General features: G+C 34.2%; 5 protein-coding genes, 2 long non-coding RNA genes and 2 pseudogenes across 15 annotated transcripts; 5 read left to right on the top strand and 4 right to left on the bottom strand.

The window, feature by feature from the left end:
• The first annotated feature begins 35057 nt into the window (after window positions 1-35057).
• LOC126722699 (protein SUPPRESSOR OF K(+) TRANSPORT GROWTH DEFECT 1-like) lies at window positions 35058-90761 on the top strand. Its single transcript, XM_050425855.1, has 10 exons — window positions 35058-35235; window positions 35560-36328; window positions 37458-37563; window positions 41662-41798; window positions 88384-88445; window positions 89240-89308; window positions 89406-89480; window positions 89553-89666; window positions 89755-89910; window positions 90363-90761. Exons 2-10 carry the CDS (start codon window positions 35953-35955, stop codon window positions 90486-90488), a joined length of 1221 nt encoding a protein of 406 aa, XP_050281812.1. The 5' UTR covers window positions 35058-35235; window positions 35560-35952; the 3' UTR covers window positions 90489-90761.
• On the top strand, window positions 46749-47759 carry LOC126722706 (uncharacterized). The gene is made up of 2 exons (XR_007654041.1): window positions 46749-47271; window positions 47360-47759. It is a non-coding gene; the product is annotated as an uncharacterized LOC126722706 (long non-coding RNA).
• LOC126722700 (organelle RRM domain-containing protein 1, chloroplastic-like) lies at window positions 56574-64089 on the bottom strand. The gene is made up of 9 exons (XM_050425856.1): window positions 63544-64089; window positions 63348-63445; window positions 62960-63200; window positions 62722-62819; window positions 62572-62637; window positions 58896-58985; window positions 58484-58552; window positions 58295-58401; window positions 56574-57106 (listed from the first exon to the last, which is right to left on the bottom strand). Exons 1-9 carry the CDS (start codon window positions 63882-63884, stop codon window positions 57029-57031), a joined length of 1188 nt encoding a protein of 395 aa, XP_050281813.1. The 5' UTR covers window positions 63885-64089; the 3' UTR covers window positions 56574-57028.
• On the bottom strand, window positions 56574-109818 carry LOC126722701 (organelle RRM domain-containing protein 1, chloroplastic-like; annotated as a pseudogene).
• On the bottom strand, window positions 64441-141162 carry LOC126722698 (uncharacterized). Of its 9 annotated transcripts, XM_050425854.1 has the most exons (15): window positions 140690-141139; window positions 137823-137934; window positions 136838-136950; window positions 136640-136762; window positions 136368-136540; window positions 136130-136205; window positions 135149-135235; window positions 134458-134538; window positions 134341-134373; window positions 134011-134064; window positions 133861-133902; window positions 133134-133212; window positions 133011-133049; window positions 64731-64762; window positions 64441-64658 (listed from the first exon to the last, which is right to left on the bottom strand). In XM_050425854.1, the coding sequence occupies exons 1-15, from the start codon at window positions 140915-140917 to the stop codon at window positions 64560-64562; spliced, it is 1371 nt and encodes a 456-aa protein (XP_050281811.1). In that variant the 5' UTR covers window positions 140918-141139; the 3' UTR covers window positions 64441-64559. The 9 variants fall into 9 exon arrangements, 2 of the variants coding, with proteins under 2 accessions (XP_050281811.1, XP_050281810.1); XM_050425853.1 differs by lacking the exon at window positions 64731-64762 and having other exon boundaries at window positions 132979-133049; window positions 140690-141138; XR_007654038.1 differs by lacking the exons at window positions 133011-133049; window positions 133134-133212; window positions 133861-133902; ... (4 more) ...; window positions 136130-136205; window positions 136368-136540 and adding exons at window positions 65596-65637; window positions 65746-65799; window positions 66076-66108; ... (2 more) ...; window positions 67944-68019; window positions 68184-68356 and having other exon boundaries at window positions 64549-64658; window positions 64731-64964; window positions 140690-141162.
• On the top strand, window positions 71422-73298 carry LOC126722704 (uncharacterized). Its single transcript, XR_007654039.1, has 3 exons — window positions 71422-71608; window positions 71948-71988; window positions 72944-73298. It is a non-coding gene; the product is annotated as an uncharacterized LOC126722704 (long non-coding RNA).
• On the top strand, window positions 84015-88394 carry LOC126722702 (protein SUPPRESSOR OF K(+) TRANSPORT GROWTH DEFECT 1-like; annotated as a pseudogene).
• On the top strand, window positions 118672-119356 carry LOC126722703 (GPN-loop GTPase QQT2-like). The gene has a single exon (XM_050425858.1). It carries the CDS (start codon window positions 118706-118708, stop codon window positions 119030-119032), a length of 327 nt encoding a protein of 108 aa, XP_050281815.1. The 5' UTR covers window positions 118672-118705; the 3' UTR covers window positions 119033-119356.
• On the bottom strand, window positions 121183-123781 carry LOC126722697 (uncharacterized). Its single transcript, XM_050425851.1, has 2 exons — window positions 122143-123781; window positions 121183-122103 (listed from the first exon to the last, which is right to left on the bottom strand). Exons 1-2 carry the CDS (start codon window positions 123778-123780, stop codon window positions 121198-121200), a joined length of 2544 nt encoding a protein of 847 aa, XP_050281808.1. The 5' UTR covers window position 123781; the 3' UTR covers window positions 121183-121197.
• Window positions 141163-144179: the final 3017 nt, after the last annotated feature.

Genomic DNA, 144179 nt, shown 5'->3' with positions numbered 1-144179 from the left:
AAAACTAAAATAAATAAAATATAAATTCAATGGGATACAGAAGGAAGTCAGCTAGTGTAGTGGTTAATGTGCTGTACATTGATCTTAAAATTGGTAAAAGTAACTAGTGAAACAACACAATCCACTAAATAATAGTATATGTGAAGGTGTATTATATTGTGATGTAATGAAAAATGATCCATCACAACCGTTCACCAATGCTAGTAATCAAGGTTGGCCCCTAAAAATGGCTGAAATAGTTGTGTGTAACGAAGAGTAACACGAAATAGGGTCAAATTAATGTTTATGCTATTTGGAACCGGCTTGGGTCATGGGACCCAATCCTTACTAGTGCGATTTAGAGGGTCTGTCATTCGAAACAGTGTGAAGGTCGAAATGTGGATCATGGTTTCAATATTGTTTTTGAGGTCATCATGTTTATGTACCATATACCAAATTTGGCAAATCTCACTATTACCATATTTGACTTAGTCACCCTCCTATATCAAATTTGGTCTTTGTCAACCACCATTATTATTGGAGTACTCTAGAAAAGCAATAATAATTAATAATAGGGTATCCTCCAAAAATCACTTTATTTTATAGTTAGATTGTATATTTTTATAAACTTAATTATAGGTTTACATTATATTAGCAATATAAATTTTACATCGTAGATGTGCACATTTATTTAATCCATAACATGAATCTTGAACTGAAAGTATAATGTAAGTTAATAATTTTCCTTTCCATAATTCTTACTATGTAGAAAGATAAAGAGTTTTTGTACAGCAAAAAGAGATGTAATAACTTTTTGTACAATAATAGCCTACTAGGAACCTACTTGGAAGTTGAAACTTGAAGGTAATTAACCCAAATCCAATACAATTGGTCATGCGATTTTCAAATCCCTCTATTTAGCGTTGTCCCCTCTTTCTTATTTTTGTGATTAGCCCTACTCGATAGAATATACATCTCCCAAAATTCATGTGTTACTTTGTGGACAATGTTCGGCTGCAGTGTACCCAAATGGGCAAATTTATCATGGGTAGCTAACCACAGCTCAGTTTTCTTATCAACATTTTACAACTTTTAGAAATCTGTCCTACTGTTGAAGATATGTCACAGCGATAATAACATGGATGAGTAATAAAAGGAACTAAACCAGCTTATTTAGTCATCCAGAAGGGCTGTATTATGTGGATTAGTATTTGGAGCTAGAAGTTGATAATAGTGGTAAGGCAATTCAAAGTTTATAAGTTGGCTAGGAAGATTCTATTAGGAAAATGCTATAGTAGAAACCTGATGAAGGAAATATTGCTGAAGGCTTTGTAATCTGACGCTCGGCATCGAGGTAAGTCAGTCAGGTTGATCAAAATGTCGTTGTCATTTGGTTTCAAACATGAGACAAACAAGACGAGAATGTATCAGTGTATGAGCGTAGACCATGACCATGGTCTATTCAGAAATCTCACATGATCATCAAACACTGGAAGCCAGAATAAAGTGTCCATGAACTGGATAAATTTTTCCACTACAAATTAACATGTGGGTCCAAATTAATTTCATATGGTTTACCACTTTAAACACAGTCAATGTATAAGTGTAAAAGGTGTTGAAAATTGCAACAAGGCTGCCAATGCTTTAGCTTTAAGTGCAGAGTCATTTTCAGTGTCGGATTCATCACTAGCCAGTGGTCAAACTACTTTTCTCCTTTTCCTCTCTTTCTTCAGCACAATGATTAAGCTACCAGTCCCACAGTCATTCCCTCCACGTCCTCATCTCATCTTCCTTGCTCTCAGATACAGAAAACTCAAGGCACGGCAGAGTACTCTCAGCCACAAATCACATTCACACATTATTCGAAACCCATATCACAGTACACTTCCATCAACAATCGCGGCCACAAACTCGAAAGTCAAATTAACCAAACCACTACCTCGCCTTCAACTTGAACACCACACCAGCAGGTAGCAACCCACACAAGCATATACCGTGGACGAACCATTCCAACACTCACAAGCAGTTCACTTCACTCGCACTCTTACAGCAATTCCCAGACAAAGCGAAAGGAAGACGGGAGAGAAAAGGGAGCCTGAAAGAGAATTTGGGTTTCGGCTGAAGGCTGGAAGCCTAAGCCCAACTCCGAAAGTGAGATCCATTGTTCAAAGCCGACCCAAGTTTCAAGAAGTGTCCAAGAGCCCTGATCCGATAGAAATCCCATAACCAACACTGATCTGATCGTGGTCCAAATTCCAAACCCAATTCCCAACTTAAGGTATGTATGTTCCTAAAATAGATAAGAATGGTCAACGGCTAATGCATTATTTTTGGAATAATGACATAGAAATAAACTATTTTACAAAAAAAAATTTATAAATTACTAATATAGTGAGTGATTATTGGTAAATAATAAAGTGATATTAATGATAGGTTCAGATAAAAACTAATAAGAGGTTGGTCACATCAACATTTTTTAAAAATGTTGTAAAATAATTTGTGTCTGTAGTAGTACTCTTATTTTTTATTCCTATAAGAGCATCCATATTGGCGATACTAAATAGCTATATTGCTATTTTTCGCACAATCAAATGCCAAAATGTGCCCTACAATGGTGGAGTCAAAGCAATATCTTTTTGGTTGTGCGCTGTAGCAACTGAAAGGTAAAATATATATATATATATATATATATATTATTTTACTCATTTTTATTCTTTCTTTTATTTTTATTTCTCTTCTTCTGCATTCACAATATTATTTTACTTATTTTTTTTTATATAGGGTTCACACTGCTATATATTGTTTGTGAGTTCACATTACTATTGTTGTTTTATTCTTATATTTTTTTTTTCTTTTCTTATACTCTATATTGTTTTTTTATTTGTGCATCCACACTGCTATTGTAGTAGATATATTATTTTATTGAAATATTTATATTATTTTATTGTGTTGAAAGCTAAAATAGATCCACTGATGCTAGATGTTTTGTAAAGTGAGTAGGTAAAATAGATAAACTAACTTTTTATGGTGCCTAATAGCTAAAAAAATAACTCCACCATCGTGAATGCTCTAACTATTACATTATGCATAACTCATCCAACCAAAGTATACTCAGTATGCTTCCCTCTTTAATTGAAGCCCCCTTTATTTTTAAAAAAATGAGAGCTATTATTATTATTATTATTATTATTATTATTATTATTATTATTATTAAGTTGGGATAATTAATAATGCGGACACCAAACTTTATTCTTTTATTTTTAGAAAAATGAAGATTATGGATTTTGTGGTTAAGTGTTAGAGATCCTCATTGCATTTGTTATCTATGAAAATGAAAAATAAGGGTTTTCTTAGGCTTATATCTTATTATCGGTAAAGATTAAAGTGATATTTGTTTATAAATTATTTCAAATTGATAATATTTACATATGTTTCGTAAATAAGGGATTTAGTGCACTTTAACTGTGTAATCTCTAATTTCTTTAACCAAAAAAAAAATCTTGTTCTAAATTTTTTTAAGAAAATTAGTTATCATTAATATGATTAAAAGAGAGTTCACAAGTTACAACTTACAAATTGACTAGATGAAAAAAAAAAATTAATATTTTTTTTACCAATGATATAAATATTTTTGTTATAAATAAATAAATAAATATATATATATATATATATATAGAGAGAGAGAGAGAGAGAGAGAGAGAGAGAGAGAATTATTATTTTTTATTTAACTCGGCCCCTAGAATAAATTTCTAACTTTGGATGGCAGGTCGGCTTTTTATCTCTAGACTCTCTACATCTAGATCTATAATATAAAATGAATGGCTTTTAATTCTTTTTTATCAAGTTCCTTAAATTGTGCAAAATTTCGGAAAAAAAAAAAAAAAAAAAAAAAAAAAACAACAACAACAACAACAACTATAGCATATAAAAAAAAATTAAAATTTTATTTGGACATTCAAAAATTCAACCACTAATGTTTTCAAAAAAAAAACAAAAAAAAAAAAAAATCAACCAGTAATGAAGATATCATGTCAAGTAGGTATGTCTTTGCCATTATATGGTCCATTCGGTGAAGTAAAGTCCTATATAGAAAAGGTTGTATCAAAAGTAGAGTCGACTTTCTTCAGGTAATTTTTTTATAAATTCAAAGTGTCTTGTCTTAATGATAAAGGACAATTATTATGAAGCAAATGTTATAAATTCAAATTCTATCATTTTTTTATAAATAAAAAAAAAATTAATTAATTCTTCAAGTAATTTTTTACCGATACATAGCAAACAACTATGAAAGTTACAGTTTATATCCCTAAATGCCTTAACTACCTATTTTAAACATTTGGTTCACATATTAACCAGGTAGTTAATCAATCAAGGTTCAAATTAGGGGCGGTGCTACAACCTATTCAGGGGTTCAAATGAACCCCTGACTTCCAAAAAAAAAAAAGTTATGTATATAATTTTTTTTGTTAGTTTAATACTTTAATTTATTTTTAAAAATATTTTTTTGCACACTCTTACTTGAATCTTTCACACCCTTATTACAAGTATTTTTTACTCTAAGAGTAAAGAGTAAGTGTCTGTGAATTGTGAATTGTGAATTATAAGTGTAATTCTTTTTATAAATTTATATTATATGTGTATGAGTGTGTCTACTATTGATTGTATACATTACCTTTTGTTATAATGTTATTTGTGTAAATTATGATGTGTGTGGATGTTTGCATATACAATATAAATATAACTTTATATAATTTAATACTTAGGAAATAAGGAGGGTTTTTTTTTACATGTGTGTGTATTGTTATCATATTAAAATAACTATTTGTTATAAAGTTAGTAAAATTCAAGAAAAAAAAAATAAAGTAAGTTACTATTCAAGCATTTAATTGGTTAAGTAGACAGGTGTGGGGGTCAGTCAATCAATAATTATTAAAACCGTGTTAACTAGGCCTGTGGCCCATCCGAGGACGTTAAACCATCCGAGAAGGCCCACATAAGGTTATAAGGGGAACCAAATGAAAAGAGAAGTAGATATCACATGAGATGGGTCCAGTATTCGTCCGAGGACAAAATCCTTCTCGGCAATATGTGTCCGAGGACGACCTGAATGCCGTATTGTCACAAACACACTTCGAAACTACATTACCACTAAAGATGGGACATGGGGCCAAGGATAAGAAAGAAAAGATAAACAAATATCTTTAACAACTGCTGCCTCCGCATTAATTGTCTCTCAACCAACTCTTTGGCCGCATTAATGTGGAGGTGATGCCTGAACAGTGATAAAGCAGCCTTACAGCTGCTGGTTGGAGGTTCCAGGAGGTATTGGATGGGACAAGAAGGGATCCCCCGAATCCAACTTACACGTGTGTGGTGAAGATGACACCAAGAGGACAGTATATAACAGGGAAGAATGCATTAAGAAAAAAAGATCGGAACTTCTAAACAATTGATGCTTAGAAGAAAATCTTACAAAATAAAGAACTTAGCTTGTTTCAAGAATAAATTGATCGTAATATCTGTATTAATCCATCTAGAAACGTTAAGTTTAATCGTTTTTCTTCTGAAGTTGATCTAGTTCTTTTATATCCCCGCTCTACAAATTTATTGTTTGGGCCTTTAGCATTCGAACCCAATACAAGTTTGGGATCGACACAAATTGAGTCCTTACAACAGGTAATATATAATTTTATATATGAATAAATGTGATTGTGTGCGTCAATAATTCATATGGAGCCAATGAGTTGCGATTAGTCATTTAGTGTAAAATGTTTTTATAAAAGCAAAGTCAAATAGATAATAACAATTGTATAAAGATAAAAATGCTAGACAAATTTAACAAAGTAAAATGGTCATAAGCTCAAAGCTACGCACATTGGCAATAGATATTCATAATGAACTATCATGTAACATTCAAAATTTGAAAACTTGTAGAATAAAATTGTAAAACTTCACGTAGTATTATTTTTTATTATTGATAACTCGATATATTCAAGTTCTCTTTTTATTAAAAAATTTTAATGACTCTTAAAAAAAATTCCTAGAGCCGCCACTGGTTTAAATCACAATGATTTGTGTATAAACACATAAAGACAACATGATGTGTAGATTGTTTAAAAGTGGTATTTTCCTAGAATATTGTTTACACTATTACGTTAGTTGCCTATAGTTTATTTTCTAGAACAAAAGTCATGGTTATAAAGCTTAATTCATGTATAAGGCTTTACTTTTTCCGTTTGGGACGTATATTAAATCCAAAGTCTAGAAAGTATTGGCTACTGTCTTTGAGATTTGATAACTTCAAGGAAACATCTTTTTGGGCAGAGATGCTTTGCATTAGTGTTATTATTTGGTTCATCAAAGTACAAGTCTCTTGAAACAATTTGTATAATTCAATAAGCTTTATATTTTGTGAATGATATTAAGTAATTTTCATGGTTGATTATAAGTCCTATTTAAGAGTGTTTTCAAACTATTTGGAGGGTGTTTCAGTTAGACTTTTAAAGTTATTCAAATACGGTAAGTAATTATGTATAATATGCACAAGTGTTCAATAGGTTCTTGGAAGTCAAAAGTTTTCAAAAGTTATGTTTTTAGGCTTACGTTTTCTAAAATTTATTTTACACCATTAAAAGAGAAACTTCAAATTTTAAATAATGTTTTGAACATTTGAATCTCATTTAAAAGATGATTTCTAAACTAAAACATTTTCAAAAAGGAATTGAGTTTTAATGCAATTTTTCTAAAAAGGTTTTTGTTCTTTTAATATGTTTAAAACCAAGTGATTTCAAAATCATGTTCCTATTTTCCAAAATGGTATTTAAAACGTTTTTAGTGAATTGAATTTTCAAACTTACTGAAGAATTGTAAAAATACATATATAAACTCCTCAGTTCCTATTCATTCCCTAGGAAAGTCAAGCATTTATGTTTTATTCGATATTGTGATCTTCAATATACCTCTGTATTGGGAATGATTGTTACTATATATAAGTAAATTATTCTACTTTTGTATAAACTTTGCTTTTGTGATATGTGACTCATTAAATATATATATGAACCCGCTCACAAGGTTATATGTGAGAATAAGAGTTGAACTCTCACCAGTAGGGATTAGATGTTGGTATTTACTCACAGAATTATATGTGAGAATATATGATGTGTGTATATGTAACACTATTCTCTAATCAATATTCTATATGTGTTTTCGAATGATTTTAAGATTTGATTACATATATATTAAGTGGATCATTATATGTTTTGGAAAACTATATTTAATATCATTGAGTAAATTTGTGAAATCAAAATACTCGTGTTTTTCTTGACTCTATTTTGTTGTGTATTGTGTATAATTGCTTACTAGATGTGTGGCTCACCTCATCAATTACAATTTTCAGATTAAAGTTTAGTTAGGAAACAAAACCTTTGGATCACTTCATAAGGTGTAAAGTAGAGCGTGAGAGTTTTTAGGCGACTTTAGTAAAGCTTGAAGCCTTATAGGATTTTTAGTTATTTTTATTATTTCGCTTAAGATTTTATAGTATTTAGAGATTATTTCTAAATTGTGGATTTTAGATATTATAAGAGATTTATTAAGAGCATTTTTTATTTGGAGTTTTATTTAATTTTGAAATTAATTACTTTTATTGAGACATGCAAGATTAGCAAGTTAGTCATGTATTTAAATTCGTGTTCCATAGATTTGGGTCATGACACTAGGAGGCTAGGGTTTTGGAGTATTATATTATGTCTGCACTTTTTGGAAGGTTGGATGAAGTTTAAGGAGCATTGTACAGCTGAAAATTTGTTTAGGGCTTTTTTTCTTTTTTCTTTTTTTTCTTTTTTTTTTCCTGGTAGTTTGGGCTCATTAGTATTAGCACAAGGTGAATTGGGCTCTTGGGTGCTGAACTACCAACTAGCCAACTAATTTTAATCTTATCAAAAAACAAAAAAAAAATTAGACTCCCAAAAATTAACATTCAAGGAAAAGACTAAAAAAACGGGGAAAAAAAAGAAGGAATGAAAAAACTAAAGAGAGAAAAAAAGAAATGTTGTGTTGATTAAGGATACTTTAAAAAGACATGCGTTGGGCTTGGGTTATTGTATGGGTAAAAATTAAAACAAGATTTTTTGATTTGTGCTTAAACTAAACAATTAAGTAAATATATAAATATTATTTGGGGTTTTTAAAATATTATTGATAACTCCTAAACAATACGTCGGTATTAACCAGTACTAAAATATTTTGTTTCTCTGACCAAATCAAAATGCCCTTTGGTACAGTATTGACTCCCACGGTATAGAGTGAAGCAAAAAAAATGAAACAGAAGATTTGGACTTGAAATAGAATAGTTTTCTAGAAAATTTTAGTAGAAAATAATTTTTGTCTCATGCCGAGTTAAATAAAGAATGTTAAAAAATAATCTTCCTTTAACTAGTTTTTTATACTACCAAATAAAATAAATATATATAAAAAAATAAAAAATAAATAAAAATAAAAAAAAGCAAAAAGCTATCTTCACATAATTTTATTATTATTATTTTTTTTATCAAAACAAACAAAGGAAGAAAACACCTAAGTCCTACCATTTATTTTCTTTCCTCCCACACTCTAAAAAGTTTTCCTTCCTATTTTTTCTCTAAAATTTTTCATCCATCATATTTCACTTCTACACAAACACACCATTAGAGTGTTGGGAATTAAAATGCTATTTCTTTTGCTCACTATTATTATATATATAAAATAAACAAACAAATAAATAAACTTTTGCTCACCATTTGATGTAATAGAAATGAGCGATCTTTAAATAATAATAATAATAATAATAACTAGTCGCTAACCCGTGCGATGCACGGGATAGTTAAATAATTATTTAATTAATCAACCTCACATTAAAAGAAAATGCTAGTTAAATAAATATTTAGTTAATCAACCTCACATTAAAAGAATAGGCTAAAAGAATCAAGGAAAGGCTTATTTTCCCACCAAGAAAAAGCTAAAAAGGAAAGGAAAAAAAAAAAGACATTGAAAAAGAAAGAAAGAAAAAACTATATTTTGTAGATCAAATACTGTTAAAAAATTTTAATAAACACTATTGTCACATCTATATTTGTTGTAGGCATTTAAATACTTGTTTGATAAAATATGTCAAAGTATTTGTGTGGAATTGGGGGAATAAGAAATAAATTGAAAGCAATGGGATAATGTTACTATATTATTTTCTTCAATTTAATATAATTGAAGAAAGAAAAACTTGGATTTGAAGTGCAACCGCTGGTCATGGAGGACTCATACTCAGGCTTGCAGGAATTAGTGCGACCAAATCATGCTCTGATCAGGTTTTTAGAGACCTATTTAAAGGCTTCTTAGAAAGGCCGAAAGATACAAATTTGAGTAAAGTAACAATCCCTGATTGGCACCATATTACCTGCAAAAAATAGTGAAACGATTCAAATGAAACCCAAATAACTCAACATATCAAAGTATTTAGCCTTTAGAGAGAGAGAGAGAGAGAGTAAGTAACAATTAGATAGCAAGGACTCAAGGTCACACACAAACCCAATAGGCAAACACAAATTGAATATACCAATATGAATATGTATGTGGAGCTTACATAGATCAATCCCACATACATATAAAAGATGTGTTTAATACATCTATTCCATAAGAAAATTTTTGACAGAACCTAATATTATAAGGTGATATCCAAAGCATAGCATTAGAATGCTATTACATAACTTTGCCATTTACGCTACATATATTCAAATAAAAATAATTTTATGTAGTGTGTAGTGAAGTCATAGGTTGCAGCATCATTTTCAGCCTTTTAAAATGATTACTTAAATAAAAGCACAACATTTAAAAAGAAAACCAAAATTCTAGAGAACTTATTAGTAAAAATCATTACTCTTAACCAAAATTCGAAACGCTTATAGTTCTCTATTAACAAAATTGTAACTCACTATTCTAGTTGGGAGTTGCAATATAGATTCTCACCAATAGTACCTGCTGTAATTCAAAGATAACAAAAAAAAAAAAAAAAAATCAACTTATAGCAACTAATAACCTGAAATACTAAACTTAATAGCATAATAACATATAAAGAGAGCAATAAAAAAATTCCAGACTTTTTCAACCAATCCAAACATTTTCTAATTTTTACCAATCCAAAATAGAGGACTTTCACAAAACATATGTAAATTTTTTACCAAACCTTTAATCTACAATGATTCTAATTTCATTGAGACATTTTGTCAAACACTTAGGGTTGGCTTATTTTCACAAAGGATACCAATTCTTATATCATTCTTTCAACATTGAGAAATTACATAGGAAAAAATTTAAAACTTAAAACTCAAGAGTGAGAGAGAGAGAGAGAGAGAGAGAGAGAGAGAGAGAGAGAGAGAGAGAGAGAGAGGGGAGGGTATACACACATACACACAAAATTTAAAACTCAACTTTGAGAAAAAAATATTGATGAATTGATAATGGTGATGATGAGAGAAAAAGTTAACTTCATAGGAAAAAATAATAATGAAGAAATTACACATGAATTCTTTGAATCTACTACCACCTCAAAAAGTTTTAACGCAAAAAAGAAATAAACATATTGATAAAAAAGAACACATTATTCACCTCAAAATTCAAGTTGTTATACTTACACACCCAATCGTATGAGTCCACCCATTGAAACAGGATCCAAATACCATAGACAAATGTAAAAAGAACAAATATAGCTCATAATATTAATGGAATAACAAATTTGTGAAAAATATAAATTATGCAGTAAACAAAACAAAAAAGCACCAAATTACCAATCAAAGCAAGATGCTTATCCTAAAAAAAAAAAAGTGAGATGCTTATCCACAAATATGTTGGATTGAATAATCTGTAGAAAAGATAAGCAATGAAAATCAAATAGAAAATATCTACCAAAACCTATAAAGTAATCCGCAATTGGCAAATTAACAAAGCAAAACTCACTTTTTTTTTTGGGATAGGTAATCAAAGATTTATTGCATAAAAAAAGACATCATGTGCACAATGGTGAGCACTTTGAACATTAACAAAGCAAAACTCATAGTTCACCAACGTATCTAAAAAACCCTTCACAAGATTGTGCTTCCATTTACTTTTGTTTCACTATTATTTTTTTCCTCAGCACCCAAAAAGATGCTCAATTAAAATTTTGAGAATATAATCCAACATGTCAAACCTAGAAAAGTTCATGAATTGGTGGATAAACAATCTTTTCTCAGTAATAACTTGCAACTCCATTAAGCCTTTACAACTGAACTTTAAACAAAGGAATAACGCAATGTGTGGCTTTTTGAAAGGCCACACATTTATTAATAGTTGTTACTTATCAATACAAAGGCAGGGAAAGAAACAATTTTATGGTATAAAAATACAAGTCCTTAAGCAAAGCCTAAAGCCTCTTGGCTGATAATTTCTAACAAAATGGAACAACCTCAACTTGCATAAAAAAATTCAACAAATAAAATAATAGAGCAATCATTAGTCAACTCAACAAATCAACTAAGCCTTAATTGTAATTGCAAGCTAACTTCATAGATGTAAAGATTACAAACAAAAAAATAAAACAATTTATGCTAGTACAATTTATGCAATACTAATGTATAAAAAATTATGAAAAGGCAACAAACAACAAAATTAAAACTTCCAATGTTCAAAACCTTACATGACATAGAAGCATTAACTTGATTTCTTTTCACTTTGTTGCAAAATATGAAACCGCAAATACCAAACCACATAACTATTTATACCGAAAAAATCACAAACTTGGTCATCCATAAAAATTAAAAATAAATTTGGGTATCTCAAATTCATCAACAACATGAAATTTAAACTCTACTAAACAACATGAAATTTAAACTCTAATCAACCACCAATCTATCCAAACCTAATGTATCTGAAATTTCAACTGGTACATACAATCCAAAAGAAACCAATACCCAAAAAACCCATTCTTTGCTTCATCTCTATGTAGGGTTGTAGGTGTCTTCGATTGTGCAATTCTTTTTGTTTTTCTTCATCATTCAACCTTAATCAAAACCAATAACCCAAATACCTAAATCAAAAACAATCAACCCAAAATATTTTTTTTTTTTTTTTTAAAAAAAAAAAAACTTAAATACTCTTGGTGGTAGACTAAAACAAAATTCCAGCTTATGCAATTTGTATATTTTTTAGTTGATTTGAGTCCTAATTCAACCATTAGTCAACAGGCTTTATTGTAATTGAAGCAGAAACTGAATTCAAATCACGATAATTCAACAGCAATAACTCTGATTTTTATATCAATCATAAACGTATATTTAATAAATTTAGTGCTTGAAGCAGAAACTGAATTCAAATCACGATAATTCAACATCAATAACTCTGATTTTTATATCAATCATAAATGTATATTTGATAAATTTAGTGCCTTACCAGTACTGCACTAACCTGCTACAATCCTGGCAAGAATCTGCATATATTGAAGGTATTAGCTTGTTGCTCGTAGCTATCATGGAACTCTGCTATGAATAACTTTTACTGCTGTGTTTGGAATACCATATTACTTTCCAAAGTCCTTAACCCGTACGTAGCACCAAAACTGAAGAGAAGCTCTCTTCTTCATGTAATTTTTATTTTAAAAAATTGGTTTGAGGAATAAAGAGAGAAAGGAGAAACGGAGAGACCCAAGACAAAGCACACAGAGAGAGAACTCAAAGGTTAGGGTTTTGAGTTTTAAGAATGCGTATAGGTTAGAGAGTCAATCGCATAAGACTGGAAAAAAAATCAAAATTAATTTTAAAAAATCAAAATTTAAAAAATAGAAATAAATAAATGCTGACGTGGAAAACTGTGGGAGTTTCAAAGGTTTCGGTTATATATATATATAGATAAAGATAACGAAGTGAAGTTATCGAAATTGAAGTCTTGAACCTACCTTCATTACATGATGAAAAATTAAGTGATAGAAAGATACTTAGAATTTGTTTGGATATGGATGAAAGTCTGTGTGTTTGTGTTTATGTCTTTCCTTTTGTTTTTTTGAAAAGTGCACTATTTGCTTTTTCAGTGAGTTTCGTATACTGTTCACGAAACCTACAAACCTCTTTTTTCATTAAAATTTTCATTAAAAATGGATTTTACGGCACTATTCACACATTTAAAAATTATTTTTGTTACAATATTTTCAATTTTTAATTTTTAATTTTCAGTAAAATAAGCGGTAACTTAACTAACCTTAATTTTGTCCGATTCATGAAAGATACTGGTGGGAGTAGGTAAGGACAATAATATAGATGCCTCTTTTTTGGGTACCAATCACCCAACACATTAATTAATAAAATTATTATTTCTCCTCTCTTTTTTTTCTTTTCCTTTTTTTTTTTTTTATGCAGACATGACCCAGCCATTAAATAAGAGGAGAGTCATTGTGTGTATTTTTGAAATGTGTTATTAAGATATTATTTGTGGTAAAATATTTTATAAAATTTTACCATTGAAAGAAAATATTTGTAAGTTTAACCAAATTTTACAATAAAATAAATACAGTAAAATGCATAAAATAAAATACATACATAACATGTGTCGAGTTACAGGCCAATAAATACTACATACAAAATAAAACGAAAAAAGAGTACGCATATGGTCCCCCAAACAAACAAAGAGGCAATAATAAATGTGGGGCAGTATCATAAAGTATCTATCTCTGTTTGTGATTGGCTTCTCCTTTTATTAGTCGGTTCTGACAATCGAGATTGTCCATAATTGCTGGATTTCTTTATTTATCTTGGAGCAAGATAGGAGTCTTTTGGGTTAATATTGGGAAATTTGAACTTAATTTGTGTTATAGGTACTGTTTAAACTTAATTGGGGAATTGAGAAAAGAGAGAATTTCGGCAACAGTGTTGCCGAAATTCAACAAAAGTAGGAGAGAGAAAGAGAAAAATTTGGAGAGAGAAAGAAGAGGAATTTCGGCAATGCTGTTACCGAAATTCCTCTGCCCAAATTCCTGCCCGATCCTGTGTAAAAAAGCAATTACGGCAATGCCATTGCCGAAATATGGAAAAAAAAAAAAAAAAAAAAATTTGGTAATTGTGGTAATGGCATTGTCGAAAATGGGGAAAAAAATTGAATGGAATTACGGCAATGTCATTGCTGAAAGTGAGAGGAAAAAAAAAAGTTGTTGCTGAAATCTGGGAAGAAATTTTAAAAAAATTGTTACGTTCACAATATTTTTATAATACTTTCACGAAAAATCACAAGTGATTAGTTATTATTAGTTCAAATTTGATTTTAACATTGAGATTACTTTTTTAATCTAATAATAATAACCTGCCACTTAAAATTTGTTGTAAAAATAATGTAAAAATTGTGTGTACCTATCATTTCTTTAAAAAAAAAATAATAATAATAGAATTGTGGCAATGGGATTGCTGAAATAGGTGTAGAAAATTTTCACCTATTTCAGCAATGCCATTGCCGAAAATGTGAAAAAAAAAAAAAAAAAAAAAAGAAAAAAAAAGAAAAAAAAAAAAAAAAGAGGGAGAAGAATTGTGGCAATGGGAATTTCGGCAATCCCATTGCCACAATTCTCTTTTTTTTTTTCTTTTTTTTTTTTTTTTTTTTTTTTTAGAATTGTGGCAATGGGAATTTCGGCAATCCCATTGCCACAATTTTTTTTTTTTTTTTTTTAGAATTGTGGCAATGGGAATTTCTGCAATCCCATTGCCACAATTCTTTCTTTCTTTCTTTTTTTTAAGAATTGTGGCAATGGGATTGCCGACATAGGTGAAAATTTTCTACACCTATTTCGGCAATCCCATTGCCACAATTCTATTATTTTTTTTATTTTTTTTAAGAAATGATAGGTACACACAATTTTTACAATATTTTTACAACAAATTTTAAGTGGCAGATTGTTATTATTAGATTAAAAAAGTAATCTCAGTGTTAAAATCAAATTTGAACTAATAATAACTAATCACCTGTGATTTGTTGTGAAAGTATTATAAAAATATTGTGAACGTAACACTTTTTTAAAAATTTCTTCCCAGATTTCGGCAACAACATTTTTTTTTCCCTCTCATTTTCGGCAATGACATTGCCATAATTCCATTCAATTTTTTTCCCCATTTTCGGCAATGCCATTGCCATAATTACCAAAAAAAAATTTCTTTTTTTTCCCTATTTCGGCAATGGCATTGCCGCAATCGCTTTTTTACACAGGACAGGCAGGAATTTGGACAGAGGAATTTCGGTAACAGCGTTGCCGAAATTCCTCTTCTTTCTCTCTCCAACTTTTTCTCTTTCTCTCTCCTACTTTTGTTGAATTTCAGCAACACTGTTGCCGAAATTCTTTCTCTTTCCTCAATTCCCCAATTAAGTTCAAACAGTACCTATAACGCAAATTAAGTTCAGATTTTGCAATATTAACCCAAAAGACTCGCAAGATAGAGTAGTTTTATAGAAAATTTTGTTAGAAAATAGCTGTCTCTTCTTTTAACTATTTTTTATACTACTAACTATTAAGTGTGTGTGTTTGACACTAAATTAAAAAGTCAGCTTATTTTATTATTTAATTTATTTTTATTATTATTTATGAACTTCACTATACTTTTTTGTATAGTTTATAGGTTTTATTGTATTATTTCAGTTAATTTTTACATTTATCTAACATATTTTTAACAAAAAAAATTTAGTTTTAATAAAATAAATGGATCCAAAATGAGTATCTAACGCAAAAAATATTTAAAAAAAATACAAAAAAACGAGTACACGCAAAAAAAAGAAAGAAAAAAAAAAAAAAATCAGTACACGTATCATAAAGTATCTCAAAGCCAGTTCTGGCAACCTAGACTGTCCATAATTGCTTGTAGGTCCGTAGGTACCTGCAAAAATCATTAACTTTTGTAAGTAGGAGAGGATATAAAGTTGAGGTGACTTTTGTCTACTGGTATTCGCAATGTAGTAAATGCCTCTTTTATTAAGGCCTGTTTCTGTCTTGGTCAATGTAGTGAGTGTATTTATTATCTATAAGCGAGATCAACAGAAGTTCAAGCAAGCCGTTTTTACATTAGAGCAGTTGTAATAGCGGAGGTATAAAGTTATAATGCTAAATTTTAGCTCCATAAATATTAAAATGATGCTCTAGTAATGGAACTTGATGAGGTGCAAACCCGTCAGTCTCAGTAGGTAGATGGAACTCCTCGTGAGTACCTGGTCCTCTTCAAGAAAGGTGGTCACCGGTGTGGTGCCTGCCACAACGTCTCCGATGCCAAAGTTAGAACAATCAAGCTGTTTACAGAACTAAAAAGCAAGAAGTGTATTTTCAGAATCTTAATCTCGTACCTTATGCTGCAAATGTTAGAGCTTTATATCTGTGAGCCTGACTGCTAGCCGTTGGAGTGTAAATGTTCTTCTTTCATAACGCCTCAAGCCCAATTATGGGGCTTTTATTAGCTTCCAACGGTCTGCTTTGCTGATTTCGTAACTGCCCAGGTTACTTGCTGGCACCATTGAATGACCTTCCTTTCCTCGTCGTTGATGGTTTGTTTGTCGTCATGGGATACCCTCGTCATAACGCTACCTCGTCACTATAACATGTTCTCGCCAATCCCATCAAAACTAAATCTATTTTTTTTAGCTCCACTGCTACGGTGCACATCTCTATAGATGTGTACTGTTCATGAGAGCTAAAAAAAAAAATTATTATTTTATTTTGCCGGTGAATTAAAATATTAACAAAGCCTCTCCCTCTCTCTCTTTCTCTTATACCGTGCCTCTCCCTCTCTCTCATTCACTCTCATCTCATCTCTCTCAAACCGTGTCTCTCCCGGTTGATTAAAATATTGCCGGTTTCGTGGGTTTCATCGTTTACTATCGTCGGCTCGACCATCATTAACGTTTCTGCTGCCTTTCTTGTCATGGGTTTCATTGTTTACCGCCGCCGGCCATCATCAACATCATCGCTGTCTTTCTCGACATGGGTTTCATCGTTCGAAGCCGCCGCTGCCTTCCTCGTCGTGGGTTTCGTGGGTTTTTCCCTTGATCCAAACTTTGGGTTTTTTTTTTTTATCCCTGGTGTGGACTGCTGGTGGTGGCGGTGGTTGTTGTGGCTGTGGCTGAGGAAAAAGATTAGAGATTTTGGTTTTTTTTATTTTTTTCCCTGCTGTGGACTGGTGGTGGTGGTGGTGGTTGTGGCTGTGGCTAATGGTAGAGGTGGTTGTAGTTGGTATTGTGGATTTTTTTTGGTATTGAGATATATTATTTTATTGTAGTGGTTATAATATTTTATTGTGATGTTTATATTATTTTATTATATTGAAAATTAAAATAGATCCACTACTGCAGCATGTGTGTAGGTAAAATAAATAAAGTAACTTTTATTGGTGTTAAATAACTAAAATTATAGATCTATTGCCGTGGGAACTACTTGTTCTAAGGCATAAGTGGCGTGGAAGTATCTAACCATTTCTTTCAAGTTACTCTGCATAGTGAAATTTACGGGCAGCTGCGTTTATTTGGAAGAAAGCCAGTCTCGCTGCTTGTAAGTAATTGCATCTTCTTATTGTCGAAATTTCACTTGTATCAATGGCTGCAGTGTGGTTAAGTTTATATTTTATTATGATCAATTTTATAAAGTAAAATGCGACTATTCAATAAAGTTTTGTGCACCCAGAATCAAATGACAGTCATTGTTAGGTTTTCAATGTTCTGAAGAAGAATGTGATGCATATATTATCTCATTAAAAGATTTGTTTGTTCATCAGGTGAGTAACAATACAAGTATTCATTTGCTGATAATAATAATAATAAAAGTATTCACAAAAATAAAAAAATAACACAATTCAGTATAAAGAGTGAGAAGAAAATAATTAAAAACCACTACTTTTATGGTTCATATTTTATGAATCTTAAATTTATGAAGATGGCGAATCTTCATTTTTAAGTTTTTAAAGATGAAGCCTTCAATTTTCTCACACACACACCAGTGGCGGAGGCAAAATTTTAGTCTAGAGGGGGCAATATTAAAAGATGATATTAAAAGTGAAATTAATCTAAAAAATATTAACCAACAATAATAACAAAATAAATAAACAGTTGTAAGCAAATATGAATATATTTCATATTATTAAAATAAATAAACAAAAATACCCAATTCATAGCTACTAAAAATTTATAAACTGATGAAGTAAGAATGTGATTAGTGTTACTTAAAAAATATAATGAATAAATGTTAGAAATTATTTTTTGTGATTGGTGACATGCCAATTTGTAATATATAAGTAGTAAAATTTGTAATATCTCTAGCATCATTTAAGAATAAAATACTGTGAAAAGTATAATAAATATTAAAAATGGTGTAAATAATGATATAAAATAAAAAATAAAAAATAGTGAAATAGGTGCAAGTTGCATTAGGACAAGACAAAAGCAATGGTTTGGTAACTTTCAACCAAGTAGAAGTCCTTTTTTTTCAATTTTTTTTTTCTCCATGTCACACACACACACAAAAAAAAAAAAAAAAAAAAAAAAAAAAAACTATGAAGCTTTCAAATGCAAAACCGTTATAATAAATTGGGCTTATATTCTGTTAGTTGAAATAATAAAAGGGCCCAAATATTGGCCTTTCATGGCCGAGAGTATCAGCGTAAGAAATAAACCACAAGAATATATTTCTAAAACAATATTTCTCAATCTAAAGAAGAAATTTATCTCAATTGGCAAAACTAGATCGATCTTAGATACCTAGGAATTCGTGTCTATCCTTCTTAGATTTGTGCCTTTCAAGCCTTCATTTGTTGAAACCAACTCCACAGGCCTTGTCCTCGGCATCCCATAAGAAAAACCCAGAAATCTGACCTCCTAGATTCGCTTCACGCACTCTCACATGCTTTCCACCGGTTATGGCACTGACTCCATGTGCCTCTCAGATCGTCACGCGCAACATCATGAGGATCTGGGAGTCGCATGGGGTCGGTGCCATAAAATTAATTTATCAATTTTAACAAAATAATAAAAAAGAACAGAAAAATGTTGGAATTTAGATGTGGGTTCATCTTCATGAAGAACAACAAGACCCAAACCCAAAGCCACTCTCACTCCTTTCTCTCTTTGTTGGTGTGTGTATTTGTGTTTGTATTTGTATTTGTATTTGTTTCTTTTTCTTCTTTCTTTCGATATAAACACATAACGAAAATAAATAAATCTCATCTCTCTCTCTCTCTCTCTCTCTCTCTCTCTCTCTCTCTGTGTGTGTGCTTTTTTGTTTTTTGTTTGAGTAATATTACAGACACAAACTAATTCATAATATTTTTACAAACTGTTGATGTGATTTTAATAATTTTCAAATAACTATTGATAAACATAAATGTAATATTAGTGGTGGACCCATATTAGAACTAATAAAAATTTGCCACATCAATAATTTGTAAAAATATTGTAAAATAATTTGTGGCTGTAATATTACTCTTTTTGTTTTTGGTGTAAAACCAGTAGATCTAGTTTCATTTATTTTTTATCTTTCCTATTCGGCTACTAAGAAAATGAGGGAAAATTATGAACATTTTGAATGAAGTGAATATTGTATTATGTGTGTGTCTATGTCTTGATTTGGATTTGAGTTTTGATTTTGGATTTTTTGGGTTTGTGTTCTTGTGTTAGTGATCTTGTGTTCTTGTGTCTACGTTTGAATCTGGGTTTGTGTTATTATTTGTTCTTAATCAAGATGAACCCAGATTTAAATTCTAACATTTTTTGTTTTTGTTTTTATTTATGTTTTTTATTTTGTTAAAATTGATAGATTAATTTTTTAAGTTAGATGCTAATGTGGATGACGACGTGAAAATTTTTATTATTATTTTAATGGCCACATAGTTACTTTGTGTGTTAACAGTGCACTTCTTCTACCACATAGTTTTCAATTTTAAGAACTATATGCGGGGAAATAAAAAAGTACGGACTAGAATGAAAATATGACCAAAATATAGGGACAAAAAATGTATTTACACTATAATTTTAAATAGGTTAGAAGTAATTTTATACAGTCAATAAATACATTTCATTAAGCTAGAAGTAATTTTAAATTAAAGAGTACTTAGCACAAAATTAGAATATGTAAAATCTAATTGTGAATAGGTCTCTTTGACTTAAATTGAAATGTAGGATTAAATTCGAAGCTAGTAAAAGTATAAGATTTAATTTGAAGCCACTTCTAAATTGTGTGGTTTTAAAATATAATTTGTCCCAAAAAGGGAAAAGAGAGTCATGGGATTGTTTGCCTCGGTAGTTCAGTGAAAATTTCTAGACCAGAATCAATCTAATCCTCTTGCAGCAGGAACTCAGCTCAGCCGTGCTGACGTATTACTACGAGCTTTTGTATATATATGCGTAGATGCATTTTTTGAGTTGATACGTGATAGCGTTTTAAAAATAATAATAATAAAGAACCATAAAAAAAAAATGCTGACTTTATATTTCTTCTTCCTTTTTTTGAATTTAATACAATCAGGAAATACAACTTAAAATATCTAAGATCACTGATAGCTTTTTTTCAAAACAAAAAACCTAACTGATAGCCAACTAAAAAGCAACGGAAAGAACTCCGGGAAGAAACACCATTGCGTAGAGAAACACCACTTTCCAAAAACTCGTACATTTTAGCCAAGTGACTTTTTTCTTCTTGCTTTACCCATAAGGACATCTATCTAACTCTCAATACTTTGGATGTTTCATTTTCAAAGGAGTACCAAATGATTAACGTTAGTCATTGACTCTATAGTTTGCCCATCTTCTGATCCCCCATGGGAAATCTCTTCCATTATCTCAGACATCCGCAACCTTTTTCCTTACTTTTCAGTTGCAAAATTTTCCTTTTGTTATCATTCTTGTAATGAGCTTGCTCATCATTTAGCCCGTTGGGCGTGTTTTTCTCTAAATTGGGGACCCCAATCCATCTCTTCCATCCCTCCATGGGTCTTTTGTAAGGAAGTTGATGGACCAGTTCCCCAATTGTTGTCTTTGCCTTTTTAGTAATACATCATCTTACTTATCAAAAAAAAAAAAAAAGTAGCTTAGGGAAGTCGCTCAGCAACCAAAAAAAGAAAAAAAAAGTAGTTTATGAAAGTGATGTGGTAGAAGCCTGAAGAAAGCACACATAATACTCTCTTTAATGGATAGAAACTAAACTGTTAATTTCTGGTACTAAACCTCAAATCTACGAGAGGTTCCTTGAGTTCACAAGATGATAAACTGGAATTCACCAGAGAAGGAAATTGACAAAACATCTGTATTTATTTATAATAATCTGATTTGCCTTTGAAGGCTACAAAATATATAAATACTGAGAAAGTAAAACCCTAGGACGATTAGGAAATGTCTAAAACTCTAATTCACACTAATTACAAGATCAAGTGGCAAAATACTGAATTTTACCAAATATGGTAAAATTGAGTTAAATGCAAAATCATAAACTACTGATTTTAAGAGTCGTCCCAAAATAAGTGAGACTCTATTCTAACTTTTGAGAAAAAAGTTTTTAAGGAAACAGAAATTATTAAAAATAGCAAAATCACAGTTTTCAGGGGCTAAACAGAGGAATTCAACAAAATCATGGAGTACCTCGTGGCAAAGCAACGACTATTGCTTAGAAGACATTTTTCCTTCAACCTGTCAAATTTCATGTGATTCCGACTCGATCGTCCGAATGATTTCTACTAGTGTTTTTTTGCCTTGCGCAATTTCAAGCGCACTTGAGAGTCAAAGAAGCGAATGGCAGTTTGTTCTACATCAGGAAGTTGACAAAAACCGATGATGTAAATTGCAAATTACACCCCTAAAGTTTGGGGGTGTTTAGATTTTGTACTATAAAATTTCAGAATCTGGATTTTACCCTCTAAAGTTTAACGGTGTTTGGATTTTACACCTCAAAATTCTAAAACTTTAAGGTGTTAAATTTAAACACCCTCAAACCTTAGGGGTGTAAAATCTAAACTCCCCTAAAATTTAAATAGTAAAATCCAAATTCTGAAACATTAGGATATAAAATCCAAACAACCCCAAATTTCAGGGAGTAAAATCCAAATTCTGATACTCTAGGTGTAAAATCCAAACACCTCAAACTTTAAGGGTATAATTTGCAATTTACCCTTTTATTAATATTCTTGCTTTTTTATTTATTTTTTTTACCAGTCTATAAATCCTAATCCAAGCCCCACCTCAAACCCACCAAATGGTCTTACCTCTGGCTTAATAATTAGACTTCGGTTATTTCTTTAAACCTGGGCAAGTATCTTCACCCTCTTAAATCCACCTAAAGAAAAAAGAATAACGATTTATTGAGTTATTTAGCAGTGTAAATACATGTTTATGGTCAGTTTGGATGGTTTTTTTTTTCTTTTTTCTTTTTTGGGAGGGGGGGGGGGGGGAGAGGGGGAATAGTGAGAGAGGACTAATTAGATAGAGGGGGTGCTAAACTGACAAATAGTTTGATGTGCAATTCTCTAATATAAATATTTTTAATTTTAGATTTATTACTAATATTGAGTAGCCTTTATATTTATATATATATATATATATATAAAAATTTATTGTAGTTTTTATTCTTCCAATTATTTATTTATTTATTTATTTATTTTCTCTTTATCCCAGTAGGTTATATTCTATCCTTAAAGTTTATGTATTTAGTTAGGCTTATGAGATATTTAATTTTCATTATTTTTTATTTTAATGTTTTATATATAACATGTGTTCACGTTATTTTTGGAACCATTTGGACTAAATTTTTGACATAACATCTTGAATTGATCCAATCATAGCTTTGGCTTTCTCAACAAATAAAAACAGATAATTTTGACCAAAAAAGAATCCATCAGAAATTTCATGATTTTCTTAATACATGTAAAATATAAATTCCACCCCATGCGTTTGGTATACAAATGAACAAATTAAAAAAAAAAAAAAAAAAAAAAAAAAAAAAAAAACAAATGAACAAGTTCATAAAGAATTTTATAGAGTTTTCATACATGTGATACAATCTGGGGCTCTTTCATGTGAGTGGGTGTTAAAAGCACAACACTAAACAACGTTAAACAAGAGACAAAGAAACGATGCCGTATCATTAAACAAGAACAAATGAAAATTCATAAAGCGATGTTGTATGGAGAAAAATGGAAATTAACCTTAAAATTCAAACATTATAATTAGTAGTTTAAGTTTTCAAACTATATTTTTTACTAGCATCTCGAGTCTAAGAGACTCGATTTTCATGGGTTGTTCACGTCTGATGTGACACTTTTTCCACATGGCATCTACCTGGAAATCGAGTCGCTAAGACTTGATTTACATCTAAAAAGAAAACAAAAAAAATCACAACAACAACAGCAAAAGAAAACCACAACGATAACAGCAACAGCAATTCTTGAAAATATGTGTTCATCAGAGAAGGGCGATCGGGGTCGTGCGACAACCAGGGTCGCGCGGCGACTTGGGTCGCGTGCGGCCTGGGTCGCGCTCGGCCTGGGTCACGTTGTGACCTGGGTCGCGCTCGGCCTGGGTCACGTTGTGACCTAGGTTGCGCTCGACCTCGGTCACACTGCGACCTGGGTCGCGTGGTGACCTAGGTCTGGCGTGACCTGGGTCGGCGAGCTTGCATCTCCATTTCATCGGTGAGCTTGCATCTGGGTCGCGTTGTGACCTGGGTCGCGCTCGACCTCGGTCACACTGCAACCTGGGTCGCGTGGTGACCTGGGTCGCGTGGCAACCTAGGTTTGGCACGACCTGGGTCGCGTGGCGACCTGGGTCGGCGAGCTTGCATCTCCATTTCTTCTTCTTCCTCTTCCTCTTCTTCTTCTCTCTTTCTTTCTCTTTTTCTTTCTTTCCTCATTTTTGCTGTTTCTGCATTTTGGGTCATTAATAATTATTATTTTTGGGTTAGAAATCGAGTCTTAAAGACTCGATTTCCAGGTAGATGCCACGTGGAAAAAGTGCCACATCAGACGTGAACAACCCATGAAAATCGAGTCCCAAAAACTCGATTTATAGACCCTAAATCGAGCCTCTTAGACTCGAGATGCTAGTAAAAAATATAGTTTGAAAACTTAAACTACTAACTGAATAGTTGGGAAATTCATATTATACATAACATCATATTATTTTAGGGAGGAATCTCTTAAGATGACCTTAAAATACTAGCAAGAGATTTCAAACTCAGGATCTCATGGATATCACAAGACTTTAAAGAATTATTAAACCAACTCATTAGGGTTAGAATATTAATATCTCACATCAACATTTTATAAAAATATTGTAAAATAGTTTGTGGTTGTAGTATTATTCTAAGACCTTTTTAGTAAAATTAAGACTATCCCCTAAAATCACTCTCTCTAATGCCATAGCCATTAAAGTGGATAAGTACGCACTACTTTATAGGTTGCTAGAGATTCTATTAAATAAATTGAATTTTGTGTTGTGTTCTTGATTTACTCTGGGAAAATCTTCTAAAAAAGAAAAAAGATTTACTCAAGATTAATGAAAAAAACAAAAGAGAATAAAAACGAAGTCATATTTTAGTCGATAGTGTTTTCTTTAAGTGACTTTCTTTATTATCGTTTAATTAAAATGCTTTTTTTTTTTTTTCCCGTCTTTTGGCCATTAGTATATTAGGATTCATATACTAGAATATTCTCTTTTTATTTTCCAGAAATATTTTTTCGTCAGGAAAATTTAAAAATATATATCAAAATAATTAAACATTACATTAGTTAGTAGTAAGCAAGTAGTTTAGGGAAGTCAATAAAGCAACAATCATTGATACATAACGAATCTTCCTTTTATCAATGTTGTATATATTTGCTCCTCACAACAAGTGGATGCATTCACAGATTTAAAAGTGATACATCTTGCTGACGTGGATAAATATAACGAATGGAGTCGTGAAGTGAAAGAAGAATTATTGGAGTGTAGACAACTCTGGGACATTGTGGAAGGAACCGGTGAACCTCCCAACCCAGAAAATGATGATGCTGCTTTTAAGGCTTGATCCAAAAAGAATGACGTGGCTCTAAAAGTGATCAGGCGTGAGTGCCATAATGAGTTTCGTTACGTGATTGAGAAGATTAGTTCGGCCAAAATAGCTTGGGATACTTTGGCAGCAATATGCGCACTCCCCAAAAGTAAGTTACATAGGTATCTTTAGTTTTGCAAATTTATCATTTCTAGTTTATGCAACAAAAACAGAAATATTTCTGATAAATGACCCAAAAGAAATTTCTGATACAAGATATTGCAATAAAATTTGAGGTAATAGGTTTATGCAACAAAATTTTTTGTTGCAATAAACTCTAAATATTTTAATAATAACTTTGATGCAATGATATATATATATATATATATATATTGTTGCAATATGCAAGTAACTATTTCGAATATCTTGAAAGTATAGATTATTACTTCACGAAACTTGTTGCAATAGATTGCAAATAATTAAACAAAATAGATCGGATTAAATTACTATAATGATATCTTCATTGTAATAGATAATTAATTCATTTTGTCACTGCGATTGACTATGAAATAATTGATACCAAGTTATTGCAATGATATATTCATTGCAGTTACATGTTTGTCATTGCAATAGATTGTAAAATAATTAATATCAAATTATTGCAATGGTAACTTCAATGCAATAAGCTATTAATTCGAAATTTTCATTGCAATAGATTGCAAAAACAATTGGTATCAATTTATTGCAACGATTCTTTTCTAAAATATTAAAGTTTCTATTGCGGCTGAAAATTATAAGTTATTACAACTTATTATTGTTGATGCAATAATTTAACACTTTTAAGTTACTATTGCAACCATTGTAACTTGTAGATGCTATATTTTGTCTAAAACTACTATATACATATTTTGTTGTATTAACACTTGATGTAATAGACATTTTTTGTTGTAGTGTATGATGATATATAGTATAGGGAGTTAATAATAATTATGATGATTGTATTTATATCTTAAAATATAGTCTTTTATGAGGTTTGTTATAATAAATGCAGGTGGTGCAGAGAGTTGTTCATCCTTCCACATTAGAACGAACAAACAAAAATGGTCAAACACCTAGACAATTGTTTATTGAGAGCCATAAAGAGTTGTTGAGAGAAGGAGAAAAATGGATGAAGGAAATAGCAAATTCTGGTACAGTGGTAGGTGCTCTAATTGTTACCATTATGTTTGTAGCAGCAATTACCATGCCAGGTGGCAACAAACAAGAATCAGGCTTGCCAATGTTCTTAAATGTGAAGGTGTTTATGCTCTTTATAATATCTGATGTGCTGTCTCTACTTTTTGCCTCAATTTCATTGTTGATGTTTCTCGGCTTCACATCATCAAGTTATGAAGCGAAAGATTTCCTTCAATCTTTACCCAAAAAGATGATGATAGGCATTTCCTCCCTTATCATCTCCATAGCAACCATGATGATAACCTTTTGTGCTTCCCTTTTTATTATTCTAAAAGGAAAATCAGTGATCATTCCTGTCATTGGCCTTGCTAGTGTTTTAGTCGCACTATTTGCATGGATGCAATTGCGCCTTCTCATTGACTTGACCATTTTAACTTATAGATCAAGTATCTTAGGCAGGAAAGCAAAGTATAGGGCGTAAGTAATTTCTGGTATAGGGTGATGCCAAAAATGATTATTACTACTTTGCTTTGAAGGATAACTGATGAACTTTCCTCTTGTGATGCATATTGTGTGTATTTTCCTTTTTAGATCTTTTTATCTTAAATCAAATAAATTAGAACTCCATTATGTATTTTCTCTCTTCATATTATCTATATTCATTTTCTAATTTATTTATTTATTTTGACCAAGAGTAGTATATTTCCTAATCCAGTAAGTCTCTTGAATCATGATTTACGAGTCGAATATAGATCTTTACCTTTGAAGCAAAAGAAGACCAATTAAGATACAAAAGTATCAGTAAGGGTATAGTTGGTACACTGAATGAGTATTACGACATGAATTGTAATATTTATTACTAGGAATAAAATGTGTTGTAATGTAATAATTAAACCTATTCATAAGTTTGGTTGTGAGTTATAACATTAGAATAAAACTTAAGATTTATTTTAGGAAACACTATAAGAAAAACAAGCTATTGTGGCGGGCCTATTGCTGTGGGTGCGAAAACTGCTGCTATATGTTGCCTATTGCGGTGTGTTTTTGGCCCACCGCTGTACATGAGATCTATTGCGGCGCTTTTTGCGACCGCCGCTATAGGTACGGTTTTTTGCGGTGTCCTACAGTGACAGGACATAAAACCACCGCAATAGACTAGTTTTAGTGGCGGTAACTGAGATATAGTGGCACTCAAAAAACCCCGCCGCAATAGACATATCATTTTGAGCAGAAGCTATAGCGGCGATTGAGAAAAATGCCGCAATATGCAAGATGTAGCGGCGTTTTGTATGACCACCGCAATAGGGATCCTTTTTGCCGCGCCTTTCTTTAGTTATAGCGACGGGTTGGACCGCCACAATAGACCTTTAAATTTCCTAGCCCCAAAATTTCCCTCTATTTTTTTCGCCTTCCCATTTAAAGATCAAAAGGTAAATTACACCCGATTGGCATAAAAATTGGAATGCATGTTAAGAACATATAAAACATGTAATCGAATGGTTGGATTTTCAAAATATGAATTCAATAATAAGTTATTGGTTGGTGTAACATTTTCTAGAGTTACATCAAGTGTAACTTGAATCCAACCCTATATTTCTTAATTCAATGTGAATTTCGAAAAATCTACCGTTAGATTACATTATCTTCATATATTTTTCATGCTTACAAAATTTCAAGGTGATCAAAGACTAATAGTCATGTAATCAATCAATTGTTTAAATTCAAGTTTTTGTAGTTTAAAATAACGCATAAAAGATGAGTTTAAAGATCATATGGTAAATTACATCTGATTGGCATGAAAATTGGCATGCATGTTAAGAACATATAGAAAATGTGATCCAACAGTTGGATTTTCAAAATATGAACTCAAGAATAAGTTATTGGTTGGTGTAACATTTTTTGGAGTTACAACAAGTGTAACTTGAACCCAACCCTATATTTCTTAATTCGATGTAAATTTTTACAAATATCTACCGTTAGATTACATTCTCTTCATCTATTTTTTATACTTACAAAATTTCAAGGTGATCAAAGATTAATAGCCATGTCATCAATCAATTGTTTTAATTCAAGTTTTCGTATTTTAAAATAAGGCATAAACGATGAGTTTAAAGATGAAATGGTAAATTATATCCGATTGGCATGAGAATTGGCATGCATGTTAAGAACATATAGAAAATGTGATCCAACGGTTGGATTTTCAAAATCTGAATTCAAGAATAAGTTATTGGTTGGCGTAACATTTTCTAGAGTTATATCAAGTTTAACTTGAACCCAACTCTATATTTCTTAATTCGATGTGAATTTTGACAAATCTACCATTAGATTACATTATCTTCATATATTTTTCATGCTTAAAAAATTTCAAGATGATCAAAGATTAATGGCCATGTCATCAATCGATTGTTTAAATTCAAGTTTTTGTAATTTAAAATAACGTATAAAAGATGAGTTTAAAGATCAAATGGTAAATTAATTCCGATTAGTATGAAAATTGGCATGCATGTTAAGAACATATAGAAAATGTGATCCAAAGGTTGGATTTTCAAAATATGAATTCAAGAATAAGTTATTGGTTGGTGTAACATTTTCTAGAGTTACATCAAGCGTAACTTGAACCCAATCCCATATTTCTTAATTCGATGTGAATTTTGACAAATCTACCGTTAGATTACATTATCTTTATATAATTTTCACGCTTATAAAATTTCAAGATGATCAAAGATTAATAGCCATGTCATCAATCAATTGTTTAAATTCAAGTTTTTGTAATTTAAAATAACGCATAAAAGATGAGATTAAAGATCAAATGGTAAATTACATCTGATTGGTATGAAAATTGGCATGCATGTTAAGAACATATAGAAAATGTGATCCAACGGTTGGATTTTCAAAATATGAAATCAAGAATAAGTTATTGGTTGGCATAACATTTTCTAGAGTTACATCAAGTGTAACTTGAATCCAACCCTATATTTCTTAATTTGATGTGAATTTTGACAAATCTACTGTTAGATTATATTATCTTCATCTATTTTTCATACTTACAAAATTTTAAGATGATCAAAGATTAATAGCCATGTCATCAATCAATTGTTTAAATTCAAGTTTTTTTAATTTAAAATAACGCATAAAAGATAAGTTTAAAGATCAAATTGTAAATTACATCCGATTGGCATGAAAATTGGCATGCATGTTAAGAACATATAGAAAATGTGATCCAACGGTTGGATTTTCAAAATATGAAATCAAGAATAAGTTATTGGTTGGCATAACATTTTCTAGAGTTACATCAAGTGTAACTTGAATCCAACCCTATATTTCTTAATTTGATGTGAATTTTGACAAATCTACTGTTAGATTATATTATCTTCATATATTTTTCATGCTTACAAAATTTTAAGATGATCAAAGATTAATAGCCATGTCATCAATCAATTGTTTAAATTCAAGTTTTTGTAATTTAAAATAACGCATAAAAGATGAGTTTAAAGATCAAATGGTAAATTACATCTGATTGGTATGAAAATTGGCATACATGTTAAGAACATATAGAAAATGTGATCCAACGGTTGGATTTTCAAAATATGAAATCAAGAATAAGTTATTGGTTGGCGTAACATTTTCTAGAGTTACATCAAGTGTAACTTGAATCCAACCCTAAATTTCTTAATTCGATGTGAATTTTGACAAATATACCGTTAGATTACATTATCTTCATATATTTTTCATGCTAAAAAAATTTCAAGATGATCAAAGATTAATGGCCATGTCATCAAGCAATTGTTGAAATTCAAGTTTTTGTAATTTAAAATAACATATAAAAGATGAGTTTAATGATTAAATGGTAAATTACATCCGATTGGCATGAAAATTGGCATACATGTTAAGAACATATAGAAAATGTGATCCAACGGTTGGATTTTCAAAATATGAATTCAAGAATAAGTTATTGGTTGGTGTAACATTTTCTAGAGTTACATCGAATGTAACTTGAACCCAACCCTATATTTCTTAATTCAAGAATAAATTGCTTATTTTCCGCTATTTGGTTGCAACTCTAGGAAATACTAAATGCAGTTAATATAAATTTTGTAACATTTTCGAATTTTTTTGATAGTCTCCAATTAAAAGGAAATATTTTTTCAATTTTTGTTATAGCTAAATTTGTATTGGCAATTATATAATTATTTATAATCAAAAAAATTATTAAGAGCCTTTTTCTTTTCTACTAGAGTTTGGTAATACTTTGGAAACATTTTCCGGCATTTTCTTCATATGGAAAATCAACTTAAAAATTATTTTTAAGAAGAGATACATACATAAGGCATAACCAAGGAATTTGTAGATCTCAATATATCTTGGTTACTTAAGAAAGAAAAATAATCAAGAAATGTATAGCAAAATAAAAATATTAAGAGACACCCAAAGAAAAAATGACAGAGATATCTGGGAAAAAAAGTGAGGCGGCTTAGAGAGGGGGGTTAGGCAAAAATGGAGATTGGGGGGTGGGAAGGAGGAGTACACAAGACCATCTTTGAGGGACTTTTTTCCCCCCTCCTTGGATGACTTATCTTGACTCTTTGATTGCTTTTCCATGGTCAACCAAAATGTTTTCAAGGTGACTAATACTGTCAAGCACACCAAACGCATGAAAGTGGAACATTTTGTGCAAAAAGTTTATGCTGAAACAAACAGGGCCCATAAGTGGAGGGTTCCTGAGGCTGACTTGGGATTAAGATTTGTGAATAGTGTTATCATGCTTCATCCATTGCCAAGAGCAAATGCATCCAAATACGTGCTTAGTATCTATAATTTATTAATTATTTTTTGATCCAGTTGCTCAAAGTGATGGAACTGAATGCTACTAAATGGCACACACTAGATATTTAAATCTCTGTTCTATATGTCCCCATGGACTTCAACCGTATTATTGCTTAGTTTGCCTATTGAATTGCATCATAACATAATTTGTAACCATCATTTCCTTTGTGCTACCCAGTGTTCAGTAGTTTCAATAGATTTTTAGTGCCATCTCTAAGGGTCACTTTCTTATTCTAGACTGTGCCTTGTAAAATATGAAGTTCTTTTTCTTTTTGTGTGCATATGAACCGTTGGAAGTTGACTTGTGCCTAGCTATTAATCAATAGGTCTATCAGTATCTCTACTTAGGCACTTTTGGATATTTGAACTAATGTGTGTTTTTCTCATCTCAAGTAATGCTCATAAAGTTCTGTGCTCCTATATGCTTATATCAAGTAATCCTCACTAACATATTCTAGATTGCACCTTTTAAAATATCATATCATTTTAGTTTTTGCACGCGTGTGTGTGTATCAACTGTAAAAGTTGACTTGTGGTTGGCTATTAATCAACATGTCTTTCAATATCTCTTCTTAGGTGCCTTTTTTTTGTTTTTTATTTTTTTATTTGAACTAGTGTATGTGCTCATCTCAAGTAATCCTCATAAAGTTTGATGCTCCTATGTCTTCAGATAGCTCCAATTTATTTGGCATCATGCATAAAGCAAGGAATGGGTTTGCTAGAGATTTTATTGAGCAAGCAACCTGTTCAAAATAATCAAGTACTACTTAAGGTAATTGATTCACCTTTCAATGTAAGGTTTTTTGGATTTTAGTGTCCTATAATTTGATGGAGATATTTGTGAATGATTCAAGTTGCATATATTTTTATGCAGATTATAGAGATATGCCGTCTATATGAACTTGACAATGTTAGTTCAAACATTATGAAGGTATATATTTTTGGTGTAGCATGCTTGTACATATACATGTGTGTGAGTGTGTTTCAGTGTTTGTTATTGAATTGAGAGGTTTATGGAAATGAAGTTGAAAATTTGAGTTCCTAAACTGTAATTACAGGTTTCGATTACAATGAATAGTGCTTCAAAGGAGAAAACACAAGTAAGGATCTCTTAGTTATATCCATAAATTTGATTACTAAGCTGGTTTTATGTTACAAAATTGTAGCTTTGTGAATAACGTTGCAAACTTGGTTATAAAAGTAATACTTATTTGTGCTTTGCAATTCACTAATTTGTAAAAATCTTACATAAATAGGCTCACATTAGGAGTCAATTGGTGGTGGAGTAAATTGATTTTCCACAGAAGTTATTTTACTGTTTTTGGTGGGGACTACGAAATCTGAGGTATGCTTATATAGGATATTTTTCTTTTATGCTAAACTAGTTGGCTACAATAGGGTCATTTAGTGTGCGTATTGCATTGAATTTCTAGTTTTACCGCATTTTTTGCAAGTGTTGAAGGATATTTTTAAACACTTTGGAACTTTGATTATAGTATTAGATTAATTTGAGCGGTTGTTTTATTCAAAGGACCACATCTTTTTTTTCTTAATCTTAAGATGGTGGTTATAGATAATGTTATGTATTTGATAATATATTTATATGTTAATATTACGTTAGTTTCAAGACATTTGTGGTGTTGTTAATTAGTTACATTTGTGGCATTGTGTTAGTAGAGTTAAAACTATTATAGGTTCTTTGTAACAGGTCTGTGAACTATTTATTTATTAGCAAATAGTGGTTTTAAAACCCACTAGGAAAAAAAAAAGAAAAAAAAAAGACCTATAGTGGCGGTGAAAAAGCGCCGCTAAAGGTGCACATTTTATGTTTTAAATGAATCCCTATAGCGGCACTTATCACCCGCCGCTAAAGGCAATTAGTCCATTTTGATTGATTGCCTATAGCGGCGCAGCCTGCCTGCCATTAAAGGTAGACACCAATAGCAGCGTACATGAGCTACCGCTAAAAGTCGATGTCACGAATTCTAAACACGTATGGCGGCGGTTGTATGCCCGCCGCAATAAACCTTCACCCGCTGCGAAAAGGTAGATATATAGCGGCGCTTTTTGCGACCGTCGCAATCGACCTATAGTGGCACTGCAACACTAATGGGACAGCCCGCCGCAATAGCACCCGCCGCTATAGGTCAAATGTACCTTTAGCGGCGCTTTTGGACCCGCCGCAATAGCCCTTTTTCTTGTAGTGAAATATTTTACTCATATAATTATATCTTCTTAAAAATTATTATTTTTTAAATTTAAAAGAGATATATGTTATTTTTTATGATTTTTTATTTTGATAATTATTAGATGAATATAAAAAGTTTGTTTATTTGGAAATATATTAAGTTTTGAAATTATTGCACTTACTAAGGAATAGCTAATACAACCTTTTTAAAGAGGAATAGTTATTCCTCATTTTGAAGAATAGCTATTCATAAGGAATGACTATTCCTTGTAATAAAAACATAACCAAACTAAAGAATAGCTAAAACATAGGAATAATTATTATATTACAGTCAACCAAGCATGCCCTAATTCGTTATCCATCCATGGCTAATAAGAAACTAATAGATAATATAAAGGACAAACTATCCGATACTATATTAATTCATGTCTGAATTCTAAGTTATGGTGACATTCAGCAATTTGTCCTTAATATAATAATCCAAGAAAGTAAAATTTTAAAGGCAAAAATATATGTTCAGTCCCTAATATTTAGTCCAGATTCCCATTTAAAATATACACCAAGTTAGTCCCTCCATTCCCATTTCTTTATATGGATTGCTTGTGATTAATGGTCATGGAGGCCCAATATGACCTTCTTTTTATGCAAAAATATACATGTAGTCTCTAAATTTTGGTTCATATTCTATTCTAATCCAAGAAATTTAAATAGTTTTTTTTTCTTATAATCCTCATAAAATATATATAAGACATAACTTTTTTTTTATGACAAAAAAATATAAGACATACCAAATTAATCTTTTCGTTCCCTTCCCATTCCTACTTGTTTGTGTGACTAATGGAGTGGCAATAACCTCTTTTTTAGTTAGTTTTGAGTTTTGACCATAAACGGTTGGGTGAAATGTGGCCAAACAATTTTCATGTATTATACTTGGATAGCACAAGTTTTTTTAACCTTCACAATGAATTTTTCCTGTTTAACAACACATAAAATGACCATATATCCCAAACATATTTGTCAAATTTGCAAATGTCTATCCTAAAACTTGGTCCAAAATACAATTCTCCAATCAATACCAACAATAATAATATAAAGAAAAAAAAACCTCTTAAAAAGGAAAAACATGAACACGATGATAATCATAAGCCACAATAATCTTCAATTTGCAACAAAACACAAACATAAAACAATTAATAATTGGTTGAGAACACAAACAAATAGAGAAAATTTTGATCTCCTACAAAAATCACTCTTTCCCTCTCTTAGATTGAGAGAGAGATTGCAGGATCAAATTTCGTAAGCAAGCAGAATAATGGAAAAGAAACAAAAGGACTGACTTGAGCACTAAAATATTTTAAGAATAAAAATCACATAAGCAAACCATAAAACTAAAATATTTTGAAAATAAAATAATTTTTTTTACAAATTTTTTTTATTAGAAAAAATTCCACTCTTGAAATATGGTACAAGTTTTATTTTTATTTCCTAATACACACACATATATTAAGTTCTATTTTCATACTTGAAAAATGCCACTTTTCGTCAATGTTTCTAAAGAAATACATATTAAAAGACTACTTCAATTATAAAATAATAAAGATATAAAAGAAATTAAAATACTACTCTAATTAATTTTTTTTTTTTCCGTTTGGTAACCTATTTTGAGCAATCTTTTAAGCATTTCAAACACACTTACACACTTTTTCATACACTTTTTCACCCACACATATATCAAAAACACTCAAACTCTTCAACCAAAGACCTTAAAACTTAAAAGTGTCTAAAATATAAACTTTTCCAATCATTTGTAATTAAAACGTGAAAAGACTTCCTATAAATAATTAATAAATAAAAAAACATGAAAAGACTTGAGAGTCGACGTAATTATGATCTAAGTTGTGCAATTTCTACGATTAAAGGCTCTGTCTCTTCATGTGAAGAAGACCGGACTTGAATTGCACCTATTGGTTGGTTCTCTCTCTGTTTCCAAAATTTCATTTTCATTATCAAAACGCAAAGCACCAGAGAGAAAATAAAGCTTGAATTTCAGGTTTGTAACCGAAATTTTCTATTCAGAGTCTTCTATTCCGACCTGTGAAGCTTACCTGTTATGGCTTCTTGAACAACATCACTATCATCATAGAAACAAATTCTGAGAATTGGGTTTTCATTTCTGTACTTTTTGAACCAGATTTCAGGGTTTGATTGCAAATTTACATTTTTTTATATATAAAAAATCTTGAATTGTAAATGGCTTATCATAAATATATGATGCAATGAAATTTGAGTACTGGGCAGTTTATTTTCTTTTCTTTTTGATTGATTTCAAGTTGAATGGTTTATTTCATTTTACTTTATTTCATTTTACTTTCAGGTTTGGTTATATTTTGAAGCATCAGAAATATTAGTAGAAAATCTGAGGTGTTACTGAGTATTGGGTTTTTGGTTGCAAGTTCTAAGGGTGTGGATAAGTTGCTTATCTGAGAATTCAAGTTTTAGAATTGTGATAGAGTAGTTTGAGTGTGTATAATATCATTACCAAAAAGAAATCATTGGAGAGTCGAACTCAGTATTGGATTTTGGGTTCTAGGGGGAAGGAGTGGTGGTTTGAAACTAGTTTGAGTGTTATTTTTTGTGGCTTTGATTTCTATGCATTTATTGTAAGTAAAAGATGTATAGCAATTTTAAGGAGCACGCAATAGAGTATGTGAAGTAGGCAGTTCAGGAGGATGATGCCGGAAACTATAGCAAAGCATTTCCGCTCTATATGAATGCATTAGAGTACTTTAGGACTCATTTGAAGTATGAGAAGAATCCAAAGATTAAGGAAGCGATTACTCAAAAATGTATGGAATATTTGAAGAGGGCAGACGAGATAAGGGCCATTCTCGATAATGGGGAGAGTGGGCCTTCCCCCAGTGGTGATGCAATAGTTGCTAGCCAACCAAAGACAAAGTCGAAGGGAGGAGTGGGGAAAGATGCGGAGGATCTAGAGCAAGCAAAGCTTAGGGCTGGCCTTGATTCTGTGATAATCAGGGAGAAACCAAACGTGAAGTGGAGTGACGTGGCCGGGCTTGAGAGTGCCAAACAGGCATTGCAAGAGGCTGTAATACTGCCTGTGAAGTTTCCCCAGTTTTTTACTGGTTAGTTCCTCAATCATTATTTTTAAGTTTTGGGGGTTATTTGCTTTAGTTTTCTTGTTGAATCTTGGCATGCTTTTAATGTGAATAACCTTGATTTGGTTTATGGTGACACTTGATAGCTTATGAATATTCAAAAATATGCCACTGGTACCATAAATTCAAGTTAATCAGTTGCTGAGATCATATGCTCCAATTGTATTACTCAGAATTTTTGACTTTCAAGCTCTGCTTTTGCAATGGAAACTGTACAAATAAATCCCACCGGAAACAACTGAATATATGTATGGAGAAGACATGTTGTAGTAAAGTTGTACAATAAACAGCTCATGTCAAACAACAAAGCAAAATTCTTATAGTTAATTGGGCTTATGTTCTGTCAGTTGAATTCAAAAAGGCTCAAATATTGGTCTTTGATGGCCCAGAGTATCAGCCTAATTCTGAACATGAAAGAATCAGTTGAGTTTAGAGAAGGTAGAAAGGATATTTTAAGAGTTATTGTTGCCATTGCTTCACCGATTTTTTAGATTTTGGATGGTGTATCTTCCAATTGATCTTCCAATTGTAAAGATACATATCAAGTAATAATATCAACTATAATAAGTTCTAAGACCCATTTGAAAACCTTTTTCATATCAAGTTTCATTCTAAAGTTTGAGGGGTTTACATTGCTTCAATATGTGAGGCACACTACTTAGCCATGAGCTCAGACTCAAACCATCCCTTGCACCTGGCTGTGAATTAAAAAATGATTATATCTGTCTGCTTGACAGTAGAATTTATGTCAATGGAAGATAAACATTCTATTTGGTATTAATAAAAAGCAAAATACTATTTGGCACATTTGCTATTTGTCATATGTGCCAATGTATGGATGCTGAAGACTTTCTAAACATAATTTGCATCAAGAACTTGATTTTCCATTCCTAATAAACGGTGGGATTTGAACTGTCTACATTAAGAAGAGTCAAAGAGACATTATCATTTAATGCTTAAATCTAAAAGATTCATGAACTGGCCACATACTTCCAGGACATTTTCTGCAGTATTTCCTTCTGGAGCCACTAATATAAATATCTTGTCACATATGGTACATCTTGATAATAAAAGAATCATTTGATATCTTTTTCAGGGAAGAGAAAACCATGGAGGGCTTTTCTATTATATGGTCCACCTGGAACGGGGAAGTCCTATTTAGCAAAGGCAGTGGCAACAAAAGCAAATTCAACTTTCTTTATGTAAAAATTTGACCAATATATAGCAAGTAACTAGACTACAATAACAGATAAAACAATTATAGATGACAAGTTATTGGACTACAATAGCAGACTTTAGAACTAAGTCTATATTTGTTGCCAATGACACGTAATTGTGGGTTGTATATTTGAAATCTATGTGATCATCTATCTTAGTTCTTCTTCTCCTTCTTTGAGTTTTGCCACATAACTTTTATATATATATATATATATATATATAAGAACCATTTGATCTCTTATGCTTATTTTTTATTAATATTTTACAATATCAGTTTCATAGTTTAAATTGTGCAATGCACTGAGATGTAAGCGATGAATGTTTGGAAGTAGAATAACTGAAAAGGATCCTGGTTTTATGGCCCTTGACAGGCAAATATTCATGATGACTTTACAAGAGAGTTGCAAGATCCGCACTAGTTAATTGGAAGCCTATAGATTTCCAAGAAAATGATATCCTTCCATTATGTTAGATTACATTTGGATACACGAATCAATTCCTTTAAATGGTGTAGTCATTAGTTTATTTTACGATAATAAATGAGTTCGCCTTAATTACTATGAAATATTTTAGGAAAACTCCAATGTGCTCATTCAAATGCCATGAAGGACACAATATCTTTTTTGTTTACCAAACTATAGGTCTGGATAAATTTTGATAGTATTGAGAGGATGCTGAATATATAGGTTTCTTACTGATGAAAGATTACCATAATACACTACTAGTCTACTACACTTTTTTTTTTTTTTTATAAGTAACAAAAATTTTATTAAAGTAAGAAAACAACTAACCCAAGTACATTGGGAATGTACTATGAGGGCACAAATCAAGAACCAAAATTACAACGATCAAGTAAAACAGTAAGGGAAGAACAAGAAAGATGACAAAAAACCACACTCCAATCAAGGAGAGTGTGCAAAAAAAAAAAAAACACTTAACCTCTAGTGTAGAATGTTCACATCTCTCAGAGCTTCTAGCATTTCTTTCACGCCAAATACACCATATCAAGCAATGATGCACAAGTCTCCAAAAATGTATGTTACGATCTCGTCCAAACATACCCTGCCAAGACAAACAACTCAATAACCTTGTGAGGCATAACCCAGTGGATTCCAAACAAACAGAACACCAACGACCACAACTCACAAGCTATGGGGCAATGAAGTAGAAGATGATCCACTGACTCCCCACTAGCTTACCTATGTATTTCCTTTCTCTTCTCCCTATTCCAGTTAAGGTGGCTAAGAGGATGGAGAAATTACAAAGAGATTTTCTTTTGACTGGTATTAGGGATGATCGTAAAATTCATTTGGTAAATTGGTCTAAGGTTTGTAGGCCAGTGAAGAATGGAGGGTTAGACATTCGGTGCTTGAGAAGGTTTAATTATGCCTTATTAGCCAAATGGTTGTGGCGTTATGGTTGGGAGAGTGAAGCCCTTTGGAGAAGGGTCATTGGGGCGAAGTATGGGAATGAGTGGGGTGGTTGGTGTACAAAATTTGTGTTGGGGGCTTATGGTGTTTGTTTGTGGAAGTGCATTAGAAGTGGCTAGTTGAATTTTTCCAAGTGCCTTCGATATGATGTGGGTGATGGTACTCGTGTGAAATTTTGGGATGATGTGTGGTGTAGGGATTGTCCTCTTAAGGAGGAGTTTCCAGATTTGTATAATATTAGTAGGACAAGGGAGGCTTCGGTCTCTAAGGTTATGTGCTATGCAAATGGGAGAGTTTCTTGGGACATTCAGTTTCGTCGCTTAGTAAACGATCAAGAGTCAATTTCTTTGGATTTATTTTTGGTCTTGATCTATTCCACAAAGGTCCAGGGTGTTCGTGCTGACAAACTTTGTTGGAAGCCTGCCTGCAGTCGAGGTTTCAAGGTGAGTGGGTATTATCATTCTCTTTCCCCATCTACTGTCATTCCCTTCCCTTAGAAAATGGTGTGGCAATCGAAGGTTCCTCCTCGGGTTGCTTTTTTCTCTTGGACTGTGGCTTTAGGCAAGATTTTAACTATAGATAATCTTCGGAAGAGGCACTTTGTTGTTCTTGAGTGGTGTTTTATGTGCAAAGGGGGTGGGGAATCTGTAGATCATCTCCTCCTTCACTGTCCTATTGCATTTGAGATGTCGAGTATGATCTTCTGCTTGTTTGGTATTTGTTGGGTGATGCCGCAAAGGGTAACGGATTTGTTGGATTGTTGGTCTTGCAATTTTAGGCGACATCGTAATATAGTTATTTGGAGGATTGTGCCGCACTGTTTGATGTGGTGTATCTGGCGGGAACGGAATTTGAGAAGCTTTGAGGATCGCGAACGGTCCATTCTTGACTTTAAGTCTTTTTTCTTTTCTACTCTTCTCGAATGGTGTTTGGTTTTACCTTCTTTTTCTTGTATTTCCCTTTCTAGGTTGCTTGATCATTGTACTTTGATTTCTTGATGTTTTTGCCTCTTTAGTACATTTCCTATGTACGGGGCTGTGTTCTTTCAATAAACTTTTAAGTTACTTATAAAAAAAAAAAAAAAAAAAAAAAACTCTTACACATATAGCACCAATCAACAACTAGCACACAACAATCCAGGATAATCTAAAATGTGGTACACCATTGTTCTAACATGCAAATTTTCACAATCCAAAATTTCCTTTTTTTTCTCCCTTTTCTTTTTGAAAGAGGATATTTTTAAGTAAAACGAAAATCTTATATGCTTTATAGAGTTTCTGGAGAGAACCAGGCTAAAAATTATAAGGGTTTAACTTGAGGACAGCTTTGTTGTATTGTAACTTCTAATGAAACAACATGTGCGTTGAGTATAAGTGTAACCTCATCATTCCATGTTCTGGGGTAGGTCATGTAATGTGTTCCCATACATCTTCTGTGTTCTAGTATGATCAATTTTCTAGGTAACTTAGTCTAAATGTTTAGATTATATGAGAGATTGCTATATTACTTACTTAGAAATATGACCATGCAAGTATTGTAATACTGTTGCTTCGTAGGAGGATATCGACCTTTTCCCCCTAGCAACTGATCAACCATTTTATTGTTGAATTTCTACACTAGTTCCCATTTTTCCATTTGGTCTTCTATGAGGGGGGGAAAAACATTGAAGGAAATGTATTAAGTTTGGAGATTTCGTTTCTCTTGCAAAGAAATTTGACAAGTAATGTTATTTATGAATAAATAAATAAAATGCAAGAAGCCTACAAACTTGGTTAGGTTTCATTTGTGCATGGTCAACATGTCATTCTTATTCTCATCCATTTTCTGTTGATAAGTTTCGTTTGTGCACTAATGCCCATATCTTAGTGATGATCTTTGCTTTCTATGCTTTCATTAGTGTGTCATAGTTAAACAGGGGCTTGGTTAGGCTTATTTGTAAAGCAGGAAATTTGAACTTCTGTTCCAAATGAGCATATTAGAATGGAAGATTTTGAAGAACTTTGTTAGGGGACCATGATGCGATCTCCACTGAAATTTGCAAGATGCACACAAACCACGCAAGAATGTGTAATGTATACCTTGGAGAGTGAATGTAAGCATATGAGGATGCTCTCTTCATATCTTGTTCCTTTTTCTCTTCATATCTTGGTAGAAAGGCAGCAAAGAAGTTTGCAATCAATGCCAATTACCTCATTGTGCTGTCAGCCGTGACTTCTCCTGTTTGTCAAATAGTCTCATAAGAACATTGTTAAAAGGCAACAAGTAGGAATACTGATGTCCACTAAGTGAGATGACAGGAAAAAAAATTATGAAATGTGGATTTAATGGATCAAAAATTCTTGCTTATACCTAACTTAAGATATTTGAGTTTCAGTATGCTTGCAGTTCTTAATAAATTTTTTTATATAGTTTTTTTCGTATACTTCATATATGGTTGGGGTTGACTGCTTCTCATGATTTTTATTGTAATTGTCACATCATTCGGGTGAATTTGAATTTCCAAATGCATGTATGATTTACACTTCCAGTTGTATGCCCATGGATGTAGGTTTTTTTTTTTTTTTTTTTTTTTTTTTTTTTTTTTTTTTTTTGTCTTTATATTAATGGAATGTTGCCAACACATGATGAGTGCTAGATGCTGTCAATACACAGTGTTTCGTCATCAGATCTTGTTTCAAAATGGATGGGTGAACGCGAAAAGCTAGTCTCAAATCTTTTCCAAATGGCTCGTGATAATGCTCCTTCCATTATTTTCATTGACGAAATTGATTCCTTATGTGGCCAGCGAGGTGAAGGCAATGAGAGTGAAGCATCTCGACGTATCAAAACAGAACTTCTTGTACAGATGCAGGTATTTTGTGTTCACTGGAAGTGGATAAGAGCTTTGTTCCAAGCTTGTCTTATACTAATACAACTGACATTCTTATACTTTAGTAGGTGATATGCAATATTAATTGCTTCCCTATCATCAACTTTTTTTTTGTCCTGCATTTTCTTTTTCTCTTTTACTTTCCATAAGTGGTCCAGTTATTGTTTCAGTTGCTAAGCTATCTGTCTGTTACATTAGGGAAAGATTATAGAAGTCATATAATTTATATATGTATATGCATTCTGCTTCCTGCCAATACCAGTATGTATAGGGTTTAGACTTGATTCTTGGAGCTTAAAATTCTTAGGCCTTTCCTTTTGTCCATGAACAAAATTTTTGTTAGAATAATGGTTAAATGATTAAATTCACAATTTTCTAATAGTTTTAGCTATTGTGACAAAAAGTGGTCTTGAGTTCAAGCCTTATCTCCAATCTACCTCCCAAAAAAAGGGGAAAAAAAAAGGTTACAATCATATGTGTTAAATTTGTTACAAGGACAGAATACTGGTTCTTCTACTTTAGAGATTGGTGCATGGGCCTTATTGGAATGTAGTTAATTTTGTTACAAAGGCAGGCTGTACCTATGTTAGTTGACTATCAAGCATTCTCCTAGTTATTGCTGAGTCTCTTAGGCCATGGCCCATATGAAAAGCAGGTTCCATTTCACATTCTCCTCATGCTCACTCAAATTCTGGCCATAGGATCTCTTCCCTGTTCTCACACTAATCCATCTTATGGTAGTGAAATATGCAAATTATTGCAATGGCTAGTGATCAAACTCCTACCACCAGATAATTCTCCAATTTGAACTCTCAATAGCCGAGTCTGGAGTGTATAGTCTGACCTGGATCAAAGACATAGATCCCTTCCTACTCTCTTCTTGCATTCTTGGTGCATCATCTTTAGCCCACATCTCTTTCGTCTCATTCCCTACTACAATTATCTTTAACCTGCATTAGTTCTTAACTACATTAAACAGTGGTTGTTGCCTTTGGTTTTTCTACTGTTAATCTTCAAATGGAAATTTTCTTTACCACATTTCAGGGTGTAGGCAGTGATGATCAGAAAGTTCTAGTTCTTGCTGCCACGAATACTCCATATGCTCTGGATCAGGTAAGAAAACTCTGATCCATTGGACCTAAGTTATAGAGTTTTATGACCTTCATTGCTTTGGGGTTGAGACAAAGGAAAATTAAATACAGGCCATCCGTAGGCGTTTCGATAAGCAAATTTACATCCCTCTCCCAGATTTGAAGGCAAGGCAGCACATGTTTAAGGTACTGTGGTTTTGGTAGAGCCATAGCAATTGATTCTTTTGGAGATTATGATTTGCTTAATATCCTCAATAGGTTTTTAATTTAATCAGGTCCATCTTGGAGACACTCCTCATAACTTAACTGAAAGTGATTTTGAGCATTTAGCTCACAAAACAGAAGGATTTTCAGGTTCAGACATAGCTGTTTGTGTAAGTGTCCAGTTTACATTAGTTTCTGGTGTCCCTTTTGAGATATTATATGGCTGAAAGCTGTTAGCTACCTCCTCTCTTTCGATAGGTTAAAGACGTTCTATTTGAACCTGTTCGTCAAACCCGTGATGCGAAATTCTTCAAAAAGAACTCTAGCGACACGTGGGTCCCTTGCGAACCTACTGAACGAGGAGCTGTTCAGGTTACCTTGCAAGAACTTGATGCACAAGGCCTAGCTTCAAAGGTAAGTATTGGGTAGGAAACTGTTTTACTTATTATTATTACTAGTCGCACACCCACGCATTGCGCGAGATAATTTTTTTTTTTAGGGTGATCTTATGAAATATATTTGGGGTAATAAGTAATAACATTCTCCCATTCTGTTTATATTAATAACAAAATATTTTAAATTTATTTAAGAATCTGTTTATAAATGTTTAACCATGGTTAGTAAACACATTACTCATAACTTTAGAATTAAAATACAAATTTATAAAATACCAAAACATTTGAAATGACAAATCTCTCCATAATTCATTGGGAAAAGAAAAGGGGAAAAAAAAAAAGCGAAAGACATTACTTAATATTTTGAAATACACTTTAATTTAAATTTTAAAATAAGAGAATTTAATTTTAAAATTAAGGTTAATTTTGGAACCTATCTTAAGCATAGGCAGGTTAGTACACAATATTTTAATATTAATTTAACAAAGTTTGGTCAAACAAATGTAAAGGGTGAAAATATTTTTTCATTTCAAGTTTGGGGTAAAGTGTCATTTCTTCAAACCTCAAGAAAGGGGAATGTAATTACCCCTATATTATTACTGTTGTTGTTGTTGTTGTTGCTGTTATTAATAATTGATTTTTCATTTTCTTCTAAGTTAATAAAAACCTTACATATGCATTTTTATTTATTTATAGAATATACATTTTTTAACCTTTACGTATCTTTTTTTTAATGTGAATCTTTACATATACCTTAAGTAACCTCTATATATTCCACTTCTTTAGATGTGCAAAATCATAGACTACTACTTCATAATGATAGTAACTAATTAGTTTTATCACTTTTTTTCATAATTTCATTTATAACGTTTTTTACTATTATCATAATTTCATTTCTAACTTTATTTCTTATGTAATTTCTATTATTACATGAGAACATCTCCTTTTAGTTATGAACTAGAGTTTGATTAGTTTTAAGTTTAAATATATTGCTATGATTGTGTTTAATTATTGATTATTGATTCAATTTTTTAAGTGAATGTAGCAGTTGATTTTATTACACTGTAAAGTTTTTAATGTTCTTCATATTGGTCATATTTATTTTTTATTTTTACTTTTCCTTACAACCTCTTTGTTTTCCAATTAATAGTTACTAATTGACATTTGATTTTTTTTTTTCTTTACCATCTCTCTCTTTCTCTCTCTCCCTCTCTCTCCATAGGCAACCTACTGTTTTCCAAGATTTGATAATTATTTTATTGCATTAAATATGCATTGTAGTTTTTTTTTTTTTTTTTCATTTAATTTTGCTACCCTTAAGTTAGTATATCCATAACTATTAGTTTCTTTATATTATATTTGGTTTGATATCCTCATTATTATTATTATTTTTTAATTTAGTGTTTCCCAATTGGCATTTGTTTTGTATTATATTTTTTCTTTGATGTATTGGGTTTGAGAATGAGTGTGTCCCTAGTATTACTCCACTTTATGAGGACACTTTTATTTATTGAATTTAAGTGAAATTTTTAATTTTTAATTTTTTAAATAAAAAAAAAGGAGAGAAATTAAAATATTAATAATTTAATGATATGGAAGATGTGGGGAGATGAATAATGATATCAAGGTAGAAGGTAGTAGGAAGATGAAAAGATAAAGGTAAGGAAAAAGCTTGGACAAAGTGTAAATGAAAAAAAAAGAAAAAAAGAGTACAATTTTTTAAGGATAATTTTATTGATTTAAATTTAAATAAAATATTCCATGTTTAATTATTATATATTTAGGATACCTAGATATAATAGAGATATAATAGGATACCTAGGCTGAAAAAGAGATATAAAAACCACGAAGAACACGTTGATCTCACCACAAGTCTCTCTCTTGAAAAGTTTCTGAGTTTTGGGTGTTTTGATTCGCGTTATGTTGTGTTTTGGTGTTAAAAGGTGTTTTTGTAACGGCTGGGCTTGAGGTGGGTTACGGAGATTGACGAAAACATACCACAGGTGGGTTAAGTGATACTTTTCAAACCACGGGTAGGCAAAGTGATTTTCGCCCTAACCACAGGTGGGTTATGTGTAATTATCCACAAAAAAAAAAAAAGAAAGGATTCCCAAAGATTAGTAATTTGGCATAAATAGAAAAATGTATAAAAAATTCATCGAAAAATTGAGAGAGAGAGAGAGAGAGAGAGAGAGAGAGAGAGAGAGAACCTTTTTTTTTGTGAGAGAAAACCATGCATAGAATGGAATAGATAGTTACAAATTTATAGTAAGAGAGTGTGAATAAGAAGAGACAAAATAAAGGAAGATGAAGAGAAAGAAGAAGAATAATATTTATGTAGAAGGTAGTGGGGAGATGAAAAGAAGAAGAATAATATTTATGTAGAATGTAGTGGGGAGATGAAAAGGTAAGGGTGGAGAAAGTTTGGAAAAAGTATAAATATTAAAATAAAATAAAAACGAAATGTTAAAAACAATTATAGGTGTAAGGGTAAAATTCCCAAGTCAAACAATGGGCGTTGGGCCCTATATAGAGTCCAACTACGACCAAAGGGAGAAATGGGCTGCCAAAACAAATGCTAGCCCAACCCTAATAAGTCCAAACTTATTTAAAGGAGACGTCCGAGGAGGAGTGTCTCCTCGGACGCGCCAAATACAAGCCCAACGTGCACCCTATCCATAATAAGGAGTCATTCCAAACAAATATTGGTAATAAGGATAAGTCCTGAAAAGCAGGAAGGAGGAAGAAAAGATAAGACGTCCAGGGGGCAGCCACAACTGCCGCATTAAATGCAAGGAAGCTACTTTCTCAGCCGCATTAATGTGGAGAAGACAAGCGAACAGTGTTACATTGGCTAATGCAACTCACAGAAAGATAAGGTGGATGTCTGATGGGACAGGCACTCAAGTGAGGGTCCAGATGGTTAACAAGTGTAAGGTTCTTATCAATCTAAGGAGGCTATATAAGAGAAGGAAATCCCCATGAAAAAGGGATTGGAAAATTGAGAGAGAAATTAAGAAGAAAAGAGAGAAAAGAATTCAGTAGTTTTTAATCATAACAAGAGGTGCACTCATACGTCTCCTCGGACTGAGTATCCTGTGGACATAAAGAAGATTTTCTTACGTTCAACCTGTTGCATGGCATACAATTAACTAACGTTCACTTCGTCCAGCCCTAGTTCTGTAACCCGCTCTCTATAAATTCATTGTCTAGGGTCCTTTGGGCCAGAACCACTTACTTGCTGGGTCTGGGCCCCAAAAACAGACCCTACAATAGGAAAATTGGAAAAAAAATGATAATGAGGTGGACGATGATATGGCTCAACTGGAGTGTAGCAATAATAAATGCTACGTTTCAGCTTTTAGATATATATAGATTATTATTAATGGACACTACATAAAGCTCTAGACCAGAAATCATTGCCAAAATTAGCACTATAATCATATTTAGAGCTAGGTATCAATAACTTAAATAGAACTATTAAAGACTTATTCAATGCTGTGACTTATGTAGTTAGTCAATTTCAGAAAAGTAGGAATGTAGAAAAAAGTGGAAAAGAGAAGGGGGGATGGGGGTGGGGGAGAAATTTAACAAGAGCATGCCTCTATCTTATGTGCCTAATTCAATTTCATTAATGCACATTCAATGATGATTTTCTCTTCCATCAAAATTACACAATTCTTTGGAGGAAGGTCAATTTGTGGTATTTCTTTTCTAGCCTCGTTCATCCACTTCTTTTAATTTATATAATGACTTGAATGTAACTGGCTCTGGGAATGTATGACTTGTAGATCCAGCCACCACCAATCACAAGAGCAGATTTTGATAAAGTACTTGCAAGACAGAAGCCAACTGTAAGTAAAGCCGATCTTGAGGTGCATGAGAGATTCACGGAGGAGTTTGGGGAAGAAGGCTGATTGCTTGAGTTTGAACACAAGGGCTGATTAACTATTAGAAACAGGTAAAACTACTAGTATAGGTAAATGAAATATGTATATATAGTCGTCAATATAGCTTGTAATAGAAAGTTCAGCGTCTTTTTAAGAGAACACCGTGCCATATTGTTTCAATCTCTGTCTGTCTCACCAGAAGAGGAAAAAGAGGTGGAAAGCTCTTAATTGATGTTTAGTGTTACTGGTCATAGTCTCCATATTCAATAATGATTGATAATCTTACCAATTTTTTCCCATCTGGGTATGATCTCCTACCGGTTTGCCACTAGATGCTCATTAGAAACAATATCCTAGCTGCTGCTGGAACCAAATTTGTAATTAACCAATGATGAACATCTAAAATAGACTTAGAAAACAAGTTTCTATATGATTGATATCGTTAATGAAAATTAGCAAATGATGACAGCTAAAAAATTTAGCATTATGAGAGAACTACTGTTATCTTATTGAGTATGCCCCAGGGCGCCACCATTAAAAGTAAGGTAACCTAAGGATAAAACTCTTATGTTTGGAATGGAGGGAGAGAAGGAAAAGGTGTTCTGGAGTCATGGAGTTCACCTCGTGTATAATAAAAGTAGTATCAATAATGAATCCATGTGAAAAAATAAAATAAAATAACATAAAATTTGTCAAATAACACATTGTAACCTTAACATGTGGAAGATATTATCATAGATAGCACCCCTAGCATAGTCTAGAAAGGTAAAGTTTTTTAAAAAAACCCATAAAGCTTAACATAAGGATACTAATTGTGTGCGTCAATAAAAAACACTCATGAAGGTTGGTGCTAAGTAGATAACTTACACAAATAATTTATAAGAACTAAAGGGTAAAAATTCCACAATAGGAGATCTAAATAACTGATTTCAAAGCAACAAGTAACAAAATGGTTGTTTGTTGATATGGAAACTTTTTTTCCGAGATACAATAGGTTGGATTGAAAGCTATAAAACTCAGTCTTATTCTACTTCTCTCTCTCTCTATTTTTCTAAACCCCTTTTCCTATTGCACATCCTCCCTTTTTTAGGCACCTTTCCCGTCCTTATCTCTCCAACTAGTTTGCCTCTAGCTGGATTCAGGGGATGCTTGTCCCATCACCCCTCTGCTATGCCATTGTTTCATCATGTAACAGGAATTTTGAGGGTCAGGCTTGTCTATAAGCATTTAATGTGGAAGAGGTTAGGTAGAGAACATCTCATTAATGCGGAAGTGACTGACTCTATGGTCCTTATCTCTTTGTGGAGTTTCCCAAGGCAATTTTGATGACATGTGCTGATTATTGGAAATCTAAAGAATTAGAACACATTATCTCTCCACCTTCCAATCAATTTTAGCCTCCAAAGCAATGACAAGGTACTAAAATCATCTATCTTCAAATCAACTCTAGAAGTCCCAGAAACACAAGCCTTGAAGAAAAGAGTTTCAAATGGCAGCCAAACTTTAGCTTTGTCCACGAAGACCTGAATTTGTGCTTCCTTTGTTTCGTCATCTTCTTCTTGTGTGTGTGTGTGCGCGCGCATGGTTCGACCACGGTTTGAGCAGTTCCATGCTTTTTTCTCATATAGAGGTTCTTAGGGTTAAAAGAACCGCAATGGTGAGAGATTCATGGTTAACCAGGTCTGATCATACGGTCCGGTTTGGGTATGAGAACCATGGTAGAAAATGGAAGTAACTAGCTAGATGATAGAACCAATCTCCGAAGAATCCACGGGATCAATAGTAACAAGTGACACAATCATATTCCGTAGATACGACTCTCATTATTTAATGATTTCAACTAACTAAAGTACATAATTGTTTTTTTTAAATATTTTTTAATGAAATTTTTTAAGGGGTAATTAACTAATTATACTCCCCTCCCTTGAGGTTAGAAGAAAATAAAACTCCCCCCTTCTGTTCATATTAGTAAATATTTTAAATTTCTATGAAATTTTCTTTACCAAAGTTTAACCATTATTAGTAAAAACATAATGAAATTTGTTGATAATAATGCAAAATTTATCAAGCACCAAAATACTTGGAACGGCAAATCTCTCCACAACCCAATGACAAACTAAAAAAAATAAAAAAGTCATACTAATTTTAAAATACATTTTAATGAGAATTTTAAATCAATGGATTTTAATTCTGAAATAGAGGAAAATTTTGGAAACCTCCCCTTAAGCAAATGATATGTTAGAGCACTCACAGCAGTGGTGCTATATAGGTATAATGCTTTTTTTTAGCTCCAAATATCAAAAAACCTTCACGCAGCAGAGGAGCTAAATCTAAAAAATTTAGCTCCTCAGCTACAATGCACATCTATCTTTAGATGTGCACTGTAGCTCAAAGCTAAAAAAAAATATATATATTTTTTTTATTACACTTCTCTCTCCTCTCTCATTAAAATATTCCATTCCTTTTCTCTCTCTCCCTCTCTCTCCGGCTTCTCTTCTTTCTTCTTTCTTCCTCAATTTTTTTTTTCTCTCTAGCTCGCCGGCCTTCCTCATCTCCCTCATCCCTCATCTCTCTAGCTCGACTGCCCAGCGCCGACCGAAGCCCAGCCCAGTGCCGACCACTCCTCACACTTTGTTTCTGCCCAACGCCGACCACTCTTTGCGTTCTCCACCTCAAAGGCCGAACGTCCGAGCTCCATCCTCTCTCTGCTATATCATGTGTTTTCCGATCTGTTGTGGGCAAGTGGGCTTGTGTTTGTGTTTGTGGCAGTGGGCTTGTGCTCGTTGTGGGTTTTTTTTTTTTTTTACTATGGACTGCCGGTAGTGGTGGTGGTGGTGGTGTTGGTGGTGGTTGTGCTTGTGGTTGATGGTAGAGGTGGTTGAGGTTGGTGGTGTGATATTTTTTTGGTAGTGAAATATATTATTTTATTGTAGTGGTTATAATATTTTATTGTGATATTTATATTATTTTATTATGTTGAAAGTTAAAATAGATCCACTGCTGCAGCATGTGTGTAGGTAAAATAGATAAAGTAACTTTTGATGGAGCTAAATTGCTAAAAATTTAGCTCCACTGCTGTGGATGCTCTTAGTACGCAACATTTTTAATTTAATAGAGTTTGATTAAATGGATGTCAACAGGGGAAAATGTTTTTCCCTTCAAGTTTAAGGTGAAATGTCGTTTGACTCATTTCCCAACACCTTAAAGGAGGGGAGTGTAATTACCTCTAGTTTTTATTATACACATATTGAGTTACAAAATATTTCATTTGCATCTTGTTTTGTTTTTAAAGTATTTTGGTTTCAATTCTACAATATATGATAAGCAAATGGTATAAACAAAAAGAAGAAAAAAAAAATCAAACTTTACTATCACATATTTTTTATTCCCCCACCCCCCCCCCCCCCCCCCAACCTCTTCATTCCTCCCCCTTCACCCCTTCCACACATAAATTCTTGACTCTGTCACTAATGTGGATATCAAAAAAATGTGGACATTGTGCATGAAATTATAGACATTATGTGTATGGAGTATATATTAATAAGTATGATGGAAGAAGAGTTGTACTTTTACCATTTTTTTTAAAAGCAAAACAAAGCCATGAAAATGAGCTACTCTAAATGAATCTTATATTATATGTCACTTTGTTTACTGTCAAAATTATAGATGAAGATGACACATTAATTTCAAGGCAATAAAAATCAAGAGATGTTATTCGCCATATGCCTTTTCTCTTGCCAATGGCCAACCTATGATTGGCACTCCCTGGCTTAGGCTATCAATCACTAAATTCCACCAACAATGGCTAAGAAATGCTCCAGTCGCTTTGTGTGGCAGAATTTCCAACTAGGGTGCCTAGTTATTTACTAGCAAGCCCTGTTTGTTTTTTCTTATCGATTTTCAAATCCTTCTGATAACCAGTATGCTCTGAATTCACCATTTATGTCAAAACCAATAGGTGGCCGAATGACCCAAATAAATGGCATTCCACTCTCTTCCAAAGCAATAGCAAGTTCCATCATTTGGGAAAGCACCAATTGTATTTTCAAAACCGAAACCTCCTGGTGCTAGTTCAGCCATTCTATGCATTGCTCTACCGAAGACCCAGCTTGTTTTCTGATTCTTTGGCCGATAACATGTGTATCAAAGATTTAGAGGAAGATGAAATCATGGCTTGAAGGAGTACAAGACCAATTGCCCAAACTGCCAGGTTTATATATTTTCTTAAAACTTCCAATCCTGGAGGTTCAAGCTCTTCTATTGTATTACAAAATCACCCATAAGAACCAAAAGAAAGTGATAAGTGATAACTGTGATTGAACAAACCTTAGTGGAATTAATTTAGCCAAGGTTAATTGGCTAAAAGGATAACTACAAGATTAACCATAATTGTCTTAAGTGCCCATAGGCTTGATTGTAATTCCATTTCTAAATTAAATTATAGATTTTAGTGGAAAATATTAAAATGATTATATAATTAATAAATTAATTTGTAAAAATCCTAATAAAGTCTAATAGAATTTTTTTAAAAAAATTTTATATCTTTTCTAAGGTTTGTATTTGTAAAAGTAAAAATATGTTTATGAGTATAATAATATTTTTTTTGTTTATGTTTATGTTTATACTTTGGCAGTGCCGGCTCTATGGTATAGGCAATTGATGTGGTCACCTAAGGCCCCAAGTAAAAAAAAAGCCCCAAAATTTTAATTAATAGAGTTATTTATTTCATTGTAATAGTATTAAACCCAAATATTAGTCAATAAATAAAATAATATTTTTTATCAAATGAAAAACAAACAAAATAAAAAAGAGAAATGCTACATCTACAACATTTGTCATAACACTTTTATAACAAATTCTAAGTAGTAAGTTGTTACAGGCTATTATTAATAGCAAAAAAAAAAAAAAAAATTAGTAGTGGGTTTAAATTAGAACCACTAACAACTTAACACTTAATATTTGTTATGAAAAAATTGTGAATGTAACACTTCTAAAAAAAAAGATCAATACACAAAAAAATTCACAACATTTTTCACAATAGTTCAGTTAGCAAACTTTTACGAGTTCTCATATAAGTTCACCACTAACATTACTCTTTTATTTACCACTATCAATCTGACACATCAACAGGTGTGAAAAGTTTTGTCCAATTTTTTGTCTATAAACATTCTAAAAAAATAAATATCTGTGGTTCACATTAATTAATAGTAATTTTGCATCTAAAACAAGATAATCAATTTTTGCCTTAGAACCCTAAATGCATCAAGTTACTCCTATACTATGGGAATTCAATCTATGATGTTGAGCATCTACTTAGTTTGTTCTATATGAACATATACCCTTTACTCTGGGGAATGGAACATAATTCATAATCCAAATAACTCAATGCCTTGTGCCATACTGTCATGTATGTTATTTATCTCTTTTAGATTTTACAATGTGTCGATTTTTTTATTGTTAGATTGTCATTGTATCATAAATTTCATGCTATTAAGGTCTAATGCTAATTGTGACCCATTTCATTATCTTGCTTTTCTTCACCTAAGTTGGGTTATCTTCGGTTGGGGAACGTAAGAAAGGACACATTTAATGCTTGTGATTTGGTTATTTTTAATAGGGCAATATAATAATTTTCCTTCTAATAGTTTAGACTTTGGAAGAATATTGTGTGTTTTTATCTATTTGGAATTTGCATTCTTCTTACCCTTATTTATTTTTTTTTTTTAAGGATTAATTTCCATTCAAATCATTTTGGAAAGCTCTCATATCAATCCATCAACTAAGGAAGATCTTTAGTGCAGGAGTACTAATGTCTTATATTTTATAGGCATTAGGAGCTTCGTACATTTCCTATTAGAACCAAGTACAATTTTTTTTTCTTGTTAGTGTAAATTTCACTTTTAAACCCTATAGTTTTGGGGCAATCCAAATAAAAACCCTATAATGTCAAACATACCAAGTTAAAACTTAAATTTTTAAACATAAAAATTTCACTTTTAAATCCTATAGTCAATGGTCCCAATAACATTTTTAGATTATTTTTAATTATCTATGTAAAGAGTAGTTGTTGAAGTTGAAACCAAAACAAAGGAGAACATAAATTGAATCAACTCAAACAGGCTTTACTTAGCTCCTAATGGCTCCAAAAGTGGCTTTGGAAGCATCTTGTATGTATATGTGTGTGTATATATATTCAATAAATTAATTTGTAAAAAGCCTAATAAATTTACATATAGATAGAATTATAATTATTTTATTTTTTTATTTTCTAAGATATGTATTTGTAGAAAGAAAAATATGTTTACGAGGAAACAATTTTTTTTTTGTTTATGTTTATGTTATTGCTGGTTTTATTTAATGTTATCTTTAGGAAAAAGTTCTAGATGTTATACGAGTCCACATTCTCTGTCTCACTTTCTCTGCTCTACTCTATGCTCCACAAATCAAAACTTTCCATGTGTCTCCCAATTTAATTAGATTTTAACTTTATGTTATTTATTTTTTTTTTTTTCATATACCCAGAAAAATAAAAGTAAAAACCCAAAACGTCCCCTACTACCAGCGATCCTCCACCACCACCAACAACCATCGCCGGCATCAACTACACCGCTAATCACTGCCATCCACCACCACCAAGCCCACACGAACCACACCACCTAATTCAACAAACCCAAACATTTCTCTTAACTCTCCGTTAGCTCCTCTCTTCTATGACTCACTGTTTCCTCCAGATTTGCATCTTTATGAACCATACCAAGCCAAAAATAATTCACTGATTTGGATTAAAAGTTAGAAACCATGCGTGCTGTGGTAATTTAAAAGATAAGAATGAAAAAAGAAAAATAGTCAGTGCCATAAAGATTGAAGAGGAGGCAAAAGAAACGTAAAGATTGAAGAGAACTTTTTGATTTGAGCCTTTGGTTTCCTCTGTCATGGGTGGCGGTTGATGTCGTCGACGATCCATTCATAGTGGTACAGGCGAAGGTTGCTAACAGTGGCTGGCAAGGGTGGAGGTGGAGGACCGGTGGTGGTGGTTGGGATTGCTTGAGTTTTTTTTTTTTTTTTTTTTTTTTTTAAATTTATTTTAGGAAACTAAGTAAGAAAAGGCTGAAAATTATATTTGAATTTAATAGGTGTGTATGTGGCAAATTTTTATTAGTGGAGTATAGGGTGGAGTAAGAAAAATAGGACAGAAGATTTGGACTCATGTTATACACCTATAATATTTTTAGTTTTTTTTTGAATTATATAAGGAAAGAACAGTAGTTGTTGAATTTAAAACCGAAACAAGGGAAAACATAATTTTTTGAATCATATAAGGAAAGAACATAAGTTGTTAAATTTAAAACCAAAACAAGGAAAAATATAATTTAATTAACTCAAATGGACTTTAGCCTCTAATGGATCTAAAGCTCGCTGCAGAGGTTGGCCAGCTACAAAGTGAAATATTAGAACTAAACCAACTGAAGGGTGGGCCAAGAACTAAATATAAAATACTAAAATTAAACAAACTTTAGAACATAACGCCTTAAAAGGAAAAAAGAGGGAATTTGTGATGTGCATAGTATTATTAATACAACTATTCAGCTGCTTCTTAATCCATTTAATAATGCATTTAAAATATCCCAAAAATCCCCTAAAAGTTAATCCTATATGTATGTATGTATATAAAGTCCAATAAATTTAAATATTGATAGAATTATTTTTGGAGTAATTACACTTGTAAGGACCCAAAGAATAGCTCAAGCCCACTTAGAATAGTGGCACCCAGTACTACAAGCCCAATACAATAAATTTGTAAGAGAGTGAGAATTTCCAAGTCAATTGCAATGCTAAGTAAATCACAAACTTGAGGATAAAAGGACAAAGTAATTAATATGAACGAATGAAGCAGTGATTTAGTGTAAAGTCTTCCTTGGGTAGGCCTGAGGATGGATTGTTCATTAATAGTCAAAATTGAGTTCTTATAGTAAGATCTTAAGTTCTCTTTCTCTCAATTCATAAAATGTCCATCCCTTCTTCTAGGGGTTCCTTTCCTTATATAGTTTTTTCTGTTGCATCTCAGCCCTCCACCTGTATGTCTAAGGGGAATCACTGGGATGCTTGTCCCATCAAGACCAATTTGGAGGAGGTAAAGAGAGTTGTGAGCTGTGCAGTCACTGTTCAGGTGTCTTTTCCTCATAAATGTGGCCAGCTCAGTTGGTGCAGAGCATTGAATGTAGAAGTAATGGCCACCTTCCCAGATATTTCCCTTTTTCGTTGCTTGCATGACTCTGGTGCCCTCCATCGTGCTTTACTTTCTGGAGTAGGGAACTGAGTAAGGTACTCCCAAGGTGCATTTGCTTCTCGGGTTCCTCGGACGATGGTCTTGCTTGCCTCCTCCTCGGACCTCTTATTCTAAGTTTAATCCGAACCTGAGTGGTTTTAACGTCTTCCCTCTTCAGTCTTAACCCACATGTCAAACTTGAGTTGACGCATGAATGGACCTTTCATCATCCTCAAGCAAGGCCCATGGGCCTTAGAATGTCCTTAGATTACTTGCTCGCACAACACTCTCTTCCCTTCAAGTTTGAAGAAATTAACACTCAATTTTATTTATATTAGTAACAAAATATTTTAAATTTTCATAAGAATTTTTTTACAAAAGTTTAAGCATGGTTAGTAAAAAATATAATTGGTAAATTTAAAATAAAAATGCAATATTTATCAAGTACCAAAACATCTGCAATGACAAATCTCTCCATAATCCATTAAAAAAAAAAAAAAAAAAAAGCAGAAGTCATACTTAAAATTTTATAAACTTTAAAACAAAGAATTTTAGTTTTTAAATGGAGGATAATTTTGGAGACATGGCCTTAAGCAAAGGATGAGTTAGTACACAACATTTTTAATATTAATTTAATAAAATTTGATCAAATGGATGTGAAAAGGGGAAGTGTTTTTTCTTTTCAAGTTTGGGGTGGAGTGTCATCTCCCCAAACTCAAGGAAATGGAGTAAAATTACCCCTATTTTTTAATTATCTATGTTTTTAAATATTTTTCCCTTCAATTCTGGGGTGGAATGTCATCTCTCCAAACTTCAATGTCGCAAGGATTAAAAAAATATTTACTTCAATGCTTTAGTAAAAATCAAACTAAATTATATATTGAATAATTGAATAGGCTACATGTAAGTAATGTCTTCAAAATTATAGTATTTAATGTACCAAAGAAAAAGATAACAAATGCATCATATAATGCTGACATGAAACTTTTGAGTATAGAGCATTTCATTTCTCCCTTCAAAGAGCATGCAACATAATAGACGTTCACAGACTACATATATATATATATATATACACACACACACAGAGGCGCACATAATATATTAATGACTAAAAACTCAATGTGAACGACTAGTGCTTCAGTTGAAGATCTGGAGCTGATAAAGGCTCTTGCCTCTTGCAGGTACTAATCGAACAAAATTTAGGTGGTAGTATGAGAATAGTCCGACACCTTGAGAGCAGTAGCCTGAATATCTTGCTTGACCTTGAAGACAGTGGATCAATAATCGTTCTCTTGTCAAAATTCCTATTTGGGGCGACCCCTGCTGTATCTTGGTGGATTAGTCTTGGCAACATCAACAACTATCATCCAGCCATTAATAATCTGCAAGAACCAAGAACAAAATAGAGAGATTACCCTTTCTCTTACTCAAAGAGTTATATTTGTTTTATCTACAATTATGAACCAAAGCTTAAGGGAAACAAAACTGCGCTTGAACATTAAGCACAATGTTAGGACATATGTGATTCACTTGTTAGAAGCATATATTACTATTTTATGTAATTGGCTAATCCTTTGACAAAATGCAATTTTCTTGTATTTGGGTAGATCTAGAATGTGTTTAATATTTCAAAAAACATGTTGTTCAAGTCTAGTATTAAAGCCATAAAAATTGGACCAAGAAACAAGTGAAGAAAGCTGTTCATTAAAGCTGGACAAATAGCTCGACAGCTTCTCGACAAATAGCTCGACAGCTTCTCGACAAATAGCTATCTATCGAGGTTTAATAAGGCTTGACAGATACTATCTATCGAGGTTACAGGAATTCAGAATTTCAAATATGATTTTCAGCCCATGCTGACATATATATGTAAGGTTTTTTTTCTCACAATCCAAGACATATATAAGGTTTATTTTAGAAGCCGTCACATAAAAGAATACAAGGAGAACATATGTAAAAGGTGACCGATGCCTTATTCTCTTTAAAAAAAGCTATTGCGACTTTGCGCCTTAGGATTTTATAACCAAGTGCTTCTTGATCTACATTGTTAATGAAGTGAAGAACTTTGCAGCCAACATTCTTCTTCCTCAAGTTGGTGAGTGAATCACGTACTGGGATTTGTGTAAAGGAGTTAGTCATGTACTGGAATCCATGCAACAAAAAGGTTGGCGTTCATATATTGAAGAGTTCAGAGGTTTTAAAGCGGTAGAAAGTTTCTGCTGTAAGTTCATCTATGGGGATTGTAGAGTTTAGGGACAAAAATTTTGTACTAGATCTGAAACTTCTCTTTACTATAGTTAATTTCTTTTCGAGAAAGTTTCCTCCTAGGTTTTTTTACTGTGAAACTAGATTGTTTCATTTGTTTTCCTGGGTTATCATATATTGTCTTATTTATTTTTTCCGCTGCATGATTTTGACATGATATTGATGTTTGTTTGTTTTAATAAGCTTATTCACATAAATCTAATTAATAACTTGGGTTTAAAACTTATTAATTCTATCAATCAGGGTCTAAATTTCCCAACACACAAGAAAAATACAAGGAAGATTCGTAATGGAAGAAAACTTACCTTGCCATTCATCTCTTTGAGTGCTGCACTAGCAGCCTCCTCTGTAGTGTACTCTATAAATGCATAACCTTTGGACCTTTTGGAAATTTTGTCCATTATAATCTTGACTGTTGAGGAAGCAGTGCATCAGCACGGGTATAACCTTACTAATGAAACACGTCATTTATGAGCATGGAAATGCAAACATACCTTCAACAAGCTCACCAAAGCCTTCAAATGCAGCACGTAAGGTTTTCTCAGATGTGTAAAATGACAACCCTGTTTTTAAATCAAGATTGTAAATCACTGTTATTTGTGAATAAAAAAAGAGGGAGTAATAAAGTTGCTGGACCAGAAAACTTTTGGATTTCAGAATGGAAACTACAGGTAATACATTATGATCTCATAAGAGGACACCATGGCAAGGTCCAGGGAATCTCCAAAGACTAAATAGAACCAAATGTTAATCAGGTAAAACTCAAAAAAGCATATTAGACAACCATTATAGTAGAACAAGCATGCACATTTCATAAATAAGAATCTTGAATTATTTCTTAAAAGTAGTCTTCGAAAATATGAAATTTACAAGCAAAGAATTCAAACTCACAGTCTTGCAACATACCTGTAACGAATAGTTTCTTTGTTTTTATAGGGGTTGTTTGACTTGCTTCTGAAGGATCTGGCAGATCTGTGGAACTCTGTAGATTATTACCTGAAAATACAGCTTGTTTACTCTACAATGGAAAGAATTGTTGCAATGGTAAACTAAAGATATAATCTGAAAGACATTGAAATGATTCATTGGGAATTGGCCTCTTATTAAAAACAAATCAAGATTAATAATTTCAGTAGTTTATTCTAACCCCATATAACAACAATAGTAATCCAGTTATTAAATCATCATTTGCATATTTTCCACTGAGAAAACATTGAAGAGTAAGCCTTATCCAAAAAAAAATTGAAGAGTAAGACTTATTAAAAAAAAAAAAAAAAACTTGAAGAGTACTGACATATTCCACTTCACATTAGAAGATTTTCTATCCATAATAATAAAACATGCTTAAGCTAACTGACAGAAGCATGATAAAAACATAAATAAACAAGTACTCTAGCACTTGGTAAACATGGCATCAATCAATCGCTCTATTGAGGAAGGTTTCAGAATTTTACTCTAATAGTTAACAGATAATGTCTATTCTGCAAGCAGTCAAATTCTATCAAATACTCGACCAATCCTCTAACCAGCTGTTTACACTAGGTGATAACATGTCATTAAAATCCTAAACTGAAAAATTTAATGGTTTCTATAGGACTAGGTCCTTAACAAAAAATATAACCTAATGTGCTTGGTATGTTCACCTCACTGGTGAATGTATCAGAACAGGTGAAAACACTGATATTAGCCAGGCAGCAAGTAATGTCACAAGGTTGGCTGCAAGTTTTGCATGTTTGATACCGAAATAGATTAGATAGATTAAATTTATTATAACAAATTTTGCTGTGGTTTTATCAAATAATAATGAAGAATAGTTCCTTGGACTCGGGAGACAACATAGAAAATAGATTGGTTATCATTCCTATTAGTCTTTTCAATGAGTTAGGAGAGGTGTTGGCTATTTATGTAGGTTTTGTATTCGATAAAGGAATCTCAGAATAATTCTGACTCAAATGTCTCCCCACCCCCTCACTCTTATTTTAGGAGGCTGGCCAGCCTCAAAGTAGATTGTTTCGCCTACTGTTCGTATAGCACTTGATAGAACCGGAGTCCATCACACCGTATGAGGTTTTTTTTAGAAATTCCAAAATATTCAAAATTTGTAAAAATGAAAACAAAAAAAATGATGTTTGACGGGTTATACTAGAAAATTTCTTAATCATGTAATGAAAAATATTATATTAAATGGGACTGCTTAGAGTGTGATATCACCTAAATACCTACCCTCAAGCATTGTCCACCGATAAAGATCAGTATATTATCACAAAGCACAAAATACAGGCTTTCAATAAATTATATATTTTTGCTTTTGTTGGGGTGGCTGATATCAGTCACTCCCTCATACAGACCTTAACTAGCACCAAATATACCTCACATTAACCATTGAAGATTTCTGTCTCACACAACCAAATCATCTTGACAGTCTCACTTACATCATCTGATCATCATTAACCAAGTTGAACTAGCCAGTAACCCATCTTGGCTAAGGCATGTTTCAGAGCAATTCGATTAAGAATTAAAAAATCTATTGTTAATTATTATGCTATTTAAAGAGAGTGTTAGAATTATGATTAAGTGATTAAATTCACCATTTCCTAATAGTTTAAGCTTTTGGGAGAATCGGTAATTTAACAGAGAGGTTGGGCCTTAGTACGATAGCAAGTGCGTTCCACCCAAACTGACAAGTTGCAGATTTGAGTCTAGGAATCAGGCATTCCATAATAAAATTGGGTGTAAGGCACTAAGATTACCTACCAATCACCTCTCCCAAATCCCACAAAAGTAGGAGTTTTTGGCACTAGGTACAACAATTTTATTATGTTATTGTAATATCTTCACCAATTTCAGCATTGCATACCTCCTCCTCATTTGCTTGAGCAACCAGCAACAGAGTTTCTTAAAACTTCATGGTCGTACCCAGTGCACAAAGCTCCCAATTTTACGGAGTCTAGGAGAGGCTGCACAAAGCTCCCACTGTTGCGTAGTCTAGGAGAGGTCATGGTAGGTAGGCAGCCTTACCCCCCCTTTTCTTAAAACTTCATGCATGTTGTAAAATATATTCCAAAACCACCTTTTATACATGAACTTCAATTTAAAGATGAGCCTTAATCAATACACAAGAACCAGACCTGACGCCATTTTCTGACATAAACTAGTTGTTATCAAATTTAATAGCAAGTATTTGAGAAATGCACCACCATACATGTCACTATAACGTTAAACATCACTTTTTGGGGTCTATGGAATATAATTTCTTTTCCCATGGCTTTCCAAAATAATTTTCCAAGAACAAGGAGTAAGCAATTTACTTTCCTCAGTAGCATTTGTTCTTCTACCCATTTAAAGTTATCACCTGCACCTAAACTCCAACCAGTTGGATGAATTCCACTTAAGAATATAATAAGTTGGACCCTACCTTTTTCAGTCTCACCCCTCACATAGATACATTGGGAATCTCTCTTTCTCAATGCATCTGATTCATTTCTCCTCGCTCAAGACTTCTAGCAACTTTGCACAACAGATTTTGTGACGAGATTGGTTATACTTACCTCTTTCTTACCCCAGCATCAGATACTTTCCTAATCTGCTCATTTTGTTAAACCTTCTGTAAGCCATATGGTTAAAGTTTCATGGGTATACTTCTCATGGCTATAGTTAATACTTCATATATTGTACAATTCTACTAATTACTACATGACTCAATATAATTGACTTAATACTTCCCTTTGAATGTCCAATTCCATCAGCAACATTCTCATTGAGCTTGACAATAAAATATGATCAGGAATTACTTCCTTGAGCTTTCCCTTGTGCTAAAGCTCACTTAGCAACCTTCACAGTCAGTATCAAACGCTGTCCACTTTTATAAGTCATTAATTGACATTGTGTGCTTTCTGTTGCAAAGGCATGCTCTGCCACAAACTCTAGAATCACAACCGCTATACACTACAAAGTGTTCCCAAGCCCAATGCATGATTCTAACCAAGGAAAAGACTCATCTCTGCCACAAAGAACTGCAGCCACTATAAAGCCTATTTTTCTACTCAATACAAAGTCTTCCACTTTCGAGGAAAAGACACATGGCTGCTACTGGACTATAGAACTTTCCTTTAGCTGCTTCAAAGACTGGCCATCTACAATGACATAGAATTTACCCCTCCACTAAAATCCAGCTCAAATTAATAAAACGTCTAAAGTTAATTGCTTTATTTACATAACTAAATTACTTGAGAGATCATCTCATACAGTGAAATCACATAAACATATTGGTTGATTAAGTATTAGAATCTCTAAAACATGTATTTGTTATGACACCGACACAAATATACTAGCATAAGTTACATGGTGCTGCTGCTATATACTTTTTTGACACACAGGCCTTTCAAATAGAAATTATTAAAAGAAGAAAAGAAAGAACGAAACAGTCAAAGTTAATAATTTGCAATATATCTCTGAGATCAAGATATCACTGATTACAATGCTTGAAGAGAAGCGAAGTTGCAAGGTAGAAAAGATGTGGAGCATGTTTTATCTGATCAAACATTAAAAAAACACACAAAGATATTATTTGAAACGTACAAACCTCCATAATCCTTATTCTCTGACTCAAAATTCTTATCTAGCTGAACAGATAATACACCTGGTACACCTACACCATATGGAAGCATTTGTCTTCAAGCTGCAAAATACATATCACAACTGTGGCAAAGAGAAACCAAATGCAAATACTAACCAGCTAGTTCCCGTGCACATTCATCATCAAGTTCACAACAGAACCCAAAGTTGGACTGCCAAGAAACATGATAAATACACATTTGTGCGTCTTTCTCACTACAAAAAGTATTATTCCACTTTCAGGGTGAAGAGAAATAAAGCAATCAAAGGAAGAATATTGCATTGATGCACTGTTAGAAACGTTACAATAAAATGGAACAGAAACATAATAACAAGCTCAAATGTTATTTACTTACTTCCCCAAAACCTTGGTCAGTATTTGAGCATAACAATCAACCATTTGAGCCTTTGTAACAACTCCAATCCCTGGTTTGTCCATTCGAGCAAGCCAGTGTTTGGTACTCCCCACGGGAAACAACAGATTACTTCCAATTTGTGAGCTTGACAGATAACTGGATTGAATACTTGAAAAACTATAATCCTTTTTCACAGAACTATAATCTGGGTCAGGCCTAACTGATAAAACGCCGGGTAGTCCTAAAACATATTCATTACGCATCAATATTAATGAAACTATGAAAGTGCCTCTCACAATTTTAGTTTCTCCACAAACATGAAAGCAAAGTATGGTACAGAATTGAAGTACATCAGATGACTCAGACTTTTTCTGCTATAGAAACTTACCGGCAAGTTCACGGGAGGTTTCTTCATCAATGTCACAGCAAAAGCCGAAGTGGGTATCCCAAGAAGCATCATATATACACATCTGAGCATCCTTCTCACTGTTGTTCAAAAAATCACAACCAAAGCAGGATTTCAGACCAAAAGCTAAGAAACATTTGCAACATGACAAAAAAAGAATATTTTGAAACATACCCACCTGCCTAAAACTCTTTCCAATGTCTTAACATAGAATTCAATAACTTGTGGTTTGGAATTGACCCCTTGTGGAGGAGCCTCCATGAGCACCATCCAATGGTGGTTGTCACTACTGGGAGTGGAAGTTAATGCTGGTGGTGTTGTCGTTGAAGTGGCACTTGCTTTATTAGAGAAACATAGACAAGAAGAAGAAAAAGAAGAAAGATGAAGGTGGTTGTTTTTCTTTGGAGAAATGGAGAATTTGAGGTTTATGGTTGGAGTTTGGAGATGGGTTTTGAGAGGTTTGAGTGGAAATATTTGTGTTGTAGAGATTATGGTTGAGGAAGAGAGAGCTTGTTCCATGGCTGCTTTTTTAAGGTTTCATGGCAAACTATAAGCTCTCTCAAAGTCTCAACTATGCCAATCTGCTATCAGTTTATCTCATCTGTTTGTGTTGTGTTTCTGATATTTTTTGGGCGCTTAGAAATTAGAATAGTGTCCGTGAAAGACTGAAAGGGCAAACGGGTTACGGGCGGGTTGGTGTTTGGGTCGATTCAATTTCGGGTTCAAACATTTTTTTTTTTTTTTTTGGGTTTTTGATTTTCTAAATTTGGAAAAATTTTAAACGTGAATCAGAATCAAACTAATTTTAACTTAATTGAGATTTGAGGCTTGAGCATATTAAACCATAATATTTGAATGTTAAATTTGAAAACCATAGCCATTCCATGACATTATAACCCAAATTTCTACTTACATCTTTTATTTTTTTTGGTTAATAATTTTGATAGTTCGTAGAGAGATGCTTTAAACTTTTGATGTCTTAGTAGAAAACACTTGAAGATGTCAATTGAAATATAACTACAAGATTCTTGGAAAATTTCTTCATACATAAGTGATAAGTCACTACTATGGTGTATAAAGTTTAAGAGAAGTTTCTGAAGGATAAACACATTGGAAGCTTGTTTGCTCTAATACAATTACAACATTACTATATGCAAGGGACCCCAAATATTTATATAAGCTCGAGACAAACAATCAACTCTCACTTAGCAATGGTGATTCAATGTCATCCTCTGAATTATTGCTTGAAGGTGCCCCAGGTTCAAGCAGGCAAGCAAAACATAAAGAAATCATCTGAGGAGATTAAGATTCAGAGTTAGTTAAGAGAGAGAGAGAGAGAAGGGGGGGGGGGGCGTATGTGCTTACCATGCATATAGATGCGCATATAATACTGAAACCTTTGCAGTTGAAAGGAGCACTGCTAGATAAGAACCATGCGGAAACAACAATTTAACTTGTTAGCAATACATATGAATTGATTCTAACACTCAACTAAATAAAAGATGAGTTAGTCCACTCACAAGTCAATGGACTCATTACAAGTGGTGATAACAAACTTGATAATGATTCCACACCAGCCACAAATCCTTGTGCTTTTCCCTGCACAAACAATTAAGCATGCATGTCAATGGAGTGACCACAGTTCAAGTGCTTTGTAATTTATTTAGCTCAAGAAGTAACTCAACACAGAGCAAGTTATTTTGATATGGGAGAACCCCATATCTACTTTGATTTTTTTTTTCGTTTAGCGTACTCCTGAAATTCTCTATCAATCAAGCGAATGCAGCAATTTCATTCGATATCTATACATAAATAATCGAAAGAGAAAAATAATTGGACCAATTTGCCAAGAAAGCCGCCACTTTAAACTCAAAACTCACTACTATGTCATGCTGATCTGATTTGTACTGAACACATGATGATGAATCTACCTGATTTTTCCCAACTGAGTTCAAAGTTCAATCTAAAGAAGTAGAAAACATCCAAGTCTAGATGAGTAGTGTGACACATGAGATGATAGCATTAGCTTTCCTCAAACAACGTTATTTAATTTAGCAGCCTCACTCTACATATGACAATACCGAGAATACAGAAACTAGGTCTTTCTTTATATTGGTAGTAAGAGCAGAAGTTTTTTTTTTTTTGGTGGAAATCATAATTTTCCAGAAAGAATATCAAGAACTATGAAATGCAGAACTGTAGGTAATGGGATCATAGGTATTTTTCAAACCTGATCGTTTGAGCTCGATGCTCTTGAAATAATGGCATAAGTCTGCATGTAATTTGACGGGAAAAATTGAAAGACCATTAGAATTAAAGGTGAACTGAATAACCACATTGAATATTATTTTATGAAAGAATTGATGATTCCAATACTTACAGCAGGTCTTACAAGGACAACTAACACTTTAAATGTGGCAGCCATGAATGGTACCTGCATTGTGGCAATGTTACATTGTTACTGACTGAGAAATGTATCCACAGTTGAAAAAAATAAAAAGACCTAGGAAAATTTTAGTTTTTACTTTCACAAAGTCTTGATTAACACATGATTGATTTTATAACTCCTAAAGGAGGAATAGAAACCATAAAATTCAAAATAGCCTAAAGAAAAATCAAATAAATAAAAGATTCTGCTCAAGTGTTTCTGTGTCAGAAATTTTTCCTTTAGAATAGAGTTAAATAAAACATTCATCAAGTGTGTACATACCCATGGCGCCCATGCAAGGCCATTGAATAATGCCTGCACAGCAAAAAGAACCATTAGTTTTTCTTTTCTTTTGTAATTTGTGCTAGGGGTATTAAAAGTAAAAATTATAAGCGACTTACATAAGCTATTGATGCAAGTATTCCTATGCACAATATCACCTTCTCTCCAACCAATGGATTTATTAGTGGAAGCACCAACATCTGGAAGCAAACCACAAACCGAACATATTATAGGAAGAGAATTTCTTAAGGATTTTAAATTTTTCATAAAGGAAAACAACATCCTTAACATGAACATCATACGGATTATTTTGGACAAGAGAGAATTCATGTATGCCAGTAGTATGACAGCGCTCTTATCTTATTATAAGCTATTAGGAATCAAGTATTAAGAGGCACAGTACTCTCAATTCCAGAACTCATTAAATAAACTTCTTAATTATAAAAATTTTCAAATATGAAAAATATTGTGCTCATTAAGAGGGGAAACAATAAAACCAAATAACAACCCTAAGAATTGTTTCATTTTTATAACCACGATGCCTTAGCATTGTTTTCTATCCAGAAGACAAATTAACAACCATTACAACACCAACTGGCAGAATTCTTATTTTGATAACTTTAAAGCAACCAAGCAGAGGATTTAGAGAAAAACTCTAGCATATGCCAAGCAGATAACAAAATAACATGCTAGCAGATATTGATATGCTACCTTGACTGATGGCTAAAGAATAATTCACATCTTCAGTATAAGGGAATATCAATCTCTTAAGTAAATAAAAGGAAACTTTTGCTCTATAATACACTTCACCTGTGAAATAATTGAACCGAATCCCACAAGCATCAGAATTTCTGAGAACTCATTTTTGTCAAAACCAAAAGCTGCCTTCAGATAGTACTGCACTGGTAGTAGCATAACCATCATGTCATTGAATCAAAAAGAAAACATTGTTTCACGAACTATCATTACTCAACGTCATGGATTGGTTAAATTGCAATTATCTTATGAGCAGATAAATCTAGCACTATCTTATCCTAAACTATTGATTAATAAGAAAGCCATTGGCTTTGTAGTCCCTAGCAAGTCTGAAGCATAAAACCTTTTCTTTTTCTGCATGGGTTTCAGCGCAAAAGTTCTCAAATTACTCTGGTGGGTTCAGGACATATGCTTGTGACAACTGTTAAGCAACCAAGTCATGACTCCTCTGATTCAAACTCCCCTGAATAAAGCTCTCCAGTGTCTCCTGCTTCATGTCTTAAGTCTACCAATTTCTCTTTCTCCTAGTCCTTCCACATTCTATTTCTATAAGTTCTATGAAATATTTCCTTTAAAACTGGACATCTTTAGTTTTATATTATAATCAAAATTATTTTTATCTATTTTTGGAGTAAGCATATTGCAAACAAATCCAACTCCTACAAGGTACATTTACAGGGCATTTCCCCTTTCTCCCTTTTGTTTGATTTCTCCTCCGCTTTTCAACCCAAATCACACAATGTGCCAATTACTAATTTATAATGACAATCGGATTTTGGCCAAATTTAGATTGGTGGCAACAATAAGCCTCACAAAACCTTTCTATTGTATACAAGGTTTTTTTTCAAAATAATTGCACAATAAGCCTCACAAAACCTTTCTGTTGCATACAAGGTTTTTTTTCAAAGTAATTGCTTTAAAGATTCTGACTGAAACTACTCTGGAATGGCTGAATGAATATGTTGTCTGTCAAAAAGTAAAAAAAAAAAAAAAAAATTATATATATATATATATATTTGAAATATCTGATGTTATATGATGGTACCAAGAGGAAATTGCAGCATGCAACCATCTATTTGCTTGTTAAAGTGACAAACTAATAGGAAACATACCATTAAGACAAAGTTGATGCCAGACTTTCCCAACTCAAAGAAGAAAGAAACCAGAGATATGCCCCTTAATGTCGGACTGTAACATAAAAACGAAGCGCTTGTAGCCAGACAAAGAAAATTTATAATGTTTTGCAGCTAAAAAGGTTTGGTTGCAAAGACTGCCTAAGAGATTTTAGATATGGTATTTACGTAATGCAAGAAGAGAATATTTTAAGCTGTCTCGATTATAGACAAAATTACCTTCTCATAACTATTGTAGCAGCATCTTTCATTGATTTGTATCGTTTCTGGATAATTTTAATTGGCGTAGTTAAGCAAGCTGAATCTTGGTCCCTCTTTGGAGCCAGCTTAACCGTCTCAACCAGAAAGAGTTGCATATAAACTGGACAAAAGATCAAGAGAGCTATTGAAACCTGAAACAAAAGGCTGAAATGGTAAAATGAATTGACAAGAGGAAAATTTGACAGAATTAAGGCCGTCTGGCTAATGCTGAATTTAAAGCAGCAACATACAGGAAAAAATGTACTTTTCTGGGAGAAAAAGTGCCAGAAGATTTCCCAAGACATGCGAAGCAGCACAAAGGCCTGTTATCCAACTAAAAGCTGCTGCCCTCTTATTCTCTTCAACAACATCCGCCTGCAAAAGATGGGAAAATGAGACCCCTCAATATTCCCTATTCATGATTATCAATCACTGAGGAATAACTCTTACCGTATAAGCAATAGCAATGCAGAAAATACTCCCTTGACTTAGAATAAAAGATATTATACGAAGCACATAGTAAGCATATACAAATCCTGTAGACTGATTCCAGGCAAGTATAGCTGAAAAAAGAATACAGAAAAATCAAATTTGTAAATTCACTTGATGATCTTGACAATATCATTAATGTACTGCTAATAGCATCGTACAGAGAAAGCATTAATGTCATTCACAATTTTGAAAGGTAATCATGTACAGTTGTAATTGAAATTTACCCTTTTTTTTTCTTTTATATTTGTTCTTTCAATGTGTATGGTCGAACTATAATTACATTTTACTCTTCTTTGTCTCTCATCTTTCATACATCATGTAGGGTGCTCATCTTACTCTAGATCAGTTTCAGATGAATGACGTAGTCAGTAGCCATTCATTCAATCAGAATCAGCAGGAATTCAAAATTTTTCATGTGTTTGTCAGATATATAATCCACCAAAAACAAAAAAGATCACCTTACCCTTCAATAATAAAAAAGTTCTTGGCCAGACTATCTGTCAGATTTGTTTAGCTTGAAGCCAAATTCATGCCTTAGAAATGGTTTCTGGGTTTGAATGGTAAATCATCAATCTTTTGACACGCACTGACGCACATGATCTGTGGTTTCCCATCCACTATCTTCAAAAGCATTTGTGACTTCTTCTTTTTTAGAGGAAAAGCATTTGAAACTCTAATAGTACTGAATCATATTAAATTTTAAAAAGAATTATAATTGAAAAAAAATAATAATAATAATAGTGAAACAGCAAGGACAAACACATAATATTAATGCAACACATATTAGGGGTTTCATATCCATATATAATTCTCATAGTTCAGAAGGAAATATATAACAGCATTGTACATGTAACTTCACAGAATCATGAAAGTTGTTCAAACGAAACATACCAAAAGGGAAAATAGAAGTGGTTATAGTAAGAAGGAGCAGTGGTTTACGCCCATGTTCATCTGCAAGCTGACCTAAAAGTGGAAGCACCACCATCTTGAAAATTCCAACCACCTGCATGCATTTAAAATATATATGTCAAAACTTAATTTAAAGACAATTTCCCCGGTTGTCTTTCCCAGTCTTCTTCTGCATCTCATGTTAACAAGAAATTGCTTTTTGAATCGTTCAATGCAATCATATGATTAAAATCAAATTGAGAAGCATAAAGTAAAACAATTATCTTTTGAACAATGTTAGATACACAATATTTTTCACAATAAATTTCAGAATTGTTGAGTTATCAAGTTGTTATTTATTTATTTTTTTTTTAAATTTGAAACCACTACGAATACCACTTTATTATCTATACTTGGAAAAATGACTCTTAAAGTTATGGTACAACAGCATGCATCCTATAAAGTTAAGTTGAGCCGAGAACAGTTTAAAGGACCATAAGTTGATCATCTCAAGTGTCTTGATAAGTTTGCCGCTTGTCTATATATCAAAAGCCAAATTATAAAGACACATACTAATGTGAGACTGAGAGGGAATGAGGAAAGCTAGAAGGTGAGCTCTAGCAAGTCTAGAGTTTATTTCTCCCCTAATGTCTCTGTTAATCTCAGATCCTCTCTCTGTGATGTCCTTGGCTTCCACTCTACCCCCAACCTAGGTAAATATCTTGGCTTCCCTCTGAAACATGTGGGTGCCTCTTCTCAGGACTATAGCTCTATTATTGAGAGAGCTCATGCTAAGTTGGCTGGCTGGAAAGCAAACTTGTTATCTTTTGCTGGCAGAGTTGTTCTTTCTCAAGCCACCATTTCTGCCATTCCTTCTTATATTAGCTGTTTTAGCCAAGCTAAGATGGAGACTTTTCCATGAAAAAGAGTCCCTTGAACCTTGCTCTGATACATGGTCTGCAATAAAATAAAAAAGGGCAATACTATCTTTTCTAAATGCACCAGATGGCAAATTGGGAGTAACTCTTTCAGCTGAAATTATGGTATGACAAGTTGTGTCCTCTTGGTATTGTGAAAAACCTCATTGAAGGTCCTCTGACATTGATGAGGAAAAATTATAGTTAAAGATGTAATCTCTAATGGGGTTTTGGAACCTCCACTGCATCTCTCCTTTGTTATCTCTTCCTAGAACTTATCAACTCATCAAGGCCATTCCCATCAGGGCTGTCTCTACTACTGATGATTCCATCATTTGGGAATCTTCACCTTCTGGGGACTTTGATCTTAAAAATGCTAGATTTTTTTTAAAAATAACTATAAAACCCAAACAATATTATTAGTTAGGTAACGTTTGAAACTAATTTGATTTCTAACAATTCGAGTCCAGAGGACACAATTTTGGGGAGCTGAGATGTCCACGTAGGCCTGGAAATTGAGTTCATTGGACTCAGTTTCTGTACATGGAAATCGAGTCTTATGGACTCGGTTTTTGTTCATGGAAATCGAGCCCAAAATACTCGGTTTGGGAAGCTCACGCCGGGTGCGAGGTGACACAGAAAACGGCACCGAGTGAAGCTCACGCCGCCAGCAGCGTGAGCCAAACGTCCAACCCGATACGACGGAGAGGACAGCTAGCACTAAGCGCACCATCAATGCAGTAACGGAAATATCAAAAAATCAGGAGAAGATAATGGCAAGTCCGACAAATATGTTACCGAATCTTCAACAGTCAACTGCGCATTTATCCTCTCCATGTACGCTATAGTCTGAACCACACATCACGGAGGAGCCGAATATTGCACCATCTAGCCCCGTTAATATGGGTGAGTGAATCACTGTCCCTTTACCTATATAGTAATATAGTACTATATATACAGTTCCGCAGCGTATTACTACCGCTATTTCTCACAAATCTAAAGAACTCTTCGCGAAAACTAGGGTTTTGAGGTTCTGATCCCTCTGATTTCCAGCCATGGAAGGAGGCAACGCCCAAAAGTCGGAGAAGGCAAAGGCTGCTGGCAAGGGTAAATCTTCATCCTCTCTTCCTCACTTTTTCTCAAATTTCTGTTTGTGGTCTGAGACTATGACTCGGAAAATCAAAGAAAATTAGACTTCTTTTATGTCTGAATTCTCATCTTTTGAAACATGGACCTTAAGTTTTCAGATCATAAACGAACCACACGGTTTTAATTGAGGTGGGTTTTTTCTGGGTGATCGAGATAATATCAAAAATTAGATAATCCGCAGCCAAACGGAGCTTTTACCCAAAAAAAAAAAAAAAAAAAACCTATTTGGGGTCTTTAAAAATTTCATGTCAAGGATCTTGTTGTGCTTAACTTGGATTATCTTACTGATTTTCTCAGGAAGCCAGCAAAAAATATACAAGTTCGTGAGGCCATTCCAGGTATTCTCGAATTTGTCATACATTTGATATATCAAATTTTTGGTTGGTAACTGTGTTGAGTTTGCTTTATTGTGTGCAAGTGTAACTATGGAAATTGAGATTTGTTGAAGTATTATTTTGAGAGAAGGGAATATGATTAGGAATAGGGTATCAGGGAATTTAAGATCGGTGTCTGCCAATATAGTTAGCTAATTTAGAACCCCATATAGTAGATGGGGGCATACATGATCCATTCCCGGATGGATGGCTGACGCTCAGGTTGCTAATATGTATATGTTTGAATGAGAGGTTAACTCAAAGTTTTTTCGTTTATCTTTGCCTAAGTCCGAATAACAAACTGTCATGGATATGGTAGCTTGAATTTTAGGACAAGATGGCCCAAATTCCTTCGATGGAGGAGGAATTTCACTCTACTGCTATTGATATCATTCAAACCATTTATAAATAATAAATTATTTGTTTTATTTGTTTTTTATGACCAATAAATAAGTATTAGCAGGATGTTAGGTTGTTTGCTTGAAAATTGAAGACTGATCTGGAAATATGTAGTCAAAGCCAGAATCTTCTCTGATTAAATCCATACTATATTTGGAATGAGTGTTTCCTCAACTCAGAAGGCAGTTTTACTTTATGTAGGAATTAGGTCAATGCATTATTCGGTTTACATTTTAAATATCCAAACGTTCTTTGTATCCAAACTCCAATGTTGGTCTCTGACATCTAGGGACTCTTCCTGGTTGCGTGTGTTACTCATGCTGATTTTGTTAAGCTAATGATTATTATGCAAGTGTTTAGGGTAGGGTATGTATTTCCTAAGAAACTGGGGGTCTCAGACCAATCAATTTAATTTTAGATCAAGATTTGTATCTTGGCTCATTTGAGTTAAGTTCTGCTTATGGTACTATTTTTTAATTGTTTGTTAGTTATAATATATTTTGGTGAATCTTGAATGCAGTGCATTGTGTGCTTGCGGACATTTACATCAGAGGCGAAGTGCAAGGAACATAAAGCAAAGCACACCTCCGAATCTGATGGTACTGCTTGATTCCCCCATCTCAAAAATTGAATAAATTGATCAGAGAGAACATCCTAGAGACATGTCAAGAAAATTATCATCTCATATTAAAGCTTTCTACTTTAATTCCAATGAGTCCTAACAATCATGTTTGCTTTCTGTGTATTGTATAATTTGTGTGCTTGAGAGGGTGAGAGTGGTTGATACTTGTTTCCTTTTGTTAAAGCAAAACACAATGTTTTATTATATTATGAACTATCAATGCCATTGGTCATGAAAGCTTGTTTAGTTATAATGCCCTCGATTATGAATATAAATGCCCTTGCTTATGTTGAAAGAGTTGTCTTACTTGGCCCATTGATCAAGTGCTTGCACTGGATCCAGATAATTTCCAATTGTGAATCTGACTTTGGAAGGTCTAGAGGAGTAAAGGGGGTGATGTTATTGTAATGGCACATTTCCTGCCATTTCGATGGCTGCAGTAATACATTAAGTAGTTTTCTCATGGGTCATTGCTTCCCTTTGGATACAGCTTGAAACAATTGGGTATTCAGTTTTCTTTTCTCTAGTGTCTATCATGATCATGGATGATTGATTTCCTTCAGTCATCACTATAAGAAAATTGAAACCATTGCTTTCTAGTGTTCAATTGCGATTCAAATTGCAACGGTTGTCAGGATATGACCTCAATTCACCAAATCTTAGGCCATGTTCGGCTCAATTTTCGTATCTCAACACTCAAATCTCATCCCTATAACTCATTATCCAATTCTCATATTTTTAACTCAATTTTCTCATAACTCTACTTGCAATGTGTTTGGATGGAAATTCTCAGTGGTTTTTTTAAATCAAAAACTCAACTTTAAGCAAAGTTATGAGACCCACGAAAATTAGCACTTTGCAAAATGCACAGAACAGCTAAATTGAGTACCTGCATAGACATTCTCTCTCCACTTCACAATCTATTCGCATATCTTTATATGTTTTTGCAAAACCTACTATTTTCTTATTCTCCGCCTCTCTTTCTTCGCCCCTCTCCTCTTCCTCTCACTTTACCTTTGTGTCTCCTCTTCCTCTTATTATTTTTGAATTCGTCATCTAGTAGTGCACTGAAGGAGTTCTCCTCCATTTTCCTTTTGTCTTTGTGTTTGAAATCGAGAGTACAAACCCTCGAGAGGCTCGAGCCCAAGTTCGACTACAACCCAGGATCTAGAACATGTATCTCTCTTTCTCTCTCTCTCTCTCCTCGTTTTTCTCCAAGCTGTTGTCTAGCTAATGATGGATGAAGTTTTTGTATATCATACTTGGGTTTTGTAATTATGGGTCAGGTGATTTTTATTCCCTCATTGATCAGAATTGTAGATGAGGACCCATGGCTTCTTGCAACCAAAGGAGATGGGATACCACTACAAACTTCATAACACACATGGACACCCAAGAGTAGAGACTGAAGCTACAAATTTTGCAAGAGCTTTCAGAGATGTTGAACTTACTTGGAAACCAAAACAAATGTTAAGGGAAAGTGAAAGTAAAGGAAAAGTAAGAGAAAAACAAAAGGTTGGCACATGCACAGTGAAAGATCGTTGGTCATCAATTAGTGCTCCGCACTTGATGGTGATAATACATATGGGTGAGACCCATTTATTTGAGCAAAATTACAAAATTGCCATAATAATTCTATTTTCATAATTCAGAAACAACAAAAAAAATGTTCTCAATTTTCACTTTTCACAACCCTAACTCAATTTTTTGAGTTATGAGTTATGAAAATTGAGAATGAAAATCATGCCAAACAAATGGAATGAATGTGGGCCTTACAAAAAGTGAGTTTTGCTTTATAGAAATTGAGTGAAGAGTGATGACAATCACTCTAAATTGACTCCTACTACACCGCCTCCAACAAGCTACACTAGAACTAGTTGTGAATACCCACCCAGCATGCCTGTGTATGTTACTTGTTAAGCATTTGGTCATGGAAGATACAAGGTTGCCCATAAGGCCATAACCTTCTCTCTTGGATACTTTTTTTTTTTGATACCAAACAAAGGAAGAGTTCATACATGGTTATATAGAGCAGGATTGTACCACCTGTGATACAAAAGTTTGTTAATTGTCTGTTTAGCAAAACATCACACAACCTTAACTATTACATGAGGAGCAACTAAAGTATTGCAAAATAAACCATGTTGAGAAAGAAAGTTCAGATCAGCTATCCTACTACTATCCAGCCAATCTGCGCTTTTCCTCAATTTGAAAACTTGATGGAGATTAACGCTGTCGATTAAGAACAAAACGTGCTTGATGCCATAGTTTTTAGTTATGATACCAGCTTCCATCATTGCTTCAAGTAGAGCTCCTATTGCTGTGTTGGCGAGACTGCAATTAACCCTTGAAAACATTTCTACTTCCTGCATATTTACAGCTACAAAAGCGTACGCTCTCCTTTGTGGCTTCTTTCTTCTTGCTTCAGCTAATTTGATGATGAGCTGATATTGCCCTGCAGCTGTGAGATGGGCTGACTTGGTTGCTCTAAACTCTCTGGTATGATGGAGTTGACCTGCATAAGACTTCCTGTACCTGCAAGATAGATTTTTGGCTATTAGTATAACCTCTAAAGGATTTAGGTTAAAGCCTTGGTGAAGCATAGGGATGGCAACGGGTCGGGTTCGGGCCGGGTTTTTTCATACCCGGACCCGACCCATGGGTCTTAGCCCGCGGCCCGGACCCGGCCCGTTTACTAAACGGATTTTTTTTTCGGGGCCCGGACCCTCCGCTGTCGGGCCCCACGGGCCCCGCGAGCCCCGTTTAGGCCAACCAGATTTGGGCCCAACCCAAAAAAAAAAAAAATGAAAAGAAGAAGAAGAGAATTGAAGCCTAAACAGAGTCTAACGAAAATCTAATCACACTTTCCTCTTTTTTCCTCTTGAAAATGCAATCTATCAAAACTAACTATTCCTCTTTTTTCTCACACTTAATCGGTAACCAAACAGAGCCAGAAAATCACGATTAACAAACCCAAAATCACAAACACAAAAATCCCAAAATCACAAACACAGAAATCATTGAATATACATGTTTAAATAAAAATAATTACAACATTTTCTCGGCTATTTTCTTGCCATCCAAACGGATCCAAGATCTAACAAACCAACCCATTTTCTCAGCTTCTTTTCTCGGTCGAATTGCAGAGACAGTACAGCAGTTCGACACGTATTCTTCAACGACAAGTTGTTTGGGGGTTTGGTGGCTTCGAATTCGCTGAAAAACAATGGGGATTTCGATCAGAGGGTGAAGGAAATGTTGAGTACGAAATGTCCATCGCTAGTGTACGGGTTTTCTGGGCTTGGTTGGGGCTGTCGTGGTGAGAAGAAAGGAGAGTGAGTGAGGCTTGGTTGTGGCTGTGGTGGTCAGAGGAGAGGAGAGTGAGTGAGTGAGAGTGGGAGAGGAAAGTGATGGAGGCGTGTGTGTGAGAGAGCTGAGAGATGAAGAGGGAGAGGCGGAGCTGAAATGAGGAGAAGAATAGAAAAATCTAGGGTTTTCAACTATATATATATATATATATATATATGTGTGTGAGGGTAATTTAGTAATTATATATATATATAACCGGGTCTTATCCGGGTCGGGTTTCGGGTTTTTTTGATAAAACCCGGACCCGCTTCAGGTTTTTTTTTTTTAAACCCATACCCGACCCTATTCTTTATCGGACCGGATAAAATCCGGCCCATTAGGGTCGGACCAGACCGGGTATCCGCGGGTCGGATCTAAATTGCCATCCCTAGTGAAGCATTCTGTTTCTGTGATTCCAAATTAACCACAAAACAATGAACAAAAATTATCATGATAATCAAAACTCATACAAAATTACACTTGATATTACTCAAATGATTGATAGGCACATTCAAATACATAGTCAAGATTGTGTTTTGATAAATATTCAAATTCTCACTTCCAAAATGACTAAATATTAACTCAAACAAAAATTAAACCAAAGCTATAAGAGGGAGAGAGAGGAGTTGTGATAGGGAACTCAAAAAGCATAACACAAAAAAGTATTAACCCAAGATAGAATTATAAGAAACACAATGATTCGTCAACCTAAAGTTGGGTTGCAAGAAAGAATGAAAAAAAAAATTAATTAAGAACTTAAAAGGCGAAGCATAAAAATATCATTTCCCATATAATATTTTAGAAATTTGACAAACTTTCTCAATTTCCAAACTTTCTCTCCCTAATATCAAAAGTATAGAAAACATATATAAAAAATTGTATAAGTCAAAGAAGAAAAGAAACAACTACTTTCAGGACCTAAAATACAACAAAGTCATACTTCAAGAAAAATAAAAAGGTTACCTTTAATACGTTAAACATTTTCTAAAACTATATCATCTTTCTATCTCTATCAATATATCATGCTATTATTTTGGGAGTCTTTGATTGATATTATTCCTTTATGAGGTGGTACATATTCTCAAAATTATGTTATTATATTTAAGTTTCAAAAAAATTATTCAAATTCATCATCCTCTTAAAGGAGATTACCATGATAATAATAAGAAATCATCCTAAAATTGCACTTAGTGTTGGTTTGGATAGCACTTAAACGTGCTGCATCTGCGTTTTTTTTTTTTTTTTTGCCGCAACTGTTGATCCGATCTTTGTGAACAGTGCACTTATGCACTATTCACAAGTCCCACAAACTCCACTTTTTATTAACTTTTTCATTAAAAATGGGTCTCACGGTACTATTTACACATTTAAAAATTATTTTGTTACAGTGTTTTCAGTTTTCAGTTTTCAATTTCAGCAAAATAAGTTCTATCCAAACAGACCATTAATATTACACAAATATAGGCACACTCAAATGCATAATCAATATTGTGTTTTGATATAAATTCAATTATCACTTCCAAAATAACTAAGTATTAACTAAAAAAAAAAATCAAACCAAGGCTAAGAGAGAGAGAGAGAGAGAGAGAGAGAGAGAGAGAGAGAGAGAGTACTTGTGATGGGGAACTCAAAAACACAACACCAATAATTTTTTATTTTATTTTTTTGATAACTACAATGCAATGATTCACAAGTAGAGTTTTAAAAAACACAATGATTCATCAATCTAAGATACGAAGAAAAATAGTAAAAATAAAAGATATAGTAATAAACACCAAATTATCCTAGTCATGCTATGTAAGAGAATAACATTATATTTCTTATATACTATTTTTATAATTCAATAAGATAACATCTATGAAATCAAAGAAAAGAAAAAAGATAACAACTTAAAAACACAAAACTAAATCACGTCAACCTAAAGTAGAGTTATAAAGAGCACAAAAATTTATAAACCGAAAGTAGAGATGCAAAAAAGAAAAAAAAGAAAAAAAGAAATCCACCAAAAAATGAAAAAAAAAAAAAAAAAGAGAGAAAGAGGGAGAGAGAAATAACATTTTGTCAATGAGAAAACTATGCATAGAATGTGAGAGTGAATTGCATATTTATAATAAGAGAATAGAAATAAAAAGAGCCAAAACTAAAAGGAAAATAAAGGGATAGAGGAAGAATGGTATTAAGGTAGTAGCAGTGGGGATATGAAAAGGTAAAATGGTGGGGAAAGGTTGAAGAATGTGTAAAAATAAGTTGGATAATTAATGATGAGAAGATGGTGAGTTTTTTTTTTTTTTTTTTTTTTTGAGAATGGAGAAGATGATGAGTTGAGAGAGAGAAAAGATGATTGATTATAGAGAATGTGTGAAGTGGAAACGAAAAAAAAAAAAAAAAAATTGTGAGACGATGATGATGTAACTCAACCGGAGAGCGTAACAACAATAAATTACGATTAGAAGCTAATTTGAATTATGATTGTGTTTCAAGTTTCAAATTTAACATATTATATATGACTGCGTGACTTATCTTATTACTTTTTTATACATATATAAGATAAAAATTTTATTTTAACGTAATCTAAGTGTATATGTGTGAAGCCTGCTCTTAGAGATTTGAACCGCGACTTTTACCTGGGATACTCCACAAGCACTTATATTTGTAAAGTTACCATCACGCCAAGGAGGTGATTATCTCGTTACCTGATAAAACCAAAAATATGTCTCTTCAAATATGGGCACACATTTCCAAAACAATGCCCGATTTTTGTCCAAACGTGCTCCACAACCTCAATCACAGGATATGACAACCATCATGGGACAACGGACAAGTAATAATGTATATTCCGTCATCCACGTACATGCCAAGGTATAAGGAATTCCTAATATAAAGCATTGGAGAAATTTTAATCTGGCATCATATGATGCAAAAGTTCGATGTTTAAGAGTTGTGGAGGTGATATTAATTTGACGTGTTTCTAAGGCTTTAGGAGCATAAAATTCCATGGCTCTTGAGATGAGAGGTTATGGTGACTTACAAATGGATCAATAACCACCTGATGAGAGTTTTGAACTTTAGATAGATTTAAGTGTATTATTAAACAACAAATTCATTTGATTAGTTGAATTTAGTTGCCAAGTGCCTTAGCTAAATTGGCATTTTTCCATGCTCAAAATGCTTAGAGATCTAAAGGGGAAATGATTCGAATTATGAAATTAGCAGCATATTATAATTATCTTTAAAATAAAATAAAAATTACTTGTGCTATGGCCCTCTTGTCCATTTTGCTATTCCTCCTAGAGGAGAGACTACCCATCCACTTGCTTGCACGCCAGCCCCCGTTTCACACCTTATGGTCTTTGGGTTAGCAAACGACATGTTGTGTCGTATCCTAATGGCCCATTGTATGTTTTTGAGTGAGAGAAGCGTCTTTAGGTAGACTTTTTGGTATATATGTACAGACAAATGGATTGTCCTCTTCAGTTTTTAACTTTCATTCCTAGAAGCGACGTAGTTGAAAGACAAGCAATTGTAGACATCCTATCCTGTTTAGGCATATTCCTGAGGATCTCGGTCTTGATGATGAAGAAGTCTTCCTAATCACTACGGAACTGATCAACACCGTATATTAAATACAACTCATGCCACAAAGACTCGAGCCCATTTTTCAAACCCAAATCCATCTCAAAGTGAAGTGAGTCACTACTAATTAAAAGTAACAAATTCACATAAACTGTATTTAAAACTTACTTCATGGCAAATCCATGTGAATTGCATATGGTAATTTCACACTAAAACTACTTTAAAACAACATAAAAATTCTAATAGAAAAAAACTCAATAAAATACATTATTAACTAAATACCCAACATGTGAATTGCATATGTGGACCTGAACGTGCTATCCAAACCAACCTAAATTGCAAGTTGTAAACCGCTCAAACCACAATAGGATAATTTGAGTGCAAGTCTAGTCAACTCATGGTTGGATACCACAAACAAACTCAATAAAATAAAGTGGTACTTTACACTTTCCTAAAAACAAAAAGTAGAACTCTAAGAACTGAAGCTTTAAAACTAAAGAAAAGCTACTGAACGCAGTTGCGACGCCACGTTGGGTTCAAGGTGTTCCTGGGAACAACCTGACCTGAAAAAAATATATATATATAAAAATTTAAATTTTATTATTTGTTTACCCATTAAAAAAAAAAAAAAAAAAAGAACACCCTCAGCAAAATCAGGAACACTCTCAACATTTTTATGACAAACAAATTTTGAACTAAAATCTTAAAAAAAAAAAAAAAATGGTTACAAAGCAAGCCCAAAAAACAAAAAAGCCCAACGTCAATCTTAAACAAAACCATCCCCAACCAGATTTTTAAATTAAAATACATTATTAACTAAATACAAAACTGGCCCAACCCAAACGTATTCTCAAAAAAAAAAAAAAAAAAAAAAGAAACCCAATGGAATACGCTTCCGCCGAATTTTTTTTCTAAATAACAATAAATATTAAAAAATTTAGTTAATTGTCACATTTCAAAACAATTTTGAAAACTAGCATCTCGAGTATCTAAAACTCGAGTTCCAAGATAAAACTCGAGTTTTTAAGTCTCGATTTGTAAGTGGATTAAGTTAAATTGGGAAAAAAATCAGGCTGAAAATCGAGTTTTAAAAACTCGATTTCCATTAATTGAGAAAAAACGCCGCTATAGGTCTGTAAAACGTCACTATAGATCTTAAAAATGCCACTATAGGACCCCCTAAACCTGTACTTATAAAAAAATTTTTGCAGAAAAACGCCGCTATAGGGATTTAAAACGTCACTGTAAGGCTTAAAAACGCCACTATAGGTAAAAAAATTTTGCATGGAAATCGAGTTTTAAAGACTCGAGATCTATGTGGCATTTACACACTTGCACAACAAGTCTTTTGGACTCGAGTTATAATATGGATCTCGAGTTTCTAAAACTCGAGATGTTAGTTTTCTTAATTCTCTGAAAACGTTCCTAACTTACTATTTTGAATGGCTGATGGATGATGTTATGCACAATACCTCCGCTTCCGCCGATTAAAATCAGCTAAAAGCAGAAACCACCAAAAAGAAAAAAAACCTCAACAACGCTTAGCCGGTTAGCCTCCGCCTGAAACCTCATCATCAAGAAGCGCGACGCGGCGACGGCGCCTCCACCTGAAACTCGAGCAACTGAGCTTGGATCGGGCATTGGAGATCGGAGATCGGATCAGAGCTTGCGACGCCGACGCTTGGCCTCGAATCCTTCCTCGCCTCCGACGCCTCGACGTGCTGCCGCGACCCGCGGCGCCGCCCCTCAGGCCTCCCTCAAGGTATTTTACACTTTACTTCTCTCTTTTTCAAGGCAATGGAGATTTGATTATCTACTCTGCATGGATTTTACAGTTCTATGTATACTGTTAAGCACGTCGATAGCTTCCTCTAGGATCTAACAAACTTCTAACTACTCGAATAAATACATTACAAATCTGCATCAGCGTAACTAATCTTGGTAGCAAATGCGTAACCTACTAACAGCAACACTAACTAACTGTTCTCTATTCTTTTTTAGTAAGCGTATTTGATTTTGTTTTTTCTTTTTTCACTTTGCAGCTCAAGGATCTGTTTGGAATCTCCTTAAATTCCTTAAATTCCTGGGTATGATACATTTAATCAATTAATTTCATATCTTACTCATTGATCATTGTGGTCAACTTCTTTTTTCTTCATTTTTTTTTACTCTCTCATTTAGTTGACTAAACATTGTTTTGATTATTGTCTTAGAAATCGATCAAATAAATGAATTGAAGCTTCTTCACGACAAATCCAAAAAACTTTTATGTCGCATGTGCGAAGTGTTAGCAGGTTTGAATTTTCAACAACTAGAAAATGGTAAGGTTATTGAAGCCATCATCATAGCTGTCAAGCGAGGGAGAGTTGAGTTTGCTACTGAAATACTGAAAGTATTTCCTGAACTTGCATGGTCTGTTGAAAAATCCACGGGACGAAACATATTTATGCTTGCCGTTCTTTATCGTCAGGATGAAGTATTTTGCTTTCTATGCAAATCTCCTGCAAAGAACTCAATATTGGCTGAAGTAGATTTTGATTCAAATAGCATATTACATATTGCAGCGATGTTAGAGCCTTCCGCTAGGCCTAATAAAGCTCCAGGCGCAGCTTTGCTTATGCAAAGAGAAGTACAATGGTTTAAGGTAATATCTCTCACTATATATATATATATATATATAATTTCAATGATGAGTTGTTTTCAATTCTTTCTTGGTTTTATGATTAATATTTGTCACTTTATATATATATCTGACACTCTTGGAAAACTCTATTCTAAACTGGTTAACTAAAGAGCCATTTAAAGGTGGGAAAGTGTGAGTGAATGTGACTAATTAAAGATCCACGTAATTGTCAGAATGTGAGAGAGATCTACTGTGAGAAGTGCGACTTCAATATCCTACAAATACGATAAAGAAAATGAACGGAAATGAGATACTTAAAAAGGAAAAAAAAAAAAAAAATCATAAAAGGACAAATACGAAATGGAAGAGAGTAAAAGGTTGGGTGATTACATATTCTAATTCGTATTAAAAAAAAGTCATTAAATTGTTAAATTAAAATAATTTAATTTAATGTACAGAATATAATAAGTGGTATGTTTTATAATTGAACTATCTATAACTACAAATATGGTGATATATAGTATAGGGAGTTAATAATAATTATGATGATTGTATTTATATCTTAAAATATAGTCTTTTATGAGGTTTGTTATAATAAACGCAGGAGGTGGAGAGAGTTGTCCATCCTTCCACATTAGAACGTAGAAACAAAAATGATCAAACACCTAGACAATTGTTTATTGAGAGCCACAAAGAGTTGATGAAAGAAGGAGAAAATTGGATGAAGGGAGTAGCAAATTCTTGCACAGTGGTAGGTGCTCTAATTGTTACCATCATGTTTGCAGCAGCAATTACCGTACCAGGTGGCAATAAACAAGAATCAGGCTTGCCAATGTTCTTAAATGTGAAGGTGTTTATGCTCTTTATAATATCTAATGCGCTGTCTCTACTTTTTGCCTCAATTTCATTGTTGACGTTTCTCAGCTTCACATCATCATCAAGTTATAAAGATGAAGATTTCTATCAATCTTTACCCAAAAAGATGATGATAGGCATTTCCACCCTTATCATCTCCATAGCAACCATGATGATAACCTTTTGTGCTTCCCTTTCTATTATTCTGAAAGGAAAATCATCAGTGATCATTCCTGTCATTTGCCTTGCTAGTGTTCCAGTCGCACTATTTGCATGGATGCAATTGCGCCTTCTCATTGACATGATCAAGTTAACTTATGGATCAAGGATCGTAGACAGGAAAGAAAAGTACTCTCCTCTAGTATAGGGTGATGCCAAAAATGATTATTTTTACTTTGCTTTGAAGGATAACTGATGAACTTTTCTCTTGTGATGCATATTGTGTGTATTTTCCTTTTTAGACCTTTTTATCTTAAATCAAATAAATCAGAACTCCATTATGTATTTTCTCTCTTTATATTATCTATATTCGTTTTCTAATTTATTTATTTATTTTGACCAAGAATAGTATATTTCCTAATCCAGTAAGAGCCCGTTTGATAGGTTGCTTACCCGAGAATTCAAGTTTAGGAATTGTGATAGAGTAGTTTGAGTGTGTATAATATCATTACCAAAAAGAAATCATTGGAGGGTCGAACTTAGTATTGGATTTTGGGTTCTAGGGGGTAGGAGTGGTGGTTTGAAACTAGTTTGAGTGTTATTTTTTGTGGCTTTGATTTCTATGCATTTATTGTAAGTAAAATATGTATAGCAATTTTAAGGAGCACGCGATAGAGTATGTGAAGCAGGTAGTTTAGGAGGATGATGCCGGAAACTATAGCAAAGCATTTCCGCTCTATATGAATGCATTAGAGTACTTTAGGACCCATTTGAAGTATGAGAAGAATCCGAAGATTAAGGAAACGATTACTCAGAAATGTATGGAATATTTAAAGAGGGCAGAGGAGATAAGGACCATTCTCGATAATGGGGGAAGTGGGCCTGCACCCAGTGGTGATGCAACAATTGCTAGCCAACCAAAGACAAAGTCGAAGGGAGGAGTGGGGAAAGATGCAGAGGATCCGGAGCAAGCAAAGCTTAGGGCTGGCCTTGATTCTGTGATAATCAGGGAGAAACCAAACGTGAAGTGGAGTGACGTGGCTGGGCTTGAGAGTGCCAAACAGGCATTGCAAGAGGCTGTAATACTGCCTGTGAAGTTTCCCCAATTTTTTACTGGTTAGTTCCTCAATCATTATTTTTAAGTTTTGGGTTATTTGCTTTTAGTTTTCTTGCTGAATCTTGGCATGCTTTCAATGTGAATAAGCTTGATTTGGTTTATGGTGACACTTGATAACTTATGAATATTCAAAAATATGCCACTGGTACCATAAATTCAAGTTTATCAGTTGCAGAGATTGTATGCTCCAATTGTATTACTCAGAATTTCTTACTTTCAAGCTCTGCTTTTGCAATGGAAACTGTACAAATAAATCCCACCAGAAACAACTGAAAATATGTATGGAGAAGACATGTTGTAGACTTGTACAATAAACAGCTCATGTCAAACAACAAAGCAAAATTCTTATAGTTAATTGGGTTTATGTTCTGTCAGTTGAATTCAAAAAGGCTCAAATATTGGCCTTTGATGGCCCACTGTATCAGCCTAATTCTGAACATGAAAGAATCAGCTGAGTTTAGAGAAGGTAGAAAGGATATTTTAAGAGTTTTTGTTGCCATTGCTTCACTGATCTTATAGATTTTGGACGGTGTATCTTCCAGTTGATCTTCCAATTGTAAAGATACATATCAAGTAATAATATCAACTATAATAAGTTTTAAGACCCATTTGAAAACCTTTTGCATATCAAGTTTCTTTCTAAAGTTTGAGGGGTTTACATTGCTTCAATATGTGAGGCACACTACTTAGCCATGAGCTCAGATTCAGACCATCCCTTGCACCTGGCTGTGAATAAAAAATTATTATAGCTGTCTGCTTGACAGTAGAATTTATGGCAATGGAGGATAAACATTCTACTTGGTATTAATAAAAAGCAAAATGCTATTTGGCACATTTACTATTTGTCATACGTGCCAATGTATGGATGCTGAAGACTTTCTAAACATAATTTGCATCAAGAACTTGATTTTCCATTCCTAATAAACAGTGGGATTTGAACTGTCTACATTAAGAAGAGTCAAAGAGACATTATCATTTAATGCTTAAATCTGGAAGATTCATGAACCGGCAATCTACTTCCAGGCCATTTTCTGCAGTATTTCCTTCCGGAGCAACTAATATAAATATCATGTCACATATGGTACATCTTGATAATAAAAGAATCATTTGATCTCTTTTTCAGGGAAGAGAAAACCGTGGAGGGCTTTTCTATTATATGGTCCACCTGGAACTGGGAAGTCCTTTTTAGCGAAGGCAGTGGCAACAGAAGCAGATTCAACTTTCTTTAGGTAAAAATTTGACCAATAGATAGCAAGTGACTAGACTAAAATAGCAGATAAACAACTATAGATGGCAAGTTTTTGAACTACAATAGCAGATTTTAGAACTAAGGCTATACTTACTGCCAATGACACTTAATTGTGAGTTGTATATTTGAAATCTATGTGATCATCGATCTTAGTTGTTCTTCTTCTCCTTCTTTGAGTTTTGCCGCATAACTTTTTTTTTTTTTTTTTTTAATATATATATCTAAGAACCATTTGATCTCTTATGCTTATTTTTTAATAATATTTTACAATATCAGTTTCATGGTTTAAATTGTGCAATGCACTGAGATGTAAGCGATGAATGTTTGGAAGTAGAATAACTGAAAGGGTACCTGGTTTTATGGCCCTTGACAGGCAAATATTCATGATGACTTTACAAGAGAGTAGCAAGATCCACACTAGTTAATTGGAAGCCTTTAGATTTCCAAGAAAATGATATCCTTCCATTATGTTAGATTACATTTGGATACACGAATCAATTCCTTTAAATGGTATAGTCATTAGTTTATTTTACAATAATAAATGAGTTCACCTTAATTACTATGAAATAGTTTAGGAAAACTCCAATATGCTCATTCAAATGCTATGAAGGACACAATATCTTTTTTTGTTTACCAAACTATAGGTCTGGATTTTAAATTTTGATGGTATTGAGAGGATGCTGGATATATAGGTTTCTTATTGATGAAAGATTAACATAATACACTACTAGTCTACTACACTTGCTCACTGCAATCCAGGATAATCTAAAATGTGGTACACCTTTGTTCTAATATCCAAATTTTCACAATCCAAAAGTTTCCTCCTTTTTTTCTCCCTTTTCTTTTTGAAAGAGGATAGTTTAAGTAATACGAAAATCTTATATGCATTATAGAGTTTCTGGAGAGAACCAGGCTAAAAATTATAAGGGTTTAACTTGAGGACAGCCTTGTCATATTTTAACTTCTAATGAAACATGTGTGTTGAGTATAAGTGTCATCATTCCATGTTCTGGGGTAGGTCATGTAATGTGTTCCCATACATCTTCTGTGTTCTAGTATGATCAATTTTCTAGGTAACTTAGTCTAAATGTTTAGATTATATGAGAGATTGCTATATTACTTAGAAATATGACCATGCAAGTATTGTAATATTGTTGCTTCCTAGGAGGATATAAACCTTTTATCCCTAGCAGCTGATCAACTATTTTATTGTTGAATTTCTACACTAGTTCCCATTTTTCCATTTGGTCTTCTATGAGGGGTGGGGTAAAAAAAAAAAAAAAAAAAAAAAAAAAAAAACAACAACAACAACAACAACAATGAAGGAAATGCATCAAGCTCGGAGATTTTGATTCTCTTCCAAAGAAATTTGACAAGAAATGTTATTTATGAATAAAATAAAATGCAAGAAGCCTACAAACTTGGTTAGGTTTCATTTGTGCATGGTCAACATGTCATTCTTATTCTCATCCATTTTCTGTTGATATGTTTCTTTTGTGCACTAATGCCTATATCTTAGTGATGATCTTTGTTTTCCATGCTTTTATTAGTGAATTATAGTTAAAAGGGGCTTGGTTAGGCTTATTTGTAAAGCAGGAAATTAGAACTTCTGTTCCAAATGAGCATATTAGAATGGAAGATTTTGAAGAACTTTGTTAGTGGACCATGATGCGATCTCCACTAAAACTTGCAAGATGCACACAAACCACGCAAGAATGTGTAATTTATACCTTGGAGAGTGAATGTAAGCATATGAGGATGCTCACTTCATATTTTGTTCCTTTTTCTCAGTCTTTTAATGACTTGGTAGAAAGGCAGCAAAGAAGTTTGCATTCAATGCCAATTACCTCATTGTGCTGTCAGCTGTGACTTCTCCTGTTTGTCAAATAGTATCATAAGAACATTGTTAAAAGGCAACAAGTCGGGATACTGATGTCCACTAAGTGAGATGACAGAAAAAAAATTATGAAATGTGGATTTAATGGATCAAAAATTCTTGCTTATACCTAACTTAAGATATTTGAGTTTCAGTGTGGTTGCGGTTCTTAATAAATTTTTTTTATATAGTTTTTTTCGTCTACTTCTTATATGGCTGGGGTTGACTACTTCACTTGATTTTTATTGTAATTGTCACGTCATTTAAGTGAATTTGAATTTCCAAATGCATGTATGATTTACACTTCCAGTTGTATGCCCATGGATGTAGATTTTTTTTTGTCTTTATATTAATGGAATGTTGCCAACACATGACGAGTGCTAGATGCTGTCAATACACAGTGTTTCGTCATCAGACCTTGTTTCAAAATGGATGGGTGAAAGCGAAAAGCTAGTCTCAAATCTTTTCCAAATGGCTGGTGATAATGCTCCTTCCATTATTTTCATTGACGAAATTGATTCCTTATGTGGCCAGTGAGGCAAAGGCAATGAGAGTGAAGCATCTCGACGTATCAAAACAGAACTTCTTGTACAGATGCAGGTATTTTGTGTTCACTGGAAGTGGATAAGAGCTTTGTTCCAAGCTTATCTTATACTAATACAACTGTCATACTTTGGTAGGTGATATGCAATATTTAAAAGTTTCCCTATCATCAATTGTTTTTTGTCCTGCATTTTCTTTCTCTCTTTTACTTTCCATAAGTGGTCCAGTTATTGTTTCAGTTGCTAAGCTATCTGTCTGTTACTTTAGGGAAAGATTGTAGAAGTCATATAAAGTTTCCCTATCTGTCTGCATTTTTCTTCTACTTATAGATTGGTGCATGGGCCTTATTGGGATGTAGTTAATTTTGTTACAAAGGCAGTCTGTACCTGTGTCAGTTGACTATCAAGCATTCTCCTAGTTATTGCCGAGTTTTTTAGGCCATGGCCCATATGAAAAGCAGGTTCCATTTCACATTTTCCTCATGCTCACTCAAATTCTGGCCATAGGATCTCTTCCCTGTTTTCACACTAATCCATCTTATGGTATTGAAATATGCAAACTGTTGCAATGGCTAGTGATCGAACTCCTACCACCAGATAATTCTCCAATTTGAACTCTCAATAGCTGAGTCTGGAGTGTATAGTCTGACCTGGATTGAAGACATAGATCCCTTCCTACTCTATGTTCTTGCATTCTTGGTGCATCATCTTAAGCCCACATCTCTTTTGTCTTATTCCCTACTACTATTATCTTTAACCTGCATTAGTTCTTAACTACATTAAACAGTGATTGTTGCCTTTGGTTTTTCTACTGTTAATCTTCAAATGGAAATTTTCTTTAACACATTTCAGGGTGTAGGCAGCGATGATCAGAAAGTTCTAGTTCTTGCCGCCACGAATACTCCATTTGCTTTGGATCAGGTAAGAAAACTCTGATCCATTGGACCTAAGTTATAGCTAAAAAGAGTTTTACGACCTTCATTGCTTTGGGGTTGAGACTAAGGAAAATTAAATACAGGCCATCCGTAGGCGTTTCGATAAGCGAATTTACATCCCTCTCCCAGATTTGAAGGCAAGGCAGCACATGTTTAAGGTACTGTGGTTTTGGTAGAGCCATAGTAATTGATTCTTTTGGAGCTTATGATTTGTTTAATATCCTCAACAGGTTTTTTATTTAATCAGGTCCATCTTGGAGACTCCTCATAACTTAACTGAAAGTGATTTTGAGCATTTAGCTCACAAAACAGAAGGATTTTCAGGTTCAGACATAGCTGTTTGTGTAAGTGTCCAGTTTACATTAGTTTCTGGCATCCCTTTTGAGTGATTATATGGCTGAAAGCTGTTAGCTACCTCCTGTCTTTTGATAGGTTAAAGACGTTCTATTTGAACCTGTTCGTCAAACCCGTGATGCAAAATTCTTCAAAAAGAACTCTAGTGACATGTGGGTCCCTTCCGAACCTACTGAACGAGGAGCTGTTCAGGTTACCTTGCAGGAACTTGATGCACAAGGCCTAGCTTCAAAGGTAAGTATTGGGCAGGAAACTGTTTTATTTATTATTATTATTAATGGACACTGCATAAAGCTCTAGACCAGAAATCATTGCCAAAATTATCACTATAATCATGTTTAGTGCTAGGTATCAATAACTTACCTAATAGAATTATTAAAGACTTATTCAATGCTTTAACTTATGTAGTTAGTCAATTTCGGAAAAGTAGGGCTGAAGAAAAAAGTGGAAAAGAGAAGGGGGGATGGGGGTGGGAGAGAGATTTAAAAAGTGCATGCCTCTATCTTATGTGCCTCATTCAATTTCATTGATGCACATTCAATGATGATTTTCTCTTCCATCAAAATTACACAATTCTATGGAGGAAGGTCAATTTGTGGTATTTCTTTTCTAGCCTCATTCATCCTCTTCTTTTAATTTATATAATGACTTGAATGTAACTGGCTCTGGGAATGTATGACTTGCAGATCCAGCCACCACCAATCACAAGAGCAGATTTTGATAAAGTACTTGCAAGACAGAAGCCAACTGTAAGTAAAGCTGATCTTGAGGTGCATGAGAGATTCACGGAGGAGTTTGGGGAAGAAGGCTGATTGCTTGTGTTTGAACACAAGGACTGATTAACCATTTGTACAGGTAAAACCACTAGTACTATAGGTAAATGAAATACGTATATATAGTCATCAACATAGCTTGTAATAGAAAGTTCAGCATCTTGTTAAGAGAACACCGTGCCATATTGTTTCAACCTTTCTCTGTCTGTCTCACCAGAAAAGGAAGAGGTGGAAAGCTCTTAATTGATGTACAGTGTTACTGGTGATAGTTTCCATAATCAATAATGATTGATAATCTTACCATTTTTTTCCCATCTGGTTATGATCTCCTACCAGTTTGCCACTAGATGTTCATTTGAAACAATATCCTAGCTGCTGCTGGTACCAAATTTGTAATTAACCAACGATGAACATCTAAAATAGACATAGAAAACAAGTTGCTATATGATATCGTTAATGAAAATTAGCAAATGATGACAGCTAAATAAATTTACAGTATTATGAAAGAACTACTGTGATACTATCTTATTGATTATGCCCCAGGGCACTGCCATTAAAAGCAAGGTAACCTAAGGATAAAACTCTTATGTTTGGAATGGAGGGAGAGAAGGAAGGTGTTCTGGAGTCATGGAGTTCACCTCTGCGAACCTTTGTAAAATTAAGTACAAATGGTAGTAGCTAAAGGCTCCCCTGGACATGCTCCAGGTGAGCTTATCTGGGACAAAAATGGTAATTGGATAAAGTGTTTTTCCTTCTCTACTTAGGACTTACTTTCAGTGTTCAGGCTGAACTCTGGGCTATTGGCTATAGACTACCAACTTTTGTGGCGAATGGATTATTGCAACATTCTATTACATAATGATAAATTATATACATTTAAAAATATTTTTCCAGTCAATATAAATATTTTTCTTTCCAGCAAAAGATCAAATGCTTAAAAATAAAATTAGTAAGAATTTTTTTATTTTTCACAACTATTAGCATGACATGTGATTCGTGTATACTAAAAGTAATGTCAATAATGAATTCATGTGAGAAAAAAAAAATGTCAAATAACACATTGTAACCTTAACAACATCTGGAAGATATTATCACAGATAGCACCCCTAGCAGAGTCTTGAAAGGTATAGTTAAAAATAAAAAATATAAATAACAATATAAATAAATAAACCGTAAAGCTTGACATAATGATACTAATGAATAGTCCCAAAGGCAACTTCAATCTGAAATCTAGGTCCTGCATTCACTGCACACCTCAAACAAAAATCTACTTTGTTTTCAAGTTGAGCTTACTTGACTACAGAAGAAATTGCTTGTTGCTTTATGTAATTAGTATTTGATATTTAGCGTGATGCATACACGATATAATTTTATTCTGAAACATTTTGTAGAAATTTTCTTATAATCCATATATAGTACTCAATTGTGGAGTTAATTATATAACGGACAACAATAAGAACAAGAAAAAAAAAATTAAAGAAACAGAGATAAAAAAAATTATTTAATTGGTATATTATGAATGAAAACGTACTCCTTGAGTGAACCAATTAATCCTTCCATTGGTTAGTGTTACACCAATTAAATAATTATCGGAGTGTAATCTTAAGATAATAATAAAACGAAAAAGCAATTAAAAGCACTAGTAGAAAATGGAACAACTAGTTAGATGGTAGAACCATTATTGGAAGAATCAACGGGATCAATTATAACAAGTGACACAATTATATTCCGTAAATGCAACTCTCATTATTTCATGATTTCAACTAAGTTCATAACTGTTTTATTTTTTCAAGAAATTTTTTTAAGGGTAATTAACTAATTATACTCCCTTCCCTTGAGGTTTGAAGAAAATAACAATCCCTCCTTTCTATTTATATTAGTAAATATTCTAAATTTCTATGAAATTTTCTTTATGAAAGTTTAACCATTATTAGTAAAAACATAAAGAAATTTGTTGATAATAATGCAAAGTTTATCAAAAACCAAAATACTTGCAACAGCAAATCTCTCCACAACCCAATGACAAACTAAAAAATAAGAAAAAAGTCATACTAATTTTAAAATAATCTTCAATTAAAAATTTAAAATAGTGGATTTTAATTTTGAAATAGATGATAATTTTGGAAACCTACCTTTAAGCAAATGATATGTTAATAGGCAACATTATTAACATTAATTTAATAGAGTTTGATTAAATGGATGTCAAAAAGGGAATTTCATTTCCCCCTTAAGGTTTAAGGTGAAGTGTCATTTCCCAACACCTTAAAGGAGGGGAGTGTAATTACCTCTAGTTTTTATTATACATATATTGAGTTACAAAATATTTCATTTGCATCTTGATTTGTTTTTGAAGTATTTTGGTTTCAAATCTACAATATATAGGGTCTGTTTGGGATCCATTTATTTTGCTGAAACTAAAAACTTTTGTTGAAACTGAAAACTTTTGCTGAAAGTACTGTAGATAAAGGTAAAAGTTAAATGAAATAGTACCATGGAATCTATGAATAGTACCAAAAAATGCAATGAGACCCATGAATAGTAGCAAAAATAAACTGAATAGTAAAATAAGTTGGCTTTTTAAGCTAGAGCCAAATGCACAAATGATAAGAAAGTGGTATAAACAAAAAGAAGAAAAAATCAAACTTTACTATCACACATTTTTTATTCCCCCCCCCCCCCCCCCCCCTCCACACACAAATTCTTGACTTTGTCACTTATGTGGATATCAATAAAATGTGGACATTGTGCATGAAATTATGGACATTGTGGTTGTGTTTGGCATTAGCTGAAAAATGTAGTTTTTTTTTAACTAATTAGCTTATTTTTGTTACTATTCATGGGTCCCATTGCACTTTTTGGTATTATTCATGAGTCTTACTGTACTATTTCAACTAGCTTTTAGCTTTATCTACAGTACTTTTAGCAAAAATAAATTCAGTTTCAACTAAATAAGTTGTTTCCAAACGGACGCGCTATGTGTATGGAGTGTATATTAATAAGTATGATGGAAGAAGAGTTGTACTTTTACCATTGCTTTTTTGTTTTTTTTAAAGAAAGACAAAGCCATGAAAAATGAGCTATTCTAAATGAACCTTATGTTATATGTCACTTTGTTTCCTATCAAAATTCTAGATGAGGATGACAAATTAATTTCATGGCAATAAAAATCAAGAGGTATTATTCGTCATGTGCCTTTTCTCTAGCCAATGGCTAACCTATGATTGGCACTCCATGGCTTAGGTTATCAATCACTGAATTCCACCCAGCAGTGGCTAAGAAATGCTCCAATTGCTTTGTGTGACAGAATTTCCAACTGGGGTGCCCAGTTATTCATTAGCAAGCCCCATTTGCTTTTCCTTATCAGTTTTCAAATCCTTCTAGCAACAAGTATGCTCTGAATTCACCATTTATGTCAAAACCAATAGGTGTCCTAATGATCCAAATGAATGGCATTCCACTCTCTTCGAAAGCAATAGCAGGTTCTATGATCATTTGGGAAGCACCAATTGTGTTTTAGAACCGAAACCTCTTGATGCTAGTTCAGCCATTCTATGCTTTGTTCTACCGATGACCAAGCTTTTTTTTCCAAATTTTTTGGCTGATAATACATGTATCATAGATTTAGTGGGAGATGAAATCATGGCTTGAGGAAGTACAAGACCAATAGCCCAAACTGCTAGCTTTATATATTTTCTCAAAACTTCCAATCCTAGAGGTTCAAGTTCTTCTACTATATTACAAAACCACCCATAAGAACTAAAAGAAAGTGATAAGTGATAACTATGACTGAACAAACCTTAGTGGGATTAATTTAGCCAAGATTAATGGGCTAAAAGGATAACTACAAAATTAACCCTAACTGTTTTTAATATGCCCATATGCTTGATTGTAATTCCATTTCTAAATTAAATCATAGATGTTTAGTGGAAAATATTAAAATGATTATATAATCAATAAATTAATTTGTAAAAATCCTAATGAAGTCTGATAGAATTAATTTTTTTTTTTTTTTTATATCTTTTGTAAGATTTGTGTTTGTAAAAATAAAAATATGTTTATGAGTACAACAATATTTTTTTTTTTTTTTTTTTATGTTTATGTTTATACTCTAGGAATTCAATCCATGTTGGTGAGCATCTGCTTACTCTGTTCCATATGAACATGTACCCTTTATTATGAGTAATGGGACATAATTCAAAGAACTAGGAGTCAATGCCTTGTGCCACATTGTAATGTGTGTTATTTATCTCTTTTAGTTTTTACAATGTGTTGATTTTTTATTGTTAGATTGTCATTGTATCATAGGTTTCACATTACTAGGGTCTAATGCTAATTGTGACCCATTTCATTATCTTGCTTTTTTGACCTACGTTGGGTCATCTACGGTTGGGGAAGGTAAGAAAGGACACATTTAATGCTTGTGATTTGGTTATTTTTAATCGGGTAAAATAATAATTTTTCCTTTTAAAAGTTTAGACTTTGGAAGAACATTGTGTGTTTTATGTATTTGGGATTTGCATTCTTCTAACCTTTTTTTTTTTTATTTTTTTATATTTTTTTATGGTTGAATTTTAGTTCAAATCATTTTGAAAAAAATTCATATCAAGCCATCAACTAAGGAAGGCCTTTGGTGTGAGAGTACTAATGCATTATATTATTTAGGCAGTAGGAGTTTCATACATTCTTTTACAAGTCTTACAACAGTTTCTATTCTAATTTGTTATGGTAAATTATAACCCTATAATTTTGGGGCAGTCCAAATAAAATCCTACAATGTCAAAAGTACCAAGTTAAACCTTAAATTTTTAAATGTAAAAATACCATTTTGGTCCTTATATTTTGAGGTCATAGTCAATTGGTCCTAATAACATTTTTAGATTGTTTTTAATTATATAAAAAGGAGTAGTAGTTGAAGTTGAAACCAAAATAAAGGAAAACATAAATAAAATCAACTCAAATGTGGACTTTACTTAGCTCCTAATGGCTCTAGAGGTAGGTTCGGAAGTATCTTGTATGTATATGTGTGTGTGTGTATATTAAATAAATTAATTTGTAAAAAGCCTAATAAATTCACATATAGAAAGAATTAGTTTTTTTTGTTTTATTTTTTATTTTTTAAGATATGTAGTTGGAGAAAGAAAAATATGTTTATGAGGACAATAATATTTTTTTGTTTATGTTGATGTTATTGTTGCATTTATTAAATGCTATCTTTAGGAAAAAGTTTAATTTTTAATTTTTTTTTATATAAAATTAGAAAGAAGTTTTAGATGTTATATACCTACAATGCTTTTATATTTTTGGGTAAATTAAAAAGTTGGTCTCTTTCCTTCACACTATATTTCAAATTAGTGTCTAACCTTTCAATTGAGTTAATTTGGTCTCTAACCTTTGCAATGCCATGTCAATTTAGTCCCCGATGTTATCCTTTGGATGGAAAAAACTAATGTGTCAAATGAAACAATAAAAAAAATTAAAAAATTAAAATAAAAATTGTACCACCACATTAGATTTAAAAAAAAAAAAAAAACTAAATTAAAACTAAGACACGTGAAATCTAACCACCAACCAAATTCATCTCCATCTCCTCTCCCTCATCCTCAAGATCTCTTTTCCAGTGGCACCAAGTCTCTCTCCCGTATCCTTACTAACTTCATGTTTGGCTCCCTAGAAATTCAATGAAATTATGGCAATTGATTTTTGTTTTTCTTGAAGAATGATTTGGCTATGGAAGTTGAGATTGCTTTTGAATTTTTTGTTCAAACTCCTCCAAGTGGATATGTATAAACATGTATCAAAAACTCTTCTTTCTCTTTTTTTAAAATTTGTTATGTATTTCTATTTATTTTCACAAGCTCTTTAGACGAGACATTTGGGGCTTGTTTGGTTTCAAGGAGTTTTGAGTGATATGATCCAAAACTCATAACTAAGTTATCAAAACACATGGGACCCACACAAATTTTTTTGTTTGGCTTGATTTTCACACTGTGTTTCCATCACTCAAAACTCACAAATTTTGAGTTAGAGTGATGGAAACACAAAACAAGAATCTGGTGTTTTCAAAAACTGAGATACATAACTCAGTGGCACCATTGTAAATTTTCGAACTCTGTGGAGCCCACAGCTTTTGTGTTGTCATGTCAGCTCAGAGCTGTTACCATTGCAAATTCAAAGCGAAGACCATTTCTCTCTCACTTCCCTCAAAATATTTCAGCCAAAAATTTCCCCCCTTTCTCACTTCCCTCTCCATTTTCTTTTTCTCTTCTCTTCAGATTGGCTGATGGTGATGGTGGTGGTATGGGTTGCAGATGGGTTTTGCGTGGGGGTTGTGGCTATGTCTGGAGTTGGTGTGGAGGAGGCTTGAAGGCGATGGTAGCTGTGGGAGGTGGATCGTTGTTGGTTTGGTTTTAATTCCTAGGTCATTTCAATCATTGATGGCCCTGAGTCATGGATCGTGGAGGCTGATATTGGCTGGGTTGGGTTTGAACCGATGTTGGCTGGGTTTGAACTGGTGGTGGGTCTTGCTTTGGTGTGGGTTTTGCTTCAGTGTTGGTTTTGCTTCGATTGGTTGTTGGCTGGGTTTGAATCGGTGATGGGTTTTGCTTCAATTGGGTGTTGGCTGGGTTTTGCTTCGGTGATGGGTTTTGCTTCGATTGCTTCAATGGGTTTTGCTTCGATTGCTTCAATGGGTTTTGCTTTAGTGTTGGCAATGGTGGTTCGGTGGTGGCTAGTGTTGGTTCAGTGGTAGGTTTGTGGTTCAGTGGTGGCTGGTGTTTCAGTGGTGGTAGTGGGTGGTTCCACGGTGTCTTAGTGGGAGAAGTAAAGCAGAAGAAGTGTTTTGGTTAATGAGATGCGGGTAGCAACAATAGTCAACACTCAGTAGTGTCAGTGGTGGGGTCCATGGTTTTGGGGAAATTTTGTAGAGATATGTAACTGAGAACTGAGTCCAAACATGTGTTTTGTAATTTTTAAGTGATGGTGAGGTTTGAGTAGGGAGTTATGAGTTTTGGGTTTGAGTTATGGATTTTGAAAATTGAGTTATGAAAACTTAGAGGCTGTTTGGATAGCCTATTTCCATAACTCAATTCTCTATTTCTATAACTCATAACTCAAAAATGGTGGGACTCATAGCAAAAAGGTTGTTTGGCAAACGATAACTCCGTTTCCATTACTCAATTCTCTAATTTTTGAGTTATGAGTTATGGAAACTGAAAATATATTTTGGCTGTTTTCAGTTTCCATAACTCATAACTCAATCAGTGGTGGGGTCCATGGTTTTGGGGAAATTTTGTAGAGATATGTAACTGAGAACTGAGTCCAAACATGTGTTTTGTAATTTTTAAGTGATGGTGAGGTTTGAGTAGGGAGTTATGAGTTTTGGGTTTAAGTTATGGATTTTGAAAATTGAGTTATGAAAACTTAGAGGCTGTTTGGATAGCCTATTTCCATAACTCAATTCTCTGTTTCTATAACTCATAACTCAAAAATGGTGGGACTCATAGCAAAAAGGTTGTTTGGCAAACGATAATTCTGTTTCCATTACTCAATTCTCTGATTTTTGAGTTATGAGTTATGGAAACTGAAAATATATTTTGGCTGTTTTCAGTTTCCATAACTCATAACTCAATGACATTTTTGTAATTAAACACACATGAGAGACCCACTAATCATAACTCAGCCGCACCTTTTCCTTTTTTTTTTCTTCCCTTTCTTCTCCTGGGTTCGGTCTCCCCGGTGTTCTTCCTCTTTTTTTTTTTTTTTTTCCTTTCTTCTCCTGGGTTCGGTCTCCCCGGTGTTCTTCCTCTTTTTTTTTTTTTTTTCCTTTCTTCTCCTGGGTTCGGTCTCCCCTATTCTTCCCTTTTTTTTTTCCTTTCGTCTCCTGGGTTCGGTCTCCCCAGTGGACAAAACAAAAAACAAAAACAAAAATACGAAAAGCTGCACTGTGACAGGTATGGGCCCACAAACAGTGTGAAAAATATTGAGTGATAGAAATTAGGTGATGATGCCAAACGGGTGTGAAAAATTGAGTAATGAGTGATGAGTGATGAGTTATGAGTGATGACTGATGAGTGACGGAAATTGAGTGACGGAAATTGAGTGATGAAATTTTCTTGTCCAAACAGCCTCTAGCTACCTCTAAACTAAATGGGCCCTTAGAATCATAACTTCAACCAAAATACCATTCCATTTCGTACAAGTTATGTGCTTTGGCAAAGATGGTCTGTAATGAATATGGCAAAAGAGATTCGGACATTGCTAATAATGCTAGGATGTCCAATTCGATCCCAATTTACGTCCTTTGTTTGAGAGGGGTCGGCATAAACAACAAAATAAAGAACATAAATTAAAAACCAGCCCAAAATTGTCTTCAAAACCACACTACCAAAACAAAAGAAAATACCTTTCATCTCCAATGTTTTCTTAGCTTAGCAAGCAATGGATGCTAGATCAAATAAAAAATAAAAAGCCCAGACTAAACCAAAGAAACAAAAAAATCGTCAAAACCCAGAAACCCAATGATTAATGGATGTTTGAGCTTGGTCGTTTGCCGTTGGATGGGTGGGTCGCCTCACCGTCAGATGGGTGGGTAGCTATTGCTGTTGGCTAGACATCTCAAGTTCTTCAATCATTTTCCTACCCTCCCCCCTCTTTGCTTTTGTCTCACAGTTGGGACTAGGAATTCAAATCCCAATTCTCAGTCTTAGGTGCATTTTTGTGATTTAGTTGGCTGAATTTTTTATTTTTAATTAAAGAATAAGTGGCAGTCTAGTTGGAAAAAAAATTAATACTTTAAATATGTATGTTAGTCATGTAAGTTTTTTCCATCTATCACTTAATGGCTAGGACCATAATGACACAATCCTAAAAGGTTAGGGACTAAACTAATACATTTAAAACATTAAAGATTAAATTGAAATATGGTGAAAAGGATAGAGACTAACTTTGTAATTTACCTTAGATTTGTTGAAGAGATTAAATTTTGTAAGGATGTGGTATAAACCCCATGTTTTACCCCTCCAATCCTAACATGCCACATTATCTTATTACATATTTAAGAATAATCACAATCACACTCAATCAATTCTAATATCCATATCTTTCTCCAAAAAAAAAAAAATATATCTAATACCCATATATAAATCCAACCAAATTTGGAGTTTATTGAGATGTTATTAGGTGTGGTAGGATGTATTGAATTTTAAGGAAAATGCTAAAGTGACAATCTCTTATTAGATGATGTAAAACATAGGTTTTACACCCTATCTTTACTAAATTTGGACTCTTTTTTTTAATTATATAAGGAAATAATAGTAGTTGTTGAATTTAAAACCAAAACATGGGAAAACATAAGAGATTAAATTCTGTAAGGATGTGATGTAAAATCCATGTTTTACCCCTCCAACCTCAATATGTCACATCATCATATCACATATTTAAGAATAAGCACAACCACACTCAATCAATTCTAAAGGAAAAGCGCTAGCCACATCTACGCTACACCTCAAAAGGACTAATCACAATTGATGCTCCTTGTAGTTGTTAATAAAGTCCAAATCTACCCAGTAAATACCTGATGTGGGACTCATCACGCACCCACACACATCACACAATTAATCAAATTGGAGCATCACAATCTCCTCCACTTAAATCCCTAAAGTAAAAAAAAAAAAAAAAAAAAAAAAAAAAAAAAAAAAAAAAAAAAAAAAAATCTCCAACAATTTCTCCAAATTTTTGTATTATTTGGAGAGTGAATAATAACTTTTACCTTTTAGTTACATTTTTTTTTTTCCAGATTCACTTTTCAACAGATTCTCTATCTTTTCTTTATCACATTAAAATATTATTTCTTCATTCATTATTTAACCTTCTTTTATTCTTTTTTTTTTTAATATTTCTTTATTCTTCCTTAATGTTTTCAAAATTTTCAACAATAATATTTTTCAATGGTTTTTTTTTTTTTTTTTAATGATCATAGTTTTTATTTATCAAATCTATGTAATTTGGAATGAATTTATTCATTAAATTTTTAATAAAAAATCATTAATAGTTGCTTAGTTCTTTTTTTTTTTTTTAGATTATTATTATTATTATTTATTAACTTATATGAGTTATATCTACTTCTCTCTCTCTCTCTCTTTAAAAAAAAAAAAAAAAACTATCTAATTTTAAGGACCACATTTTGATCAAGGTTTTCAGATCCGAACCGTTCATTGAACCATAAAAGGAAAAGGTTCAAGGTTTTCGAGGTCGAACTGGAGTCGAACCGTGATGACGTCATAATTAATTTAATAATTATTTAATAAATAAATAAATATTTTAAATTAGAAATAATAGAAAATTTGACTAAAATAAGAAAATATTTAGGTACCAAAAACGTAATTTTATAAAAATAATTTTTTTTTGATAAGATATAAAAATAAATTATATATATATATATATATATTTTTTTTTTTATGAAACCTACGTCTAAATTAAGCCCATGCCTTAGGCACAAATTAAATCAAGCCTATTTAAATTGTCAACTTTTCAATGAAATTTAAAGTGAAAAACAAAAGAGATAAAGGACTTAAAAAGAAGAAGCTAGAAGTCTACTCATTAAATAATAGCCTTAATACAAAACAGAGCCCGAGAATAAAGTAGTTGGTCAGTGAGTAGATGACAGCCAAGTATTATTACTTCACCATCTCCACCGTTCTCAGTCCAGACGCAGAAACTTTTTTTTTTGCTGAAAGTCCAGACACAGAAACTGAAACGGCAAAATGGCAAAAAAACGCAGAAAAATTAGAATGAAAGCGTGAGTGAGACAGAAAAGAAGAAGAGAGGCGATGCGATCTAAATGTCTAACAGCATCACATGGCGGTTTGAAGCATCAACAATGGTGGTAAGTTCCAAAAAAAAAAATTCAGATTTGAACCGCAAGAACCATCAACGGTTTTCAAACCCGGGAGGTTTGACCGCGATTTGCACGGTTTACTGCTTTTCTTGTATAGGCCGGTTCTTGAGAGTTAAAAACCCGCATTGATAAACGGTTTCCGGTTATTCCGGTTGGACCGTACGGTCCAGTCCGGGTTTCACAACCATGATTTTGATTGTCACACTCACACGTTTGTCCCATAAAAAGCAATAAAGGCCACGCATTTCATTTGATCAAAAGACAAAACCAGACCATTCATCTTCTACCATTCATAATTCTTTTTTGAATTGCATAAGAACATTAGTTGTTAAATTTAAAAACCAAAACAAGGAAAATAACATTTAAATTAACTCAAATGGACTTTTCTCAGCCTCTAAAGCTGGCGGCAGAGGTTGGCCAGCAACAAAGTGAAATATTAGAACTAAACCAACTGAAGGGTGCGCCAAGAACTAAATATAAAATACTAAAATTAAACAAACTTTAAAACATACCGCCTAAAAAGGAAAAAAGAGCGAACCTGTGATGTGCATGGTATTTTGTTATTATTATTTTGTGATGACATGTGCATAGTATTATTAATGAATTTAAAATATTCCAAAATCCTCTTTAAGTGAAGAGAAATGTTATGTCCATAATATTTTCATAACAAATTCTAAGTGTCAGGTTGTTATTAGTGGTTATTGTTGGAGTAAAAAAGTAATCTCAGTGGTAGGTTCAAATTTGAACCAATAACAACTAACCATCTATAATTTGTTATGAAAATATTGTAAACGTAAGAATTTTCTTAAGTTAATCTTATATATTTTTGTATTAAAGGACCCTGGAGTTTATCTCAACCCTCCACAAAAGAGCAAAATTTCTCTCCAATCTTTTTTTTTTTTTTTTTTGAGGGGGAAAATTTCTCTCCAGCCTAGTATGGAGAGAAACCCTTCAAATTTATCATATATCTTTTTATTGAGTATAAATTTTGAAAATTTAACTATTAGATTGAATGTTTTTATTATATCTTTTATGCTTACAAAATTTCTATAACAAACTTTAAAATTTGAAAATTAAAGATTAATTGCTATGTTATAAACAAATGTTAAAATTTCAAATTTTTGTGATCTAAAATTATGTATAACAAATAAGTTTATTGATCGAATAATAATCAACATCTAATTTAAACAAAATTTGATATGCATGTTAATTAACATAAGGGACATGAAATTAAACGGTTAAATTTTCAAAATTTACAAAAAAGAAAAAAAAGAAAAAAAAAAAAAGGAAGATATATGAGAAGTTTGAAGAGTTTCTTCAAACTAATTTGGAAAGAAATTTTGTTTCCCATAGAATATTTAAACATGCATGATTAGGAATATATATATATATATATATATATAAAGTCAAATAAATTCAAATATTGATAGAATTATTTTTTGGGTAATTACACTCCTCTCCATTCAAATTTGAAGAAATTAACACCCCCTTTTAATTATATTAGTAATAAAATATTTTAAATTTCCTTAAGAAACTTTACAAAAGTTTAATCATGGTTAGTAAAAATATAATTGGTAAATTTAAAATAAAAATGCAATATTTAGTAAGTACCAAAACACCTACAACGGCAAATCTCTCCATAACCTGTTGAAAAAAAAAAAAAAAAAAAACAAACAAACAAAACAAAAGTCGTACTAAAAATTTTAAAATGTACTTTAATTTAAATTCTAAAGCAAAGAATTTTAATTTTTAAATGGAGGATAATTTTGGAAACATGGCATTAAGCAAATGGTGAGTTAGTACATAACATTTTTAATATTAATTTAACAAAAATTGATCAAACGGATGTAAAAGAGGGAAGTGTTTTTTCCCTTCAAATTTGGGGTAGAGTATCATCTCCTTAAACTCAAGGAAAGGGAGTAAAATTACCCCTATTTTTAATCATGTATGTTTTAAAATATTTTTTCCCTTCAATTTTGGGGTGGAATGTCATCTCCCCAAACCTCAATGTCACATGACTAAAAAAATTATTTGCTTCAATGCTTTAGCATTAATCAAGACTAGTGTATTCCTCATCTCCGAGTAAAAGGCATTTCATTTGCCCCTTCTAAAAGCATGCAACATAATAGAATTTCAGACTACAAGTTTCTGCCTATATATATATGAGAGTCTCCATAATATATTAATGACTAAAAAACTCAATGTGAACGACTACTGCTTTACTTGAAGATCTGGAGCTGATAGAGGCTCTTGCCTCTTGCAGGTACTCATCGAACAAAATTTAGGTGGCAGTATGAGAATAGTCCAACGCCTTGAGAGCAGTAGCCTGAATATCTTGCTTGACCTTGAAGACAGTGGATCAGTAATCGTTCTCTTGTCAAAATTCCTATCTGGGGCGACCCCTGCTGTATCTTGGTGGATTAGTCTTGGCAACATCAACAACTATCATCCAGCCATTAATAATCTGCAAGAACCAGGAACAAAATAGAGAGATAACCCTTTCTCTTACTCAGAGTGTTATATTTGTTTTATCTACAATTATGAACCAAAAGGAAAACAAACCCGTGCTTGAACATTAAGCACAAGAAAAATACAAGGAAGATTCGTAATGGAAGAAAACTTACCTTGCTATTCATCTCTTTGAGTGCTGCACTAGCAGCCTCCTCTGTAGTGTACTCTATAAATGCATAACCTTTGGACCTTTGGAAATTTTGTCCATTATAATTTTAACTGTTGAGGAAGCAGTGCATCAGCACCGGTATACCCTTACTAATGAAACATGTCATTTATGAGTGGAAATGCAAACATACCTTCAACAAGCTCACCAAAGCCTTCAAATGCAGCATGCAAGGTTTTCTCAGATGTGTAAAATGACAGCCCTGTTTTTAAATCAAGATTGTAAATCACTGTCATTTGTGAATAAAAAAAAGAGGGAGAAATAAAGTTGCTGGACTGGAGAACTTTTGGATTTCAGAATGGAAACTACAAGGAATACATTATGATCTCATAAGAGGAAACCATGGCATGGTCCAGGTAATCTCCAAAGACTAAATAGAACCAAATGTTAATCAGGTAAAACTCAAAAAAGCATAATTAGACAACCATTATAGTAGAACAAGCATGCACATTTCATTAATAAGAATCTTGAATTATTTCATAAAAGTGGTCTTCGAAAATATGAAATTTACAAGCTAAGAATTCAAACTCACAGTCTTGCAACATACCTGTAACGAATAGTTTCTTTGTTTTTATAGGGGTTGTTTGACTTGCTTCTGAAGGATCTGGCAGATCTGTGGAACTCTGTAGATTATTACCTGAAAATACAGCTTGTTTACTCTATACAATGGAAAGAATTGTTGCAATGGTAAACTAAAGATATAGTCTGAATGACATGAAATGATTCATTGGGAATTGGCCTCATATTAAAAACGAATCAAGATTAATAATTTCAATAGTTTATTCTAACCCCATATAACAACAATAGTGATCCAGTTATTAAATCATCATTTGCATATTTTCCACTGAAAAAATTGAAGAATAAGCCTTATCCAAAAAAAAAAAAAAATATGAAGAGTAAGACTTATAAGAAAAAACTTGAAGAGTAATGACATATTCCACTTCACATTAGAAGATTTCCTCTCCATAATAATAAAACATGCTTAAGCTAACTAACAGAAGCATGATAAAAACATAAATAAACAAGTACTCTAGCACCTGGTAAACATGGCATCAATCAGTCACTCTATTGAGGAAGGTTTCAGAATTTACTCTAATAGTTAACAGATAATGTCTATTCTGCAAGCAGTCAAGTTCCATCAAATACTCGACCAATCCTCTAACCAGCTATTTACACTAGGTGATAACATGTCATTAAAATCCTAAACTGAAAAAGTTAATGGTTTCTACAGGACTAGGTCCTTAACAAAAGATATAACCTAATGTGCTTGGTATGTTCACCTCACTGGTGAATGTATCAGAGCAGGTGAAAACACTGTGATATGAGCCAGGCAGCAAGCAATGTCACAAGGTTGGCTGCAATTTTTGCATGTTTGGTACCGAAATAGATTAGATAGATTAAATTTGTTTTGCCAAGTTTTGCTGTGGTTTTATCAAATAATAATGAAGAGTAGTTCCTTGGACTTGGGAGATAAAGTAGAAAAATAGATTGGTTATCATTCCTATTAGTCTTTTCAATGAGGTAGGAGAGGTGTTGGCTATTTATGTAGGTTTTGTATTCGATAAAGGAATCTCAGAATAATTCTCACTCAAATGTCTCCCCACCCCCTCCCTCTTATTTTAGGAGGCTGGCCAGCCTCAAAGTAGATTGTTTCGCCTACTGTTCTTATAGCACTTAATAGAACCGGAGTCCATCACACTGTATGAGGTTTTTTTTAGAAATTCCAAAATGTTCAAAATTTGTAAAAATGAAAGGAAAAAAAAAAATGTTTGACAGGTAATACTATAAAATTTCTTAATCATGTAATGAAAAATATTATATTAAATGGGACTGCTTAGAGTATAATATCACCTAGATACCTACCCTCAAGTACTGTCCACCGATAAAGATCAGTACATTATCACAAAGCACAAAATACAGGCTTTCAATAAATTATATATTTTTGCTTTTGTTGGGTTGGCTGATGTCAGTCACTCCCTCATACAGACTTTAACTAGCACCAAATATGCCTCGCATTAACCATTGAAGATTTCGGTCTCACACAACAAATCATCTTGACAGTCTCACTTACATCATCTGATCATCATTAACCAAGTTGGACTAGCCAGTAACCATCTTGGCTAAGGCATGTTTCAGAGCAATTGGATTAAGAATTAAAAATAAAACTATTGTTAATTATTATGCTATCTAAAGAGAGCATTAGAATTACGATTAAATGATTAAATTCACCATTTCATAACAGTTTAAGCTTTTGGGAGAATCGGTAATTTAAAATAGTATTAGAGCAGGAATCCTAAATTCGTTCCTTGCCTTCACTCTCTCTCAGATTTAAAATTTTAAATTCTCACGTGTTGAGCCCCCACTTATTAAGGGGAAGTTTAGGCCCACGTGTAAGGGGGAGTGTTAGAATTATGGTTAAGTGATTAAATTCACCATTTCCTAATAGCTTAAACTTTTAGGAGAATCAGTAATTTAACAGAGAGGTTGGGCCTTAGTGCGATAGCAAGTGCCTTCCACCCAAAGTGACAAGTTGCAAACTTGAGTCTAGGAATCAGGCTCTCCAAAATAAAATTGGGTGTAAGGCACTAAGGTTGCCTACCAATCACCTCTCCTAAACCCCACAAAAGTAGAAGTTTTGTGCACTAGGTACAACAATTTTATTATGTTTTTGTAATATCTTCACCAATTCCAGCATTGCATACCTCCTCCTCATTTGCTTGAGTAACCAACAACAGAGTTTCTTAAAACTTCATGGTCGTACCCAGTGCACAAAGCTCCCACTATTGCGGATTCTAGGAGAGGTCATGGTAGGTAGGCAACCTTACCCCCTTTTTCACAAAACCACCTTTTATACATGAACTTCAATTTAAAGATGAGCCTTAATCAATACACAAGAACCAGACCTGAAGCCATTTTCTGACATAAACTAGTTGTTATCAAAGTCAATAGCGAGTATTAGAGAAATGCACCACCATACATGTCACTATAACGTTAAACATCACATTTTGGGGTCTATGGAATATAATTTCTTTTCCCATGGCTTTCCAAAATAATTTTCCAAGAACAAGGAGTAAGCAATTTACTTTCCTCAGTAGCATTTGAATCTTCTAACCCATTTAAAGTTATAACCTGCACCTTAACTCCATCCAGTTGGATGAATTCCATTTAAGAATATAATAAGTTGGACCCTACCTTTTTCAGTCTCACCCCTCACATAGATACATTAGGAATCTCTCTTTCTCAATGCATCTGATTCTTTTCTCCTCGCTCAAGACTTCTAGCAACTTTACATGACAGTTTTTGTGACAAGATTGGCTATACTTACCTCTTTCTTACCCCAGCATCAGATACCTTCCTAATCTGCTCATTTTTTTAAACCTTCTGCAAGCCATATGGTTAAAGTTTCATGGGTATACTTCTCATGGCTATAGCTAATACTTCATATATTGTACAATTCTACTAACTGCTGCATGTCTCAGTGTACCTGACATAATACTTCCCTTTGAATGACCAATTCCATCAGCAACTTTCTCATTGAGCTTGACAATAAAATATGATCAGGAATTACTTCCTTGAGATTTCCCTTGTGCTAAAGCTCACTTAGCAACCTTCACAGTCAGTATCAGGCAACCTTCACAGTCAGTATCAAACGCTGTCCACTTTTATAAGTCATGAATTGACATTGTGTGCTTTCTGTTGCAAAGGCATGCTCTGCCACAAACTCTAGAATCACAACTGCTATACACTACAAAGTGTTCCCAAGCCCAATGCATGATTCTAACCAAGGAAAAGACTCATCTCTGCCACAAAGAACTGCAGCCACTATAAAGCCTATTTTTCTACTCAATACAAAGTCTTCCACTTTCGAGGAAAAGACACATGGCTGCTACTAAACTATAGAACTTTCCTTTAGCCGCTTCAAAGACTGGCCATCTACAATGACATAGAATTTACCCCTCCACTAAAATCCAGCTCAAATTAATAAAACGTCTAAAGTTAATTGCTTTATTTACATAACTAAATTACTTGAGAGATCATCTCATACGGTGAAATCACATAAACATATTGGTTGATTAAGTATTAGAATCTCTAAAACATGTATTTGTTATGACACCGACACAAATATACTAGCATAAGTTACATGGTGCTGCTGCTATATACTTTTTTGACACACAGGCCTTTCAAATAGAAATTATTAAAAGAAGAAAAGAAAGAAAGAAACAGTCAAAGTTAATAATTTGCAATATATCTCTGAGATCAAGATATCACTGAATACAATGCTTGAAGAGAAGCGAAGTTGCAAGGTAGAAGAGATGTGGAGCATGTTTTATCTGATCAAACATTAAAAAAACACACAAAGATATTATTTGAAAAACGTACAAACCTCCATAATCCTTATTCTCTGACTCAAAATTCTTATCTAGCTGAACAGATAATACACCTGGTACACCTACACCATATGGAAGCATTTGTCTTCAAGCTGCAAAATACATATCACAACCGTGGCAAAGAGAAACCAAATGCAAATACTAACCAGCTAGTTCCCGTGCACATTCATCATCAAGTTCACAACAGAACCCAAAGTTGGACTGCCAAGAAACATGATAAATACACATTTGTGCGTCTTTCTCACTACAAAAAGTATTATTCCACTTTCAGGGTGAAGAGAAATACAGCAATCAAAGGAAGAATATTGCATTGATGCACTGTTAGAGACGTTACAATAAAATGGAACAGAAACATAATAACAAGCTCAAATGTTATTTACTTACTTCCCCAAAACCTTGGTCAGTATTTGAGCATAATAATCAACCATTTGAGCCTTTGTAACAACTCCAATCCCTGGTTTGTCCATTCGAGCAAGCCAGTGTTTGGTACTCCCCACGGGAAACAACAGATTACTTCCAATTTGTGAGCTTGACAGATAACTGGATTGAATACTTGAAAAACTATAATCCTTTTTCACAGAACTATAATCTGGGTCAGGCCTAACTGATAAAACGCCGGGTAATCCTAAAACATATTCATTACACATCAATATTAATGAAACTACGAAAGTGACTCTCACAATTTTAGTTTCTCCACAAACATGAAAGCAAAGTATGGTACAGAATTGAAGTACATCAGATGACTCAGACTTTTTCTGCTATAGAAACTTACCGGCAAGTTCACGGGAGGTTTCTTCATCAATGTCACAGCAAAAGCCGAAGTGGGTATCCCAAGAAGCATCATATATACACATCTGAGCATCCTTCTCACTGTTATTCAAAAAATCACAACCAAAGCAGGATTTCAGACCAGCTAAGAAACATTTGCAACATGACAAAAAAAGAATATTTTGAAACATACCCACCTGCCTAAAACTCTTTCCAATGTCTTAACATAGAATTCAATAACTTGTGGTTTGGAATTGACCCCTTGTGGAGGAGCCTCCATGAGCACCATCCAATGGTGGTTGTCACTACTGGGAGTGGAAGTTAATGCTGGTGGTGTTGTCGTTGAAGTGGCACTTGCTTTATTAGAGAAACATAGACAAGAAGAAGAAAAAGAAGAAAGATGAAGGTGGTTGTTTTTCTTTGGAGAAATGGAGAATTTGAGGTTTATTGTTGGAGTTTGGAGATGGGTTTTGAGAGGTTTGAGTGGAAATATTTGTGTTGTAGAGATTATGGTTGAGGAAGAGAGAGCTTGTTCCATGGCTGCTTTTTTAAGGTTTCATGGCAAACTATAAGCTCTCTCAAAGTCTCAACTATGCCAATCTGCTATCAGTTTATCTCATCTGTTTGTGTTGTGTTTCTGATATTTTTTGGGCGCTTAGAAATTAGAATAGTGTCCGTGAAGAACACCCTTGCTAAATAAACTCAGTACGGCAACAATTTTGTTAGTTGGCCGGATTCGGAACAATTTGTAATAATAGCATCTCGAGTTTCTGAAACTCGAGATCTAATTAGAACTCGAGTTTTAGAAACTCGAGTTCGTTGTTTTCATTCTACCTTACGTGGACAAAATTTCCACGTGGAGCCACGGGAAATCGAGTCTATAAGACTCGATTTCTTGCAACCAGCAACACAAAAACCAGAAGCACTTTCAAACGGCACATTTGAAAGTGACAGAACCCTTTCAACCTCACTCACTCTAAGACTCCGCCCTCTCTCACTCTCAAACTCACTCTAAAACTCCGCCCTCTCTCACTCTCAAACTCACTCTGAAGCCGTTCGTAGCGCCGTTCGTAGCCCGCCGCTCGTAGCCCGCCGTTCGTAGCCCGCCGTTCGTCTGCCGTTCGTGCTCTCTCTTTTCAGGTTCTGGGTTCTCTTCTTCTCATTTTTCTTTATGCGATTTTTTGATCTGTGTGATGGGTATTGTAAATTTGAGTTGTTTTCTGTTTTGGGTTCTTGAAATTTTGGGTTTTTGTAGCTCAGTGTTAGTGGTAGCACATCTCATGAAAGAAATAGAGATTCACTGCACCTAATAATCTTTTCTCACTTTCTCCTCTAATTTCTTCTTCTGTTTCTTTTACTTTAATGTCTTGGCATTTCAGGATTTTTTGTCCCTAAAAAATCTGGATTGGGTTATATAAAATACCAATAAAGCTATTTGATTTCCATGGACATTCAGTGTTTCCCCCTTAAGTAACTGTCCGGTGTTAGGCAGATGATTTAAAAAGCCAAGGCTTGGCATGTATATTTAGAGAAATTTATTTTTCTTTTTTGGTGAAATATACAGGTGATACCTTGAATCATATTTGTTATTGAGGGCTTATTCTGAACTAATTGTTGATGTCTTTTTGCTGGGTCCATTTGTTGTAATTGTGTTAGAAGGCTTGTCCGTTCTGTTTATGGGAACAGGTTATTGAAGAAATTCTAAATTATTTAAGTAGTTTGTTCTGAGATTCTTCAAAATTTGGTGCTTATTAACTCTTTCCGTAGTGGTATATCTAATGACTCATTAAAGCATATCTTCCCATTTTCTAATGATAGCAACATCTTTTAAAGAAATAGAAACCTGGTTATGCAGTGATTCATATATGCATTTTTTTATGCTTGTTTCTTTTTACTTTATTGGGTATGCTATTTCCAATTTTGGTTCATCTATTGTGATAGTTTATAAAGTTTTTTGTGTGTTTGTTTATGTTATTAAATATGGGGTAATTGAAAAATGTTTAATTGGAAATGCTAAAAAGTTTTGGAACATTATGGGTGAGTTATTGTAGGACTAATGTTGTATAGGTTTTTTAACCTTTTAGTTGCTCATAGCTTGTTGAGAGAATAAGAAGGGTTAAAATTTTGGGAATTGGAATGAAAAATTTTGATGTTTAGCTTAGCTGAAATCATCACCCTTAGATGGAGCAGGCCCATACATCAAAAAGAGTTGCTTACTAATAAGAAAAATGTTTTCCATTTTGACCAATGGGTTGTCTGGAATTCCTATAGTTTTTTACTGACTCTGTGCATTTGGTAATTCGTTGAGCAGGATATATGTGAATTAGGGACCATTTTTGCTCCTACTTGTATCGGTCATAGTTGGTATTTGTTGGTCGGTTTAAATGAATGAGAAAAAGTCATTATTAGATGGTATCTGATCATATGAAAGTTCCAACACACCATTTTAGGATATAACGATCAAATCACTTAATGTGCTCATTGACCATGAGATTTCCATAGTGCAAAGTGGGTTCTTGTTAGCTTTGATTATTACTGTTGTGTTGTTGGTTTGCTTAGATTATAAGTTGTGTGATGGCTTTGCGTTGTGTACTTGTATAGTCTTGTCCGAAGGTACTCTCTCTTTCTTCTGAGTGCTTTCTCGTTTTTGCTTCTTAGACTCCTCTCTCTCTCTCTCTCCAATTTTAGATTTATGAATTTCATGATTTGACCTAGGGTTTGGATCTTTTTGGGTTTTTTTGATTTTTTGATTTTTATTTTTTATTAATTGTGTTTTTTAAAAAATGATTGAATTTGATGTAATTGGTTTTGCATCATGTTTGAATTTGTTGGTTTGTTCTACAAGTTGATGATTTAGTGGTTTTGCATGATTTGCTATAGCTATTGTCTAAGTTTAGGTTTTGGGTTTTTGGGTTCTTTTCTCTCGGCCAAACTGTTGAACATATTAGAACATAATAAACTAACCAAAAGTAAAAGTAAGTTCACAAACTCAAATTCTCGGGAAATTACATGAGGTTACCCTCTGTTGGGGCGAATTGTAAGTGGTTCACATACCCTCTGTTTAAGCCTTACAGTGACATTTTAAAGCCCTATAGTGGTGTTTTCCTGCAAATTTTTTTTTATAAGTATCAGGTTTAGGGAGCCCTATAGTGGCGTTTTTAAGTCCTATAGTGACGTTTTAAAGCCCTATAGCAGTGTTTTTCTGTAATTTATGGAAATCGAGTCTTTAAAACTCGATTTTTACGTCAATTTTTTCTCACTTTAAACCCATCCTCTTATAAATCGAGACTTAAAAACTTGACTTTTATATTGGAACTCGAGTGGAGGAACACTCGAGATGCTAGTTTTCAACATTGTTTTGAAACGTGACAACTAACTAAATTTTTTAATATTTATTGTTATTTAGAAAAAAAATTCTGTTCTTATCTAGTTTGTATGCACTTGTAATGTTTAACTGTCATTTGAATCTTCTATATATATATATATATAATTTTGAAGGTGATGGAATGAAAATATATGAACTCTTATCAAACATTGGCACAGAGAAATTGGGGTTTTCATAACCTTTTTAATTGTCTTTGCAGTATGGAGCCTCAGATCGATGAGGAGCTACAGTGCTTGCACCCCGGTCCGCTACAGGATTCAGTGTTGACGCGACAACCATATCACCGATCAGAGGCCATTTGGAATGGCGAGGTGAAATTTCTAGTTCTAACAACCGCTTTAATTTTTACGTTGACTTTGACTTTTAGTTAGCAAGTTCTTTCAAAGTTGTATTTCTAGTTCTAACAACCGCAAAAAATTTTATTGAATTTGTAGGACCCGGGCCCACTTGTGTGCCGTGGTCGCACTAAGGAGATGGCAAACGTTCAGATGGAAGATAATCGGGTGATTGACATTATCAAATTGCTAAGGTTGGAAGGATTGTTTAGAGCCCCTTCCAAAGAGATCGATAATTGCCTAATATCGGCCCTAGTTGAGCGATGGCGGCCAGAGACTCATACGTTTCATCTTCCACATGGTGAGATGACAATCACCCTACAAGATGTGGAGGTAATTTTCGGACTTCCTATAGACGGTGAGGTCTTGGTTGGACCGACTGCTGTGGAGGATGGGACTTGGAGGGATGTGTGCGGGGAGTTGCTTGGATTTACTTCGCCGAATGACAATAAAACTTTGGTGGGCCAAAGAATTCTCATCAGCCGACTTGTTGAGGCCATTACAGCACCACTGCCTGAGGACGCAACAGAGATTCAGATACACCGGTATGCCCGGTGCTATATTTTAGCGCTAGTAGGGGATAAACTTTTCATGGACAAGTCAGGAGATAGGGTGCATCTGATGTTCTTGGAGTTTATGCGCAACCTTCGTGATCCGCGGCAGTATAGTTGGGGTAGTGGTTGCTTGGCCTGATTGTACAGGGAGTTGTGTCGAGCAAGTGAGAAAGGCGCATCGCAGATTGGTGGGGCGTGCACCTTGGTCCAGTATTGGGCATGGGCAAGGTTGCCATTCTTGTGCCCGAGGATAGAGCCCCCACCTGGATGTGATTATGGCCCATGGCCATATGCTCCACTTGCATTTAAGTAAGTGTTTTCCTAATATTTAGTTTGTTATGCAATGTACTCTTCTTAATAACTAAATTGTATTATCGTTCTTATGTTATTTGCTCATAATTGTAGGTGGGTGCGGGTGCGAAGCCCGAAGAGTAGGCCAGGTGGCACGGCCTTGATCCGCTATCGCGAGCAATTAGTGACAATGCAGCCAGACCAGGTAATAACATTCAAAAATTCGGTTTGGTTATAATAATTTCCCTTAAGAATATGATTGCTTCATCCTTTAACATATCTTTTGTTAAAATTGTGGTTTTTCCTTTTATCTATGTATTCTCCCTTGTTTCACCTTTTAAGATGCTATGATAATTGTTTTTTGTTTCTATTGTAGATTGTGTGGCAGCCATATGAGGCAGACTTCGGCCACCTTCCTGAGTTCTGCGTTGCAGGGAGGGATACGTGGACAGCCAGGGTGCCGCTTCTGTGTTTTTGCATAGTAGAGAGACACTACCCGGACCGTGTCCTTCGACAGTTTAGGTTGGCGCAGCAGCAGCCTGACGATGTTTTCTACGAAAATAGACTGCATAAAATTGACTTACGTGGGAAGGTGGAAAAGAATTGGAGGGAGGAGCATGGACCGTATATCATTTCATGGGAAATGAGACGACAACAACTTTGCCACGCACCTCCTCAGATTGGTGAGATGCCCCGCGATCATGCCTATTACGTCTGGTACCGTCCGGTCACTCGAAAGTATGTCGACCGCAACAGCGCTAAATTAGATATAATGGTAATGTGTTCTAATTAGATTTTATTGCCTATTTCGTTTTACTTGAGTACATGTATGAACGTAGAATCAGTTTCTATGAATTATAAAAACATATCTGATTAAAGAGTTTCTGTTACATATAGTACTCTAATAAAACTGTTAGTTTCTAGTTGAGTATTTGAGTAGATTAGTAAGTACTATATTATCCATTCATTAATTTATACATAACTGTCTCAAATATGATTGTACTGGTTCTTTCTCCGTTTCAGATTCAAAGCCATTTAGCGCTGTTGGCGATGCTTCCTGAAGGCAGCGAAGCTCACAACCATGTTTGGCGTGTCCTAAATAATGTGGTTGGCCTTGGTCGTGATCCTGTAGCAAATGAGGAGGCAGACAATGGCCATGAGACTGAACCAACAGCTACTGAAATCCCAAGCACAAGCGCAGCACCCATAAGTACACGGACCCGTGCTCAGCGTGCTATTGCAAGCCCAAGCACAAGCGCAGCTAGGGGCCGTGGTCGGCCTGCTACAGCAAGCCCAAGTACAAGTGCAACCAGGGGCCGTGGTATTCCTGCTACAGCAAGCCCAAGCACAAGTGCAGCTAGGGGCCGTGGTCGGCGTGCAACAACCCCTCGGGTTGTAACTAGTCCTGAGATGCCTGCACCCATCCCGCACTCATCTCCTCAGCCTGAGGTCCCTCCACACATCCCAGATGCATCTCTTCAGCCCGAGGTCCGTTCACCCAGCCCACCTTCGCAGCCCAATTTTGATCTCGGTATTGATTACAATGTGACCCCTCCTATACTTCCCGAGACACCCTCTTACCCACCTACCAGCTCTACTGCACCCACTCCTGGCCTCTACTTAGAGCATCATTACCCACCTACCGCATCCTCATCTGACCCTCTAGGACCTCCGGTTGGGATTGACACTGTACAGCCACATACTGATGTACCAAACGAGCATCCCCCTCATCAGCCCTCACCTCCAGGAGGTAGACCACAGCGCACTAGAAGAGCACCCACTTGTGGGACAGGTGGACACAAAATAGGACACCGAGGTAGCTCTATGGTATGATAACATTAATTAGAATTCAAATGCATATATTTTGTAGTTCACTTTCTTCTAATGATAACATTAATTAGAATCTTGATTGCGGAACTTCTAATGGAATTTGCAGCATGATGATGAGCCTAAGGATGATGCCCCGCAGCCTCCTCCCCCGCCCAAACATTACACAAGGGTTAAAAAACGCAAAATTGGCGAACCTTGAGTAAGTGCTAAAGTCATAATATTTTAGCATTTTTCTTCTTCTTCTTCTATTATTCTTCTCATAGTTTCTTAATTTTTTGCCTCAGAATTGTTTATTATCAATTTATCACTAGAGAGTAGAGAGCTTGGGTTGTGTTGTGTTGGAGCAGAATTTGAAAGAGTGATTCATGTCAAATTTCTTATCTTAAAAAGTTAATATTTCTAATGTAGTGATTCATCAATTAGTTAAATGTCAATGTTTTGCCAAAGATCCTTGTAATAGAAACTTTGTTTTTTTTATTGAAATTATTGCTAATTTCGTGTTTGTGAGGCATGATTAGTTGTATGTTGAAGGCTTAGGCAGATTGGAAAAAAGAATGATGTAGGTCATTTTACTTATCGCATCTTTTTGTACCATTGCCTGGTTTTCTCAACTGTGCTTAAAAAAAAATATTATAAAGGACCTATATAAACAAGATGATGCATATGTATGAATGAGACTTTCCACTTGGTACTGTTTGGGAAATTTCGGTTCAGATATAAATTAGTTTCATGGACAATCACCCCCCCACCCCACCCCCAGGCTGGGTGTCCCCCCTAAATTGCACCACCTTTAAGTTTTGCTGCACGGATACCAAATTTAATGATTGAGAGATTCTTCATTTCCATGATGCAGCAAGTCAGATTTGAATGAGGAAGAATTTTCTAGGTTCCATTCAACTGTGAAGCATGGTGATATTGTTGGTGTCAAAGGGTTTCCACGTTTGTGATGTTACTACAATTGGGTAGTTACTAACACCTTTTGAATTTTATATATATATATAGCTGCTCCTTATTGTATCAACAACGCTATTTAGATTTGATGTTGAATATGGAGGTTCGACAAATTTTTGAGACAAGAACTCGGATCATTAAATATATTCGGCACGTTCTTGAAAATCTTGATTTCTTGGAGGTTAGTTGAGTAAACTTAGGAAATGAAGGAAAGTGTATGATTCTACATTTTGAGCGCGTTTATATATATATATATATATATATTAGTTCATCTTTCATGTGTTTTATCTATGTTTGGTGGTTGAGAAAACAAAGGAAAGTAATAGGAACATACAGACAAAGAAAAGTGTAGAATTTTACATTTTGAGTGTTTTATTTCTTTACTTTAAATTAGTTCATTTTTTTGTGTTTTTCTCTGTTAGTTGTTTAGAAAATAAAGGGAAGCGTGCTTTTTGAGTGCTTTGATATTTTAGTTTTACTGTGGAAAAGATCTTTGAAAGAATGCCAGTAGTTGCACCCTAGGTATATATGAATCTAGGTTTTGCTAGCTAGGTCCCAATTTTTATAAATATATATAAACCCATGATTCGCAGATTCAGTATCTGAATTTTTGTTTTTTGGTTTTCTGTAACACTTGTAGTCCCTGATTAATGTAAGATTTAGCTTAATTTATTTTTGGATGAATAGATTTAGCTTAATTTTGTTAGTTGGATTATGCACAGTACTGATTTTTCATTGATTGAATCTATGTCAAAGGCAAAGGGTAAAGAAAAAGAGGAGCTTGCTGAGACAATGGATAAGCTAAATATTGAGGGATCATCATCTGGCCAGGCTGGGACTTCGTCAACCAACTTCAAGAGAAAACCAGTTATCATCATTGTTGTAGGGATGGCAGGTGATTAAATTAACCCTAATCGGTTTTGTTTAAAAGTATTATTGGTTGTCTTTTCGTTGATTTATATGGGTTTGGATTTTTGGGAACTTTGTGGTATGTTTACTGTTTGGAGATAAAGACTGAAAGATGTTATACGGATTTTCTTATGTTGGATGTTGCCTCTTGTGCTGGCATTCAACAAGACTGATGTGGCTCAACATCAATTTGCCTTGGAGGTTTGTTTTTACTTGACCCTTCAAGTACATAATTTACGTTGAAGTTACATTATTTAAACCCCTGTGCTTCTAGCTTTCTAGTTACCCCAAAAAAAAAAAAGTACTGATGCTTCTGTTTGCTGATAAATTTTGAATATTTCTTATGTTGGTGAACCTTTGGAACTAAACCCCAAAGTGCAAACTAACAATTTCATTAGTCAAGCAAGTAATATTAATATCAATATGTTTAGATCTTTTGAAGTCTATATACTAATTGGGACTTCGTTTCAGTGGTCTAGAATTTGGGGTTTCACACAACATATTTCCATTTCTGATTTTCTACAATGTGTCAGTTTTCTTTTACTTGTAATTGTTTTAAGTAGAGTGTTCATTGTATATATTTTTTATTCAATAAAACTTTGATTACCGTATATTAAAAAAAAAAAAGACTTATTCAGGTACCCAGTCTGTTTGGTGCATTGAGAAGCTAAATTAGGGTAAACTCATTAGTGTTTGGGATCTTTTTAGCCTAGTTGAATTTGTATTACACAAAGCTGTGCGTTTTCTATCATGCCAAATTTTGTTAGTGGTTCTAACAGAAAAATATAATGTTCATTTCTATCATGTTTGATTACCAAGGTTATTTTGGAATTCTACCTCAGCTGGTTAGTCTTTTTTATTTATTTTTAAAAATTATTCTAAATATTTTTGCTCCTTTCTTTTCAAAGCCAAATGATGAAAAAAGAAAGAAAAAGTAAATATCCTTAATTCTCTCCACTTCTCATATTTTCTGAAAATTTAAATTTGACTTTTCCTTTTGCCTCTTTTAAACCAAGTATTTGGTATGATGGTCTAAATCTGATTCTGCAGCTGTTTTCTCACCCTTTGCTTGGGACACTAATTTTTTCTCCATTCCCTTTATCGTCTAGTTAACTTGCATATATATACAAGCAGATTTTGTTTTGTATTTATATCCTTGTCTTGAATGCTGATGTGCATGCAGTGGATGGATGACTTTGAGGCCTTTCACGCAACAGTAAGTTCAGACAGCTCATACACATCAACTCTAACTCAGAGCCTTGCCCTTGTGCTGGATGAGTTCTATAAGAATTTACGGTCAGTTGGTGTGTCTGCTGTTTCTGGTGCTGGAATTTACGGTCAAGGCCATTGAAGCAAGTGCCGAGGCTGATCTTGACAAGAGATGGGCAGAGAAGCAACGTTTGGAGGAAGATCGCAGGAAGGAGAACTTCGATAAATTGAGGAAGGATATGGAGAAATCTGGGGGAGAAACTGTTGTCTTGAGCACTGGTCTGAAGGACAAAGGAGATAGGAGTAAAACCATGATGGATGAGGAAGATGAAGAAATAGAAGATGATGATGATGATGATTATGAGATCCCTATGATGATGAAGATGCTATAGATGAGGATGAGGATGAAGATGAAGAAGTTTCCAAATTCTCCTTTTAGTACAGCTACAATGCTAACAAAATTTTCTTGAAGCAAAACTTTGTATAGAATTTTCACTAGTGACTAATGTACTAAACCACTGATTTAACGGCATATAGTTTTGCATAACGTGTGATTTTAGACTTAAATTAGTGTTTTAATAATGTGTAGAGACTTTGCCTCTAGTAATTTCCAAATGTAATCCAAAGGCTAAGATTTTAGACATTTGCAAAAATGGTGGTTGAGAGAGTGAACATTTCATTGTTGCTAATCAAAATTATGTCAATGTTGATAGTCATATGTTCTCTTACATTTTTATATATATATATTTTTTTTCCTTCTTCATAGATGGTTTTTATTAGTTTTCTTAACAAAATATTGTGCTTTGCATTGCAAGATTGTTTTAGGAATTTTGCACCAAAATGTGTCATGCTCTGTGGATCATCTTTCTTGTATATAAATGGGAATTTTTTTTCCCCAAATCCCCTGTTTAGGCCGAGAGCCTTCAAAAACAGGGGATTTGGGGAAAAAAAATTTCCCCAGCTGGAACTCGAGTCTTCAAGACTCGAGTTCCACTGGGGAATTTTTTTTTCCCCCAATCCCCTGTTTTTGAAGGCTCTCGGCCTAAACAGGGGATGGGGGGGAAAAAAATTCCCCAGCTGGAACTCGAGTCTTAAAGACTCGAGTTCCACTGGGGAAAATTTTTTTCCCCAAATCCCCTGTTTTTGTAGGCTCTCGGCCTAAACAGGGGATTTGGGGAAAAAAAATTTCCCCAGCTGGAACTCGAGTTCCAGCTGGGGAAATTTTTTTTCCCCCAATCCCCTGTTTTTGAAGGCTCTCGGCCTAAACAGGGGATGGGGGGGAAAAAAATTCCCCAGCTGGAACTCGAGTCTTAAAGACTCAAGTTCCACTGGGGAAAATTTTTTTCCCCAAATCCCCTGTTTTTGTAGGCTCTCGGCCTAAACAGGGGATTTGGGGAAAAAAAATTTCCCCAGCTGGAACTCGAGTTCCAGCTGGGGAAATTTTTTTTCCCCCAATCCCCTGTTTTTGAAGGCTCTCGGCCTAAACAGGGGATGGGGGGGAAAAAAATTCCCCAGCTGGAACTCGAGTCTTAAAGACTCGAGTTCCACTGGGGAAAATTTTTTTCCCCAAATCCCCTGTTTTTGTAGGCTCTCGGCCTAAACAGGGGATTTGGGGAAAAAAAATTTCCCCAGCTGGAACTCGAGTCTTCAAGACTCGAGTTCCACTGGGGAAAATTTTTTTCCCCAAATCCCCTGTTTTTGAAGGCTCTCGGCCTAAACAGGGGATGGGGGGGAAAAAAAATTCCCCAGTTGGAACTCGAGTCTTAAAGACTCGAGTTCCACTGGGGAAATTTTTTTTCCCCCAATCCCCTGTTTTTGAAGGCTCTCGGCCTAAACAGGGGATGGGGGGGAAAAAAATTCCCCAGCTGGAACTCGAGTCTCAAAGACTCGAGTTCCACTGGGAAATTTTTTTTTCCCCAAATCCCCTGTTTTTGTAGGCTCTCGGCCTAAACAGAGTATTTGGGGAAAAAATTTCACCAATGGAACTTGAGTTTTTGAGACTCGAGAGAGGAGTGGAAATTTTTTTTTTTCACTCCTCTGTACATACAATACTGCTGATAGGTAAAGCAGAAACGGGAAAATTGCTGAGAATGTGATCTATAAACAGTCATTGAGAGGCAGAGAAGCCGAGAATGTAAATGCACTTAAATTACATCGAAACGTGCTCTCAATAGGGACCAAACTATAGAAAATTTTACAGTCTCTGCATAAACAGGGTTTTACAATGGAAATGCACCTACATCGCAGCAAAAAGACATTTTTAATTCTGTGAAATCTAAACATGCCCAACCACGCTTAATTTGCAGTTCTAACCATACTACTCAAATCACAATCTTCATAAAGGTTTACAAGTACATTCAACAAAAGCCAAAAAGTTCACATAGCCAATACAACGTAGTCCTAAGATCGTCGGTCCACATGACAAAAACGTCATCCATGGAAGCATGCCTGAAAAACATAGAGTAATCACGTTAGGAGACAATATACTAAACAATAAGTAAACATGGAATGAATAACAATTATTTAACCGATGCATAACTTTTTGCCATCTACCTACCTAGTCTGGAACATGACCGCTGGTGGAAGCGCCACGGGACTGCGGACATTTTCTGCGGTTATGCCTGGAAACATGACACAGTCCACATGTCTGCTTGGGTTGACTCTCTATGAAATCTGCATCCTCCCTCCGCCATCCCGGTTCTCGATTCTTATTCCTTACCCCATCCATCTCATTCCTTATTCTCGACTTCACTGGTCGACCTTTAGCCCGCAACAATGCTGGATTAGGCAACCACTTTGGCCCTATGGGATCCCGCCACAACGACTGCGACTTTGGAATCACAAATGCATGCTCATAAGTGTTAAGGGCATTGTTCAAGCCATAACATGGGTGAATATATGTGGTCGAATCAATATGTAAATAGTCACATACTCTAATTGCATGTGAACAGGGGATCCCTATGTTTTGCCATTTCCCACAACTGCATTTTTTTTCCTGTAACCGAACTTCATAACTGTGGTTTCCCCCTCCTGCGCTACATGTGTTGAGTTGGGTAACTACTTGAAATATCAGCTCTTCATTGCTAAATGGCTTGAGATAATGTTTCTCAGATTTACACTTATTTGCATCCCACGTACGATTGGCATATTCACTCCATTTCTTACCCTCTGAGAACTCAAAATGGTATTCTTTACGCCGGTCATGGAAATATTGAACAACTTTGTTCCAAGTGAACTCAACTAATGCGGCAATAGGAAGACCTCGTGCACCTTTCAGTACACCATTGAAACACTCTGATATATTGGTTGTCATTGCCCCAAAACGTCTCCCACCATCATGTGACTGGCTCCACATATCCACAGACTCGCCCATTAGGTATGTGTATGGAAGATAATCTTGATTCTTTTCCTTGCCATCCTTCCCCGTCACCTTCTTCTTATTCCTAATGGCCTCAATTTCCACCTGCTTAATGGACTCCATTATGGCATCAAATTTCACCACCTGAGTAGCATATCCCGCTTTCAACGCCGTTGACTTTAGAGTTGAGTTCTGAAAATGGGTGTTGAAGTTGCTAACAACATGTCGAAGGCAATATCTATGAAATACTGGTGTACTTCCATCTTCCCTTCTAGGCCAGTTTGCAATGGCGTTTTTGATACCGAGATGTCGGTCAGAAATTATGCAAATGCCTTCCTTAGGTATCACGTGGCCAATCGTATCTCGGAGGCACTGTAAAAACCACCTCCAACTGGACCCTGACTCACAATCCACAACAGCAAACGCGAGAGGGAATACCTTGTTGTTAGCGTCAGTTGCCATTGCGACCAACAACTTTCCCTGATATTTACCATACAGATGGGTCCCATCAATACTGATAACCGGCTTGCAGTATTTGAATCCTGATATGCATGGACCGAAAGACCAAAACACATAATGCAACAATACGGTGTCATCTTCATCGGTGGATGTGATACGATAGAACACTTGGGTAGTCGGGTCCTGATCAATATATGCCATTAGCAATTTTTGCAATCTTTGGTAAGACTCTTCCCAATTCCCAAACATCATCGCAATCGCCTTTTGTTTCGCATCCCATACCTTGTAGTAAGAAGGCTTCTGCCCACTATATTTCGTCTCTATCATGGATCTGAGATGCTTAACTGGGATAGTGTGATCCTCACATAACTTCTTATGGATGTCTGATGCAATAAAATTACAACTCATCATTCTACCATCATTTCGCACCCCAGTCGCTATACACGTGTGAGGACCCACATACACGGTGACCATCCATAGTTTGTGGAGATCGGGCTTCATAACTGCGCAGACATACCACTTGCATGACTCATGCACGCATTTTGCACAAAGTTTTTTCGTCGTCGACCTAATGATCGTAAAATGTTTGTTTTCCTTGAGGGCACAAATTGTTAATACGTGCTTCACCTCCTCTTTATTGGCAAAAGTCAACCCTTTGCACAAATTCATCCCCTCTCTCCAAGTAGACACAAATGGCATATCAATATGTGAAGGATCAACCATATGTTCCCAAGTATTTGCAGAGAATGACAATGCAGGAGGTGCGTAGGCAGGGATTGTATTCGTAATGTTTTGGACACTAATGACATTGTCTACATAAGGTTCACTACCATCCAATGTCTGATCGTCATCAATGTCCCTCTCAAAGTCCCCAAGGTCTCTGCCAATCGTGTCTTCATACTCATCTCTATCCACAAAATCTTCACCATTAATGGCAATATTCTCATCAACATAGTCGTCGTCATCATCGTCATCATCATTGTTAATGGCAGTAGTCTCATCAACATAGTCATCATCATCATCATCATCATCATCATCATCATCATCACCATCAACATGAACATCACCATCGGCATGAACATAATCATCCTCTACATGTGTAGAATACTCATATTGAGCATCTGGAACCATAACCTGTAAGCTTGTAGTCGTTTGTTGGATATCCTCTTCCCAAACTGCACGCGGCTCCAATTGTATGTACAACTCAATGTTAGTTACTTCACCTATTCTTTCCAACTTGTCAAACATGATCTTTACATGTTTGTCTGTTTCTATCACCATATACTTGTAATTAATCCGATGCTTCAAGATTTCGTTTGGCATACGATAAATAATTTGTATGTTGTGTATAGCAGGATTCTCACACAACTCTTCCATGATAATCTTCTTCAATTCGTCAAGGGTCTTCAACCTACGATCAATTTGGGTATAATAGGTCTTTATACCCGGCCCTTCAAATGGCAATCCCTTGTTCGCATTGACATTCTTAAGCGGACCACCGTGGTATAGGATTATATCAATTTCAGGCATTGTGAACCTGTTCAAGTCAAGTTACTATGTTAGTTAGTTGATAACAAGAACACAATTTAACAAGAACACAATTTAATCAACTAACACACACAGACAATTAAAACTAACGAACCATCCAGTTATTTCACCAGTACATGCCCACAGGTCCAGACAACAGCAATAACCACCCAACCTTAGTTGCAAAACATTGGAGTCGCCTATTGATACTCAACAAACTAATTAAGGTAGATCTTATGTAAACATATGGTTCTGATCCAGACTTTAGAACAGAAATATAAGTTACCACACTCAAAACCTTAGACCATCGCTTGGCAAGTAATATACCATAATACAAGTTAAAAACTCGAGTCTTGAGCATTACTCTAAACTGTTTATGATTAGTCATAAGGCTCAGTCATGATAACAATTCCAATGTTAAGATTTTCATCAAAGGCAGAAAACAAATGATATCACCTAATTCCTTTACCATAGTCCGTACAATTCTAAATAAAACTTATATTTCTTAGCTTTCAAACAAGCCTTAGTTTTCCACTAACCTGATCAACATAAAAAGGTCAAATAATTCTCAAATGTCATTTCCAAATACCAAATCGTTTCCAAAATGACCAATTCCTTATACAGTCATGTATTGTAGGTAACCACATTTTAAGATATTATGATACCCATTCATTCCATTCAATCACTACCCATTTCATACCCAAAATAATGATGAATAAAGTCAAAAATAATTGTAACACACAAAATGGGCAAATAAATACTCAAAAAATTAACACTAACAAAACAAACTTCTATAACACACAATATAAGTAAATTAACTAAGTTATGTCAACTATGTACAAAATAATTAGTCAAACTCTTTAACCCACACCCATAGACAACTAATACCCAACTACAATGACAATCAAATTATGCAAACCCTTACCTGAGATATCAATTTGTTGAGAGGGAAGAGCAGTGAGAGAGGCAGTGTGATGAGTGAGAGTGAGAGGCAATGTGGTGTAGGAGTTATGGGTGAGTGAGAGTTAGTGAGGGTAAGAGTTAGTGAGGCTGAGAGACTCAGTGAGGATACTCTGTTTTTGGGTGAGAAGGCTGTGTAGAATGTTAGAAAGTGTGTTATACGGGCTGAGTGTTCAGAGTGCTCTGTTTTAATAATTTTCCCCAGTAGAACTCGAGTCTATAAGACTCGAGTTACTTGCATTTTTACCCCCACGTACGTAAAGTGCTGTAGCTGTAGTGGGTAATTTAATTTTTAGGATCTCGAGTCTTTAAGACTCGAGATCCTTGTATTTTTATTTAATTTATTTAGTACACAAAATAAATTAAATAATTTTGGTTAAATAAAATTTGTTTAAAAACTCAAGGATCTCGAGTCTTCAAGACTCGAGATCCTTGTATTTTTATTTAATAAATAAATTAAATAAAATTTGGTTAAATAAAATTTGTTTAAAAATTCAAGAATCTCGAGTCTTTAAGACTTGATATCCTTGTATTTTTATTTAATTTACGTTCACAAAATAAATTAAATAAAATTTGGTTAAATAAAATTTGGTTAAATAAAATTTGTTTAAAAATTCAAGGATCTCGAGTCTTTAAGACTCGATATCCTTGTATTTTTATTTAATTTATTTCGTACACAAAATAAATTAAATAAAATTTGGTTAAATAAAAGTCGGAATAAAATTCAAGGATCTCGAGTCTCAAAGACTCGAGATCTAGGTGGCAACATTGTCCACGTCAGTCGGAATAAAATAACGGAAAGCGAGTATTTGAAGGTCGAGTTTTTTAAGTGGATCTCGATTTTTTGAAACTCGAGATGCTATTTTCCAAAATTGTTTCAAACGTTGTCTAACTTACAAAATAGAAAGGCTGAAGGAGGTTATTTCGCTCAAAACCTCGTCCGTGAAAGACCGAAAGGGCAAACGGGTTACGGGCGGGTTGGTGTTTGGGTCGATTCAATTTCGGGTTCAAACAATTTTTTTTTTTTTTTTTTTTTGGGTTTTTGATTTTCTAAATTTGGAAAAATTTTAAACGTGAATCAGAATCAAACTAATTTTAACTTAATTGAGATTTGAGCATATTAAACCATAATATTTGAATGTTAAATTTGAAAACCATAGCCATTCCATGACATTATAACCCAAATTTCTACTTACATCATTTATTTATTTTTTTGGTTAATAATTTTGATAGTTGGTAGAGAGATGCTTTAAACTTTTGATGTCCTTTTTTTTTTTTTTTTTTTTTTTTTTTTTTTTTTTTTTTTTAAGAAATACTGAACTTGTATTCAAGTGTTAAGAAATAGTTGCTACATCAATATCCTGAGCACAGGCCCGCTCAATATGGCTCGGGCAGGATTCTACCCAAGCAACATAACTAACTAATGACTTAGAATACTGTGCTAACATGTGGGCAGGGACATTTCCCTGCCTTTTTGTATGGGAGAAACAACATGACCTGAACCAACGTGATTGCTGGAGGATGCTATCCACGATGAACAGGATCGAAGAGCTTGGTGTTGCTAAACCTTGGACAGCATTGAAGACAGCCAGCGCATCACACTCAACCACCACATCTCGGATGTCTAAGTCAAGTGCGAAGCGCATGCCAACCTCCATTGCTTTGGCTTTCGTCTCAAGGGCGCCAAAGGGAGCCACCATGGGGCTGCTTAGAGCAGCAATCACATTCCCATTGCTATCACGGATCATCACGCCCAACCCCACCTTCCTCTGGTTCGCAAACACAGCCCCATCAGAGTTTACCTTGTACTGTCCCAGTGGTGGAGGCGCCCAGTGAACTAGTTCGGGGTTCACTACAGCTGGCTTCCATGGACCCTCATTGGCCATCTGGAACTCGTCCATTAAGCCAAGGGAGGTATTCAAAGTGACCTTACCAGGTTTACCCCTTCCACCGGTACGGATGACATTTCTCTCTTTCCAGATACCCTAGCACACTGAGACAAACCGTTCAGCCAGGCCGGGATGCACTTCCTCATCTTGTAGAAGCTTTTCCATAATATCCAAAAAACACTAGTTGGGTTCGATATCAAAAGGAAGAGAGAGCTTACTCGTGTTCCACACATCCTTGGCATGAGCACAAAACCAGAGAATATGGAGAACGTTTTTCGTCAGGTTCCCGCATAGAGCACAGCCACCTTCCACTTCAATGTGCCTCTACCGTAGCGCCTCTTTGGAACCAGTATGTTTCTAGCTGCCTTCCAAGCAAAATGCTTGACTTTTTGAGGAAGGTTCATTCTCCACAGCCCCTTCCATACGTTCTTCCTCGCCGAGGGGTTCGAGCAATTTGCTTTGCCGCCACCCCTGTTCACCTCATAGGCTAGCCTATATGCGCTTTTCGCCGTAAATTTTCCACTTGGTGATTCTGCCCATATCAATCTGTACTTGGGCCGATGCAAACTTAGAGGGATGCTTAAAATAGCATCTACATCCTCCTCTGTGAAACAGCCTCGGATCTGCTCAGCTTTCCACTCCATGGATGCTATGTTTATGAGGTCGCAAACTAAAGCAACATTTGGGCAAGCATCTTCACATGTGACCACACTGTAGGAAGACGGCTTAGGAATCCATTTGTCACACCACACCCGTACACTCTCCCCCAAGCCTATTTGCCACCTCGTTCCCCTTTTCACCACCCCTTGGGCCACTATAATGCTTCGCCAAGCATAGGAGGGGCAGCGGCCTAAATCTGCCTCCAAGAAGAAACAGTGGGGAAAATACTTCGCCTTAAACACTCGGGCAAACAAGGAAGTAGAGTTGGTTTGTAACCTCCATCCTTGCTTTGCCAAAAGCGCCAAATTGAACATCCTCAAGTCCCTGAACCCCATGCCGCCCATTTCCTGTGGCATGCACAGCTTATCCCAGCTTAACCAAGCTAGCTTTTTCTCATCTTTAACCTGACCCCACCATAACTGCTGAACCAAGGAAGTGAGTTCATCACATAATTTCTTCAGCAAGAGAAAACATGACATGGAGTAAGACGGTACTGCTTGTGCAACCGCTTTGATCAGAATTTCCTTACCAGTAGTTGTCAAGAGTTTTTCCTTCCAACCCGAAACTTTGTTTGCGACCCTCTGTTTTAAATTGGTAAAAGTATTGCTTTTTGACCGGCCCACCAAGGATGGCAACCCGAGGTAGGATTCATGAGGCCGAATCTCAATTGCACCGAACATTGCCTTGATTGACTCCTTTAACTCATCAGCTGTGTTAGGACTGAAAAATAAGGAGGTTTTCGACTGATTTAACTTTTGTCCTGATAATTGTTCGTAGACCTGAAGCACCCTCTGTATTTCAGCACATTCCTCCAACGAGGCCCTCCCAAAAATGAGACTATCATCTGCGAAGAAGAAGTGAGACATGCTGGGTCCCCCACCCAAAGCAGCCACTCCTCTTAGCCTCTGCCGTTGAACTGAACTGTGGATTAGAGCAGATAGACCCTCTGCACAGATGATAAAGAGATATGGAGAGAGTGGGTCACCTTGTCGAAGTCCACGCGACGTACGTATTTCTCCGCAAGGCTTGCCATTAATTTTCACTGCATAAGAGACCGACGACGCGCACCTCATGACTATTTGCACCCAATGCCCATGAAAGCCTAGTTTTAGCATTATCTGCTTTAAGCACTCCCATTCTACCCGGTTGTAGGCTTTACTCATGTCTAATTTCAACGCCATTTCCCCACTTTTGGCTTTTCTTCGTTTGCTGATATGATTCATCACTTCATGTGCCACTAAAATATTATCAGTGATTAACCTCTCTGTCACAAACGCACTTTGATTTTCACATACAACTTCCTGCAGCACTACCTTCATTCTATTTGCCATCACTTTTGAAGCGAATTTATAAGCCACGTTGCACAAGCTTATTGGTCGGTAATCCGTGACCCTTACCGGATCTTTCGTTTTTGGGATAAGCACAATATGTGTCTTATGGAACTTGGGCGGGGCCATGCCATGGTTAAGAAAGTTTAAGGTATTACATATAACAGTCTCTCTAATAGTAGGCCAGAAGTGTTGATAAAATAAAGGGGGCATACCATCCAGGCCCGGGGCCGTCGTGGGGTGTATCTGCTTTAAGGCTTTCTCAACTTTCATTGCCTAGAATTCCCTGATCAGTGAGGCATTCATCCTATCCAATACCTTTGGCTGAATTGCATCAATAAGCTCCCCCTCAATCCGAGGGTTGGAGGAGGTAAAGAGGCCAGCAAAATACTGTACAAATTCATGACCAATCTGCTCCTCATCTTCTATCCACACGTTATTGGAGTCCAGCACCCTAGCTATAGTGTTACGCTGCATGCGGTTGGATGCTTTGGTGTGGAAAAAAGTCGTATTCTTGTCCCCTGCTTTCAACCAACTATTACTTGACCTCTGAAGCCACATATCTTCCTCAATGGCAGGAGCTTTGTTTAACTCTAATCTAACCTCATGAATGTCATTCAAAGCCGCACCTCCCATGTTCAAATTCTCTAGAATTTGGAGCTTCTGTTGCAGAGCAGTGACTCTTCTACCTACGTGGCCAAAAATATTTTTGTTCCACGACATTAGAGCGGATTGGCATTCTTCCAGGCAGCTAGCAATTGGCCATTGAGAGCCCCTGTTTTCACCTCTTGCCCACACTTCCTGAACCACCTCACTACACGCCTCATCTTTGAGCCACATGGCTTTGAACAGAAATAGTTTTGATCTCCTGGATTTCTGTCGAAGGGGGTTGGCTGCCTTTAGGAGTAGAATACTATGGTCAGATGTAGAGGAAGCAATATGAAGTAATTTGGAACGTGGGAACATCCCAACCCAATTGGTGAAGACCAGTGCATGGTCTAGTCTTTCTTGTATCCACCCGTGGTTGCCTAACCTCCGCCGCCAAGTGAAAGCCGAGCCCTTGTACCCCAAGTCCCTGAGGTTGCATCTATTTATTGCATCTTGGAATTGTTTCATCTGACCCTCAGGTCTAGTATTACCACCCTCCTTTTCACTTGCGAACATGAGTTCATTATAATCCCCCATACACACCCAAGGTAAGTCACTGCGACTACTGAGTCTTGAAAGCAAAGTCCAAGATTCATTGCGCCTACTAGTTTTGGGGTGCCCATAAAAACCGGTAAACCTCCATTTCCTTGCACCCTGATTCTCCGAAATGATAACATCTATATGGTTGGGAGAGTAAGTTTGCACCTCCACAGTTGTAGAACATCTCCATAGGAGAGCAAGCCCACCCCCTTGACGAATACAAGGCACCACAAGCCCCTGTTTTCTGTCCAACTTCCTTTGTACCCATTTCATCTCAATAACATCATACTTAGTCTCCATTAAGAAGACTAAAGTGGGATCTTCCTCCTTCACTACTTTGTGTAGTGCTTTAACTGTGAGGGGGTTCCCATGACATCCCCTTCTACCTTTTTCCTCTTCACATTCTCCACCAAACCCGAAATATCTTTCAAGGGAGAGCGAGTTCTACGCTTACCACTCTTTACATTTTGTTCTACCTCCATCATGGTACCCGTCCCCAAGTCATCACTTTTCACCCTCACTATCCCTCTACGTAAAACATTTTCTTTTCTTTGCATGGCTGGTCCTACTCGGCCTTTCCTTAAGTTTATTTGGCTAGACTTTTTCAGTTTAGGCTTTGTGGGGCTAGCCGGTGAGGTTGGGCCCATAATAAAAGGAGGGAGAGTTGTAAAGTTTACCTGGGCTTTATTGGCTGGCCCATTATGTGGCTGTGACCCAGGTGTTGACATCATATTACTTTTTGACATTTCCTGGGGCCCATCATGCCTAGCATCATCTTCCACCTTCATTTGTGTATGGGTTGCCTGAACATTTGTTTGAATCACCTCGGTCATACCTGTGCTTTGCACTGCTTTATAGTGATTTGTTGTGTCAGGCATATCCCCAAAAATCGCTGCGTCAATCTCCTTTAGTTGCTCCTCGAACTAACTGCCTCGCTGCTCGTGAGGGATTTGCGAGATTTTCACCTCGGTAGTTGCGACCACAACCCCCACGTTAGCTTTACCTTTTTCATTGTCCTTTACCGCCGTCGTTTGGGGATCAGTTCCCTTCACAGGACTTTGCGAATGCCGGTCTGATCCCGTGACAGCCTGAATATGGAGGTCTGGGTTCTTTTGTACCTCCTTATCGCTGTCCCGAGATGGTGCCAAGACCAGTTGAGGTTTTTGAAGTCTTTCCTACGTTGCTCTCAGCCATGGCCCATATGGCTTGTCCTCTGCATTCATCCGTTCAGTACATCGAAGCCCCACCAGGCAATCATTTTCATTGTGGGTCACCATACCACAAAGGTAGAAAAATATTGGCATTCGCTCATACTTGAAATCAACCCAAAACTGACTTGATTCTCCCAGTCGAACCTTCCGGCCTCTGCACAGCGGATTTGAAATGTCTATCATTACCCTTATGCGCATGAAACTTCCAAGGCAGAAGCCTTTTTCATTTGCGTCTACACTTTCCACCGCCCCAATGGTGGACCCTATGCTGTACCCCACCTCCTTGGTTTGGAATGTGGTTGGGATGCCGTGGATTTGGATCCATAGTGCCATCCTGTCAAACTTGATCTTGCTAACTGCCTCTCTTGTTTTCAGCTTGTGCAGAGCAAGGAGGTATTTATCAAAGGACCAAGGACTTTGAAGTCAGACTTTATTTGCATCATCCTCATTTTGGAAAAGAAAGAGAGCCTTATTATCTCCTAAGTCACTAACCTCGAAGCTTTGGTTTGTTTTCCTGATTGATCTTAGAACTTGCGCCACCGACTCCAGGTTCACATGCCGTTTCGTGAAGAACTTCCCGGCCAACACTCTGTTACTTTCTGTCATTGGAGCATCTATAATAACCTCTGCTCCCTCCCAATAGCTATAAACTCGCACATCTATTCAAGATATCATCCATGACTTTCTTACCATGGAATGTAAACCAAACGTTTCTATTGTGTTGATGAGAGAACTGTTCATATAGAGACGAAAAAGTTTCACCTCTGGGACTCCTGGGAGAACCTAGAGAGAAAAAAACACTTGAAGACGTCAATTGAAATACAACTACAAGATTCTTGGAAAATTTCTTCATACGTAAGTGATAAGTCTTGATCTTGGGAGTATTTAAGATCATACAAACATTTTTCTTGCAACAATTTAAACTCTAAACTATATATTTTTCCCTTATAATTTGGAGTTAGTTTTGAATCAATATGATTTTTCTAAATCTTTTCATATCAATTAATCTCTAACAAGTTACTGCTAATTAAAAGTAACAAATCCACAAAAACTGTAATTAAAACTTACTTGACATCAAAATCCTTTGATAATTTCATGTGAATTGCATATTGTATTCTCATAAAAATACTTTAGAACGACATTAAAATTCTAATAGACAATACAATTTAATAGAAGTGCTATTATTTTGTGAACTAGATTGTACTAACATTCCACTTGATATTTACATGACAGTTTCTGAATGGACAAATTTGTATAAATTTTAAAATTTAAGTTTTTAATTGAAACTTTTTAAAATCTAGAGTTTAATTCATAAATATTTGTATCTAGGAATGTGTTTTTAGGGATGCCAAATATAACATCACCACCTATAAAAGCTATTACAAAACGCTTGGGAAAAACAACAACGAACTATATCACTTGGAGGTAAAGCTTCAATGTCATCCTTTGCAGCTCAAGGGTGTATAAAGTTTAAGAGAAGTTTCTGAAGGATAAACACATTGGAAGCTTGTTTGCTCTAATACAATTACAACATTACTATATGCAAGGGACCCCAAATATTTATATCAGCTCGAGACAAACAGTCAACTCTCACTTAGCAATGGTGATTCAATGTCATCCTCTGAATTATTGCTTGAAGGTGCCCCAGGTTCAAGTAGGAAAGCAAAACATAAAGAAATCATTTGAGGAGATTAAGATTCAGAGTTAGTTAAGAGAGAGAGAGAGAGAGAGAGAGAGAGAGGGGGGGTATGTGCTTACCATGCATATAGATGCGCATATAACACTGAAACCTTTGCAGTTGAAAGGAGCACTACTAGATAAGAACCATGCTGAAACAACAATTTAACTTGTTAGCAATACATATGAATTGATTCTAACACTCAACTAAATAAAAGATGAGTTAGTCCACTCACAAGTCAATGGACTCATTACAAGTGGTGATAACAAACTTGATAATGATTCCACACCAGCCACAAATCCTTGTGCTTTTCCCTGCACAAACAATTGAGCAAGCATGTCAATGGAGTGACCACAGTTCAAGTGCTTTGTAATTTATTTAGCTCAAGAAGTAACTCAACACAGAGCAACTTGTTTTGATACAGGAGAACCCTATATCTACTTTTTTTTTTTTTTTTTTTTTTTTTTTTTCCGTTTAGCGTACTCCTAAAATTCTCTATCAGTCAAGTGAATGCAGCAATTTCATTCGATATCCATAGATAAACAATCGAAAGAGAAAAATAATTGGACCAATTTGCCAAGAAAGCCACCACTTTAAACTCAAAACTCACTACTATGTCATGCTGATCTGATTTGTACTGAACACATGATGATGAATCTACCTGATTTTTCCCAACTGAGTTCAAAGTTCAATCTAAAGAAGTAGAAAACATCCAGGTCTAGATGAGTAGTGTGACATATGAGATGATAGCATTAGCTTTCCTCAAACAACGTTATCTAATTTAGCAGCCTCACTCTACATATGACAATACCGAGAATATAGAAACTAGGTCTTTCTTTATATTGGTAGTAAGAGCAGAAGATTTTTTTTTTTTTACGTGGAAATCATAATTTTCCAGAAAGAATATCAAGAACTATGGAATGCAGAACTGTAGGTAATGGGATCATAGGTATTTTTCAAACCTGATCGTTTGAGCTCGATGCTCTTGAAATAATGGCATAAGTCTGCATGTAATTTGACGGGAAAAATTGAAAGACCATTAGAATTAAAGGTGAACTGAATAACCACATTGAATATTATTTTATGAAAGAATTGATGATTCCAATACTTACAGCAGGTCTTACAAGGACAACTACCACTTTAAATGTGGCAGCCATGAATGGTACCTGCATTGTGGCAATGTTACATTGTTACTGACTGAGAAATGTATCCACAGTTGAAAAAAATAAAAAGAACTAGGAAAATTTTAGTTTTTACTTTCACAAAGTCTTGATTAACACATGATTGATTTTATAACTCCTAAAGGAGGAATAGAAACTATAAAATTCAAAATAGCCTAAAGAAAAATCAAATAAATAAAAGATTCTGCTCAAGTGTTTCTGTGTCAGAAATTTTTCCTTTAGAATAGAGTTAAATAAAACATTCATCAAGTGTGTACATACCCATGGCGCCCATGCAAGGCCATTGAATAATGCCTGCACAGCAAAAAGAACCATTAGTTTTTCTTTTCTTTTGTAATTTGTGCTGGGGGTATTAAAAGTAAAAAACAAGCGACTTACATAAGCTATTGATGCAAGTATTCCTATGCACAATATCACCTTCTCTCCAACCAATGGATTTATTAGTGGAAGCACCAACATCTGGAAGCAAACCACAAACCGAACATATTATAGGAAGAGAATTTCTTAAGGATTTTAAATTTTTCATAAAGGAAAACAACATCCTTAACATGAACATCATACGGATTATTTTGGACAAGAGAGAATTCATGTATGCCAGTAGTATGACAGCGCTCTTATCTTATTATAAGCTATTAGGAATCAAGTATTAAGAGGCACAGTACTCTCAATTCCAGAACTCATTAAATAAACTTCTTAATTATAAAAATTTTCAAATATGAAAAATATTGTGCTCATTAAGAGGGGAAACAATAAAACCGCAAAACAACCCTAAGAATTGTTTCATTTTTATAACCACGATGCCTTAGCATTGTTTTCTATCCAGAAGACAAATTAACAACCATTACAACACCAACTGGAAGAATTCTTATTTTGATAACTTTAAAGCAACCAAGCAGAGGATTTAGAGAAAAACTGTGGCATATGCCTAGCAGATAACAAAATAACATGCTAGCTGATATTGATATGCTACCTTGACTGATGGCTAAAGAATAATTCACATCTTCAGTATAAGGGAATATCAATCTCTTAAGTAAATAAAAGGAAACTTTTGCTCTATAATACACTTCACCTGTGAAATAATTGAACCAAATCCCACGAGCATCAGAATTTCTGAGAACTCATTTTTGTCAAAACCAAAAACTGCCTTCAGATAGTACTGCACAGGTAGTAGCATAACCATCAAGTCATTGAATCAAAAAGAAAACATTGTTTCATGAACTATCATTACTCAACATCATGGATTGGTTAAATTGCAATTATCTTATGAGCAGATAAATCTAGCACTATCTTATCCTAATCTATTGATTAATAAGAAAGCCATTGGCTTTGTAGTCCCTAGCAAGGCTGAAGCATAAAACCTTTTCTTTTTCTGCACGGGTTTCAGCGCAAAAGTTCTCACATTACTCTGGTGGGTTCAGGACATATGCTTGTGACAACTGTTAAGCAACCAAGTCACGACTCCTCTGATTCAAACTCCCCTGAATAAAGCTCTCTAGTGTCTCCTGCTTCATGTCTTAAGTCTCTACCAATTTCTCTTTCTCCTAGTCCTTCCACATTCTATTTCTATAAGTTCTATGATATATTTCCTTTAAAACTGGACATCTTTAGCTCTATATTATAATCAAAATGATTTTTATCTATTTTTGGAGTCAGCACATTGCAAAAAAATCCTACTCCTACAAGTTACATTTACAGGGCATTTTCCCTTTCTCCCTTTTCTTTGATTTTTCAACCCCAAATCACACAAGGTGCCAATTACTGATTTATAATGACAATCGGGTTTTGGCCAAATTTAGATTGGTGGCAACAATAAGCCTCACAAAAGCTTTTTGTTGCATACAAGTTTTTTTTTTCAAAATAATTGCTTTAAAGATTCTGACTGAAACTACTCTGGAATGGCTGAATGAATATGTCATTCGTCAAAAAAAAAAAAAAAAAAAAATTATATATAGTTTTGAAATATCTGATGTTGTATGATGGTACTAAGAGGAAATTGCAGCATGCAACCATCTATTTGCTTGTTAAAATGACAAACTAATAGGAAACATACCATTAAGACAAAGTTGATGCCAGACTTTCCCAACTCAAAGAAGAAAGAAACCAGAGATATGCCCCTTAATGTAGGACTGCAAAAGAAAAACGAAGCGCTTCTAGCCAGACGGAAAATTTATAATGTTTTGCAGCTAAAAAGGTTTGGTTGAAAAGACTGCCTAAGAGATTTTAGATATGGTATTTACGTAATGCAAGATGAGAATATTTTAAGCTGTCTCGATCATAGACAAAATTACCTGCTCATAACTATTGTAGCAGCATCTTTCATTGATTTGTATCGTTTCTGGATAATTTTAATTGGCGTAGTCAAGCAAGCTGAATCTTGGTCCCTCTTTGGAGCCAGCTTAACCGTCTCAACCAGAAAGAGTTGCATATAAACTGGACAAAAGATCAAGAGAGCTATTGAAACCTGAAACAAAAGGCTGAAATGGTAAAATGAATTGACAAGAGGAAAATTTGACAGAATTAAGGCTGTGTGGCTAATGCTGAATTTAAAGCAGCAACATACAGGAAAAATGTACTTTTCTGGGAGAAAAAGTGCCAGAAGATTTCCCAAGACATGCGAAGCAGCACAAAGGCCTGTTATCCAACTAAAAGCTGCTGCCCTCTTATTCTCTTCAACAACATCCGCCTGCAAAAGATGGGAAAATGAGACCCCTCAATATTCCCTATTCATGATTATCAATCACTGAGGAATAACTCTTACCGTATAAGCAATAGCAATGCAGAAAATACTCCCTTGACTTAGAATAAAAGATATTATACGAAGCACATAGTAAGCATACACAAATCCTGTAGACTGATTCCAGGCAAGTATAGCTGAAAAAAGAATACAGAAAAATCAAATTTGTAAATTCACTTGATGATCTTGACAATATCATTAATGTACTGCTAATAGCATCGTACAGAGAAAGCATTAATGTCATTCACAATTTTGAAAGGTAATCATGTATAGTTTTTTTTTTTTTTTTGAGAATAGGTAATCATGTATAGTTGTAATTGAAATTTCCCTTTTTTTTTTTTTCTTTTATATTTATTCTTTCGTCGAACTATAATTACATTTAACTCTTCTATGTCTCTCATCTTTCATACATCATGTAGGGTGCTTATCTTACTCTAGATCAGTTTCAGATGAATGACGTAGTCAGTAGCCATTCATTCAATCAGAATCAACAGGAATTCAAATTTTTTCATGTGTTTGTCAGATATATAATCCACCAAAAACAAAAAAGATCACATTACCCTTCAATAATAAAAAAGTTCTTGGCCAGACTATCTGTCAGATTTGTTTAGCTTGAAGCCAAATTCATGCCTTAGAAATGGTTTCTTGGTTTGAATGCTTTAATCATCAATCTTTTGACATGCACATGATCTATGGTTTCCCATCCACTGTCTTCAATAGCATTTGTGACTTCTTTTTTTTTTTTAGAGGAAAAGCATTTGTAACTTCAATAGTACTGAATCACATTAAATTTTAAAAAGAATTATAATTGAATTAAAAATAAATAAAAAATAAAAAAACAAACAAACAAACAAAATAACGAAACAGGAGGGACAAACACATAATATTAATGCCACACATATTAGGGGTTTCATATCCATATATAATTCTCATAGTTCAGAAGGAAATATATAGCAGCATTGTACATGTAACTTCACAGAATCATGAAAGTTGTTCAAACGAAATATACCAAATGGGAAAATGGAAGTGGATATAGTAAGAAGGAGCAGTGGTTTACGCCCATGTTCATCTGCAAGCTGACCTAAAAGTGGAAGCACCACCATCTTGAAAATTCCAACCAACTGCATGCATTTATAATATATATGTCACAACTTAATTTAAAGACAATTTCCCCGGTTGTTTTTCCCAGTCTTCTTCTACATCTCATGTTAACAAGAAATTGCTTTTTGAATCGCTCAATGCAATCATATGATTAAAATTAAATTGAGAAGCATAAGGTAAAACAAATATCTTTTGAACAATGTTAGATACAAAATATTTTTCACAAAATTTCAGAATTGTTGAGTTATTAAGTTTTTTTTTTTTTTTTGAAACCACTACTAGTACGACTTTATTATCTATTTTTGGAAAAATGACTCTTAAAGTGATGGTATAACAGCATGCGTCCTATAAGGTTAAGTTGAGCCGAGAACATTTTAAAGGACCATAAGTTGGTCATCTCAAGTGTCTTGATAAGTTTGCCGCTTGTCTATATATCAAAAGCCAAATTATAAAGACACATACTAATGTCAGACTGAGAGGGAAAGAGGAAAGCTAGAAGGTGAGCTCTAGCAAGTCTAGAGTGTATTTCTCCCCTAATGTCTCTGTTAATCTCAGATCCTCTCTCTGTGATGTCCTTGGCTTCCAATCTACCCCCAACTGTTAGGTAAATATCTTGGCTTCCCTCTGAAACATGTGGGTTCCTCTTCCCAGGACTATAGCTCTATTATTGAGAGAGTTCATGCTAAGTTGGCTGGCTGGAAAGCAAACTTGTTATCTTTTGCTGGCAGAGTTGTTCTTTCTCAAGCCACCATTTCTGCCATTCCTTCTTATATTAGTTCTTTTAGCCAAGCTGAGATGGAGACTTTTCCATGAAAAAGAGTCCCTTGAACCTTGCTCTGATAGATGGTCCGCAATAAAATAAAATAAAAAAGGGCAATACTATCTTTTCTAAATGCACCAGATGGCAAATTGGAAGTAACTCTTTCAGCTGAAATTATGGTATGACAAGTTGTGTCCTCTTGGTATTGTGAAAAACCTCATTGAAGGTCTTCTGACATTGATGAGGAAAAACTCATGGTTAAAGATGTACTCTCTAATGGGGTTTTGGAACCTCCGCTACATCTCTCCTTTGTTATCTCTTCCTAGAACTTATCAACTCGTCAAGGCCATTCCCATCAGGTCTGTCTCTACTACTGATGATTCCATCATTTGGGAATCTTCTCCTTCTGGGGACTTTGATCCCAAAAATGCTTATCACTTGCCTCTGGTATTATTGCTGAACTATGGGCCTTAAAAGAGATGGCGTTTTTATCTCTTTTGTTCACCCTCCTGCCTTTAATTGCATGGGATCTATGTATTTAGCTCCTATTTGGGATTTGTTTATTTTATTGAAATTGAAAATTTTTTGTTTAGTGTATTATAAATAAAGGTAAAAGTTAGTTGAAATAGTATCGTCGTACTTATAAATAATAGAAAAAAAAAATAGTAATATAAATTGATTTTTTAATTTGGAGCCAAATGCACTAAGGATCCTTTTGGAATCCGTTTATTTTGCTGAAATTAAAATTTTTTTTCTAAAAATACTGTAAATAAAGCTAAAAGTTAGTTGAAATAATACAGTAAGGTTCATAAATAGTACCAAAATGTGTAGTAAAACTCATAAATTATAGTAAAAATAAACTAAATAGTAAAATAAATTGACAAAAATAATCCCACTTAATTACTTTGTAATTTCTTTTAGCTAATATATTATAAATAAATAAAGGTGGGGGACCCTGGTTACTTGTCTTTTTATATTTTGGTACACAACTTGGTCACATTTATTAAGGTACTACCACAACTATAACTTTCTGTCTTGTATTTCATGAGTCACGACTCTACTAAATTAAAGATGAAGCAAACAACAATAATTACTCCCACTTTTGAGATTTTATTTTTTTATTTTTACAAAAAGATGAATATTCTAAAATACATTAAAATTCAAGAGGCCAATAACAAACCAAAAAAAAAAAAATCATATCATGAATATGACATCTCTATGACCGGGGACCCACACCTTTAATTAAAAGATGTGAACATTGCTTACAAGGAACAACTTAGTTACTGCTCTCAAAATCCACACAGCCTATACATAATTTGCAATTTCGTTTCTCAAAATTAAAGATATTTCCAAATCCAAAATCATAAAAGTATTATTTTGCCAAAAGACTAGATGCTCTATTATTATTCCAAATAATAGAGCATCTAGTCTTATCATACCCTACATCCCCTCATAATTTTGGGAGTGCAGGTGATGAGAGGAGAGATCTCAATTACGTAACCTATAATTAATGAATGCTACTTACCCTTGTAAATATTTATTTTTTTAAAAAAAATCTCTCTCTGACATCAACATTTGTTTTCTCTTTCTACCATTTTGTAAATTTATTCTGCCCCTGAAGAAATTTTTTGACTCAACTACTACTGGCTGTAAGATATATAATACTATTATATTATTAATAAATTTACTTTAAGAAGCTTCTACTTTCTATATGTTGTGGAAATTGACAAATTGATATTTTTATTTAGATCAACCTAATCCATTTATAAACGGATAATTGAATTTTTTATACAGGGTACGACATGTGGAATCATTTTGCATGTCTATATCAACGTATCGTACCAATACTCGTATATGTACATGTATCTGTGTCGGTGCTTCTTAATTGGTAAGAGACTTTACCAACTAAAATGGCTCATATTTACTCTATATTTTTCAGGAGCTAAATTCAACAAAGTCCAGTCGTCCACTCAAAAACATAAAAAACAAAGAAGAAGACAGAATTTGTTACCTACCGTCTGTTTAAAGCCATTAAGATAAATAGCTTGAGTACAGGTTGACTCTCCAGGACATAGAGCGTTGGTAATAACATCAACAAGAACAGAAACAGTCATTTCTTCAGCGATCCAATGGACACAGAGTGGTAGTAGCAAGTGAAACATCAGCTTCATTCCCTCCATGCCGCCACTACTACTACTGCTACTACTGTCTTGTCGTTTTGCTAGTAATTTGTCGAACAACATGGTCTAGTTGAAAATTCATTATATGGAAGAAGTTATTTCGATGTGGGACTTGAATTGAGAGAGTGAAACTGAGATTTGACTGGTTGGTGTGGTGGCAATGTTGGGAAGTATTTATAAGGTGAAAAAACGGGAGATCTTGTGGCGATCGGAGGCTCTGCAGGAGAATGCACATGCTGGTGTGGGTTCTGCTTGTGGCATTGCCTTGTTTGCTTGTGGATGTTTGGTGATTTTGATCTTGGCTTAGCCAAGCTGTCTCTCTACTTTGCTGACGCGACAACTTGTACGGGTTCTTGTCTAAAATTAACTACAGAAATAATTTTTTATCAATGGGTGTCAAATAGTTTGTGTCTATAAACTTCTTTTTTTAATAATGATAAGATAATCTTCATGATATTTTAATAAAAGGAAGTAGAATCCTAACATTTTACCGGACTATTACACCCTCAAATAATATTCAAATTTTAGAAATATAAATTTCGGTACAATGGATTAAATTTCAGACCATCAGTTTTGAACTTTAGAAGTTTAGATAGATTTAAGTGCATTATTAAACGAAAAATTCATTTGATTAGTTGAATTTTACTTGCCAAGCGCCTTTGCTGAATTGGCATTTTTTCATCTATAAAATGCTTAGAGGTCTAAAAAGGAAATGATTCGAACTATGAAATTAGCAGCATATTATAATTATTTCTAAAATAAAATAAAAATTACTTGCGCTACGGCCCTCTTGTCCATTTTGCTAATCCTCCTAGAGTAGAGACTACCCCTCCACTTGCTTGCACGCTAGCCCCCGTTTCACATCTTGTGGCCTTTGGGTTAGCAAACAACATGTTGTGTCATATCCTAATGGCCCATTGTATGTTTTTGTGTGAGAGAAGCGTGTATAGGTAGACTCTTAGTTATATATGTCCAAAAAAATGGATTGTCCTATTTAGTTTTTAACTTTCATTCTTAGAAGCGACGCATGGTTTTGAGACTCGGACCGTTCATTGAACTACAAAAGGAAGAGGTTTAAGGTTTTTGAGGTTGAACTGAGGTTGAACCAAGGTCGAATCTTGATGACATCATAATTAATTTAATAATCAATTAAAGCCTAAATATAGATATTAAATTTATAAAACTAGCAAAATTGACTAATATATCTATATATGTGAGGGAAATTTAATGATTTTCAAGCATATATTTAATAATTAAATAAGAAAGTCAATAAAATAAAATAAAATAATAACCATGAAAACATTAAAATTTATGATTAATTTTTGAAGTAAATTTGAATATCTTTGAAGGATTTTAATTATAATTTTTTTTTATATTCCTTGTAAGAGATAGATAATTTAATTAAGCAGAATAAAATTGTGTTAAGTTGTTTTTATAAAAATAAAAAAAAATAAATAAAAAAAGGGGGGGGGGGTTGACCACACGGTTCATGCCACTGGTTCTACATGAACCGTGTGGTCCAACCCCGGTTTAAGGGGTTCATGGAATTAACAATAATTCTGGTCCTCTATGCTTAAAAAATCGGTTTTCATCCCGGTTTCAGGTTTTCCTGGTCAGACCTCTCGGTCTAGTTTGAGTTTCAAAATAGTGAAGTGACGTAGTTGAAAGAAAAGCAATTGTAGACATCCTATTTTGTTTAGGCATATACCCGAGGATCTCGGTCTTGATGATGAAGTCTTCCTAATCACTACAGAATTGATCAACATTGTATATTAAATACAACAACTCAAGCCATAAAGACTCGAACCCATTTTTCAAACCCAAATCTATCTCAAAGTGAAGTGAGTCACTACTAATTAAAAGTAACAAATTCACATAAACTGTATTTAAAACTTACTTCATGTCAAATCCATGTGAATTGCATATGGTAATTTCACATTAAGTGTGCATTTGGATACCGCTTATTTTGCTAAAAACTGAAAACTAAAAACTGAAAATAATAAAAAATCATTTTCCAGTTACTGTTCACTTTTAAAATTACTGTTCACATGCCTATTTGCACTGTTTATGACCCATGAACAGTACAATAGGCACTGGTTAAAATAAAAAAAAAAAAAAAAAAACCCCTGAAAAGTGGACGCACAAACCAAACTGTTGGGAAATTTAGACCCTGATTGATAGAATTAACAAATTTTAAACCCAAGTTGTTAATTAGATTTATTATGAATAAAACTTGTTAAAACAAGAAAACATCAATATCATGTCAATATCATGCGGAAAAGTAAATAAGACAATATATGATAACCCAAGAAAACCAATGAAACAAACTAATTTCATGGTAAAAAACTTGGGGAGAAACCTTCTCGAAAAGCAATCCACTATAGTAAAAAGAAGTTTCAGATCTAGTACAAAACCTTTATCCCTAGACTCTACAATCTCCATAGATGAACTTACAGCAGAAACCTTCTACCGCTTCAGAACCTCTGAACTCTTTAATATACAAACACCACCATTTTTGCACAAATCCCAGTACGTGACTAACCAAAGATGTATGGCTCCCAGTACGTGACTAACACACCAACTTGAAGAATATGTTGGCTGCAAAGTTCTTCACTTCATCAATAATGAAGATCAAGAAACACTTAGTTACAAAAACCTAAGGTACAAAGACGTAATAGCTTCTTTTACACTTAGTTACAAAAACCTAAGGTACAAAGACGTAGTAGCTTCTTTTAGAGAGAATAAGGCATCAATCACTTTTTGCATGTGTTCTCCTTGTATTCTCTTATGTGACGGCCTCTAAAATAAGCCTTATATATGTCTAAGGTTGTGAGAAAAGAAACCCTACACAAATACATAAGCATGTGCCTAAAATCAGATCCAGAAATCTAAATTTCGTAATTCTCGATAGATACCTCGATAGATAGCTATCTATTGAGCCTGTTGCTCGATCGATCGAGAGGTGTTGAGCCTATCTATTGCGAGCTATCAAGGGGACAAAAAGTTGCTCGATCGATCGACCTAGCTATCGAGAGATATCGAGATTGCGATAAAAAGAAGCTGAAGAACTTGATAGATAGCCTAGCTGTCGAGAGGTGTTGAGCAGCTATCGAGCTTACAAAATCAGCACTTCATTTGTTTCTTGGACAGATTTGCATGACTTCAATATTAGACTTGAGCTCTTATTCCTTGAAGTATTAAATACATCATAGATCTACCCAATTACAAGTAAAGTGTGTTTTGTCAAAGGATTAGTCAATTACATAAAATAGTGACATATGTTCCTAACATTGAATCACATATGTCCTAACAATACAAACACTAA

This window comes from Quercus robur, chromosome 4 (genome assembly GCF_932294415.1).
Source record: "Quercus robur chromosome 4, dhQueRobu3.1, whole genome shotgun sequence".
NCBI lineage: Eukaryota > Viridiplantae > Streptophyta > Magnoliopsida > Fagales > Fagaceae > Quercus > Quercus robur.
This window is presented reverse-complemented; position numbering and strand designations above follow the sequence as displayed.

What these genes read in the sequence shown, in the direction of transcription:
- LOC126722699 (XM_050425855.1), top strand. Translation starts at nt 35,953, where the DNA reads ATGAATGCATTAGAGTACTTTAGGACTCATTTGAAGTATGAGAAGAAT. An exon ending in GTTTCCCCAGTTTTTTACTG is followed by an intron (nt 36,329 to 37,457) that starts GTTAGTTCCTCA and finishes TATCTTTTTCAG; the next exon opens with GGAAGAGAAAACCATGGAGG. An exon ending in AACTTCTTGTACAGATGCAG is followed by an intron (nt 88,446 to 89,239) that starts GTATTTTGTGTT and finishes AACACATTTCAG; the next exon opens with GGTGTAGGCAGCGATGATCA.
- LOC126722700 (XM_050425856.1), bottom strand. Translation starts at nt 63,884, where the DNA reads ATGGAACAAGCTCTCTCTTCCTCAACCATAATCTCTACAACACAAATA. An exon ending in AAAGAAACTATTCGTTACAG is followed by an intron (nt 58,553 to 58,895) that starts GTATGTTGCAAG and finishes ATTTAAAAACAG; the next exon opens with GGTTGTCATTTTACACATCT. An exon ending in CTTTGGTGAGCTTGTTGAAG is followed by an intron (nt 58,402 to 58,483) that starts GTATGTTTGCAT and finishes CTTCCTCAACAG; the next exon opens with TCAAGATTATAATGGACAAA.
- LOC126722703 (XM_050425858.1), top strand. Translation starts at nt 118,706, where the DNA reads ATGAGTTCTATAAGAATTTACGGTCAGTTGGTGTGTCTGCTGTTTCTG.
- LOC126722697 (XM_050425851.1), bottom strand. Translation starts at nt 123,780, where the DNA reads ATGCCAAACGAAATCTTGAAGCATCGGATTAATTACAAGTATATGGTG. An exon ending in AAGCGGGATATGCTACTCAG is followed by an intron (nt 122,104 to 122,142) that starts GTGGTGAAATTT and finishes TCCATTAAGCAG; the next exon opens with GTGGAAATTGAGGCCATTAG.
- LOC126722698 (XM_050425854.1), bottom strand. Translation starts at nt 140,917, where the DNA reads ATGTTGTTCGACAAATTACTAGCAAAACGACAAGACAGTAGTAGCAGT. An exon ending in CATCGAGCTCAAACGATCAG is followed by an intron (nt 133,213 to 133,860) that starts GTTTGAAAAATA and finishes TTGTTTGTGCAG; the next exon opens with GGAAAAGCACAAGGATTTGT. An exon ending in TGCTCCTTTCAACTGCAAAG is followed by an intron (nt 64,763 to 133,010) that starts GTTTCAGTGTTA and finishes TCAACTGCAAAG; the next exon opens with GTTTCAGTATTATATGCGCA.